The following is a 143,169-nucleotide window of genomic DNA, read 5'->3' as shown; positions in this document are numbered from 1 at the left end:
AATTGTTCTCTCTCCCTCTAGTTTCTTTCTTCTATCTTCTTCTTCAACCATCTTAACACTTTAACCAAGATCCAAATTTGAGTTCTTGTTGGATTTAGTCCAATTTTCTTACTTTTCAATTTTAATTAAGTTTCTTGATTATGCGTCTTTACGCAAAATTTTAATTTGAATATTTAAATGTGAAAATTAATTTAACCACTTTCATGAAAAATAGTTAAAAGAAAATTTATATGTCATCATAAGTTGATAAAATACATTTAACATATATAGAAGTACCTACAGAATAAACAAAAATTAATCTACGTATCATCCATAAAAATAGTTCAAAGAAATTTCATCTTCCATACATTTATAAATTCATACTATTGAGCGCATATATATATATATACCTGCAATATAGATCAGTTAACGTAGTTAACCATGGAGGAAGAAGAAAGAATTGTGAAAAAGGTGAGAAACAATATTTAATAAAATTGAGTAAAAGATAGACATATAGATAAGGGATGACATATATCACAAAGGGAAAAACCGATATGGATAATCAGTAAATGAATGTAATCCAACAAAGTGGACTAAACCAAATATTGACTCACAAAATTGGACTTATATGAAGTTTATTCTAGATTTTTAAGTTGAAACCTATTCAACCTCCGTCTCTAGATTAAACTAGTACCCATCTTAAAACTTTTGTATACAAATTTGAATGGAATTTTGGTTACAGAATTAAGTTTTATAGCAATTATGTAGATTAGAACAATGGGTTGGAAATGTGCTTAAACCTCTTGGGATACTGGTTCAAAAGTTACTGACAAATTGTGTCCCGATTATAGCTACCAATGTCATATGTATTGCCCTGAAAACGTTGTTTAATTAGAACCTCAAGTTGGCTTGTATTGTAAGTGAAGAAGACCGCAAGTCATAAAATATTGGCTTTTCATGTCTGCGGTTTTAATCTGTAATCATCTATGTTTTTTTTTTTTAACAAACGATAGTATTTACACTAAAATGGTGGAGAAGTGGATTAAGCCTTATAATGGGCTTCCCATAATAATCTGGTTCAACTTCAACTTTGGCCTTAATCAAACCTAAGACTTTTCATTTACAAGTGAAGATGAATACTACTAGATCGAGGTTGCTTTCTTATACGGTTCCAGCATGCCATTTTTTTTTTTTTTTAACAAACGATATTATGTACACTAAGGAAAGGGGATGGGCTTAGCCTCATAATGGGTTAGCAACAATGTGGTTCAAATTCGCCTTTGGCGATAATCAAACCTAAGATCTCTCACTTACTAATAAAGAGAAATATCACTAGTACTAAGTAGCAGCAGGCCGTTATTCTTTAATTGCTTACTTCTCTAGTTTTCAAATTTCTACTTCTTTTAGGGATATATAGGTTATTTCCTTCTTTATTACCTTTAGATCTTTGTAAATTTATTTATTTTAATTTTTTTTAGACAAATTTAATGATTGAATAAAATTGATGGAACTTTGCTTTTCTTTATGTTGTGTAATGCAACCAAACTCTAAATGTGATGCCTAGGGCTTTATAAGTTATTCCCATAAGCCCTATTGGTATGATGCTAGTATTTTTTGGAGAATAGAATCTCACATCCGTTATATGGCAAAATAATATACAATTAATATATGAGAGTTTTCACCATTAATATCACTAATGCTTTTTGTAATAAAACTCAACATTTAGTAATAGTTGGTTAAGTTAGGATAATATCGATGATAATGGTGGTGTGGACTATGCCGAACCAGATTTATTGGGCTCGAAATTGCCTCATTAAGTTGGGCTTTTCAAAAGTTGTGCTAGCTCCATCATAAGGATATTGAATAACTGGTTCCTTGAAAAGTTATGTTGGCTTTAGTCCCTGAATGATGATCGGGCTCTCAAAAAGTTATGTTTACTTCAATATAATGATTCGACCAGTTCCCGATGTGGAAATTGGGGACAGCTCGTGAGGAGGCGTGTTGGATAATAGACTCCCACATCGGTAATATGATAAAATAATATACAATTACCATATAAGCCCTCCTATCTATTATTACCGAGATCATTTGTGATAAAACTCAACACCTAATAATAAGGAATGTTAGTGATTGATTATTCTAGGATAATATTAATAATGTTAGGGCTAAATAGCCAAAATGATCCCTGACATTTGCATAACTCATCACTTTGGTCCCTAACATTTCAATTCAATAAAAGTGGTCTCTAAGATTGTCCACTATCTATCATTTTGGTACTTCCGTTAAAAACTCCGTTAAGTGTCCCGAAGCTCTTGGCCGGAAGTTTGGGCAATTTTCAAAACTTCGTAACTCAATCGTTTCTTAACCAAATTTGACCTATAATGTATCAAAATGAAGATAGGAAAGTGTAGAATAAGATTATACCTATTTGGAAGCCCAATAGCTGCCGAAGATAGCTGGAAAATAGCCTCAAAGTTGACTGGTCCGAGGGAAAACAGGAAAACTCACCAAAAACTGGGTAAACTTTAAACGTTCATAACTTCTTCAATACTCAACAAAATCAAGTGACTCAAAAATAAAAATCATACTTCTTGATGCGACAAAGAGAATGGTACTTTGGTAGATGGCTAAATCATGGTGGTTTGGCCGGAAAACGGCTCGAAAGTGGCTAACTCGAGACTAAGACAGCTACTTTCAAGCCATTTTCCAGCCAAATCACGGCGATTTAGCCATAACAAAAGGTACCATTCTCTTCTTCTCATCGAGAAGTATGATTTTTGTTTTTAAATCACTTGATTTCGTTGAGTATTGAAGAAGTTATGAACGTTTAAAGTTTACCTAGTTTCAGGCAAATTTTCCAGTTTTTCCTTGGACCAGTCAACTTTGAGGCTATTTTCCGGCCATGTCCGGCAGCCATTAGGCTTCCAAATAGGTATAATCTTATTCTAAACTTTCCTATCTTCATTTTGATATATTATGGGTCGAATTTGGTTAAGAAGCGATTGAGTTACGAAGCTTTGAAAATTGCCCAAACTTCCGGCCAAGAGCTCCGGGACACTTAACGGAATTTTTAACGGAAGGACCAAAATGATGGATGGTGGACAATCTTAGGGACCACTTTTATTGATTTGAAATGTTAAGGACCAAAGTCATGAGTTATGCAAATCTCAGAGACAATTTTGACTATTTAGCCTAATGTTATAGTGGTTGATTATTCTTGGTCTGTAAAGTTTATCAATACTTTTATCATTCTCATGTTTTTCTACAATTGTTTTATAAATCTTCCAGTGTTTACTTTTATCGTTCTCATATTTTTCTGTAGTCGTTATATAAATCTTCCCGTGTTGTCTTTCTACAAATCATACATATTTTTTCAGGACTCAAACTAAACAGAACAATTTCTTTTATTCAAAACTGAGGTTGTCCTGCATCAGTATGTTTGGCTACTGTCAACTTGAACACAAAGTTTTTCACCAAATGCCACTGCAGGTTTACGAAAAAGTTGAGGTTCTATCATAAAAGTTAATTGGCAATATGGAAAGTAGCTAATTTGAGATTCTTTTACTTTCACATCCTCACACGTACATGTAGCTAATTTTTAAACCAAACACGCGGACAACACAAATCGGACATGAAACACGTGTGGCCGTTGGGTTTCACACGTGGGCTAACTGGCTCTAATACTCTGAAAAAGTTGAGGTTCCACCATAAAACTAATTGGCAATATGAAGAGTAATCCAACATTTTAAAAGCTATTGTAAGATTTCTCAATTCACCAATATAAAACTCTTTTACCTTCACATCCTTGCAATTCTCTCCGATCCGAGGTCCGGTATTTCTTGAAGAATTTGAAGAAGGTTGCAATGTAGACACCACGAGTCAGGTTTTCTTTTTCCCTAATCATCAAGACCGCCGCCATCCCGGCCAATGTTTTTCATCAACGTTTTTCTCACTTTGTCTATCGTGGCTATGAATGAAATTTCTCAGTAGAAAAAAGAACTGTCTCAGTATGAATGAACTTTTGAATATGCTCTCTCTTGGTGTCAATATGCATGCACACAAGGAATCTCATGCAATCTCTTTTCCCTCTAGAAATCACCGATGCCATAAAATCAATCACATATTCCTTACCAAAGTCACCAAGGCTGCAATGAATGTGGAATCTACTCTTTACTTTTGTTAGGGGTACTGTCTGTGGCTAGCCGTGGGGATGTAGCTGGTAGTGGGGTTTAATTTATATTAAATCTTACTTGCATTATTACCAGTTAGAATTCAGAATGCAAAATTACACATTAAAGAAGCGTTTGTTTCATGGAATTAAGGTTTTGGATTACAATATTTGTGCTAATTCCCTAGTATAACTTTCCCCAGAAAGGGGTTTAAATGGCTGTGCCGTGGGTTTGATTCTCTCCCAATCTCTGCTTTAGTTATCTAAAGCTCAGTTTATGGATATTTATACAAAAATAAAGGGACTTCTCCTCCTAGTTGTGGAGCGATGAAAACTTAGTTTCCTCGCAATAGGATATCAATGGCGAGGAAAAACACTTCTCGTGGAACATCCTTTTGGAGATTTACATTTATATAACGGAAGTGATAACGATATTTCAATAAAGGTTAAAACATGATTATATAAAGGATGCCAAACTGGATGCATTTTCTAGCGACCAAATTCTTAATTTGGTGAGAGCAAGGCACAACAAACAAACATAGTAAATTCACTACATAGCCTCCACAAACAACAAAATACACAAGAATCAGGAGTGTAAATATGTCACAATAGAGCAGTGGTGACAGATTCAAAACTGAGGAACACACAAATCCATCATGAAAGTGAGGCAACACAAACTACAACTAAGCCGAGAAGGAACAACAACAACAACAACAAAGCCTTTTCCCACTAAGTAAGGTCGGCTATATGAATCCTAGAACGCCATTGCGCTCGGTTTTGTGTCATGTCCTCCGTTAGATCCAAGTACTCAAGTCTTTTCTTAGGGTCTCTTCCAAAGTTTTCCTAGGTCTTCCTCTACCCCTTCGGCCCTGAACCTCTGTCCCGTAGTCACATTTTCGAACCGGAGCGTCAGTAGGCCTTCTTTGCACATGTCCAAACCACCGGAACCGATTTTCTCTCATATTTCCTTCAATTTTGGCTACTCTTACTTTACCTCGGATATCCTCATTCCCAATCTTATCCTTTCTCGTGTGCCCATACATCCAACGAAGCATCCTCATCTCCGCTACACCCATTTTGTGTACGTGTTGATGCTTCACCGCCCAACATTCTGTGCCATACAACATCGCTGGCGTTATTGCCGTCCTATAAAATTTTCCCTTGAGCTTCAGTGGCCTACGACGGTCACACAACACGCCGGGTGCACTCTTACACTTCATCCATCCAGCTTGTATTCTATGGTTGAGATCTCCATCTAATTCTCCGTTCTTTTGCAAGATAGATCCTAGGTAGCGAAAACGGTCACTTTTTGTGATCTTCGCTAGATTGCTCCGGTCATTAGTGTGAATAAGTATATAAATGGATAGAGATAGGAAAGCAAACACAAGATGTACGTGGTTCACCCAGATTGGCTACGTCCACGGAATAGAGGAGTTCTCATTAATTGTGAAGGGTTTACACAAGTATATAGGTTCAAGCTCTCCTTTAGTGAGTACAAGTGAATGATTTAGTACAAATGACATTAGGAAATATTGTGGGAGAATGATCTCGTAACCACGAAACTTCTAAGTACCAGAGTGTGGTATCGTCTTGACTTGCCTTATCTGTCTCATAGGTAGATGTGGCATCTTCTCTAGAAGTACTCTTCCTCCATCCAGGGGTGGTATCTGTAACTGGTGGAAATGCACAAGGTAATGTATCAATTTCACTTGAAGCTTACTTGTAGTTTCAAGCTTGGTCAAGCGCGATACAAAACATGTAGTAGGAGTCCCCCAAGTCGCTGGGCTAGGGGATCTGCTGAAAGAGGTGACAGACAAGGTAAGCAATCAGAGCTCCGGCTGATTGTTCACATTCTCCCTATCTTGCAGGCAGCATGAAGGATAAAGCGAAGAAAAATGAGAAGAGATGATATGGGATACTTTTGCTTTTGAATAAGTAACTTTCCACAGGCTTATTCTTGAACCGGGCTGGAGGGTTTTCTGGTTTCCTCCAGAGTATAAGGCCGACTGAAGAATTTGAGGGTCAAAACAAGTCCATCAAATCTAGAGTACGTTCGACCCTGCTGATATGGGATACTTTTGCTTTTGACAGAGTAGTGGATGTATCGGCACGTGTGCTGTTACGCTTGTCTCCACATGCTTCCTTGTATCATTCTCACTTGCCCTATCTGTTCCTCAGGCAGATGCGGTATCTTCCCTGGAAGCATAAGATGTTGAAGGTGAGTACTCGAGAGCAATGCCAGGTAAGTAATCAGGTAAGGGGTTCCAGGCAGTCAGTTCCTGGCTGGAAGCTTGATTCCACGTGCTAACTGATTGCTCTCTTTCTCCTTGTCTTGCAGGTAAGAACAAGGCCAAAGGAAAAGACAGGGAAAAAGCATGATATGGGATACTCTTGCTTTTAACCCCGATGATATGAGATATTCTTGCTCTAGTATAGCTTGTTTACAGAGGTATTATCGGGGGGGAAAGAAAGCTGAATATTTCGAAAGGCTTCGTTGGGAGTGCCCTCTCAGATAAGAGAAAGGGTTGAGCATTTTGGCAGGTCTGCCTGTCCGTTAGGGATGGAGGTCGACATATATAGGAGTCTCCCTAACATCAAGTAATAATGCTATTCCTTTACCCTGCTTGGTCATAGCACGGTAGTGGGAGCTGCCAGCTTCACATGTTTTAACTCTGTCAGAGCACTTTGAAAAAGTGGTCTGTGGTATCTGGAAAGCTGATGTTGCGTGTGAAGATTACAGACAAGCTTTATCCAAGGAGATCCAGCTCTTGAAGTTGGGAAAGTGGTGCCTCTTCGGTTTTCGAACAAGCAATCCTGTAAGGGATCTGGCTCTCGAGATTCGGAGAACGATGCCTCTTCGATTTTTGAGAAAGCAATCCTGCTGGGGGTCTGGCTCTCGAGATTCGGAGAGCGGTGTCTCTTCGATTTTGAGAAAGTAATCATGTTGGGAGTCTGGCTCTCGAGATTCGGAGGGCGGTGCCTCTTCGATTTTGGAGCAAGCAATCTTGTTGGGAGTGTTTTCTCGAATGTGAGTAAAGGTTGGGCATGTTTGCTAGTCTACCTTGCCACGAAGCACAGAGGTTGACACACAGGGACTTTCCAATTATCCAGCAGTGGTACTGTTCATTTACCCTCTCTTCGATTTTTGAGAAAGTAATCATGTTGGGAGTCTGGCTCTCGAGATTCGGAGGGCGGTGCCTCTTCGATTTTGGAGCAAGCAATCTTGTTGGGAGTGTTTTCTCGAATGTGAGTAAAGGTTGGGCATATTTGCTAGTCTACCTTGCCACGAAGCACAAAGGTTGACACACAGGGACTTTCCAATTATCCAGCAGTGGTACTGTTCCTTTACCCTCTATTCGATTTTTGAGAAAGTAATCATGTTGGGAGTCTGGCTCTCGAGATTCGGAGGGCGGTGCCTCTTCGATTTTGGAGCAAGCAATCCTGTTGGGAGTGTTTTCTCGAATGTGAGTAAAGGTTGGGCATGTTGGGCATGTTTGCTAGTCTACCTTGCCACGAAGCACAGAGGTTGACACACCGGGACTTTCCAATTATCCAGCAGTGGTACTGTTCCTTTACCCTTGTGGGTAATAATATGGTAGCTAGACCTTCAAAATTTATGTGTCTAAACTTTGTTAGTGTTGTTTCTTTGCAATTCTTTTACCCTTCTTGGTCAGAGCGATGTAGCGGGAGCTGCAAGCTTCACGTGTCTCAACTTTGTCAGAGAACTTTGGCAAAGTTATATGTGGTACCCATGAGTTACTGTTGCGTGTGGGAAGTGGGTGATTGAACAGTACGATTCATGTGCTTTCTACTTCGCCAGAAATCTTCGACAGAATGCCCATAATTTCCGCAAAGCTGAGTGTGCGTGTGACAGGTGCTGACAAGGCTGGAAAAGTAGGTGCCTCTTCGATTTCTGAGATCGGCCCTCGTGGTCTCTGAGCAGCCCAGCTTTTGAGAAAGCAAGCCTCTTCGATTTCTGAGATCGGCCTTCGTGGTCTTTGAGCAGCCCAGCTTTTGAGAAAGCAAACGCCTCTTCGATTTCTGAGATCGACCCTCGTGGTCTCTGAGCAGCCCAGCTTTTGAGAAAGCAAACGCCTCTTCGATTTCTGAAGCTTCGTCGAGTGCAGATTTTTATAGGGGCTGACATTAAGTTCCAAAGCACACTTGAATATCTACCAGTAGAAGCTCCATTCTTGCACTTCGAAGATCTTGATTTGTCCGACCTCTTCTCTCTTCAACACCTTTGAAAATGTCTGGCCCCTCCGACCGTCGTTTTGACTTGAACCTTGTTGAAGAGGCAGCCCCGCCTTCTCCAGACAACATATGGCGCCCATCCTTCGTCTCCCCTACTGGTCCTCTTACCGTTGGGGATTCCGTGATGAAGAATGATATGACCGCTGCGGTAGTGGCCAGGAACATTCTCACTCCCAAAGATAACAGACTACTTTCCAAACGGTCTGATGAGTTGGCTGTTAAGGATTCTCTGGCTCTCAGTGTTCAGTGTGCAGGTTCTGTGTCTAATATGGCCCAACGCCTATTTGCTCGAACCCGCCAAGTTGAATCATTGGCGGCTGAAGTGATGAGTCTCAAACAGGAGATTAGAGGGCTCAAGCATGAGAATAAACAGTTGCACCGGCTCGCACATGACTATGCTACAAACATGAAGAGGAAGCTTGACCAGATGAAGGAATCTGATGGTCAGGTTTTACTTGATCATCAGAGATATGTGGGTTTGTTCCAAAGGCATTTATTGCCTTCGTCTTCTGGGGCTGTACCGCGTAATGAATCTCCAAATGATCAACCTCTGATGCCTCCTCATTCTAGGGTCTTGTCCAGTACTGAGGCTCCGAATGATCCCCCTCCGGTGCCTTCTCTTTCTGGGGCTCTACCGACTGCTGAGACTTCTCCTAAACAACCTTTGTGAAGGCTCCCTCTTGTTTGTTTATTTTGACTCAAGTATATGTACATATTTGTAACTTATCGGGGATATCAATAAATAAACTTTCCTTCATTTCAACGTATTGTGTTAAATACACCAAAGCCTTCTTCGCTAAGTTCTTTGAATTTTCTTTTGTTGAAGCTTGTATGTTGAAGCTTTGTGAGTGGAGCATGTAGGTTGAGGTAGTGTTCCCTTAATTTCCCGAGTGAGGAACTTCTCGGTTAGAGACTTGGAAAATCCAAGTCACTGAGTGGGATCGGCTATATGAATCTTAGAACGCCATTGTGTTCTGTCATGTGTCATGTCCTCCGTTAGATCCAAGTACTCTAAGTCTTTTCTTAGGGTCTCTTCCAAAGTTTTCCTAGGTCTTCCTCTACCCCTTCGGCCCTGAACCTATGTCCCATAGTCGCATATTCTAATCGGAGCGTCAGTAGGCCTTCTTTGCACATGTCCAAACCATCGTAACCGATTTTCTCTCATATTTCCTTCAATTTCGGCTACTTCTACTTTACCCCGGATATCCTCATTCCTAATCTTATCCTTTCTCGTGTGCCCACACATCCAACGAAGCATCCTCATCTCCGCTACACCCATTTTGTGTACGTGTTGATGCTTCACCGCCCAACATTCTGTGTCATACAGCATCGCCGGCCTTATTGCAGTCCTATAAAATTTTCCCTTGAGCTTCAGTGGCATACGGCGGTCACACAACACGCCGGATGCACTCTTCCACTTCATCCATCCAGCTTGTATTCTATGGTTGAGATCTCCATCTAATTCTCCGTTCTTTTGCAAGATAGATCCTAGGTAACGAAAACGGTCGCTCTTTGGTATTTCTTGATCACCGATCCTCACCCTTAACTCGTTTTGGCCTCCATTTGCACTGAACTTGCACTCCATATATTCTGTCTTTGATCGGCTTAGGCGAAGACCTTTAGATTCCAACACTTCTCTCCAGAGGTTAAGCTTTGCATTTACCCCTTCCTGAGTTTCATCTATCAACACTATATCGTCTGCGAAAAGCATACACCAAGGAATATCATCTTGAATATGTCCTGTTAACTCATCCATTACCAACGCAAAAAGGTAAGGACTTAAGGATGAGCCTTGATGTAATCCTACAGTTATGGGAAAGCTTTCGGTTTGTCCTTCATGAGTTCTTACGGCAGTCTTTGTTCCTTCATACATATCCTGTATAGCTTGGATATATGCTACTCGTACTCTTTTCTTCTCTAAAATCCTCCAAAGAATGTCTCTTGGGACCCTATCATACGCTTTTTCTAAATCTATAAAGACCATGTGTAAATCCTTTTTCCCATCTCTATATCTTTCCATCAATCTTTGTAAGAGATAGATTGCCTCCATGGTTGAGCGCCCTGGCATGAACCCGAATTGGTTGTCCGAAACCCGTGTCTCTTGCCTCAATCTATGCTCAATGACTCTCTCCCAGAGCTTCATTGTATGACTCATTAGCTTAATACCCCTATAGTTCATGCAATTTTGTACATCGCCCTTATTCTTGTAGATAGGCACCAAAGTGCTCATTCGCCACTCATTTGGCATCTTCTTCGTTTTCAAAATCCTATTGAAAAGGTCAGTGAGCCATGTTATACCTGTCTCTCCCAAAACTTTCCACACTTCGATTGGTATATTGTCTGGGCCTACTGCTTTTCTATGCTTCATCTTCTTCAAAGCTACAACCACTTCTTCCTTCCGGATTCTACGATAAAAAAAGTAGTTTCTACACTCTTCTGAGTTACTCAACTCCCCTAAAGAAGCACTCATTTCATGTCCTTCATTGAAAAGATTATGAAAATAACCTTTCTATCTGTCTTTAACCGCGTTCTTTGTAGCAAGAACCTTTCCATCCTCATCCTTGATGCACCTCACTTGGTTTAAGTCCATTGTCTTCTTTTCCCTTGCTCTAGCTAGTTTGTAGATATCCAACTCTCCTTCTTTGGTATCTAGTCGCTTATACATATCGTCATAAGCCGCTAACTTAGCTTCTCTCACAGCTTTCTTCGCCTCTTGCTTCGCTTTTCTATACCTTTCACCATTTTCATCGGTCCTATCCTTGTATAAGGCTTTACAACATTCCTTCTTAGCCTTCACCTTTGTTTGTACCTCCTCATTCCACCACCAAGATTCCTTTTGGTGTGGGGCAAAGCCCTTGGACTCTCCTAATACCTCTTTTGCTACTTTTCGGATACAACTAGCCATGGAATCCCACATTTGGTTAGCTTCCCCCTCTCTATCCCACACACACTGGGTGATTACTTTCTCTTTGAAAATGGCTTGTTTTTCTTCTTTTAGATTCCACCATCTAGTCCTTGGGCACTTCCAAGTCTTGTTCTTTTTTCTCACTCTTTTGATATGTACATCCATCACCAACAAGCAATGTTGATTAGCCACGCTCTCTCCTGGTATAACTTTGCAATCCTTACAAGTTATACGATCCCCTTTCCTCATTAGAAGAAAATCTATTTGTGTTTTTGACGACCCACTCTTGTAGGTGATCACATGTTCTTCTCTCTTATTAAAGAAGGTGTTGGCTAAGAAGAGATCATATGCCATTGCAAAATCCAAGATAGCTTCCCCATCCTCGTTTCTCTCCCCAAAACCATGGCCACCATGAAAACCTCCATAGTTGCCTGTCTCCCTGCCCACGTGTCCATTTAAATCTCCTCCTATAAATAACTTCTTCGTCTGAGCAATTCCTTGCACCAAGTCTCCAAGGTCTTCCCAAAATTTCTCCTTCGAACTCGTATCCAACCCTACTTGAGGTGCGTACGCACTAATCACATTGATAAGTTCTTGTCCTATTACAATCTTGATTGCCATGATTCTATCTCCTACCCTCTTGACATCTACAACATCTTGTGTCAAGGTCTTGTCTACGATGATGCCAACACCGTTTCTCGTTCTATTTGTGCCCGAATACCATAGTTTAAACCCTGAGTTTTCTAGATCCTTTGCCTTACGACCAACCCACTTAGTTTCTTGTAGGCACATAATATTTATCCTTCTCCTCACCATAACTTCTACTACTTCCATAGATTTTCCCGTCAAGGTTCCTATATTCCACGTTCCTAAACGCATTTTGCTCTCTTGAACTCTACCCTTCTGTCCTAGCTTCTTCACCCTTCCCCGTCTAATAGGATCAAAGTACTTCTTTTGTGTGTCCCGTGTAAAGTTGATAGGAGCATATGCTCCCAAACAACTTTGAGTGGAGTCGTTCGAAAAGAAGTTTCTATAGCCCCCTTGCTCATTTAACACTGCATCCGGGTGCCGATGGAGATACAGCGACCCTTGCTCACTTATCACTGTGCTCGGGCCACACAGCGCGCCACTTACGGGTGACGCCCTAGCTTTAGCGCGATTTCGTTCTGGATTCATTTTCATAAGGATTCGACGTGATCATGGAGTGTCGGCTGTCGACTACCTGACGCCCTCCCCCTCCTCCTTTATCCGGGCTTGGGACCGGCAATGTAAGATAAACTTACACGGCGGAGTTTAAGCCGAGAAGGAAACCACTGACAAATCATCTCGGCAGAGAAAAACAAGATAGCTCGTTCTGACCATCAATAACGTGGCCGTACCTCCAACAATTTGCATTACAACAACCAAAGCAAGAAAACCCGCCGCAAATCCCGCCATGGAAGGCTTCTTGGCCACAAATCAGGCCATAGTTCTGCCATAGGTCAACACCACCGTCGAATCAAGATGTATCCACAATAATTATGGCCCAAACAAGGTGAATTCGGCTCGAATTCTAGCATACGATTTGGCTCAGCCATTGAAACGGCTAAGAAACCAGCAGAAGAAGGTGGCTTCAACCCACCACAACCACAATACCACTCCAATCTCACGACTCTAAACTCGGAAGAGAGCGTAGAGGAGAGTTTGGGATAGAGCTCCATTAAACTATGGAGGGTTGCTCTAAAATAGTGGGTAAAGAGACGGGAAAGGGGGAGGGGCAGGATAAGGTGTTAAGGAGAAAAAGACATAGAGATGAGGACTATCGCCGAACCCAAGCCATGCCAATGGGCGACGGTTGGAGAATAGAAGTAGGGTTGGGGTTTCTTTTGGGTCGCGGGGAAAGAAGAGAGAAAAAGGGTCCATAATGATGTTGATTGCATTTTTTTCTAGTTATATCCTTCAGCAAGGAAACCACTTATAGCGACAATTTTAAGAACTTTCTTTTGATGCTGAAAAGGGATCAACAACGACATAATACTCTTTCCTCAATATACTATCTCAAAGGCCCTATTGCGAGGGCCTACGATGAAAAATTTTCCTCGATAAAATCCTTGTACAGAAAATTTTCTACCTTTAGCGAGGAATTCTTATCTCCCTAAAAGCGTGTTTTGTAATAGCGCTTTGTACATGTGTTTCTTTTTTAAAACAAAAAAACCAATCACTTTGTGAATACTTGTGTATTTCTATATATAGTTTTATATGGACGAGGATGTGCTCCAACTAAAGAAGTTGAGGATAGGATTGAGTATAGTTCTTCTTTGCTAGGATTGATCATCTCAATATTCCAGCTTGATTCCATCTCGGGTATACTTTTTCTTAATGTGGTTATGGTTGTTTCTCTGAGATGTTATGAATGTAGATCTATTATTTATAGAGTGATTAATACAAGAAAAGAAAGTTTCTAATTAGTTCCAACTCCTTGGCATTGAGGACATCAAGCAAGTTGCAATCTACTTGTACATAAATTTTGGTTATAAAACTATGTACCATTTATTTTTTATGTTTTAATTCTTTATTATACATTGAGGCCTTGCAAATTTAAAGTTAATAATATCGCAGTTTGACTTTGGAACTTCAGCGGGGGTTACTTTTTACTAATAAGCACAAAAACATTGACTTGAAACCGCCTTCGAGACGAGCTTTATACACCATTTATTATGAAACCGTCGACAATAAGCACAAAAAGCCAGTGTTCTTAAAATGGCCTAGGCGGCTCCTAGCTGCTAGGCGGTTGACGTTGGACAAATCAGAAAACTCGTTCATCTGCGCTTGGCGGACTGCAGACCAGCCAAGCATTTCTGGAAAAATTAAAACTGTGGCAATACTTAGCCATCCCGAGTAGCTACACCGAAAAACATGTACGGTGGCGGCGACTGAAAAGAAAAAAAGAAGAAGATGATGAACAATGTCATTCTAAAATAAAGATTAAGTTCGGAGAACTATCCAACTTTTAGAGATAATATCAAATTAATTCTAACTTTTTAAAATATTTTAAAATAACTATCTAAAAGTAAAAAAAAAAAAAAAAAAAAAAAAGTCATACTGTGCTCACCCCTTTGTCTTATCTTCTCACCCATCATATATTTACACTTATCATCTCTATTAATTAATAAAACACTCATTGTCAACCAAAATCATATAAAATTACTAATTTAACCCATTAATTAAAATAAAACATCAATAAAACTTCTCATTCCCACATCTTCTATCACTCTCTTCCTATCTCCTTCTATTTCAAAAACAAAAATAAAAAATTTTCTGCAGTAAAAAATAAAAAGAACACCCTACTATCTTCCCACCCACCATTATCCCCAAGGTAACCTTTCATTCCCTGCCTTCGACATGGCTCGCCAGCACAACTCCTCCTTCCCTTGCCCATGCGAACCCCAAAATCCAATCACATCCAAGACTTCATGTTGCTTGATTTCTTCTTCTATAACATGTTCTTCCATTCTATTTTTTCAATTATTTAAATAATTTTTTTATTGTTAAACATTATTTCTTTTCAAAATGATTATATCTATATGAGTGAAATGGACGGAAGCAAAATCGCGACCACCCTTCTGCACTTGTACCACCATCCTGAGTATCCCACGGCCAACAACGGAGGTGATGCAACGACAACAATGAAGAGTTGAATTGCTCAACAATCAAAGAATCAAAGCCGAAAGAACAAGAAGCGAAATCGGTAGAGAAAGTGGCTCCATCTCTGTTGCCACCAGAGAAACCGGAGGCCAACGATTGATACGGTAACTGATGCATTCAGCGCATTTTGGGATGTGTATTACGACGGGCTCGACGAATACAACAAGATCAATTAGTTGAATATCAAAGTACGCAACTAACAAACGAACAAAGTAACTATAAACTAATATGATTTTATTAACCTAGAGAAAGATGGGAACTTTAATGAAAAGCATCCGGTACTGTTCACTTTAACGAAAAACCACATTTTTACACTAAAAATTCAATCCTGGTACTATTCACTTTACCCTTTATTTTATCCTTATCATTAAAACTCAAAGTTTTCAAGCCATTTTCATTAGTTTTCCTAAGAAAGATTGCCATGACGACTCCACAACCCAATAGACTACATTGTGTCTAACTTATTCTTCAGAAATACGAAGCATTATATTTATAGCGAACAAACCTAACCCTAATACTAATAAGCTAGGCCCAAACTAAACTTATAAGAAAACCTAAACAATATAATACCTAAAATACTAATATTTTCCAACACTCCTGTCAAACTCATGGCAGTATACGACAGGGGTTTGCAAACAAGCAGATGCAGACTGGCTCTGTTAGGCGGTCTGTCAAGCATACAAACTTGACTGGTGAACTAGTTCCGATTCAAGCATGCTGATTCTAGCTGGCAAACTGATTCTGATTCACACTAGCTAATGTTGAGAGTATGGAAAAAACTCGTCACTAAACGGACGAGATTTCAATATCTCAATTGTAGCAACGAACGTATAAAAACAAAGTCCTATCACTCAAGTGGTCACAAGTCCAAGCACTCGAGTGACGGTCACAAGTCCAAGCACTCGAGTGACGGTCACAAGTCCAAGCACTCGAGTGACGGTCACAAAACAATTCCAAATAGGCCAACAACTCGTGTGGGCCTCAAAACCAACCAAGCCCAACAGTAGCTTCAATCAACAAGGCCTAAAAAAAGCCTTCAAACGAATCACAACAGCCCAACAGATTGTGGGCTCCAAACCCAATTTTTTTCTTTTCTATTTTTCTGTTTTCTTTTCCTATTTTCTATTTTTTATTTCTTCTTTTGTATTTCTAAATCAACCAAAGCATTCATTCTTCTCCGGTGCGACATGGATGATGGGTGCAGGAGCAACAGTAGTTTCTTCAAGCAGAGGGGTTCAATACACGGAAGATGGCAGTGGGTACAGACCTCGGTGCGGATAGCAGGAGTGATGCAGAGCAGCAGCGGCGACCAAGGTACATCAGCAATGGTTAGGTCAGATCAAAGACGAACTCAATCCGAGTTGTTTGTTCTCGGGTTTGGGCTTCATCAAACAAGTGGTTGTCGAGCAGCAGCGATGGTGGATGCGGAAGCAGTGTGGTGATGATCTGATGAGGAAACGATGATGGGTACGGTTCAGGCAGATGCGAGTGCAGGCTGGTCAATCTTCAGACTTTAGGCATCGGCTCCGATGCGATGAGGCTACGGCGCGACTCGGACATCACAATATTTAAAAAACAAAACAAACAAAAGCCTAATGACAAAGAACAGACAATACGAACTTGAGCGAATTAAATCCCGAAGGATGAAATCAACTTTTATACCAAGTTGAATATCAAAGTGCACAACAAACAAACAAACAATGTAACTATAAACTAATATGATTTTATTAACATAAAGAAGGATTGCCATGATGACTTTATAATCTAAGAGACTACAGTGTGTCTAACTTATTCTTCAGAGACACGAAACATTATATTTATAGAGAACAAACCTAACATTAATAGTAACATGCTAGGCCCAAACTAAACTTATAAGAAAACCAAAACAATATAATACATAAAATACTAATATTTTCCAACACAATTCATGTGATTCAATTTTAAATTCATTTATTTATGTTCCAATAAACACAACTTAAAAATCAGAAGGAATAAAATGAAGAGGAAATGTTTTAGGGAATTGAGATTACAAGGTGCATGGGGTGTGGGTGGAAGAGAACAATTTGCTTTTGTTTTTTCTCAGTCGTTATATGACATTTTACAGGAGGCTAAATTGGTAATTAAAAGTTTTAATAAACTATGGGTGTAGAAATAAGACATTGGGGGTGAGGACAGCAGCTTTTAAAAAAAAAAATCTAAAAAGCAAAAGACTAAAACATCCTGTTCTCCATTAGAAACACTCGGCCAAATCACGTGCATGTTGACAGTTTTTACACCATATATATATGAACACAGGAGGTACTTCTGACTTCTCGAAAAGTATACGGCCAAACTTTTCTTGAACGTAATATTATCCTTTGGAGATTCAATCGCATTAAAAACTACTATTAAACCAATAAATTAAAGGAAACTTCAACGAAAAGTTCATAGTATTGTTCATTTTAACGAAAAACCATATTTTTACTCCAAAAAATCAATCATGATATTATTCACTACAACACATTTTTGTCATTTTTGTTAAAACTCAAAGTTTTCAAATCTTTTTCATTAGTTTTCCATAAATTAAAAACTTAATTTATAAACTTAGGTGTGGAGGGCTGCAAGGGCGGAGCTAGGATTTTTTTCATGGGTTGGGCTAGTGAAAATAGTACCATAAAATCATATGTTTAATTTTTTTTTGCTTATATAAAATTATATAATAATCAATATAGAAGAACAACAATATAATATGAACTATTATCAAAATCATAACCCTAACCGATAAATTCAAGGACCATATGACACACCCCGTCCCGAAGGAGGGTATGATGGCCGTCACGTGAGAGTGACGTAACCATTTACACAGTTCGGAAGCTTTAAAGATACAATTACTAAGATATAACACCCGAGGGTGAATCCTACTTTTGTGAATTTTGTCAGAACACCGTTGGATTCCTCGTGGCCACCAAAGCTCTGCTAACTTGAACCTGGAGGGGCGCAAAACAAAATTGAGTGGGTCAGTAAAACAAAGTTTTTCGAAAACTTTTCATTTAAAACATTTCTAACCCCTCGCCGTAAAACCTGTATACTTTCCCAGAAAATAACATATATATAAACATATATATAGGCAACAATCTCAAATCACAATCCTTTAACACTTTTCAGAAAAATATGCCATGACAAGTGTCAAAAACATAATCAGAATGCATCAATATCAATCAGGTGAAATAATAAGTCAACCGGAGACCCTACAATGGTCCTGTACGGCTGATTCTAAAGCTCAACATCCAATCCAACCGGAGTCACCTCGGTGACTTGTACGGTCTAACTCTGCACGTCACTCGGAACTACATAAGGTAGTCTGTACGATGACAGGTGTATAAATACGCTCTAGTGCTTCTCACATCAATCATCAGCGCGCATACCTAAGGTCACCCACCAGTCGGAACCCCTCTAATGGTCTGTACGACTGGCATGTCGGAACCCTCACATGGTCTGTACGACATCCACCTACTTGGATCCAAGGCGAGCGTGCGGTGTGGTGAATAACAATATAAGCACTATCACCTAGGTGCAGGTCATGAGCTTTTCAATGCAATTCATGTAAAATAACTCATCTGAATAATAATAAAACTCACCGGTGCGTCCACCGCACCAACTCACATATGTATACGCATCAATTATCAATTCATATAACTCATATCATCCATATCATTCATTTTATGCATGTATGGCATTTTAGAAACATACTTTCATTAAAACTCAATTTCTGGGAAAATTCATAGTATATAGGTATAAATAGAAAATATTGCCCACTCACCTGGAGTTCGCCCAACAACTCCCTAGCACCACACATCAAGGCGTCATGACGATCGGCGCCTATAACAATAATCAAATCCAACCTCAGAATTCATATCGATAGAATATATAACTTATATAAAACACGTCACTACATAGTTCGATTCGGAAGATCTGCAACTCAGATTTCCAATCCATAACTTCTAGAGGTCCACCATAAATCTCTAGAACAACATCCTAAAATTTCCTTACCATCCAACGGTCAGATTTCCGTCACTTGTCAAAACCAAGTGACGGTTAACATTCTAATTTATGAACTTACAACTCCAATTCCGGAAAATCCGTAAATCGGATTCCCGATCCGTAAGTTCCTATAATCCTCAAATATTACGTATTACAATGTATCAAAGTTTGGTGACGATCCAACGGTCGGATCGTCAATTCACATTTTCACCTAACCACGAATCGAAACGAACTTAGATTCAATTACTCAATTTACGTCCATCAATTATCAAAACTGAACCTAGAACCTTAAACACATGCTAGGAATGACATTGGCTGGCCACTGGCCACGCGCCGCCGCACGGGCCGCCGCGGGTGGCGGTTGGCCGCCCCGGCTCGCCGGAAAATCCAACTATTTCCAAAAATTCTCAAAAAATACAGAATTGAAGATCTCAATGAGTAGAGCAACTTTCATACCTGTTACCAAGACCAATTTGGCCTGGAAGAGCTCCAATTTCACAAAAATCCGTGCGGACCCTAGAATTGGGTGAGTTCCAATTCGACCTCCAAACTTGTTCCAACGCCTCTACTACTTCTTGGGCTTTGTTCTAGGCCTCAAGGGGAAGCTATGGGTAGTGGCAATTGGAAGAAATCGCTTCGGGATTGGGTGATTCGAAGCAAAAGCCGCCGCACCCCTCCTTGCGGTTTTCTCCATTTTAAAAGCCAAATCTCTCCAAATTTGAGATGAAATAGATAGAGGAAGGCTCCTAGAGTGTTTTCCATGAAGTTTCTTGAAGCAATTCGCCGGAAAAATGGGTGAAAATCGTCGGAAATAAGCATGGGTGCCGACGGGTCAAAAACGGGTCAAGGGGGGATCCGGCCGATCCCCCGCGCCACTCTCTCCCTCCTTTCCTCCTGTCCTCTGTTCCGATTGGCCGGTTTCTCTCTCTCTCCCTCCCTCCCTCCTGATCCATTCTTCTCTCTTTTCCCGATTGGGCATTTCTGCCCAATCTCTTTCCTCTGTTTCTTCTTCCTCCACGCACACACACAAAAAAACATTCTTTCTCTCATCCCAGCCATCCATTTAATTTTCATTAAATCTGGGCCGTCCATTTTTTTATAAAAGAAATTCCAAATTTTTACATTAATTATAATTCTTAAAATGCCCAAATTTCAAACGTTAATAACTTTTTCGATATAACTCCAAATCATGAACCGTCTGCGCCCACGGGTCCGTAGCGACGAGTACTACGATGATATGCCAAGAAAACAAATCTTAGATGACACGACACAACGATTAACCTCGAATAATGCGCGTGCCTCCAAGGGTATTTTTGTAAAATCCTTTATTAAAACTTTAAAAACTCTTAAGATTAGGGACGGGCTGTCACACCATATAAATAATTAACCTACTAATTAAATCAAGAATAAGTAAACAAATAGATTAAGAACGTACAAAAGTGACATTCATTTGAAAATCGCAATGGAAAGTAAGGAATTGCAGAGATAGGGATTTAATTGTGGATTTAAAGAAATTATTTTTCTTTTCTTGAGTAAGAAGCACAGAGGCTAAATTACATAGGGTAAATGATATTTTTCTTTAAAGAATAGGATAAAGAGGGACTAGAGATAGAACTAATTTATAATTTTTAGCATAAAACGTATTATTTACTACCTATCCTTTACCAAATATACATCAAATAATAATCTGTATTGAAATTGAGTAGGCTATAAGCATGAGTTTACAAAAGAATAGATCTATTTACAAACACTTTTTTACTTCCAATACAGCCTTATTAATTTTTTGTCAATGATCATCTTTAATTCATTCGATCCAATAAAAGAAAATTGAGAGGGGTGTGTGAGAAGTAAAAACGAGTGCATGGATAGCGCTACCCTTACAGAAAACCTCCATGGGCTACAGCCCACCTTAGCCTTGTGAGTGGCTACGCCACTGGAGTGCTGGTGACTTTGTGGAAATCAAACACCCTTGTGGTTTTCTTCAATCAAGTTCGAAGGCTCCTTATCTCCTTTTTCTCTCTTCCTTTTTATTATCCCATCAAACTATTGACAAAAAAAAAAAAGACTTGATATGGATCCAATTTTGTGAGCCACTTTTGAGATGAATCCAATTATATTCTATGTTAGCTTTCTATCATTTTCATACACAATTTACCCCTCAAAACACTTGTAAATAATCAATATTATCCCTTAATTTTATGATTTGGATTTGTGATGAATTTTGACTATTTAAGGTTTAAAGAATAAAATTCCCTTAATGCTAGGGCAATTGTTGAAATTAAATTACTTCCTACATATTAAATTTGAAGATAACGAATTTATAGAACATGTTTGAGTCCTACTTTTCTACCTGTGAGGACCAAATAGCCACAAAATTATCCAAAGGCCTAAATATTTGACAACTTAATAAAGCAAAACAAAAAAGAGTTTTCTGGTTTATGGATTTAAGTTGGTTTTGTTTTATTAAGTTGTCAAATATTTTAAGACTTTGGATTTTAACTAATATTATCTTGTGGCTAATATGCATTTAGTAAACTAATATAATATTGTGGCTAATATGCATTCTTACGTATTTTCTTCTTTGTGTGAATTCATACTTGAATTTGTAGGTAAAAAATTACTTCCTATATATCTCCAAGTGAGGGTTTGCCTATTTCTTTCTTCTTCAGTTTTCTATTCTTCCATTTTTCTTCTTGTTATATAAAACTCTTTTCTTGGTTAGGATTTAATATTTGCCTTGCTAATCTTCTTCTTTGTGTTTTTCTGCCTCACGATGTCATTTTAATTCCAGTTTTTTTCCTCTCCTTCTAGGCTTCCACTATATATATATATATGAAATTTGATTGTGTTTGATCCAAGAATGGAGGTTGATTGATTTTTTTTTATTTTATCAAATTCCTTGTTCTTCATTTGAGTTGCATTTCCACCCAACCATGGCCGATATTCATCTACCTATATCACAGGATTTTGTTGTATGGCCTACTTCTATCATAGACAAATTGTATTTTTCTATTTTTAGTATCTATCTCTATCACAAATTACCTCTTGTTTTCTTATGTTACGTGGTAATTTGTCTTGCTTATAGGTATGTAAATTATGTATTTGTACCTTTTAGTCGGGTATTTACCTATTGATTAGATAGACTTCATACCATTTGTTTTCTCATACTTTGTTTGATATTTTGCTTATAGTTATATGTCTACTTATGTATTTGTACCTTTTAGGTAGGTTGTATATTTTTGCAAGTGGATCAGTGGTAAAAATATTTAATTTTATTAAAAGGTAAAGAATTGAAACATTTTTCTAGATATCGAGTAGATTGGAGATGCTTAAACATTCAAAATTTGAAAACAAAAGGTAAAATAGGTTTTAAAAAAAAGTTAAATGAACCTAAATCAGAAATTTCAAAAAATTGGACGAAAATCAATAGTACGTCAATTTTTGGACCTATATATTATTGCCAAATTTGTTTTTAACATAAATTAGAATGGTCTTGAATTTGTAGGTGCAGGCCCATGCACGTTGTTATAAATTTTTTTTTTCCTGTAATTAGGCTGTTTGCATTGTTTGCATGTTCAACTGTTTGGTTCCTAGAGATTTTTCCCATTTTTGCCTAACTTTGGGGTGGGCTGAAAATTTAATGAGTTTAGAGCAACTCCACTCTTAAAAACCCTCTAGTCAAGAGTTAATTCAATTCAATCAAATGAATGTAATTGACTGCAATGAATAGTAACCATCCAAGTACTTCTCCACTCCTAAACTGAATTGTCTAGTCATTTCGTATTAAAATATTATTAATTTTTTTAATAAAATAAGAGAAAATAATTTTATTTTTAATATTGGATAGGATTTTTAACCAATCTTGTCACCGCTACGTGTCATTATCCGAAAATACAATTTTTGTGGATAGATTTTTAGGTATTTATAGAAAGAAAAAACAAAAGTTACGTTTGATTTTTTCTGTATTTTTATAATTTTTTATTTATTAAGATACTTAACCTGGAATGTTGGATTTCAAAAAGATTGAAATCCAACCGCCCAAAATTGGACACATGGCCAACGGTCAGATTTTTGATATTTTCGTTTGTTTAGGCCGAAAAACCTAGACTGTTGATCTGAAAATCGAACTGTCCAGATTTTGCCACATCACAAGCCGTTGGATTTGAATTTCACAATATTTTTTATTGTTGGAAATCCAACAGTATAGAAAACTAGCCTTTGGAAATCCATCAGCTATCATCGCGCCACGTTGCGTCTGTCCCAAAGCTCCATATGCGCCTATCAGCACGGGCCCCCCTCTACATGTTGTCGGGTAACGCGCGCCAACTCCCGCGTGATTCCCACACGCCTTAAAAAGAAAAAATTGTGCATGTGGCTAACGTCAACTCAGCTGGGTAAGGGGTCAGTCGATTTTCACTTTTTTTTTTTTTATGGGTGGAGGGGGGGAGGGTGGGCTAGTGCCTAGTTAACTAAGGGAGGGGTAGACTTGCTATTGGGGGGGGGGTAGTGCCTAGTTAATTAAGGGAGGGGTAGACTTGCTCTTAGAGCGAGTCTATTGGATAGGGCAAGGCTAATGGCTAGAGGCTTTAGTTAGTCTCTTAAAATATCATTATTCATGAAATTTAGTACTTTCAAAGTTTTGATGTTCTAATGGTGTTAGAGGCACTCTTAAAATTATTTGAAATTAACATAAGGAAAAATAAAAATTGTGGTACCCTTTACTTTTCACCGCAAGCTACTCTCCCTTCACTAATTCCATATCAAAGTGGTACGACATGTGTTGCCTAAAGAATGAACAAGTTCCATATGAATTTTAAAGTTTTTATTTGTTTATAAATTTATCTTTTTCAATTCATGAATTTGGCTTTATTTCATTTGTCGAGCACCACCAAGTCCATGAAATGGGGAAGCACTTTCACAAATGTCCCATCTTCCTCTATAGTCTATATAATATATACATCTTGATCCAACTTTCATATATTGGACTGTCCTAAAGTTTTTAGCTCTTATGATGATATTTTTTCCTTTTTAACGGACTTTTTTTTATAGATCAGACAAATGAAAAGACAATTAAAATTCATAATTAAAACGCGTGTGCAAAAAGTGAAAAAAAGTGCATAAATGATTCTAAAAAAAATATCCCAAAAATGTCACCAGGGAGAGCCAAACTTGTTTTTTTTTTTCTTTTTTCCCCTCATCTAGACTAGTTTTGTTTAATAATTGTTTACTCATTTACTTGTATGATCGTTTATCACTCTCCAGTGTACTTTCGATCCTCTATAAAAACGTCAAGCCAGGCAGAGCCAAACTTTTCGGAACCTCCAGCCCCAAAGTTATGGCAATGCCATTAGGCTTTCTTCTGTTAGCTTTGGTGCTACTAATTGCACTGACAAATAGCAACGATGCTGTCACAATTCCAGCCAATTACGACACCGTCTTCCTCAACAGAAGCAGCTTTCCAGCCGGGTTCATATTTGGCACGGCTTCATCATCTTACCAGGTGAGTCCTGCCGCGACTTAATATTGCTCTTTAATTTGTATTTTACTTCCTTAAGCATTCTTGTAATGTCAGACCAAGCATCAATTCATGAACCTTGACATCTTCATTTGTGCTCTTATGTGTTGAGAGCTCATACATGCATGCGTAATAGTTTAAGAGATGTTTTGCCCTTTCTACTCCTTACCGATTGGTTTTTGTTTGAATGCTTAAAGTTTAGCACGGTATCAGAGCATATTATCAACGTGTCGGCTTTACCCCGGGTTTAGAAAGTGAAACCAACTGGTTTTCAGTTAGAATTTGCTAAAATTCTTGCGTTGTGTTTGAGTTTAATTTTTTCAGTATGAAGGTGCTGCAAAAGGAGGTGGAAAAGGACCAAGCATATGGGATACCTATACCCACAAATATCCAGGTCTGTCTGATCAAGTAATCAGTTGAGATATGAAAATTATGCTACTTCATCCTATCTCTTCTTCTTTTTATTAATATTTTAATGTCTCTGCCTCTGCTATCAATGGTTCTCTCGTCCTAGCTAATCTTACTGTAAATCACTTTTTGGCTTCAACTAGCTAGCTACTGGTGCATGGTGCCGTTTTGCTTTAATAATTTAGTGAAAATTAATAGCGTTTTCTTGTGGGGACTACAGTGCTTAAAGATCCGGTCAATGTCAAAACATGCCAAAATAGTGTCATCACTCCATGCAAATTATAACCTTTGCCTGGTGCGCCGCTTAGACCCTCTCTGGAGCTAAAATCTAAAAAATTTAGCCCTTAAGTCTAGAAATAGTTTTTCTACTTCAACCCTTATAATCTAAAATTTTAGCCCCAAATTATTAAAGAAATAATTTAGGCTAATTGTTTTCTTAAAGTAACTTTTTTAAAAGAAAAAATATTATGTAGACTATTCTAATTTAATTTTATGAATATTTAACTTAGAAATATTTAGATTTTGAAAAATATTGAAAAATCACAAACCGACACTATAAAACTTGTTGAACACACATTTAGCATTTAGCTCACACATTTAGCATGGGTTGGGTTTGGGGGAGGGGAATAAAACCTAAAAAATAGCATTTAGCCCAGGGTTTGGTCTTAGGGTAAGTCCAAGTGGGAAAAGAAGATTAGGTAAGGATCGGTCTCATTCGATATAAACAGAAAAGAGAGGGAATGTGATTTTAAATAAGATATCCTTCTTGTGAAATTGTAATGATGTTTCTATCTTTTGTGATAATTTAATTAAATGGTATTGTTGAGAAGGGGGCATACATTTGAGTGCAGTTCCCCCAGAAGGAACCTAAGAAATGTTGACCATAATTTGAAGAGTATTTGTATGTTTTGCTTTCTGGTGTAAGCCTTCATTTTACCCCTACTTGCAAATTAAACAAGAGTATAGGAAACTCAGGATCTGTATGAAGAGAAAACATACCTACACAGTGACATAGCTAGAAATTGAAGTTAGTAGAAGCCTCGAGGCCATATGAAAAAATTAGAAATAATATAATATAATTAATAGGAGAAAAATTAAAGGTTCTTATTTTGTATTGGAATGTAAATTTCTAATCCAAAGAGTAATTGAATCACGAAAAAAAAATGGCATTGAGATCATAACCAGACTTGTTTGTAAGTTTTGTTAAAACAAATATCACTACATTGAAGTTGAACTAAAATAAATAATCATGGCCCAGAACTACAATTTTATGAGATTTTTTTTTTAAGATTAATTATTATTCCACTCCATGTGGGTATGGTTTTAATGTTAAACAAAAATACATGCAAAATTGTGAACTAAGAATGGTAGTTGATATAGACTACTTTCATAACAATACGGTAAAACATATTTTTTGACAAATGAGAGAAACAAAAGCACACACCAAAACTTCAAACTAAGAACATAAACAAAAGCATAAAAAGTGAAGAAATTTCAGAATAGGCTCGAGCGTCTCCTGGTCCTCGTATGGCTCCATCCCTATACATTCATATATAGCATATAGCTTCCTAACACTTGTTGTAGGGCTGGTTTGGTATTGTTGTGCTTTGAAAAAAAAAATTGCTTATATTGTGCTGTGAGAATAAGCTCATTTTTGCTGCTTTATGTTTTCAGTTTTTTTTCACCCAAAACTATGAAAATAAGATGTTTTAAAGTGTTTATCAAACACGTTTTCGAGCTCAGCTTTTTTTTATACTCACTTTTTATAAAAGCACATCAATACCAAACCAGTACGTAGTCTTGGGAGACCCCAACACGCTCGGGCCCCCATACCATTTTTTTTTTTTAACAAAACCATACTGTAGTTTATATTCTTATAGTTGTTGGTGGGCTGGTACAATTATTAAAGGGTTCCTTAACTTTGTTTATCATCGTCATAATCTTGCTGGAGTCTATAGAGAGTTAATTATGTCGAGATCAATTTGTCTTGAATCCTATGCTAATTATTGAGTAAATATGCCTGACCTACACACACATATGGAGAGAGCGAGGGGAAGAGTTTCAGTTAAGGAAAGCTTCGAAAGTAAGCTTATTTGAGAGAGTTTTGTAAGATCATTGTTGAAAAAAAAAAAAATCACTCAAGAGAAAGACCATTTTGACTACTCAATTGAATACATGTCAATTGAAGTATTTTCTTGAAATATTGTGTTTTTTCTTTCTTTTGCTAAAACTAATGGCGTTGGATTTCTCTAACCTTATGCATGGTTGATCTGGAATGAAGAATTAAACAAAATTAATTGTTCAGACCATTAAAATAAGAGTAATGTTGAGGAGATCATATTTGTTGTACCATCTTCATGTATCATTTAATGTGGCAAGTGATGTGTACTTGCCAAGTCAATTAATGAATTTTTTTTTTAACAAACAATATTATCTACGCTAAGGGGGTTGGATCATTAAATGTTGATTGTATACACCATTTGCCACATAAGATGGAGAATGACTTACATAGAACACGTTTATTGCCACGTGGTTTCCATTGTCCAATAATGCATTGTTATGTGCAAGTTTTTCTCTAAATGTCAATGTATTATTGGATTGGAATTGTTCTATGTGAGTTGCCCTCCATAATATGGTATCTCAATGTAGTATAAATATGTGATCCCTAGAATTACACTTAAAATAATATTTTAAGGAATCCCAAAAGGTATCACTTCAATAAGTTTATTTTACATATAATAATAATTTGTGGTTATTATGCTTTCTAAATAATATGATTGTTTTTTTTAATTTAATTGTAGATAGAATCAAGGATCACAGCAACGGAGATGTAACTGTTGATGAATATCACAACTATAAGGTTCAAATCACATGAGACCCAATATGTTTTACATCCTTCGTAATATGTGTAGACTAAATTTTTGGGCCTTAATATGAAGATAGAACATCAAAATTCTTATTTTAATTTGGAAACTGTTATTGTCACACTAAAATTAAATTGTGCACGCCTCAAGTGTATCATTTTTTCAAAATATATAAAGTTTAGAGTACATAATAAAATTTTAGAGTGTCAATAAAAATTTTATTTTTTTAATCATAATATCTTTTGTGTTACATATAATAGGAAGATGTGAGGATTATGATGAACATGAGATTGGATGCTTATAGATTCTCTATTTCGTGGCCCAGATTGTTACCAAGTAAGTTCATCATCCGCATTTGCATCACATTGTACATAACAGTTCACTTTGATTTTGTTTTTGGAAAAACCAATTAATAGGGCCTTATAAATTTTCTTTTTAACCAAAAATACTTAATGAAGAGCAATAAAAGAAGAAACCATTAAAAGAAAAAGAAAAAAAAGAGGTGGCATTTTTGTAAATAAGTTGAACTTTTGTGGCACCGACTATTTGTGCACATGTCACCCTAAATCTGACACGTGTATTAGCAATTGACCTAATCGTGTATAAATAGCTGATGCCACTGAAGTTTAACTTACTTACAAAAATGCGACGGACACCCAAACTTCAACTTGTTCATAAAAATGCTACGGCCTCTTTTTCAGCTTATTACGATACTGCCATGAACTCAACTAATCTACAGAAATATTACTGTTTTTTTCCTTATTAGCTATTACTACTAAATTTTCATTAAGCTTTTTATTAATTTTCTTTAATCTTAAAGCTTTTCATTACTAAACTTTTTATAGAAAAAATAAGAAAACTCATCAAGGGTTATATTGGAGAAAATAAACTCACTCTACTATAACTACTTTCTCTCTTTATATTGTGGTATTGTTAAAAGTTATAGAAAGATGAGTAGTTTGTTGTGTAATAAAATGAGGATTGTAGTTATTTAACTCCTTTGTGGCCTTGAAATTTTAGCTGAAGTGTTCTGGTCGTTCTAGCTAGAACATACAGTTAAAACTTTTTGAACTTTAATTTCTAACCATATATAGTTTGATTTACCTATTTTCTCATTTTGTTCTAATTATTATTAGATGGAAAGCTCAGTGGGGGCGTGAACAAGGAAGGGATCAAATACTACAACAATCTTATCAATGAACTCATAAACAATGGTGACACAACATAATTTCACCTTAAATCAAATATTATTACATAATTAATAAGAGTAACATCCACTCATAAACATCCTTCAATCAAATTTTTGGTTTTATTGGTTATGCTAGGTTTAAAGCCATTTGTGACACTCTTTCACTGGGATCTTCCGCAAGCTTTACATGACGAATATGGAGGTTTCTTAAGCCCTAAAATTGTGTAAGCCTTGAATAAGAACGATTATAAAATATGTTTAGTAATCATTATGCCATTGGGTTTTTTTTCAATTCTAAATCTTTCATGCACTTTGTGAATATGCAGCAATCATTTTCGGAACTATGTAGAGCTTTGTTACAAGGAGTTCGGTGACCGGGTAAAGCATTGGATCACAATAAATGAGCCATGGAGCTATAGTTATGGTGGTTATACACGTGGGTTTCTGGCACCGGGACGGTGTTCTGCTTGGCAACAACTAAACTGCACTGGTGGAAATTCGGCTACCGAACCATATTTAGTGGCACACAACCTCCTCCTAGCTCACGCCGCAGCTGTAAAATTGTACAAGAATAAATATCAGGTCATGCCATTTTCTTTTGGGGATCTCGTCCCCATTGAGAATATTTTGAGTCACTGGAGGATAAAATTTTCAGGCTACAATATTTAACCAATTTAAAAGTTGAACATGTGCAGACATCACAAGAAGGCACGATAGGAATAACACTGGTATCCAACTGGTTTATACCAATTTCTGAGGCAAACCAACATAAAAATGCAGCATTACGATTTTTGGATTTCATGTTTGGCTGGTAAATATATATTATAAATGCTAAGGAGACTCTCTCAAAAGTTCCACAAACTCTCTACCACCTCATGTTTTTTGCACAATATTTTATAATGTTAGCATGGGAATTGACATTAAACTATGAGGTGACAAATAGTCCATGGCAAGTCTCACTTTGAAAGAGTTCCCTTAGCATTTCTCTATTTAGAAATTTAATTAGCAGTTTATTGGTTGATTATAATCAACAATACTATCTATATTAAGTTGATTCTTGTAATTGCCACATGTTTTTGTAGGTTTGCTGAGCCATTGACTAGTGGTGACTATCCGCAAAGTATGCAACGTCTTGTTGGAAACCGATTGCCAAAATTCACAAAGGAACAATCCATGATGCTATTTGGTTCATTCGATTTTCTCGGATTGAATTACTATACTACCTATTATGCAGCCTATGCACCTCAACCTAATTCATCAAATGCAAGCTACTTGATAGACATACATGCTAAACCCTTATGTCAGTGCAAACTGATAATTTCCTTCAACCAATTTAAAATTCCTATAAATGTTTTATTTTGATGTTAATCATATCTAAATTTAAAATTCCTATAAATGTGTTATTTTGATGATATTCATATCTATGTTGTGGCAGATGAGCGTAATGGGGTGCCCATTGGTCCAAAGGTACACATCAAATTAGCTTAAACTATTAGCATCACTTATATGGGAATTAATTTATATATAAAAGCCTCAATTTTCTTCAAATGGTGTTGTAGGCTGCTTCTGACTGGCTGTATGTTTATCCAAGAGGAATTCAAGATCTTTTACATTACATAAAGGAAAACTATCACGATCCACTCATTTACATTACTGAAAATGGTAATTACTTTTAGGCCTTAAATTAATTGTATATGTCCAGTGTAAAATGTTATTAAGTAAAGCCCACAAATTAAAATTACACGCTGACACATTATATTGTAGGCATTGATGAGTTCAATGATCCCAAATTATCACTTGAAGAAGCCCTTAATGACACCATAAGAGTTGATTATCATTACTGGCACCTCTATTATCTTCAAAAAGCAATCCAGTAAGTTCTAATTAAGACTATTTATGGTCTAGCATTCTTATAGTTTGGTTATTTAATCATTGCATTGAAGTCAGTGTGTTTGTTTTTTTGGGAAGGGATGGTGTCAATGTGAAGGGATACTTTCTATGGTCATTGTTAGACAACTTTGAATGGAATTCTGGATACACTGTTCGATTTGGTATCAATTATGTGGATTATGACAATGGGCTAAAAAGATCCCCAAAACTCTCAGCGCAATGGTTCAAAAATTTCCTCAGTAACTTTTGAAGAAATCTAATTATAGGTATATTATTGTTTTTTGCATAAGAATTCTAATGTGAATGTAATTTGTGTATGAACAAAACTATATATGTATGTGGAGTGATCAACTTCCTTACAAAATACCAAAAATAAATGTATGTTAGTCCGATTTTATTATTCTGTTATTGTCAAATCTAAGTTTACATTCAATTCTTGGACACCCCTTTTCTGAACACCCACTTTTTCTTTCCACATTTTCTCTGGACACCCAAGAAATGTTTTAGCCTTCCAAAATTGCCATCCAAATATTATCGACACATTCTTCACGGTTAGATTTCTTCTCACGTATCATGAACGCTAAACCTAACCCTAGGCATTACCTCACCTCCGCCCACATCCAGACATACCTGGTCTGCTAGATGTACTACAGTTATTTTCTTTCTACGTTTACCAAAACATTTGCAAATGTGCAATATTTTCATTTTTTCACAAAAACTATGAGTTATAAGTCATGATTTTGGATCGATCTTGTTAATTTCTAAAGTAGTGGTTGTAAGCCTACTTTTGTGTCATTTTGGACGATCGATAAGCTTCTTAATGATTTGTGTATGGCTTTTAATAATTTGTGTAGAAAATTGAATATCAATTCGCACTCCGCCAGTATTTATATATTTTTCTATTAACATACTAAAATCTGTAAAAATAACTTCTGTGTATTAATGAATGATCCAGCTTCTTCTTAAGAGCTTATAAAACTTTATTTAAAGGGTATACCAATAAAATTTGCACTTTTCACAAAAAAAAAATATGTGAACTATAAGTCACAATTTGAGGTCCATTTTGCAAATTTTTAAAGTAACAATTTGTGTAGAAAATCAGATATCATTTTTTCTCTCTGCCAGGGATTTTTTTTTTCTATTTTACACATAAAAAATAATTATCCGTCTTAATAAACTGTCTAACCACTTTTGATGAGCCTGCAAAAGTTTCTTTAACGTGTATACGAGAATTTACAACAGTTCAAAATTTTCAGTTTTCAATTTTCATTTTTCACGAAAACTGTGAGTTGTAAGTCACGACTATGGATTAATCTTGCTAATTACTAAAGTAGAGATCGCAAGCCTACTTTAGTTCATTTTTTGTCAATCGATGAGCTTCTCAATAATTTGTGTAGGATATATAGTGATTTCCCGAATCTCGGGTATCACTTTCCCTCGATGGTAGTATTTATTTGTTTTTCTATCTTACACATTAAGGGGGTGTAGTCAAACTCGGATTTGAGAGGATTTTAAAAGACTTTAAAATCCTAGTGTAGTCAACTAAAAGATTTTAAAAGATTTTACAATCCATACAAATCTAGATGTAGTCCATTGAGATTTTATTAGAGATTTTAAAGTCCATCCAAATCTAAGTGTATTCAGAAAATTAAGATTTTGTAGGATTTCAATAAGTGGTGGATTTTGTGGGATTTGAGAGCAAGAAGTATATATAACCAAGACCAAAAAGAATCCAACCTCACCCCCTAGGATTTCAAATCTTATTTCATCTTGGTAGTCCTCATGTCTACCAACCCCAGCCACAGTGAAAAACCGACGAACACCAAATACTACCAGAGACGCATATGCAGAGAATACATGGACACATTGGTCTGATGAGAATTTCAAAAATACTTCTTCCATCATAAGAAAGAAAAGCTCCAAAAGGACTGATCCTAATAAATGCCCTAATGTCAGTAGCTCAAATGCATGCTCCACATTGAGTAGTGACAATGTCTAGAAATTTGAGGTACCAACAGCAGAGACTTTGCAAATGAGAAGTTTGGTTCATTTTCTTTCCATCATAAGCCTCAAAATTCAGCGGTTGTTAAATCTCTGGGACGGTGCCTAGAACGTGAATTCAATGCAGAAAATGATTTGGCCATGTATTCTCTGCATATGCATCTCCAGATGTCGGTGTTGGTGCATAACCTGTTTTTCATCCAAATCTCCAGATGTCGATGAGGATGGGTTCGGTGTTCCTCCAAACGTTGCCGGAATTGCTGATGAAACATATTTTGGCAACGAGGCTGATGAGGATGATTTTTCAAAGGTTGTTGCAATTGCTAGCGAACTAGAACATCAGCTAAATAAATAAAAAATCGAATGAACAAAAGGCTAGTCGTTGATGAGGGTTGCTGGCGACATAGCAGTGCTCAATTGAGAGAGAGATGGAGCCGTGATGGTGTGAAAAGGGACACGAACTAGGGAGGGGATAAAGTGACTATCAAGTACAGTGGGGCAAGGGAAAAGATTTTCCTTTTTTTTTTTAAATAAAAAAATTATATGAAAATCCCTCACAATTCATCAAAATCTACAAACCAAATTCATTCAAATTCTTTAAACTCCATATGGATTTTGTGGGAGTCTTAAATTTTCCTAAATCCTATCAAATCCATCACTTTTAAAATCCTTTAAAATCCTTCTAAATCATAGTTTGACCACACCCCCTTAAATGTTTTGGGTCTTTTGATATGAGTCCAATTGGACTAAAAATTGGACCTATTTCAAAAGTCAAAAGTCACAAAAAATTAGACCTATTTCAAAAGATGGGCAATAAAATTGGACCTCTTTCAAATTTTCCCTAAATTTTTTGTGAAAAAATGCTGTTGGGACTCAATATTTGATCCATCTGCTTGCAAAGGATTTGTAAACCCTTTTGATGCATATACCGATTGTTTGAAAATTTATATTAGTATTATTATATTTAATTTATTAATTGAATGGAGATTAAAAGCAATGCCTTTTTGTGGAAATATGTGTTTATCCTAATGAAGAGTTACAAGTTTTGACTCTTCATGAACAGTCACATGTTTTCCAGAGACATCTCAAATTCTATAAATAGAGAAGCCCCTTATAGTCTTTAAAACAACTTTTCATTTACATACTAAATGTTAGAGAATCTCATTGAGTCCATATGAGAGTTTTCAACACAATCGTGGTTCATGAGTCCTGTGATTTGGAGTACTACTATTATAAGGACATGGTCGTTGTATCCTATGAGACAAGCGCCGATCAACCATGAGCACTGTATGGGGCGTAAACTTTTCTTAAGGACATAGTGTCCAACATTTGCCTCGACCATATTTCCAGGCTTTTCTAATCCATTGTGTCATGTTCATTTAACATTGGTTGCTCACGTGCATGCATTACTTTGATATATAATTATATGAATTATTTCTTGATTTTCTATGTGATTTTATATAGCAATTAGACCTTATTTTTCCAACCCCAATAACATTTGCAAATGTTTAAAATTTGTTTAAAATTTGCATTTTTTTAGAAAAACCGTGAGCTACAATTCTCGATTTGAGATCGACTTTGCAAATTTCTAAAGTAACAATCATAAGCTACCTTCATTCCATTCTCATCGCTCAGTAAACTTCTTAATAATTTGTGTAGGAAATTGGATATCATTTTCGCTCTCCGCCGGTGGTTATGTACTATTCTATTTAACAATAAAGATCCGTAAAAGATACTTTTGAGTCTTAAAAAATTGTCCAACTACTTCCGACGAGCTTTTAAAACTTTCTATAATGCGCATACCAAAAATGCTTTTGCTCTAGTTACTTTTGAAGAGCTTATAAAACTTTCTTTAATGGGTACACCAAAAAATTTGCAAATGTCAAAATTTTCATTTTTAGCAAAAAACGTGAGCTATAAGTCATGATTTTCCATCAATCTTGCTAATTTCTAAAGTAGTGACTTTAAGCCATGTCATTTTTATCGGTCAATAAGCTTCTCAATTATTTGTGTAGGAAATCAAATATAATTTGCACTCTCCGGCAATGTTTATTTATTTATACATTAACATTCATAAAAAATGTTTGTCTTAATAAATGATCCAACTACTTCCAACTATCTTGTAAAACTTTCTTCAACTTGTATACCAAAAAAATTTCAAATCTTCAAAATTTTTATATTTCACAAAAACTGTGAGCTATAAGTCACGATTTTGGATCGGTCTTGCTTAACTTAGTAATGATCGTAAGCCAAATTTTGGTGTTAATTTTGCTGATCAATAAGCTTCTCAATAAATTGTGTATGTCATACATTGATTTCTTGAATATCGGGTATCACTTTTGCTCGGAGGTAGTATTTGTTTATAGAGTAAATTGTAGCAATGGTCCCTGAACTTTACTCAAATTGGAGCAATGGTCCCTCAACTAAAAATCCATTACCATTGGTCCTTCAACTTATCAAAATGTGTAGCTATAGTCATTTTCATTAATTTCTTCAAAATTTTGTCAAAATATGTTATGTTGGAATAACCATTTATTTAATTAGGGTCCCTCTGACACACCCCGTCCCGAAGGAGGGCGTGCTGGCCATCACGTGAGAGCTTCCGAACCTCTTCTAGCTGAGATTTTAATGCCACTGGTCAGAGGCGAAGGGATAGATTTATTGGTGATCCCAGATCTCAGAGACAAGGTGACTCAGAGCTTCCGAACTGTGCAAATGGTTACGTCACTCTCACGTGATGGCCAGCACGCCCTCCTTCGGGACGGGGTGTGTCACCCTCAACTCATCAAAGTGTGTAATTATGGTCATTTTTGTCAATTACGTAAAATATTTTGTCAAAACGAGTTATGTTTGAAGGACCATAGCTACAATTTGGATAAAGTTAAGGGACCATTTCTCCAGTTGAATTAAAATTGAGGGACCAAAGGTAATGGATTTTTAGTTGAGGGACCATAGCTACACGTTTTAATGAGTTGAAAGACCAATGGTAATGGATTTTTAGTTGAAGGACCATTGCTCCAATTTGAGTAAAGTTCAGGGACCATAGCTACAATTTACTCTTGTTTATATTTCTATTTTACAAATTAAAAATTTGTGACAAAATGCTTTTGGGACTCAATATTTGATCAAACTGCTTGCAAAGGATATATAAAACATTTTTTAATTTATATGCCAACAAAATTTGCAAATGTTCATAACTTGCATTTTTCATGAAAACTGTGAGTTATAAATCATGATTTTGGATTGATCTTGCTAATTTCTAATGTAGTAATTGTAAGCCTACTTACATGTCATTTTTATCGATCAATAAGCTTCTCAATAATTTGTGTAGGGCTTTTAATAATTTATATAGGAAATCGGATATCATTTTTGCTCTCTACAAGTGTTTATTTATTTTTCTATTTTCACATTAAAATTGGCAAAAAATACTCCTGGGTCTTAATAAATGGTCCAACTACTTCCGAAGAGCTTATAAAACTATCTTTAATCCATATACCAAAAAATTTGCAAATTTTCAAAATTTTCATATTTCATGGAAACTTTGAGATATAATTCATAAATTTGGATATCGATCGTGCTAATTTCTAACGTAGTGATCCTAAGACAACTTTCATGTCAATTTTGTCGATCAATAAGCTTCTCAATAAGTTGTTTAGAGCATATAGTGATTTCCCCAATCTTGGATATCACTTTTGCTCTACAGTAGTATTTATTTATATTCCTATTTTACAAATTAAAAATTAGTGGAAAAATGTTTTTTGGGACTCAATATTTGATCCAACTGCTTATACAAGATCAATAAAACTTTTTTTAATGCATATACCAATTAAATTTGCAAATGTTCAAAATTTACATTTTTCTCAAAACCTCTGAGCTTCACAATTTCAAATCGATTTTGCAAATTTATAAAGTAGCAATCATAAGCTTACTTACGTGTCATTTTTATCAATCAATAAGCTTCTCAATAATTTGCGTAGAGCTTTTAATGACTTTTCGGATCTCAGATATCACTTACGCTCTCCGCCTGTACAAATTCATATTATTTAACACATTAAAAATTCATAAAAGGTAATCTACATCTTAATAAATTGTTCAACTACTTCTGAAGAAATAATAAAACTTTTCATTAATGGATATACCAAATTTTTTTGTAAATTTTCAAAATGCTATGAGCTATAAGCCACGATTTTGGAGCAATTGTAAGCCTACTTACATATCATTTACTTACATATCATTTTTATCATTCAATAATTTGTGTAAGGCTTTTAATGATTTTTCTGGATCACAGATATTGCTTTCACTCCATCCCAATATTTATTAATTTTTCTATTTTACAACATTAAAACTCTGTAAAAATAATTTGGGTCTTTATATGACACACCCCGTCCCGAAGGAGGGCGTGCTGGCCGTCACGTGAGAGTGACGTAACCATTTACACAGTTCGGAAGCTTTAAGAAAAATTACAATTACTAAGATGAGACACCCGAGGGTGAGTCATACTTTTGTGAATTCTGTCAGAACATCGTTGGATTCCTCGTGGCCACCAAAGCTCTGCTAACTTGAACATGGAGGGGCGCAAAACAAAATTGAGTGGGTCAGTAAAACAAAGTTTTTCAAAAACTTTTCACTTAAAACATTTCTAACCCCTCGCCGTAAAACATGTATACTTTCCCAGAAAATAGCATATATATAAACATATATATAAGAAAAATCTCAAATCACAATCCTTTAACACTTTTCAGAAAAATATGCCATGCCAAGTGTCAAAAACATAATCAGAATGCATCAATATAAATCAGGTGAAAATAAATCAACCGGAGACCCTGAAGTGGTTATGTACGGCTGATTCTAAATCTCAACATCCAATCCAACCGGAGTCACCTCGGTGACCTGTACGGTCTAACTCTGCACGTCACTCGGAACTACATAAGGTAGTCTGTACGATGACAGGTGTATAAATACGCTCTAGTGCTTCTCACATCAATCATCAGCGAGCATATCTAAGGTCACCCACCAGTCGGAACCCCTCTAATGGTCTGTACGACTGGCATGTCGGAACCCTCACATGGTCTGTACGACATCCACCTACTTGGATCCAAGGCGAGCGTGCGGTGTGGTGAATAATAATAAGCACTAACACTTAGGGTGCAGGTTATGAGCTTAAAACATCTTATCAACAATCAATTAAATGAATAAATGAACTCACCTGACTTACCTGTGCCTCCACCGCACCATGCAACATGTATGCATCAAATATCAATCATATAACTCATATGAAGTTCACATTTTCAAATAATTCTATGCATGGCATTTTTAAAACATATTTTCATATAAGTTCATTTTCTGGGAAAAATCGATAGTATAAAGGTAATACGAAAAACAAAACTGCCCACTCACCTGGAGTTCGCCCAACAACTCCCTAACACCGTACATCAAGGCGTCGTGACGATCAGTGCCTAGAACAACAATCAAATCCAACCTTAGAAATTCTGCCGATAGAATACATAACTTATATAAGACACGTCCCTACGTAGTTCGATCCGGATGATCTGCAACTCAGATTTCAAATCCGTAACTTCCAGAGGTCCACAATATACCTCTAGGACAACATCCTAAAATTTCATTACCATCCAACGGTGTTCTGACAGAATTCACAAAAGTATGACTCACCCTCGGGTGTCTCATCTTAGTAATTGTAATTTTTCTTAAAGCTTCCGAACTGTGTAAATGGTTACGTCACTCTCACGTGACGGCCAGCACGCCCTCCTTCGGGACGGGGTGTGTCATTTGGTATCAGAGCCTAACCCTGGCCGTGGTGTGCCGACGAGGACGTCGGGCCCCTAAGGGGGGGTGGATTGTAACATCTCACATCGCCCATAGAAGTGATCCTTAAATGTGCATTCCCATCCCTACCTAGCACAAGGCCTTTTGGGAGCTCACTGGCTTCGGGTTCCATCGGAACTCCGAAGTTAAGTGAGTTCGCGTGAGAGCATTCCCATGATGGGTGACCCACTGGGAAGTTCTCGTGTGAGTTCCCAAAAACAAAACCGTGAGGGCGTGGTCGGGGCCCAAAGCGGACAATATCGTGCTACGGTGGTGGAGCGGGCCCGGGAAGTGGTTCGCCCCGGGCCGGGATGTGACATTATAAATGGTAAACTACTTCCAAAGAAATTATAATACTTTCTTTAATGCACATACCAAAAAATTTGCAAATGTTCAAAATTATTTTTCATGAAAATTGTGAGCTGTAATCCACAATTATTTTTTATCGATATTGCTATTTTCTAAAGTAGTGAACATAAGCTATTTTCATGTTATTTTGGTCGTTCGGTGAGATTTTCAATAATTTGTGTAGGGCTTTTAATAATTTATGTAGAAAATTGGATATCATTTTCGCTCTTAACCAGAGTTTATTTATTTTCCTATTTTACACATTAAAAATCATTAAAAAAAATACTTTTGGGTCTTAATAAATGGTCCAACTACTTTTGAACAGCATATAAAACTTTCTTTAATGCATATACCAAATAATTTTGGGAAATACCCTGAAATGGGAAAATTTCTTAATCTTGGGACAGAAATAAGACATTTTCGAATATGCACACGCAATGCATAACAATTAGACATAAATAGGATTTTTCCTACACCTTGAAATGATCAAATTTTCCTCCCATCCAGAAATTCCAGCATTAATTTCTCATTTTGTAGAGAGAAAAAATCTCTCTCACCCAATCCCAATTCGAAAAACCCTAACCCACCTATCTTCTTCATTCAAGAGCTCTCTCTCTAACCCACCATCTTCTTCATCCAAGCTCTCTCTTTCTTTCTTTCTCTCTCTCTCTCTCTCTCTCCTCTCTCTACATTTCGAATACGCACAAGAGCTCTCTCTCTAACCCACCCAATCTTCTCTGAGTTTTACCTTTTCATTTGTAGGTTTTGTGAACTGGGTTTGCTTAATTTTGCTTTTTGATTGATGGATCTTTGGAGTTGAAGTAATTGGTTTGCTGTTTCTTGGAGGAGGCCCAAATCCTTCAATTTTGATTTTTTAATTTTTATTATTTCTCTGATTTATATGTGGGTTTCATTTCTTTTGTCTTCTCCCTCCATCTGCTCCCTCTCTCGATCCAAATTTACAAGCACCAAAATAGGGTTTGACTTTTCCTGCAATTAAATGAAAAAACATATTAAAGGTCAGTTGCCTTTTGAGAAGAGAAACTTTGAGGGAAAAAAAGAGAAATCAGAGTGGAAAGAAGGTAGAGAGAATGATATGGACGAAATTGTTTCGCGTACTCATTCGTTTTTTTCGTATTAAGCTCGCTTATACATTGCATGTACACGACAAACATGACATGCACATCTTAAATCTGAGCTCAACCCAAAAACTCATAGCTCACATTTCTCTCTTCCAAATCAGAAAAATGACCCTAAACTTTATATGAAGAATCGAAGATTCATTCATTTGAATTTGGTATCAAATTTGATTTGGTTCAAATATTTCAAGGGTTTGAAAATTGTAGTTTGAATGGGCACGAAAGAACCCGACCAAATCAAAGGAAATTGTTTCACGAACTCATTCGCTTTTTTTCATATTTGTAGGGCATGCCTCAGAATCAAATGAAAAAGTAATAAACTACGTTAATGTGAAGAGTATCAAAGATATAAATATGACCATATACACTATATGCACACCACATTCACATAATATGTTTAGTATATGCACATGATATGCACAGAGCGGGAGAAACTTTAACAGCAACATATTGGTATAGTGGATACAATTAAAACATAATTTTGACGTATATAAGGTTACAGTGGCAGTTTGAAAAGTCTTGTTATGTATATCAATCACCACTTAACCGTACACAAGGAAAACATGATACTCGTTGTCGTTATTTCATGGGCACGCATGACCCTTAACGTCCTTTAAGCTGTTTGTTTTTTTTTCACCGAGGCCAACTAGGTTGTGATCATACTCGCTAAATTTCGGGGCACAACATATGTGCATCATAACTAGTGAACATTCCCGCTTCTCATATCAAGATGTAGCCATGCACACCACATGCACATTATGGAAAAAATTTCACAAATTTCTACAATTGGACACTGGAACCAGAAATTATTCCATCCCAGTTTTCTAGCATGTCAAAACTTGAAATTTATTCCACAACCCATACGCCCCAACATGAAACACAGACCCTAATTTAATTTCTAAATCTTAATTCATCTTACAAACAACCAATTTATTCTATAAATCATTGATGAAGGTACTTGGAACTAAACACCTTACCTTAATATGCCTGCCGAAGCTTTAGTCACTGGAAAAAAATGGAACTTTCCAACCAAAATAGAAAATAACAAAACCCAGCGACTCTTCTCACCTCTCTCTCGCATCCCTTTGTTCAAAATCAGAGGTATGAGGTCAACCTAAACCCCAGCTCACATAGCTCTCTTGACAGCCCTCTTTTCCAAATGAGAACATTGATGCAATGGACTGATGATTTTTAGTATTTATATGTGGGTATTTTAGTAATTTTGGTTTTGTGCATGGTGTGCATGGTGTGCATGGCTTGTGCATGACCGGTTTGTCTTATTTTTGTCCCAAGATTAAGAAATTATCCCATTTTAGCGTATTTCCTAACAATTTTTCACAAAAACATTATAAGCTAAGCCTACTTTCGTTCCATTGTTGTCGCTTAATTAGTAGACTTCTTAATAATTGTGTAGAAAATCATATATCATTTTCGCTCTCCACCAATCGTTATTTATTTTTTGACAAAAGAAAATTAATAATAATAATTATGCGTCTTACTAAATTGTCCAATTATTTCTGAAGAAATTATAAAACTTTCTTTAATGTGTATACCCAAAAAATTTGCAAATGTTCAAAATATGCATTTATTACGAAAACCATGAGTTGTAAGTCACGATTTTGAATTCATCTTGCTAATTTCTAAAGTAGTGATTGTAAGCCTACTTACATGTCATTTTGTTCAATCAATAGGCTTCTCAACAATCTGTGTACGACTTGTACTAATTTGTAGGAAATCGGATATCATTTTCGCTCTCCACCAATGTTTATTTATTTTTCTATTTGCCACATTAAATATCCATTAAAAAATACTTACGGGTCTTAATAAATAATCCAACTACTTCCAAAGCGCTTATAAAACTTTCTTTAATGCGTATACCAAATAATTTGCAAATGTTCAAAATTTTCATTTTTCACAAAAACTGTGAGCAGTTACGATTTTGGATGGATCTTGCTAGTAGTTAAGGGTGTGTGAAAATCACAACCCTTACTTAATTGTTATTAAAGATTTAAAAGTTGTTAGTCTAGTTGTGTTTCTCTTTCGATCTATCTAAGTGACTAATTAGGCTGTTGTCTCGAAACTGAAGACACTTCATTTTTCTCACTCTACCATAAAAAGGTTATTTTGATGATTTAAGAGGTTGCAAAACAAAAGAGAAACTGTAGTTCAAGAATGTAAAGGAGGTGTGCCCTAAAGTTCCCTGTTGAAAGTGTGGCAAAAATATATATAATTGAAAAGTAGTCTCATATTATGAATTTATTATACATGTATTCAAAAGTTGCCCATACATATGTGTGTGGTGTAAATTAGGGTTTATCATCAGTAATTACTATCCACTGTCAATATAATTGCCAGCCGACTAAGAAGTTAATTTGTAATGCAGGTTTATGGATCCCTTAGTATACGGGAACTATCCACACAGCATGCAATCACTAGTTGGAAATCGACTGCCTAAGTTCACTAAAAAGCAGTCCAACAGGTTAAAGGGCTCATTCGATTTTATTGGATTAAATTACTACACAGCTAACTACGCAGCCAATGCGCCTGGCGGTCTTCACAACACGAGCTTCTTAACAGACTCACACACGCATATATCAAGTGAGTAGAAACCTAAAAGCTTACTCGAGCATGTCTTTTACACACAGAAATAAGAACATAAATACTAACGAAGCCTTGAATATGTATGTCTCTGTAGCTGAAATTCATGGTATCCCTATTGGTCCAAAGGTGTGTCCATATATAACTTGTAATCGTCCTTCAATATTTATACACCCAACACTAGCTATACAATATTATCTGCATGCTATGTCAATATTGAGGATAGCCCCACGATATTGCATTAGAGTTCTTAAAACACTAATGACGACCTGCACATGATTAATTAAATGATTTTTTCAGGGTGGTACAAGTTGGTCTTATATTTATCCAAGAGGATTTCGAGATCTATTGGTTTACATAAGGATAAAGTATCAAAATCCACTAATTTACATCACTGAAAATGGTAAATCATGGCCTTTATTAATTTACTGGAACTAATGGCTATACTATATTACTAACTGGAACTAAATAAATATTGCCTCTTATTTCAGGAATCAATGAGTTAAATGATCCCAAATTATCACTTGAGAAAGCACTTGTCGATAATCAAAGAATTGACAATCACAATCATCATCTTTATTATCTTCATACTGCGATCAAGTAAGTGTTTACCAAAAGAAAAAAAAAAGCATTCTCACTCTTTCACCAATAAGATCATTCACATGGTCGATTATATATATCTGGCAGGGATGGCGTTAACGTGAAGGGTTAATTTGCATGGTCATTGTTGGACAACTTTGAATGGAGTGACGGTTACACTGTTAGATTTGGCATCTACTATGTGGATTATAAGAATAGGTTGAAAAGATATCCTAAACTTTCGGCACTTTAGTTCAAGAATTTTCTTAGAGCTAAAGAAGTTTCGGTTTTGAAACATAAATTCTCAATGGACCACACCAAGTTATCAAGTGCTTAAGATGAAAACAAAAGAGATGAAAAGTAAGAGAAAAAAAGTTTTGCTATGGGTAATTATCGATCTTCGTTGTGTTTAGTCTGGTCGATTCTTGATCGTTTGTGTGCTGTGTTTTGGCAATTGTCAATCGCATGTGCTGGGTCTGGGCATACATCAACCACAATTACTTGATGTCGATCGTCATGAATACTTGATGTCAACCGCTATGATTGTCTAATAACTACCACCGTGACTACTTTATGTCAGTCCCTTGATCTTGATATCGATGTCGATTAATGACACATATCCATCTACTCATTTTGATGTACATGGTCCAACTTAATGGGAAGTTTTGAGAATTATTGATTAAATTTATTCGATTTGAATTATTTTCCAAGTTGCAAGATCCTTATGTAAACCATTGTATAATATTGCCAAAGATAGCTTTATAGAGAAAGAGAGAAGAAGAAAGGAGAATCAAGAGTTTAGACAGAGAAGAGAATTTCATAAATGTATTATCTTTCTTGTTAGTTACAAAATGTTTGTTACAAAGCTTATATAGTTTGCATTTGTAGCTTACACTCTAAGCTACACTATAACAAACTTTAACTAACTTTGTAATCTCTTGACACATGTCTAATTCACAGCCATAAGATCTTCATACTCCTAATATCCCCCCTCAAGCTCAGGAGCAGAGAAATGCAGCCTGAGATTGGCACAATGAGTCCGAAAAAGAGGGGCAGAGAGACATTTGGTAAGGATATCTGCAAACTGCTCAGTTGAAGACACAAAGTGCACCTGTAGTTGTTGTGTTGCTACCCTTTCACGAACAAAATGGACATCAACCTCAATATGTTTTGTTCGGTGATGTTGAATTGGATTGCAAGTCAAAGCTATCGCAGACAAATTGTCACAAAAGAGGAGGGGTTGCTCAGTAATTGGAATCTGTAGAAAATGCAGCAGAGACTTGAGCCAATCCAGTTTAGCAGCTGTAGTAAAGAGTGCCCGATATTCAGCCTCCGTTGATGACCAAGAAACTGTGGTTTGTTTCTTAGACATCTAGGAAATAGGATTAGAACCCAAGAACACCATTATGCCCGTAGTTGACCGTCGATCATTAGGGTCTCCAGCCCAATCTGCATCACTATATGCAGTTATATCAAGAGATCCTCGGACATAGTGAATACCACAGCTTCGAGTAGCCTTTAGATACCTGAGGATCCGTTTCACAGCCACAAAATGAGATTCCATCGGTCTTTGCATAAATTGACAGACCTGATGCACTGCAAAAGCAATGTCCGGTCTAGTAAACGTCAAGTATTGTAGGGCACCAACCAAGCTCCTATACAAGGAATGATTATTGTACGGCTTGCCATCATCGATGAGCAGTCTATTGTATGGCAAATATGGAGTAGCACAGGGTTTAGAGAGAAGCATGTCCGACTTAGTTAAAAGGTCAGTTACATACTTGTCTTGGGAAAGAAACATGCCATCATTATTCTGCACAATTTGAATCCCCAGAAAATAGTGAAGGGGTCCCAAATCTTTGATTTCAAACTCCTTAGCAAGAGATTGAATAACTTCAGTGATAGCTTGCATAGCACTCCCTGTTATGATTATGTTATCCACATATAAAAGCAAGATCACCACAGAATGATCAACAATTTTCACAAACAAGGATGAATCGGCATATGTAGACTTGAACCCTAAAGATGGTAGAAAAGTCGTGAACCTCTCATTCCAGGCCCGTGGTGCCTGTTTTAAACCGTAGAGTGATTTATGTAACCTGCACACATAATCTTCATGCTTTGGATCAACAAACCCAGGTGGCTGTGTCATATAGACTTCTTCTTGCAATATGCCATAGAGGAATGCATTCTTCACATCCAATTGTCTCAAAGTCCAGCCAAAATGTGCAGATAAAGCCAAGACTAATCTCATTGTTGTTGGTTTAACAACAGGACTAAAAGTCTCTCCATAATCAATGCCCTCTTCTTGACTAAAGTCTTTCGCCACCAGCCGTGCCTTATATCTCCCAATTGAACCATCAACATTCTTTTTTATCTTATACACCCATTTACACTCAACTAAGTTCTTGTGTTGAGGCAATGAAACCAATGACCATGTACCTTGATTATGGAGAGCAGCAATCTCATCTTTCATAGCATCATACCAAACTGGAGATTTGAGTGCAGATTTATATGTTACAGGTTCCACTTGAGTCAAATCCACATCGCCATTTTCATGAACAGCAGCAAGTAAAGCAATTTTCTTCACAATCCCACTCTTTGACCGTGTCTGCATTGGATGTAAATTAACTGGAGGAATAGAGAAAACCATTTGTAGTTGATCAGGTTGGAATTCAGGTACCACATGGAGTGTAGAGGATAAGGGCTGTGTTGTTGATGAAACAATGAATTGACCATCCAATGAACCGTCTGGACTAGAGCTTGAAACTGTACTTGGGACAGTAGAAGAATCTGCTGAAGAGTGATGTAGACCAGTATTTGGTATAACACTAGATATAGGAACTGAATCTAATGGTATAGAACCTGATGATGAACTCGAAGTTGAGGGGGAAAATGACTATGGAACCACAAGAACATTATTTTGATCTGGAACAGGATGTGGGATTGATATATGTGATGGTAGTGGTGAAAAAGAACTAGGGTGAGATGTAGACACCAGAGAATGATAAGGGAACTCTGTCTCGTCAAATAAAACATGTCTAGACACATACATTTTGTTTTTCGAAGCATCATAGCAAAGAAAACCTTTATACTTTGATGCATACCCCTAAAACACACATTTGGTTGTTCTGGGATCTAATTTGGTACTAGTGTATGGCCTCAACCAAGGGTAACATGAACACCCAAACACTTTCAGATGTTGGATTGTAGGGATAGAGTTGTACAACAGCTGAAATGAAGACTTATTTCCTAATGCAGGAGATGGCATCCTATTAATCAAATATACGGAAGTTTGACAAGCAAAGGACCAGAATAAACATGGTAAAGAGGTAGATTGTAATAAAGTGATGGATGTTTCAATGATATGTCTGTGTTTTCTTTCGGCTATCTCATTATGTTCAGGTGTGTGAGGGCAGGACAATTGATGCTTTATGCCTTTATCGGATAGAAACTTTTGAAATGCTTTGCCAATATATTCACCACCACCATCACTATGAAGGATCTTAATGAAAGTTTGAAACTGGTTGAAGATAAAATTGTAAAAGGAAACAAATGTACCGGAAACATCACTTTTATTGCATATGGGAAAAATCCAGCAAAATTTTGTACAATGATCAATGAATGTGACATAATATTTGAATCCTTCTAGAGAAACACAAGGGGCATGACCCCATACATCAATGTGAACAATGTCAAAGGGGTGTACAGATTTGTCTCTTGAAGAAGAAAAAGGTAGTTTACTAAATTTGCCCTCTAAACATGGTTGACACACAGAAGGATCTTGATCAGCAACACAAGACACTTGAGAGGAATTTAAAATTTGAGAAACAATGGTATTAGATGGATGACCTAGTCGTTTATGCCAAATACTGACTGTAACTTGTTTGCCCAGAAAAGCTGCAATTGTCCCTTTGTTGATAACCGAATGAGACCTTGATGAAATAATAGGATACAACCCATTATGACACAGCCCTTTGTAGAGTATCCTCCATGTGGTTTTGTCTTGAATCCAAAATGAGAAAGCATCGAAAATCATCAAACAGTTATTATCCAAACAGATCTTATGCACAGATAACAAATTTAGAGACAATTTTGGCATATAAAGAATAGAATTAAGCCTAATAAGCTGCATTGGAGTGCGAAAAAGACTAGAACCAATATGGGAGATAGCTAAACCTGCACCATTAGCTATTTGAATGATCTCATTTGAAGGATATGGAGTGGATAATGAAAGATTTCCCATTTCAGAGGTCATATGATGATTTGCACCAGAATCAGTGAGCCAAACTTGCTACTGAGATGGTGCTGATGGAGCTGAGAAAGAAGAGTAAGAACCATTGGTTGTGGCAGCATGCATAGCACTCATTGAGGAGGTTCAATTCTTCTGAAAACAGGTTTCAGCAGTATGATATGGATTCCCACATACTTGGCAACCGGATGCACCACTCATATTTCGAAATCGGCAGGTGTCAGCAAGATGATTGTGCTTACCACAAATTTGACAACCTTGAGAAACATTGGTATTCCTAAACCGACATGAAGATGCCAAATGATTGTGTTTCCCACAAATTTGACAAATCTGAACCTGAAAACCATAGTTTTGGGGTCTTGGTGGTGAAGTACCAAGAATGCCAAGTGCCTGACTTGCATTAAGGTTCTTGCTAGGACCATATTTCGGATTAAAGTTGGTTCCAAACCTATTTCTGCCTTTATTCTGATTAAATGACCTATATGGATTGGAATTAGAACTAACATAATTTCCTCCAGAACCGGAAAAAGATTGAGTCTTGGATGGGAATCCATTGGTTTGTGCCATTAGTGCAGAGAACACCGGCACTGAAGGATTAGAATCAACCAAAACTTCTTCAGCAAGCAACTGAGACCGAAAATCTTTCAATGATATCACAGTTTCACGACCCCTAATCACGGATCTTATAGTGTTGAACTCAGCCAACAGACCATTTTGTGTAAGAATCACTATATCATCATCATAAAAAAAGACACCAGCAGCAGACAACAATTCTCGAACTTCTTTAATTTTTTGCAGATACACAGTGATAGAATCACTACCTTTCTTAATGGTCTGCAGCTCAGATTTGAGTTGAAATATACTTGTTCTTGTGACTGTGGAGAATTGTTCTCGAAGACGACTCCACAATTCTTTGGAGCTAGTACTCCCAATGGCACATGAAATCGCAATCGAAGACAATGTTGAAGTGATCAATTGCATTAACGCCTTATCATGCATTTTCCACACCTTGTAGTCATCAGATTGAACCCTCGTAGCCAAATCACCAGAAGAATCAGGACAAAACTGAGCAGGACAAGGTACTGAACCATCAACAAAGCCAATTAAACTATGGCCTTCAAGAAGCAACTCCATCTGAAAATGCCAAGCCAAATAATTGGTTTCATCCAATTTCACATTTACCGAGCTTGAGACTGAGGGAATCAAAGACGCAATCGGAGATTGTAGAATCTGTAACTGAGCAGCGGTCACCATTGTTGTCAATTATGTAGAAATCTTGACAGAGAACTAACCACAAACACTTGGTGGGCACACTTTTGAGAAAACAAAATCAGACGAAAGAGTATAGATGAAATACCCCAATTTATCAGAAAACAATCACAAATCCACAGAGAGAAGTTCAGATAGAAGAGTACAGAGAAATTAGAGAAGCGGAAGCACATAAAACCAAGATCGAAATACCACCAAGCTGATATGCTTGTTTAGACGAATGATACCATGTAAACCATTGTATAATATTGCCAAAGATAGCTTTACAGAGAAAGAGAGAAGAAGAAAGGAGAATCAAGAATTTAGACAGAGAAGAGAATTTCATAAATGTATTATCTTTCTTGTTAGTTACAAAATGATTGTTACAAAGCTTATATAGTTTGCATTTGTAGCTTACACTCTAAGCTACACTATAACAAACTTTAACTAACTTTGTAATCTCTTGACACATGTCTAATTCACAGCCATATGATCTTCATACTCCTAACACCTTATCCGCTTGTCTTGGAAACCAAGTTTATTCTGATTTTTCTCCTATTATTGCACCTTTCTTTCTCTTATAAATTTCTTATAGAAATGAATAAATCATTATAGGTCGTGTGATCAACAGTGGTGGAGCTCCGTTTAGACCCCCAGTGATCACTGGTCATGTCCTAATCTTCTACCAATGTAATACAATATCATGCAAATTCTGATAGAATTTTGCCCCATTTAAGCTACCCCAATAAATTCTGGGTAGTTAACAAGTTAATTACCTTTGACTTTCATTCCTAATTTGCCCAATTTATACCTTATTCCTTTGCAAATTATAATAAATCAGTTATTCAATCAAAAAATTAGGTTACAACTTCTCATTGAAGAACGATGATTAATCTACCCTTTTCATATCCCCAATCCTATTTACCAGCTTAGTTTTTTCGCCTTTTCATGAAAACTTCACTAATGCATTTTACCCCCTTAAGTTTAGGGTCGATTTCAATTTCTTACAACATCTTTAAAACATTTCAATTTCATACATTTACTTATCATTTTATTTCAATTTCATATATCAGTTAGAAAATATGTTAAGTGATGACATGACTGCCAAATTTATGCCACGTGGCAAAAAAATATTTTTTTATGCATTTAAAATATTATAATAATTTATACTAAATAAAAAATAAAAAAACTCATCTTCTTCCCCGAGCCCTTCCTCTTCCCTGCAACCCAAACACCCCACTCCCACCTCCCTCACAACCCCCCACCCCACCCAAAACCCTTCCTCATGCACCGGATTATGGACTTCTGGATATCCGGAAAGGGGATTCGGACCTCGGTGAGGAGGAAATCGAAGATTGGATAGAGGGCAGAGTGTGGGTCCACAGTGAGGAGTTGTGGGTGCATGTCGAGGATCTGACCCTGGGCAGAGCGCTCGATGCCCATGGAGGAGAGGCATCCCTCGACTGACTTGGGGGATGAGAGGGGGCAGGAGCGGAAATCTGGGTTTTGGTGGAGGGCCTTTTGGGAATCGACGTTGAGGTGGGTTTCTAAGTAGAGGACCCTTCAGCGAAAGAGGAGGCCGGGGTTGGCAGAGGTGCTTGGGTGGGGTGGGGGGGGGGGTTGCGGGGGAGGTGAGGGTGGGGTGGGATGGGGTGTTTGGGTTATAGGGAAGGGGAAGGGCTCAAAGAAGAAGATGAGGTTTTTTTTTTTAATAGGATAAATTATTATAATATTTTAAATGCAGAAAATAAAATAACAATTTGCCACGTGGCATAAATTTGACAATCACGTCATCACTTAACGAATTTTCTAACGGATATATGAAATTGAAATAAAATGATAAGTAAATGTATGAAATTGAAATGTTTTAAAGATGTTGTAAGGAATTAAAATCGATCACAAACTTGAGGGGATAAAATATAATTTACCCAACAAATATAATAGGTTTTCATATTTTTATTTTGTTGAATATTAAGGGGTGTATTCAATTAGGATTCTGAGAGAGTTTCAGGAAATTATTAATTCCAGGGGTATTTAATTAGGATTTTAAGTGATTCTCTAAAATTCTAGGTGTATTCAATTAGAATTTCAAAATAGTTTATTAAAATCCTTAGAAATCCAGGTGTATTCAATTAGAAATTGATTTTAAAAAATTTGAGAAAGTTAAAGAATTAGAGGGAATTTGAGAGATTTCGTAGTGTATTTTAAGTATCCACAAATCTCACCTCTTCCCATGAGATTTCGAGGGAATTGAATCAAAATTTTATATGGAATCTCTACAAATCAATTAAACTCCATAAAAATCCATGGATTTATAAATCCATTAAAATCTCTCACATTCTCAATTGAATACACCCCCTAAATTATTCGGCCCTTAGACTTCGTACCTAGCTCGGCTCCTGGTGATAAAGAAAGAATTTCGAAATTTATCTTGAAGTCTTTATCTTTAGCAATCATATGTTGTTTGTGAACCGTTACCTCCGCATCAGGAAATAATTTAATCGACATTTGGAATCTTGGATTTTGGTTTGGATTTATGCACTCCTTGACAAATGATGTCTGTTTTGGTGGGTGGGGTGGGGGTCCCACTTCAGCATTAGAATGAAAAACTCGTAGGGTGCCCGTAAGCCAAACTGCTTTGGTATCATAAAAAAAGTTATGATTATATCATAAAATTAATGGACAATATAAAATAACTCTACCTCTTATAAAAATCTTGCATCGTTTGCTCCATCACCAACGTGAGATTTTGTCATCACATTCTAACACTTAAACGAGATGCAAGAAATAAGATTAGGACAAAGCTGAAGTGTGGGCCGGAGCAGACAAAGAGGCGCTGGGTTGGGCTTGGACAGCCGATGGTTCAGTGAGTAGAGGAGTCTGGGCAGGACAGTGGTAGAAGAAGCAGGCCAAGCATAAGGAAATGAGCTTTCGTTGAAAACCACATGGCCGTGAAATGTAAACGTGATTAGTGGCAGTATCCAAACACCAAATTGTGCAACAAATGGTATTTTCTCCCCACAAATGGTAGTTTAATACTATTTTTCCATTAATTAATACTATTTTTCTATTAATTAATGACTGCAGATATAAATCCCTTTGTAACACTATTCCATTGGGATCTTCCCCAAACCTTGGAAGATGAGTGTGGTTTCTTAAGTTCACATAAGTGAAAAATGTTATGTTTCTGTTTGGGTTAATATTTGAACTTTGGGCTGAAGGAAGAGAAGCCCGAAAAAGAAGCTCAGAAGGCATGACTCTGCTCGAAGGACCAGCATCAAACCCATTCTCCCAGTCCAAGGCAAATTGATGATTCCACATTAATGTAAGAGCAAGTAGGAGTAAGTAGCCTACATGGAAGTGACATTTGATGGAAATCAACCTACTCTCAACCCAAAAGCACTAGTACGTAAATTGTTGATGAGTCACTACCCTTCAGTTGCTTTCGGGCAAGAACCAAGTTGCAAGCAGTTAGGCTAATTCACCTATAAAAGGAGGAAGAGGGCCCAGAGACAAGGACACTCAACCAATCAAACAAACAAATACACAAACTCTGCTCAAGCCAGATTTGCATACGAAGCTGTAGTCAGCCCCCAACCTCAATCCTTTTCAAGATCAGCCCTCACAAAAACCATCTTTTGTCTAGTTTAATAGTTCTGCTACTCACCAGTAGTATCGATTCTCTTGTGTAAATTTATTTGTCATCCATCCTCTTTTAAAACCCTTAGATCCCTGTAGTTGCAAAGAAAAGAAACGGCAAAATGTCCAGCCTTGCCTAACAAGGTTCAATCTTGCCCGATTCCCTTTGTTTTGTCTTGTAGTTAATAGATCTGGTGTTGTAATGAATTCCCTAGTATGTATTCAAATCATTTTAGGTCTTTTAATGATCCAAAGTTCAACTTACTCTCAGATCTGGTTTTAGTTAAATGGTTTTACTATCTTAAGAGTGAATCCACTTAATGCCTTGATTAGATCCGAACCTTTGCCCTTTTACCATACAAGATAAACAAAAGTCCTTGATCTCAAGGCATAGAAAAGAATCTAATGTGGACTTAACCCATCCACGACAATCCTTTGATAATGAGAAGTCAGAGTAACTTGGGGCGCAAGTAATCGACTTAAATCTACTCATTTTACATCTGCCATACTGAGATGGTAGTGGCACGCCTCAGCACTTAAGTTAGTTTTGATTGCGAGCCTCACGGCCGATACTTAAGGCCCGACAAAGGCACATTTCAGAATTAACTCTGTCCTCTTCTTGCAAGCCCGACGAACAAAGCGGGAACCCGACAGTCAACCAAAGTGCCAACTCCGCAGGGAGCTGTGTGCTCGAGCCAGGAACGCCCACCGGCAACATTCCAGCCCGAACAGTTTCATATGTTGTTCTGCTTTTTAGCATCCAATTTCTATTCATGAATTATTACATGATCATTGCAGAAAGCATTTTAGGGACTATATATACCGAGCTTTGTTATGAAGAATTCGGTGATCGGGTGAATCATTGGATCACGTTCGATGAGCCATTAGCTTCTATTGTGGCTGGTTATGGAACTGAAGATTTGGCACGTGGACGATGTTCCGATTCGCTCAAAAGCAGCTGCACAGGTGGAGATTGAGGACTTGAGCCATATTTGGTCACACAACCAGCTTCTTGCTCATGCTGTTGCTGTTAAGTTATATTTCCAAAAATATCAGGTGATATCTAAGAGCTATAAATCACTTTCGATCTTATGATGACATAAAATATTAATTGTTTAACAAAATGCTGTGACATATGCAGGCATTTCACAAGGGATTGATAGGGGTGATATTGGTGTCACTTAGAGTCCTGGATTCTTTTTTTCTATATTTTTTTTTTTTTGGAAATTTACGACGGTACAAGAGTAACTTTATTTTTCTAATAACGGCTTGTGACGTCCAAGCGTGCTTGTTCCCGGCCTAATGGTTTCGAGCGCAACTTGCATTCAAAGACTCAATAGTTCATGGAATTCTGCAATTCATACTAAGTATCGCATTTTGTTACATTCTTCGTTGATACGAGAGCTAGAGTCGTTTTGACAGTCCTGAATTCTTATAAAATAATGGGCCACAAAACTATTAAAGTCACCTAACAATTGCATGTTATATAAATCAAACTCTTGCAACCTGTTCATATTTACGATAATCGAACTCACTTGTAACCGCCGTGAAAGTAAGTGGATTTCACGTGTATTCCAAGTTCGAGCTGATGTGCAAGTTCGTAATTTTTTATCCCAATTTTTTTGTTATCAAATGAGATGACATTCTTGAGGATCCCATTGGGCCCATACATGAGTAAACGAAACCATGCATATATGCACATCAGTTGGCATCTAAAATATCTTAACAAACAGATGATTTGAAGAAAATTAAAAGTGCAGCCTGTAAAACATAAATGAAATGAAGAATAACCGTAGAGATAAAGGGGGCTTTTGTATATTGCAGATATTCGATTGGTTGCAATTGAGCTTGATTAGCTCTCAAGCTATCACATCAACCTCCTAGCAAACTCAGTTGTACCCGGCTCTCTAAATAATTTTTCTGACTGGAACCTTATTCACACATCTTTTTTTACATCCCACATATTATTTGTTAAGTTTTATCCTGACAACTGAAAATTAAGCAGTGTATATAAAAAATAAAAAGGAGTGTATGAACAACACTTTTACTCCCTATGTTATATTGCTTAAACTTAGTGACCATTTGTGTTGCTACGCGTAATGGAATCCCCATTGGGCCAATGGTGAGTATCACATTGATAAAGTCTTATAATTTCCTTTTGGACATACCTTCAAATAATCATTTGATTAATAATCCGATCCAAGGGATGATAGCTAGAGGATTTAGAAATTTAATCCTATATCGTTAATGATCTTGCAGGCTGCTTCACCTTATATTTATCCGAAGGGCATTAGAGATATTTTGCTCTATAGGAAGACAAAATATCATATAACCTTCATAAAGTTATAAAATTTGGTTGATTCCAATTACATAACTTGAGAGATTTTATCGTATTTATTGAAGTCCTAAAATACCATAGATCACTATCACTGCAAACTTGCAAAGATGGTAATAAGTCCACTGAAATAATTGAACTTTGATTCTTGTTGAAAGGGCTCACTATATCTACTTATATATGATAAGAATAATGCTAGGGAAATAAAATTGTAGATTAAATTTGTAAATTAAATGACATGAAAAGTGATGATTAAATTATTAATTAAATATTGATTAACGTGTTTATTTCTTATTAATGATACATTATTTAGTTTACCTAATATTCCTCAAATGACAAATATCAATAAAATATCACATATATACAATGCTGAAAAGTCGCTATCTTGTCATGGTTTCAACGATATTCACTCTTCCTCTAGCTCTATCTCTAAGCAAGATCATCATCATCAGATTATCCCCAATCTTGAAAGATGACAAACTACATATAATTCATTACTTCCTATATGACCCACAGTTATTTATAGGTAACAATTGGAGATAAACTTTTTGCATGTGATGTTGGCATTCATCAGAAAGTATGAGAATAATACAAAAATGAAATATTGAAGAACGAGAAAAAATCCATGCTGTATTGTTCACCACCAGTACAAGTCCAACTAATATTAGTAATCTCCCACACATATCCAATGTTAGAGAATGGAGGTTTTTCACTAGTGTGTAAAATATCTTTCTAGTGTTGAAAGTACTCGTTAGAGAATAAAAGTTTTGTATTAGTACTTAAAAGATCTCGAGCCTATTGTCTCAATTGATTTTGAATTTAAATGCTTATATATCTAATATGGTATAAAAGCAAAGCTTTCCGCACGTTGAACTTAGTATTTATTCAATATGTGTCGGGTTTATACATAACTTAACACAAAATATTTATGTGAGAGTCACCAAATAATATTGAGATCCAACCACATAATGCAGTGGAGGTTATACAGAATTAGCATTCCACCATATACATGTGTGGACCAAGATTTTCCAAGACTGGTAAGCTTCCGAATTCAAACTATAGGATGAAGTTCACTAATCTCTTTTGTGTCACCCTAAAAATCACATCTCCTTATGTAACCGAATGAGTACAACACAATACCAATAAATAGAACATTTGTAGCCACAGAATTAGGACCAACTTGGAAAAGCATATGATCCTTTTGTTGTGACAAAAGACATCTTGATAAGCTCGTAGTTTTGTCGAAAGATGCTTGCATGGGTTCATCATGTTCACATGTATTTGGACCACATTAGCATACGTTCATTGTATTTGCTAGTTGCACCGTGTACACTTAAGCAACCACGGACTATTATTGACTGATGTATACGTTTATATATATTAGAGTAAACTGTCGATTTGCTCCCTGAACTATCACCAAACTTTCAATTTGCCCCCTGAACTTTTTAATTGAAAAATTAAGGACTTAAACTAATTTTTTTGGCCAATTTGCCCCCTGCTGTTAATTTTTCATTCATTCCATCCAAATTTCTGTTAAATGGAAGCATATGCACAACATGTGTGGGTAGTTCGGTCACTTCATTCTTTAAAATAATTGAAAACCTTAGATTTCTAAAATATAAACATATGCAAATATGTGTGATTCTATAGCTTTTCTGTCTGAAGGTCTAGTGAAATAACGCTTTTGTCCACAAATGAGAGTTACGTGGTTTGCACATGATAAGAGTTAACATTAATTTGGATGAAATTTATGAAAAACTAACGGTAGGGGGAAATTGGCCAAAAAAATTAGTTTAAGTCCTTAATTTTCTAATTAAAAAGTTCAGGGGGCAAATTGAAAGTTAGGTGATAGTTCAGGGGGCAAATCGGCAGTTTACTCTATATATTATGACATGCTAACTCGACAGCTTTCACGCTCAAGATGTATTGCCTACTCTATGTGCATGTACTTGCACTAGTGCCCAAATTATTGGTTAGCTAGAGAAATAGTAGTTGATACCAATTTACAATACCCAATATCTGTATTGTGCCTAATATTTTGTGGATATATATTATTAATGTTGACATTGTACTAGCAATTGTAGATTGGGAAGTATCAAACTTTTATTGGCTCAATAATAGCAACGGAATATTATTCATAAACTTTATTTTCAGCTTTCACATGTGAGTGTGAAGATATAGAAGAGTCTCACATTGGTGAAAAGAGAAACATTGCAATGGCTTATAAGAGATTGGGTTACTTCTCATATTGCCAATTGGTTTTATGGTGGAAACCTTAACTTTCTTTATAGTATTAGAGCCAAGTTGGCCCATGTGTTTGGTTTGAAAATTCACCACATGTGAGGTTGGGCTACTCTCCATATTGCCAAAAGTCCGTGCAAGGTTTCTCCTTTCACTAATGTGAGACTCTTTTATCTTCACATTCTCACATCATAAACTTTATTGTTCCCTTCCGTTGAGAGACGCCTTATGATACTCATTCTATAACTTTTTTCAATGATCCAAACCCTCTAAATTTTTGTATATTATTCATAGACGTCCTTGAAAAAAAAATTAAACAAATCCAAAACCATTAAGACATTCAATTGTAGTGAAGAAAATAGACGAATATGGTTTTTCAAAGAAACACTAATATGACTACCATTTAATCCAACAGTCTCATGGTTTCAAATTTGGGAGATTCTTGGTATTTGTTAAGGAAGACCTAAAAGATGACTGTTGGATCGTTGAAATACGATGTGGAGTAGGCCCTATAAAGTAAACATATATCAAAGTATACAAGCACTTTTTATTCCTTAAACTATTGCTACTAAAACAAATCAGTTCCAGCTTTCTACATTGCATAATTGTGGAGAAAGCTTGATAATATCATTGTCAGAAGTCATATGAGTTCAACTATATATGCAAACGAAAGACAAAAAGAAAGATAAAGAGTAAGGACCAAAAACACACAAGAAAGTTCCTAGTTCAAATAGAGATGCTATATGGAACTCCCTTTCCGGTAACCCCAGGTTGAGAAAAGGGTTTCAAAAGCTCGTAAGGCAGAACCCCAGCTCCATGTCGGTTCTTCAACTCACTATTGGCATTTCGATCATCGATAGATCCTTCCAGCGCCAACAACCTCCCTTTAAACCGTTCAAATGCCGCCTTTATAACGGGCTCTTCAGCCCACGCCTGCTCCATCTTCTCTCCAATGTACTCTTCATCCGGTGAGTGATTCGACAAAATGTCCAAAACAGCCATGATTCTTGTTGCTTGGATTTGTGAAGGAAAGCATTGCAAAAGTGCACTTTCAGGCTTTTTTATGAAATTTTTCCAATCCTCTTCTGAGGGGTCCTCAGTGGGCACATTGGTCCTTGCAACTGTTGGCCTGTTAGGAAAATAACCTCCATAGGCATACTGGCCAAAGTTGACAGCTGCATGGTGACCAGATGCGACCCAAACCATTGTTGTGATGATGCCCATTAGGTCTTCCGGAGTGTTGAGTTCTGGCCACCATGGCTCATCTTTTTTGTCTGCATGGCCAACTGTTTTGATTTCTGTCCACCATGCTTGGAGCTCTTCATCAGTCTGGACAAGGATGGAGTCGGGGTAGTAGTGGTTTACGTAGTCAGTGACCCATTGTTTAATTGCATCCCATAAGAGGAGACCATCATTGGCAAAAGGGTAGTCTTCAATTGTTAGCCTTAGGCCATGTGGAGCAGTTGGGTCCTCAACAGCCATGCCCCTAGAATTACAATATAAACATGCATCGTCACCAACATGTTAGTTAAATAGTACCGCTTTAGAAGAAAACTAGAATATTTGAAAAGTGAAATGTTGTTTTCATATTTCTAAGGCTCAGCGGTCACAAGAAAAGTTGACAATATATAATCACTGATATTAGTTCTCAAGTGGAAAAAAGAGCCTATCAGATTCTAGTAACCGCAAAAGCACTTACGTATTTTTTCCACTCACCACTAATTAATAAAAAATTTTCGTACCGTCGAGATAATAAAAATAAAAACTTTTCACCCACTGCATCTTGTATAATATTCAAGCATTAAGCCATCTCGATGTCATTAACTAAGGCACATGCAAGTTTGACATATTTAGTTGTCAAACTGTCAATCTGAAATATATTTTCTAACAAGAATTCCACATGATCAATGTCAATTGATAGCATGTTAATTAAGATAATATGTCAGACAAGAGACAATTCCATCACATTGTGTAGAGCTATACACAGCCAGCTAAGAGAGTAAATGAAGTTACCTTCTAATAAGGTCTGCTGGGAGTGCCTCTTGGTCAAACCGCCATTCCTTCCCATAGGCAATAGAGCAAAGCTCAAGGGAGTACTTTCCGGGAGAAAATGAGGTTTCGATGATGCCGTCAGCATTGATGAGTGAATCACGAGCAAGAGAATTAATCTCCATAGTGTATCTGAAATGGGGATGTAACAATCTATAGATTGGGTGCATGACACTCAGTTGTCGATTTGTGGCGATTATGTAGGGTTCTGTGGCACAGTGTGTTCGAAGCCTGCAATAATCGATTCCCTGAGAAAATTGGACGAATGGAACTATTTCGACTGCATTATTGTACCACAATTGTGTATGATCACGTTATTTACTAGTGTAAGAAAGTGATTGATGTAATATCAATTCTATTTATTTATTACCAATGACTAACAAGCTGATGATAACCAGAATCGTGGGCAAGGACATGAGCTTTAGCAAGCCTCCAGAGCCAGACATCCGTGGAGTTCCACGCCGGTTGGAAAACTTGCTTCCATTGTGGCTTTCCGTCCATTGGTGGCCTTGTCAGCTCAATGACCAGTGGCCTGAGTGTGCCTTCTGGGGTAAGAAAAAACAAAGTCCTCGATCCATATAGTGTGGTACCTTCGAGCTTTCTTACTTTGCTCACGTAGGGTAAAAACAAATCATGATAATCTAAAATAAACAACTTCTTTTCTCTGATGGCCTGCATGCATATAACGAATACGGATGAATAATATAACAAATCAGACTATCGAACGAGAAAATATATATATCTACCTCAGTAATGGTTGCGAAACCTCCAATTTCTCTCTCAATTATTTCATTGGTGATAGCTGATTCAGGCGGGCCATATATCGCTGGGTCCAGTTCACTCTTCAATGGCCATTCCTACAATTACATTTTATTTATTTTCATTTGTTTCAGAATTTTAATTTTGTCAAAAATGTGACGAGCATAAAAAATTAAGTTAAGACTCAGTAAAGTCACTGTACAGAGGTAAGTAACTCATACCGTCACCAACTTGATGCTGTATGGGTTGAGACCTGCAAGAGTCTGCCTACCAAACTCCTCGTCCCTAAACCAAAAGAATTTGTCCCCTAATGCTCCAACGAAAAATAGTTCAATTAACTAGAGATAAGGAGAGAAAGTAAATGAAGTAATGCATACCGCACTCAAAAGTAAATAGAGAATATTTAATATTTTTATTTTCTTTTTTCCTAAAACAGTCTTATGACTATATGAAAAAAGAACAATAAGATTATAACAAACGTGGTTATTGCTAGGATAACTAAGACAACATACGTGATAAAAGTGAAAAAATGTCACTCTCTGTATTGGTCACAGTTTTGATGTCAATTTTATCCTTTTGTCACGCTTTTTATATCTATTATCTATCAGTATCCAAGCTTGCTCAGTGAATTACTTATTTTCTTCAAGTTTCACTTAATTAACAGTTGTAAGATTCATTATCTGATAACAAATATGTTAGAATGTATGTCAAAAGAAACAATTTTTCTTAGGAATCTAATACAAATATATTAGTGTGTGAGGCTGAATTTACTTACTATTCATCGTTTCTGGGGGTACAAAACGTAAAACGTCATCTCCAGTAGCCATAACGTTGACTAGCCTGGGAAGCAGGGCTTTGAGAACCCCTTGTTCCTTGAAGGGAGGCAAGTGAATCCCCTCGTGAAAAAGTGAGTCTATGGCCGTGAAGTACTTGAAGCCAAGATTAGTGTCGGCAATCGCCATCTCCAGCGATGGTACCAATGCGTGCATCACAGAGTACAACGTCTTTGCTGAAAATGTTAGCTGCTTTACCTCTGAGAAGGCTTCATCTCTAGGAACGTACCAATGTTTTCTGCTCCTTTTCTCCGACAACGGATCTGTATGTATAACCATTGATTAATAATAACTTTAAGATAACCATTTAAAAACAATTTTCTATTGTCATAAGCTAGCTAGAATATTTTTGATGAAATTGAGGTTTCACCATAAAACTAATCGGCAATATGAGGAGTAGCCCAAGATCATAAAAGCCCTTAACTAGATTTGTCCCTCACCGATGTGGGGCAAACTCTCCACACACCATCAACCCTCAACAACTTTCACTATGATCAATTATTATTTGAGTTTGTGTCATTGGTCTAAATTCATAATTTGATAACATAACATGTCAGACTGTTTAGCATTAAAATATGTAGTATTCGACGTGCATGTATTTGGTACCTATGTCACATGGTGGTCGTCCAGTTCTGCAACGTCTGGGATGCGGGAATTCTTTGCCACCAAGTACTGGTCTTTGGAGTCTTAAATTCTTATCAGGATCACCAAGATCGTTGTAAACATCATAGTCATATATCCTCTCAAAGCTCTTCCGCTCTCCTTGGCCATTCCCTCGCAAAGTCAAGAGCTCCTCTTCTCTTAGCCTCACTAACCCGCTTGGTGTTTGAGATGGCAAGTATGACTGTTCCACACATGCACAAAATAATGCACCATTCGAAACGAAGATCAAGATCAAATGGTTAAAAAATTGCAGTTTCGTTTTAAGTAAGAGTAATAACTTAAAATAATAATAATTGGTAATCCTCATTTAACTCTATTCCACCATTCTTCACCAAGCAAAATTTTACTCCATCTTGAATATGATGTCAACATACTAACATACTGAACAACTAAATAAGTTGTTAGAAGCTTTTTTATTAGAAACACGACAAAAAATTTACTAAAAATCGATTTGTTTTTTGTTTTTTTTTACAAAACACTTTTTGTGCTATTATAATCAAACCTATTTTGTCATATGTAAGTTTTGATGACTGATATATCCATAGTGGCATGCCATGTCAGCATGTCATGTCATCACTTTAGCCATAGATATAATATATGTGATTGGGAAAAGGCTGACCTTGTTTGTGAAAAAGACCCTCTTTTCAGGATTGTCATACTTGGAGTGAATCCAAGAATTACAGCTATGATGAACAGAGCCACATGGGAGGCCATCGACGACAATTTCCTTGAGAAACATCTCCTTGTGGTGCTCATTCTCTACCAAAATAGCACCTATCTCCCCAAAATCTACTGGTACTTTGATATCTGTCTCGTATATTATCTCACCTTCCTGTCGGCGACTCCTGTGTGCATACCCCGCAACCTTCTCCTTCTCCTCTCCGGTTTCTTCATCACAAAGCGTAACAAAATATTAAATCTTCTTCGTTATTAAAAAAACAATTTTTGCTGGAATTTTAGATTGTTAATTGCACTTCGCATATACATTTTAACAGAACTTTGAAATTTTAGCTATGGTAGGAGAAATTCGTCGGACTATTCTGGGACCATGAACAAGTCTCCAAACTCCAAGTTTTCGCTTCCTTCATTTTGGTTTGTCGGGATCCATTTGTGAAGTAAAAAATAACGGTTGTCCTTTCTATAATGTTTAGTTAGCAACCCATACAATTCTTACCATAAGATTCTCATCGGTTTGATTGATGGTCCTATAAATGATAATATCTATGATGGTATATCCTTCACTCGCTATCTCCTTTTCTCTTCGGAAATATGGTACTAACACAACAGCCTCCACATATTTAACAGATTATTACTCATCAAGTATTGATCAGATAGAAGGAAGAAATTGATAATATATATATATATATATCAATTGTTATTAACACTTTAAAATTTCCTTAAGCACTCTTTACAAATGTATTTTTCCTTCTAAATATCGGTATATATTAAACAATATTGTTAGTGGGTTAATAGTTAGTTGACAAGGGAGGGGGAATCAGAAGGAACAAACCCTCACCAGAGTGCATAAACATAAGTGCTTTGTGCCATGAATAAGGATCCTCTCCGGATCCTCCAATCACATCTGTTTATCGTACATCATACAGTTAGTTTTCGTCAAATACTGTTTATATTCAATTTTAAATATAAAAAATTACAATGATTTATGACCGCACGATGTATGATGAACTGACGTGATTGGAGAATCTCCAGGATCCTCGCAAAGAGGATCCAAAGAGGATCCTCATTCTTGTGCCACTGCAGTAAAAAGCGATATGCATATACTTTATATATTTAAATGATAGAAAATGTTAGGCAAATCACATTTTTTATATATGGGAAATTTAATTTGAACTTATATAACTCCTTTCTACACCCAACTTATACTTTAAATATGAAATATCTTCACTATCCTATTGTATAATTACCATTAAGTACAAGATAAAATTAACAATAAAAATAAAATTTATCAATAAACCCACCCAATAATCAAACCCTACGTAATCTTTCTTTTACATTCTTTCCTGGCAAAAATCCTAAGACGCTCTTATAGACCTTTTTCATCGTCATCATCACTACCACCACCACCATCCACCAACCCCACCACCATCATCATCATCTGCACCACTACTCATCACCTGCAGAAAACTTGCTTTTACTTATGCTACTATTGCTGCCAAAACAACAAGCAGCAGCTGATCAAGATAACACCTAGTTCTAAATCAAGTGTTTTTCTTCAATTTTAACTATTCATTTTAATTAAGTAATTAAAGTTAATTTTAATTCTTTAATTAACAAGTTCAGATCTTACTCATGTTTAATTAGTAGTCTTGCTATGTAGATGCACTGCAAACATGTGAGAACATGATAATCATTGCACTTCGCTTCATTTTGTTTGTGAACTGTTGAGTGTTTATAATTAGTCCTGTGATCTTATTATTATTTTATTTTATATATTCTGAAAGAGTTTCCATTTCTCGGTTTCTAACTTTCGTGCATGCTTGCTAGCTGTTATTCCTAGTACTTCAAGTCGGCTTGCAAAATATGCATGCATTTGTTAAACTAACTAGGATTTGATAAATTTGGTTTGACTCTCATAGTCTCATGGCAACTGTGTTTAATTAGATTAATAGATTTAATTAACATGGATTTTCATGAGACCGATCCAGGTAGCTTCTAATGTGAAAACATGGGTTTATAAATGTGCATATTGAATTGAGTCTGTAAGAGTAGTATTGGTAGTAAATTGGGTTTAAAGAGAGATTAATAGTTTGATAAAAATAATATGGGTGTAAATAGTAAGCTGGATGTAGAGATAGGTTATATGGGTTCAAATAAAATTTCCCTTTCTATATTAGTATATCATCTAATATGACAAATGATATATACTATATGTCATGTTAATTAATGATTCTATCTTATCAGATATTGGTTGTATAATTCATTTGTCACATCATACAATCCACCAATATGATATAAATATGTGGTCTTCCAAGTATTACTGTTAAATAATTTTTGCTGTTAATTTTTTTTTATTAGGAATGCCATTGTTTTTAGGAGAACGAAACGTGACTTTTCATGCCATTGAATTAAAAATATATGGACAAAAACTTTCACATATATTTTCATTTTATTGACACAATACCTGACGGTAAACCTGTGTCATATAAGTCATTTTCCATTTTTAGGCCACAATTGTATGTAAACACTTTTATGGGCAGATGATGTGAGAAGCAAGCCATTTAAAGAAATAAGAATATATTATTTTTTGGATTTTCTAAGCCAATAAAAGAACCCTAAGCCACAAAGCTCCGCTACCACCCCACCACACCGGCGATCCCTCTCTTCTTCTCTCTCTACTGTTCTATCTCTCTCTTACCCGTCTTTTTGGGTTTGATTTTGCTTGCACAAATTTGAAGAAAAATAATAATAATAACTCATAAGCATAGAGAAAGATAAAGAGAACGAGAAACCTAAAATCACCATTGACATCAACTTCAAAGCGTATCTGGTGCGGGAGAATGAAAGAGAGGGAAAGGGCCGGCGGTGGAGTGGGGTGGCTAGCTAGCTGATGGGTAGGTTCATGCTGTGCCAAACGCTATATACATTATACATACTTACCTGGATGAAGCTCAGCGCTAACAAGCTCCAATAAGAGCGATTGACCGAGCAAATCTGTTATATCATCAAGTCCTCGGTTTAGACCAAGGTTTGAGAGAAAGCCTCCGACTGTAAGCGTCACGGTTAGGGTGGCCTTAACACTAATGAACTTCTTGGTGACGACTTCAGTAGTCACAATGGTGGTGGTGGTGGTGGTGGTAGGAGGAGGAGTGGGAGTAATAGGGTTTGGAATCGCAGTAGTAGTAATTCTAGTAGTAGTAGTAGTAGTTTTAGTCGTGGTAGTGGGAGTATTACTGTTATCACTACTACTACTACTACTTGTGGCTTTTATGCTTCTGTATTTTTCGGGTAGGAAGGAGGGCCTTGACCAGACAGGAAAAGAACTTCCGGCACTGCCATGGATAAATGGCTTGTGAAGGAAGAGAGTTTGGGCAGATTTTGATTGGTGAACTTGGGGATTCAACATCTCTTTATTTGCGCACAGGGAGAGGGAGTGGAGGGGGAGAGGATAACGAAGATAAGAGTGTGTCTCATATGTTTGTTTGGAGAGTTAGCTACGTGATCATTATATAGAGAGCAAGAGAGAAGCATGTGTTATTAATAATTGTGAATGGCATATATAGATTCCTCCCTATTGGGAATTTTGGACCACGTGAAAAAATAGAAAACATAATTGTTTGAAATATAAAATGAAGATTAATGTTTGTATTTGTATTGTTTTTATTTTTTTTATTTTGAAGGGATATAGGATTTCATTACCTCAAAAGGTCAACATAGTGCATACATGTAAAAAGAGGTGACTAAAAAAATAACTTTATATGGGGTAAATCACATGGAAACCCAGTAAATGCTAGGGAGATTAACTTTTTAAACCAAATTTTATAAATCATGCTAGCTCATTGTGAGGCTTAGCCCATTCCTCCACTCCCTTAGTTAGATAATATCGTTTGTTCAAAAAAAAAAAATTATAAATCATATAACTTGGTTGTCGATAATTGGATTGTTACTTAATTGTTGATTAACGTGCTCATTTCGTATTGATAATACATCATATGATTTGCAAATTTGGTCTACCTAGCCTTAGTGGAAGAAAAATTAAAAGCTACACAAGCCTTTTATTACATTCTTTCACATATATTGTCATCAAATAAACAATCCGTAAGCCATGGAGGACCCGAGTTCTCCCAATAGGAGAAGCCACTGACATTGACAAACCTATCTTCCGCCGGAAGAGCAATGTTGCTAATACCAAGATAGAGTGCTGTTGATTCAAAATTCTCTGCCTCATCAAATGTCTGCTCTCAAGGTGAATGGTTCTAGTGGTTCATCTTCTTCCAATACACAGGAATTTGATCATTTGTCCTCTGCTACTGTTGGTACTCTCAATGGTCTTTATGTGCCTCCATTAGGGCTGGGTTCAGTTTGTTGCCAAAATCGAAACTGAACCGAATTTTCGGTTCAAAAAAGTTCCGGTTTTTTTCGGTTTTGATTTTTTTCGGCTCGGTTTCGGTTTTTTTCCATGAATTTTTTTTTAATCTGGAAGAAATCTGCAACGATTGAGCAATGGAGATGCAGAAACTTCTGCATCAAATGAATACGAACTGGGACGATCGGCCATGGATCTGACATTATTGGGTGTCGGTGCGTATTTCTTGTTGTGGATCTGAGAGCTCTCGCAAAGAAAATGCATGCATGTGTTAAATCTTTTGATTTTTCCATGAAAATAAACCCAATAGAACTAAATAGCAACCATGAGAGTTTTTTACCTTGGGGGTTTATTTTTAGTCCCAAAGCTCTCGCCAGCCATGGAACACTTATGCATCTGCTGCCAAATTGGAAGATTAAAAGAAAAACTTATGCATCTGCTGCCAACATGCAAAACCCCAACAAAATAATTAAAAGAAAAAACCCCCAAAAACACGCAGAAACAACAACAAAATAAATAAAAGGAAATCTGCAACAACAATCATGGTTTGGAAGAAGGATTCCGCGAGGAGGACAGGAGAATATTGGAGAGAGTGATTTGGAGGAAGAGATGAAGGGGAGAGAGAGAGAGACATTGAGGAAGCAAAGGCAGAGACTCAGGGAGGAAGCAGCGGAGGGAGAGAGAGAGTTTGAGAAAACGTGAAAAACTGAAATGGGAATGTGAATGACGACTAGGGTTTGTAAGTTAAGAAATTTTATAAAACGTTAACTATTAGAAACCTATAAATCAATTACTGGTACAATTATAACAAAACAAAGCTGACAGTCAAGTTGGCTTGAAACGACTACCCAACCTGAGGTCAGGGGTTTAAACCCTGATGCCAACATATTTTTTTATTATTTATATATGATTTTTTTTCGGTTCGGTTCGGTCCGGTTCGGTTTCCGGACCTCAAAAACCGAAACCGAACTGGCCATATTCGGTTCGGTTCGGTTTTGGCAGTTTCGGTTCGGTTTTTTTTTTCTTCGGTTTGGTGCGGTTTTCGATTTTTTTCGGTTTTCGGTTTTTTGAACCCACCCCTAGCCTCCATCTCACTCGCAGCAAGCATTTTATCCTTCTCCTTCTCAGCCAGTTTTACCATCATATTATCCTCCATTTCCAACTCAGGGGCCATTTGGTTATGGATATGTGGGCAATGCACTCCCTTCTTCTAATAATGGACCAAGATCACAATCCTTCAATGGACCTAGACCTTACAATGGTGGGCAGCAAAGAAATAATGGTGGGTTTAGGCCTTCATTTAAGGGCGGTAAAGGCACTAATTCTGGGGAATTTAAATCAGGCTGCAACTGGCAAACTTGGTCAGGCAATACTGAGTCATGAGCTACTCCTCACCTGAGTGTCAAATATGCTCCAAAAGAGGACATACTACAGCCAACGGTTATCAGAGGAATACTAATTCTCCATCTAGTGGTTACATGGTGGAATGTCAGATTTGTGGAAAAATGGGATACACTGCCTTAAATTGCTAGCAGGGCCAATTTTGCTTTTCAAGGTCAAGCTCCACCACCAAATCTTTATGCCATGGCTGCTCACTCCAAATGATGCTTGGGCTGTGAATTCTGGTGCATCACATCATATCAGACATTTCCTCTATGTAACAAGTTACACCTTTTGAAGGTGACCAGAAAATCACTATTGACAATGTTGCAGGTTTATCCATCAAGCACATTTGTTCTACTACAATGATTGTTGAGAGAAAGCATAGACATGTAGCGGAAAACTGCTATTACCTTATTGACTGATTCATCTCTACCACAGGAATTTTGGTATTTTGCTTGTGCTCGTGCTGTGTTTCTCATCAATTGGACGCCATGTAAGACTTTATCCATGGAGTCACCTTACTTTATCCATGGAGTCACTTACTTTATCCATGGAGTCACCTTATTCAATGCTATTTAAGAAACCTCAATCCATACATACTTTGAAGATATTTGGGACTGCAGTTTACCCTTACTTAAGACTTTATAATGATCATAACTTGTAACCCAGGTCATCATTGTGTGTTTTTTTTGGGATATTCCATAGGATACAAAGGAGTCATTTGCTACAATCTCAGTTCCAAAAAGATACTTTCTAGGCATATCATACATGATGAATCTGTGTTTCCTTTTAAGAATGTTTCTGTTGGTATTGATAAGGATTTACAGCATGCAACATCTTCGTCATACAGAAACATTCTTTTCAGTTACATTCACCAAGTCTGGGCTCTACTTTTTTTTCTGACAATTCAGTTTCTCCAAATGATCAGTCACAGTTGAGTTTACATTTAGAGGATAATCAACAAGTATTATCATCCCAGGAATCTGAAACGCATTTACACTCATCACAGGAATCTGAAATTACTGTTGGAAAATATTAGTATTTAGGTTTATTTTAGTATTTGGGTTTTGCTTGTTAGTTTAGGATTTGGGCCTAGCCTATCCAAGTTAAGGTTTCTTAGGTTTAATTCTCTATAAATATTGCTTGTAATTTAGTTTGTTCGTTTGTTCGTTGCGTACTCTGATATTCTACTTGGTATCAAAGCAGATTTGATCATTTGGGATCAATCTGCTTTGGTTTGGTATCAATTTGTTGGTTGATCTAGTTTAGGTTTGTGAAATTTGGTTTCGTTTCGGATCTTGATTAGGCTTCCACTTATGTTCGATCTGGTGAATCCATGTTTGGTTTTTTGTCTCCGTTTGGGATCTATTTGTTTGTCTTCATTGTCTTCGTTATTCCTTTACTTTAGTTGTCAGATGATAGTTTGAAAAAAAAATATATCAAGAACTGAAACGGCGGCCAGCCGCGTCGTAGTCTGAAGATTGAAATCGTGAATCGAGATCGCATCGACCCGCTCACACTACACGTACCGCACCATCTGCTTCGCCTGCCCACCAGCGGCGCTCCCACCTTCATCTACACCCGCTCTTGACCTACACCTTCACTCGTACCGTACCCGCACCAACTCCTATGTGTCAAAACCTGTAGGCAGTTCCCTTCTCCAGTTTGTTTGCTGCAATTGGTTTTGCACGAATTGAAGAAAGGTCACTGGAAGAAAGAAAAGAAGTTGACGGTGAGAAGTTAGAGTGAAGAAGAAAGAAAAAAATAGGAAAATAGAAAGGATATGCTGTTTGTTCGCATAGAAGGAAAAAAAAAACAGAAAAAAAAGGAAGGAAAAAAATATGGTTGTTTTGAGGTTTTATGGCCCATGTATTGTTGTTATTGGGATTGTGTCTCTGGTTTGTTATTGACTTCTACAATGATCGCTCGAATGCTTAGATGGATAACTACTCGAATGACATTGTGGACAAAGTAAATTGAATTTTTTTTGTTTTTTGTTTTTTGTTTTTTGTTTTGAAGTTGGAATCTTGCACTGGTATTGGCATTGGAATCTTACACTGGCACTGACATGGAATCTTGCATTGGCATTGGCATTGGAAACTTGCACTTGCACTGATAGAATTTCATATTGGATTTGGCATCGGAAATTAGCATGATGGAGCTTGCATCCGCATCTGCTTGTTGGCAAACTCATGTCGTTTATCGCCATAAGTTTGAGGGGGGTGTTGGAAAATATTAGTATTTAGGTTTATTTTAGTATTTGAGTTTTGCTTGTTAGTTTAGGATTTGGGTCTAGCCCACTCGAGTTAGCTATGATTTCTTAGGTTTAGTTCTCTATAAATATTGCTTATAATTTAGTTTGAGAAATAAGTCAGTCAAGATGTAGCATCTTCGGTTCATGTAGCCTTCTTGGCAATTCCGTTTAATAAAATTTTATATTCAATTTGTTCGTTTGTTCGTTGCGTACTCTGATATTCAACTATTACTCCTTCCCACAATCATGCTCCTTTGTTGCTTCTCAGCTGTCTGATACAAGTTTCTGACAATTCAGTTTCTCCAAATGGTCAGTCACATATGGATGATATCATATTGACAGGGTCTACTTCTTCCAAAACTCAATCAGTGCATGGTTTCAGACCTGGGAGAGATGTTTGATTTAAAAGATATAGGCATGTTGACTTACTTAATTTTTAGGTCTCCAAATTGAATATAAAGCTGATGGTGCTATTTTTATACATCAGTCAAAATATGCAAAGGAGTTTATCAAGAAGGCAGGCATGGAAAACTGCAAGTTCAGCTCCTATACCCTCTAAACCTCACACTTAGTTTTAGAGGGAATTCTTATGAACATTTAACCAAGTACAAACTTTATTTAAATAAGTTAAGATTAAGAGAGAGTTGTTGATTTATATACATGACCTGTATAATTTTTTATAATGTATTAATGATCTTTTAGATTTAGCGAATTACTTATTAAGTATGTTATTTCTATTCACAACCTGCCAAAAATGTTATTTAAGAAGTTATGAATTTGTTGAATATTATATTATCGAATTTCTACTAAATCATCAAAGTTATTAATTTATCGAATGTTATATTATCGAAGTTTTACCGTATAAGTTTCAGTAAACATCACATTAATTAGTAAATTGAAGTGTGGTCCATATATACTTTTTTTGTCAAAAGAAATGGTTCTGCTCTTCTTTTGTACTTAAGCAAAGAATAGTTTTGTTAAGAAAAAAATGCAAAGAATAGTCAAATAAACTCGACTGATATTCATTTACCCATGATAGCAATACGTGAAGATGTAATGCTTCCATATAAATTGTATTCACGAATGCAAATGGCAGTAATTCGTTAAATCCGCATATAACTGCAAATGGATATCAATATTACACACTACACATGAACAATAATTAACTCATAGTGTACAATGATTTTATGACGTAAATGAACCATAAAATTAATTAGCAATATAGAAAACAGTTCAATTATTTATAAGCATATGTAAGGTCCCTCATTTTCCCGACCCCAGCAATTGTAGAATTTTATCGAACACTTTTGCCATTCAAAAAACAATTCACTAGAAGCGAAAATAAATACAAAAGGGCTACACGCCCTCACCCCATTTTACTTGAGTACTACCTCTAACATATAAAACTTGATTCCTGCTTTCCATCTCCTCTACATGGCATAACTTCTACCTTGACGTTGTAGTCGGCAGCTATTGTTGAAGAAACGTGCGAGGCTCTCGATCAAGGTAAGTTGCATCGATAATATACAAGTTACGGGAAGCCCGATTGGTTACCACAATCATCATTTGATGGGTAATATATTGTGAACTTTGGTTAGTAGCAGCACTCAATCATGAATTCATCGCATTTTATTGTAAATTTGTAGTGAAAAAGGGGCATAGATGCACTGCTATAAGCTCGTCTCTTTCAAATCATAACGTGCAGCATTTGATTTTGAAAATAACAGACCTGTGATGTGTGAAAGAGCATAAAAAAAAATGATGTGAAAGAATCTTCTTTCGATGAGTGCAAAATGGCACAGGTGGTCCTTGTTCTAGCTTCTTCGCTTTTCTTGGTCCTTATCTTCCTTGTTTTATCTGGTTTTTGGTAATACGTTTTAAGCAAAGTGATATGAGTCGCTTCAATACCAAGTCAGAAAAACAAAGTCGGTACCAAAGCCATTGCACGTGAAGATTGGAGGAGGAGGAGACGTGAGGAGTGTGGTGGAGACTATAGAGCCAGAGGGGGAGGGAGAGATTCCTTAGACTGTTACACATATATACGAAGCATGCATCGAATGAGTACTGTTAAACGTAAGAAGAAGATATATTGATATTGATATTCTCGTCCAGTCTACTACTTGCAGAGAAATTTTTCAGTGTATTCGGAATATTAGGTAAAACACTACATGTCATTATATAATTAAAAAGATACTTGAAAATAAAAACTTTCAACCAGGTATATAATAACATGTGTTCTCCTCAGTATTTTGAGAATGCTGAAAAATCTCTCCTACTTGAGGGTATGACAATCGATATCTTTATGGCCCAACATTTTGAAAATGTTTGTTATTATATGCTATCGATAATTGCTATGAAAGTTGAAATTGTCAGAGTGGTGCCATTGAGTCTACGATACTAAACCTAATTCTATATGTTTATCTATTCATATTATCAAAAGAAATGATGTTATCGACATTTCAAAAATATTATTATTTTCTTCATGTTTTTATTCACAAATGACATGTTTGAGATGTTAATAACAGCTCCCTTAAGAGAATCTATTTTATCAACAAAATGAATAAATTGACTTGATGTCATAACTTTCCACACTCCCTTATTTTCTCTCTCTTTTTTTAACATTTCTTAACAAATAATTACGACGTAGATGACATGTGTGAAAATTTCTTTTAAGACAAAATAAGGCGATGCGAGATTTCAGTAACTCATAGATTATATCAACGTGATATTCTAAGACATTTTGATTGTTTGTCACGCTAAATCAAGAAACTGAAATGTTCTAACATTTTGTGAAGATCATTTGAAACTCTAAAAAACACTAATTATTGTAAAATAATTGCAAGTGCTTTTAGAAGAAGGGAATCTCCAAAAGCACTTCCAAGCTTGCAAGACATAATTTTTGTCACACATGTACAACATTTAGCGGGAAAGAAAAAACGGTCTATGAAATGCTGATCGTGTACGCACACAAGTCCAGCAAATGTCTAATCCAACGCCCAATCTGCACCGTCCATTCCCATCACATCTCCAGAGAAAAAAAAGCACAGTCCGCCGTCAAACGGCTATGCAGCTGGTCGCGCCATAGCTCACACACTGTACCTAACAAAACCCTAGCTTTCTCTCCTTCTTCTTCTTCTTCTTCCTCCTATCATCCAAATTTGGGGCTTTTTCCTTTTTCAAATTTAGGGTTTTTTGGGGGCGAAGATTTGATTGGGAATTTGAAATGGAAGCTGGAGGGAGCAGCAAGAACCAGACGGAGCCTAAGAAACGCCAATCGAAGACGCCCAGAAAGCCCAAAGATAGCGTTCTCGAACAGAGTTTCTCTCTCTCCTCTCTCTCTCTCTCTCTCTCTCTCTCTCTCTCTCTCTCTCTCTCTCTCTGCCTTCGTTTTCTGTACGCATGTTTTAGTTTGAATATTCATTAGCCATGCTTTCAATTTTTCTGCAGAATCGCCGGCGGAGTTCTTTGCGGAGAACAAGAACATTGCTGGGTTCGATAATGTATGCTTTTTCTTTTACATTATTGTTTTACCTTTCTTTTTTGGACGAAAGTTGGAATCTTATGGTTTCTAATTTAAGGACTAGGAATTTGAAAGGTGTTGTGGAGGTTGAAGTTGTTTCCCACAATTTTGTTATGAATTCTCAATGTTTGATGAATTCGGGAAATCAATTTTGTTATCTCTTATGCAGTTATGATCGTATGAGTTGGAATTTGGATTTTCACACACACATGGAAACTGAAAAAAGAAATTAGATTTTCGTAATTCGAAGTTAGCTCTAAAATATAGAAGCGTGGAAGTTTATGTGGACCTTAGATTGTTTTGAAAAATAATTGATTGATTCAAGAAAGCAAAGAGCTTGGAACCTTAACTGTCTCATTGTATGTTTATCTTTCTCCCCTTTTTTCTTTGGGAATTTTCAGCCAGGGAAATGTCTTTACACTACTGTGAGGGAACTTGTTGAGAACTCACTTGATTCCACGGAGTCCATATCGGAGCTTCCTGTGATAGAAATAACGATGTAAGTGCTAGTTATTATATGTTTATGAAAATTGTCGGGCATGTTGGTTCATACAAGTAGGGGTGAATATAGTGGGTAAAGTTTGTCTTCTGATTGGTATAGTTGTCACCTTTGTGATATTGACATATTTCTTTATATACTGAATCTGGCTATTGCAGTGAAGATATTGAGAAAAGCAAGTTCAATTCTATGATTGGTCTTATTGATCGAGATCGTGTTGATGAGGCATTATACGATGATTATGAAACAGCTAAAGCTCGTGAGGTGTGCATACTTATGATGTGACTTTGTTGCTATGTTATTTCCAATAGCAGTAAAATATAGAGGTACATTTAACTTTGTGGTAAGGAAAAGGAAATTAAAAGCCACGATATATCTACTGCACCTAAAAAAAAGAGGGAAAGTTCCTTGATTATCTTGTATTATACATGTAGTCATGTATTGACTTGGGGTGCTTTATTTTTCATCAACATTATTTTCTTGATTTGGGAGTTCATTCTTAATGGATCATAACTTACGTCTTCCAATTACTTTACCAGTAAAAGAACTTCATGAATTTGGAAAACGCTATATAGGAAGTATCAGATTCTGCAAATATTATTTTAAGCTCATCGTTTCTTATTATTATCATTATTTTGTAGATAACTAGCCTCTCATATATTCATCTTGTTATTTGTTTGTTCTATCCAGAAACGATTAGCAAAGGAAGCTCGTGCTCAAGAATTACAGGCAAAAAATGCTTCCTCTGGAAAGATGGTCAAAGAACCTCCAGCTGCAAAGACCATAAAGGGTCGAGGTGAGGCTTCATTTTACAGGGTTACATGCAAGGTATGATGTACTCCCCAGCAACAAGTCTCCAATCATACAAAGGTTTCTTATTGGCGTTTATGTTGTTTTGTATTCACTATAACTGTAATTCACATGATTGGTTTTATGATTTAAATACAGGATAATGGAAAGGGGATGCCAAATGATGACATTCCAAATATGTTTGGACGAGGTAAAGTAACTTTGCAAAACTTTTCGTTTGGTTTTGCCCTTTAACTAGTAAACCATTTTTTACATGACTCTCAATAGCATGTCATTTTTATCACATCTTTATCTTTCTGTGAATTTATGAACTCGTCCAGTGTTATCTGGAACAAAATATGGCTTGAAGCAGACGCGTGGGAAGTTCGGTCTAGGTGCAAAGATGGTATTTATTGGCATATCATGTATATGTTCATGACATTCTTCTGTTATATAATTATTGCATGCATATGTATAACCCCAGTTATGACCTATGTTTTCTTATGCAGGCATTAATTTGGTCAAAGATGAGTACAGGGCTTCCTATAGAGATCTCGTCATCTTTGAAGGGCCAAAATTATATTTCATTTTGCAGGCTGGATATAGATATTCATCGGTATGACTTGGGCATAGTATAAGATATAATTTCTGGATTAGTGGTTGCTACCTGAATCTTATTTTTATCATATATATCCGTATATGCTTGTATTAGTGTTTATATCATTTCTATAAAAAGTTAATGTGTCTATTTTGTTCATATCATAAAATGGAAGTTCCAATGGTAAAGAATATACTTTATTTTTAAGGTTTAGGCGCTTGTTACGCATCACAATGATGCTTGTTTATGCTTTCAGGAATATTCCTCATGTCCATTTACATGAAAAACGGGATAACAAGGTTCGGTGGCATGGAGCTGAGATCCAAGTTGTTATTGAAGGAAATTGGACAAGTTACCGTGTATGTGCTAAGTCACTGACTAATGACATATTAATTCATTACAGATACATACATGCTTAACCATATATGTCAATCTGATGTGTTGTGGTTAGCTTTGAAAAATATTGTTCAGTGTAGTTCACTGAGCTCGTTTCATTTTAAGCTAATGAAAATGTTGGCATGTGCAGTCCAAGATATTGCATTACATGCGACAAATGGCTGTTATAACTCCTTATGCCGAGTTTCTTTTTAAATTTGTATCAGGTGCAGCAGAGTAAGCTCTCTCTCTCTCTCTCTCTCTCTCTCTCTCTCTCTCTCTCTCTCACACACACACACACAAAGGCGCAGTTTTAGGATTTATGTCCTGAACAAGTTCATACTAACATTTTACTTTTCATGCAGTAAAAGCATTACCATAAGGTTTGCTCGGAGAACAGATGTGATGCCTCCAGTTCCTCTTGAGACAAAGCACCATCCATCGTCCGTTGACTTATTGCTAATAAAGCGCCTCATTGAAGAAAATCCAAAGCAAAACCTTTTACAGTTTCTTCAGCATGAATTTGTTAATATACGAAAAGCATATGCTGAACGACTAATTGGTAAGTCTTTTTCACTGTGATCTGAATAATATTTAGTGTAAACAGAATTTGAGGTAGTTGTACTATTACATTCTTGCAGAGTTTCTGTGCACATCCTTTGTACACTATTAAAGGTTGGATTTTTGTCATGATTGTGGTGCTATTGCTTTAGATGCTTAAGCTGATATTTCTTCCTTTTTTCAGGGGAATTGGGTCCTGAGTTCAGTCCAAAAATGCCTATTAAGTCTCTAACTTCTCAACAAATTGTTCGCATCCATCAGTTATTTCGTCAAGCTAAGTTTGATGATCCTAGTGGTGATGTAAGCATTTCTTTTTGGTCTCTGTTCGCTTTACATCAGTTAGCATAGAATATATTGTCTTGGCTATGTGGTTTGGAACTTTGGGCTATTATTTACTCGCTGTTTTCAGTGTCTGAGTCCTGCAGGGGAATACAATCTTCGTCTAGGAATTATAAAGGAGCTGCATCCAGACATGGTTGCAACTTATTCTGGAAGGTTATTTGAATTCTAACTTTGCTAATTCATGTGATTTATTTTCTAAGAATTCCTGTAAACAGCTGACTGCTACTTTTCTTTGTGCACGTATTTGTGTTTTCTGCTGATTGATTGACTTTGTACCGAAACGCTGTTTCGTTACTTCATATTCCATACAGTGCCCGAGTTTTTGAAGGCCACCCATTCATTGTGGAAGCTGGTGTCAGTGTGGGTGGAAAAGATGTCAAGCAAGTAGGTGATTCTTTATTAATAATGATGGTTAATATAGACATAGGAATTAACAAATCGTAAACTGGAATTTTGTTCTTCTCGCTCATATTTTCTTTAGATGCCATTTTACCTGATTATTACTTGAGTATTACAAAATGTATGTTAGAATTTGATTTGTTTATCCAATGAACATTTATGAAGTTTTTGGGTTTCCATTTTAGGGTTTGAATATTTTCCGATTTGCAAACCGAATTCCACTTCTTTTCGAACAAGGGGCTGATGTTGTCACCAGGACCGCTCTTAAGAGAATCAAGTAAGTCATAGGAAACTTTCTCATTGTTTGCAATTCTATTCTTTTTTAGGTTGAGAATTGTGTAGAAAAAGAAGGGAGATAGCAGTCTAGTTTTTATATATAACACAATGTGCAAAATATTCTTTTAGTTGGAGTAGTTACAAGATCAACCAAACTCAGGATAAGATTGGTGTCTTTGTGAGCATTGTAAGCACAAAAATACCCTTTAAAGGAACGGGGAAGGAGTATATTGGAGATGATATAACTGAAATAGCTTCAGCTGTCAAGGTCAGTGGCTATATTATAATTTTTCTTCATTCAATGTATAATATATAATCAAATTATGTAACAACGATACCTCGACAGTCTGCCCTTCAACAGTGTTGCATCCAGCTAAAAACCAAGATAGTGAAGAAAATGCAAGCTCGTGAACAGCAGGAGAGAAAGCGAAGTTTGAGCAAGTAAAACTAATTATTCCTTTGGCCTTTATTCTTAATTTGATCTGAATTATCATTTTCCACTCCCTGTACGATTTGAAGCAATCTAACTGTGAATTTGCAGGTATCTTGATAATGCTTGTACTGTTTTTTATGATGTGTGGAAGGAGATCAAAGCGCAGAATTCGGTGAGAATAGAATGATTTTATTTTTCATCTCTCATAGACGTATATAAACTGATTACAAGAGGTCCTTCTAAATAAGGCTAGGAAACAATAAAAGGAAAAGTGATTACAACCTAATGAAAGTTGTACATGCCAACAGGAACAATCACATGCAGCAAAGAAGCAACGCGATGAAATGTACAAGGAAATATCAAATCAAACAGTTACAAAAGCAATACTCAAGGAAAAGCTTTTACAACATGTTGAACAGGTGGGATGATGCCTTAACTGCTCATATAACAATTTTCGTGTGGCTTGTCTTTCCTTTTTTCCGCACTTTTTATTTATTTCCTTTGCTGTCGGGGGTCAGTATGCATATCATCAGTAGCTGTAGAGAAATTGGTACTCAACTATACTTTGCATATTATTACTTATGCATTGCTTGTAGTGATGAGCTAACGGTATTTGTATCTTGAAACCAATGTGATTGTGAGAACATCTAGTTAGAAAGTGGGACGAAGGTGGATGTAGACATTTATGTAGTCAAGTAGATATGCTGATGTTAACACATACGCTAATCTCGTGCTCAAATTTTTCAGGTGGACTATGAGATGGCATTGGAGTACGCTACGCAAAGCGGAGTGAGTGAGGAACCCAGAGAAGCGATATTTCTGCAGTCACTTGAAGCTGCTGAAGATAGCTTTATTGATTTGCATAGTCCCACATTTGTCTTTCGGCTGTTCCGCTAGGAATTGGTTTGATATTTCAACATCTTATAGTTCATTTCTAACTGCAAACTATGTCTAAGAATCATGCTGTTACTGATTGTTTCAGTTTGTATGTTATTCAAAGCTAATGATTGAAAAGGCATCCTTGAAGCTGAATTATGAATTTATGATTGATTCAGTTCGTTTGATATTCCTAGCTTGGGGAGAACTTGTACCCATTCTTCTTATCTCTCTTCTCACGTGACTAATCATGTCAGAGGAAAGAAGTACAGCGGGTTACGAGTAAGTTTCTCTTGTCACCATGACACCTCCTAAGCTGGGAAGATCTACAAGCCGGTGAAAGCAAAAAGGTTACAGGCCAATTTGGGATGAAAAAGAATCTAGGAGCCAAACTGATACAAAGCGAATATTTTAGAGAGCAATTTTTAGTTATCCCAAAAATGGAACCCCTAAAAGCCTCTTAAACCAAAATGTACCAAATGAAGGTTTTCTACTATCAAAAAAGTTGCTTTTTCTTTGAGATGCAATGAAAGTGTGGACAGATATTATCTCCATATCTCATTCTTCAGAGTTTAAGGATTTTGCAATTCAGACCACTTAAGTTGAATCTGATGATCTTCATTAACTAAATCTGTTGCTCCACCTCATGCAAAACAATAGTTCCGATCTCTCTTTCACACAAATCAAGGGTCGAGATTCCTAATCTTTAGACTCCAGACACTAAAGTCCGAAGAGGATCCAAATGAGCAGTAAACTCATGTACGAGACTTGTGTGGACAAATGTCCTTCTACCAACAAGCCCAATTGATCATTTCAAGCCGAGCTTATTCCCTCCACTTGTAGAGGAACTGAGTTTTAAGAGTAAACTATGCACACCCTATTTTACTTTCTGCTCATCCACTTATCCTTTTTAATTTTCGTTATTTTGTTCAATCCTATAGTTAGAAAAAAAAAATAAAAAATAAAAAAAGAGAGGATGTGTAGAAAGTAAAAAGTAGTGTACATACATACCTATGAGGATAGAGATTCAATCGTCCACGTTAATATACATATTTTATTTTATTTATTCAATCCAATAGCTTAAAATAAAAAAAACATGTGTAAAAACTAAAAACAGCGTGCGAAAATCAACTCTCCTTTTCTTTTTTGGCTTTGCATAACCTAAAGGGCAGGTTCTTGTGCATGTGCTTGTGCATGGTCATGAATCATGACAACTATGTGTGTCACATCAGGAAAAGGTCAAGAACCATACACCGAAATAGGGTTTATTTTCTTGTCCTCTCGCCATTTTGGTGAATTTGATGGTTCCACCTAACACACCTACAAGATACGACTCCAACTTCAAAACAAAACAAAAAATTCATTTTCTTCTTTTTGTTTAGTTTCTTTATTTTTAATTTACTTAATAGTTGCTCATATTCTCCATGTTCATACGTTTTACTCCTCTTTAGCGTTTACGTACATCAAACATAAGATATATGAGATTAAAACTCAAGAGAAGTGAGACGTTTCTCATGTATGTGAGTGGAGGATGACATGGTCTGATTGTCCGCACCTATGAATACCTCCCTCTTTCAAGCGTTCAAAATTTTAGCAATACTTGCTAAGTAATAAATTAAATATCAAAAGAGAGAAAGGTTTTATTTTTTTAATATCTAAAAAAAAAAAAATTTAATTCATGATCCTATGATACCTAACAACAATTTCTTTCTCATTATTTTTCAACTGCCAGCATTGTGGGCATAAGTTTTGCAAATTTAATTCGTGTATATGAATGTGGATGGTTATCTTTTGCTTTCAATATTGGCCCCATGAAACATCCATATCACAAGAAATCGAATTCTTGGCCATCGGTATGGCGAAATAAATTAGTTTGTGACATATAATTTGATGCATATATCACTTTCAGAGTTGAAGTTGTATCCATGGTGACCAATAATCATTTAATCAAATACTTTATACAAAGTTTTAAATCATTTATATAAGAGAGCGGATCTCGTGACACCACTTGTTTTACACAATTTTTTACATACGTTTTTATAGAACCCACTCCCTAATGTATTTTACCGATCTTAACCGTCTATCTTTTATAACATTATTCATAGATCATTTTTGCAAAAAAAATATACAAATCCAAAATCATTAAGACATTCATTTGTAATAAAGAAAATAGTGGAATACAGTTCTACAAAAAAACCTTAAACTCTTGAGTCAACGGTTATATAGTTTTAGATTTGAGTGAATTTTTATAGGTAAAATAAAAATAAAAAGTTGATAAATTTGAAATAAAAAAATTATAGTTAAATAATAGTGTGCATGAAAAAATATGACGTGTGCGTAAATTATTCTTCTCTTTATTTTAAAGGAAAACTAATGAACTTGAAAACTTTGAGTTTTAACGATAAGAACAAAATAAAGGGTCAAATGAATAGTACCATGATTGACTTTTTAGTGTAAAAATATAATTTTTTATTAAAATGAACAGTATCAAAAACTTTTCGTTAAAGTTCCCTTATTTTAATCGCAAAACAAACACAAAAGTTTTGTCAAACTAAATGTTATATTACTATATACCTTTTAGTTCACGTCACCTTCTCTCTCCTTACATTAAGGAAATTAATATATATTATTTACACTTATCAAACATAGATGGTGGCCACATAGAGAGTTTTCAATGTGTTTAGAATACGGAACAATATGTCATATATAAATAGATAATAGTTTTTTTTAGTGTTCATTTACTTATACAATGTATTAGCGTACGTGCCTATATTGTTAACACACTGAAAACTCTCTTGATGACATGAGCTGAATGCAATGATTTTGCAACAACCTCACCCTAATGTAGTCCTTTATATAATAAAATGTTACTGCTATGAACACAATAACTGTGGGTCATGAATTTAATGACGTGACTTTAACCTTTTTGAGGATATGTACCCTCATCAATCAATTCATATTTTCATTTCCCATATGAGAATTAGTAAAGCTATTGTGTAATAAACGTTCGTCGTTAGTTTTTTAAATAGAATACCTTGTATTATAAAAATATTTTTTTTTCTAAGGTTGGTAGGCTGGTAGTTCGTGATTGTATGACAAATGTCACTTTTCTTTTTGGTAGAACATCATTGTATAATGAAATTAAAAAAAAAAACCATTGGTAATGTCTAGAACTGGCAATCAAGTGATTGAAACCTTTTACTTACTCTATAAAATAGTTTGTTGTATGCTTGTAATTTTGTGACTAAATTAATGTACACTTGCGATTAAGGCTAAAAATTCTTCGAATTCTCCTAGCTTGCATGATTTGATATATTATTTTTCAATTTTCACCTTTTAATTAAAAATATTGATGATATTAAAAACGAAATCTCTTATATATACATATATATGTATTACTTTATCAAATACCGATATGAAATTCTATTCTTCAATACTACGATGTTAGGAGTTATGGAAGATGCGTGCACCTTCGCATAAAAATCTTAAGAGTTTCTACACGTTGTTTATGTTAAAATATTACAAATGCAAGACCAAAAGCTCAATTCATTACCAAACCAACCCACATGGTGAGGAAACCAAGAAACATATAAAATAAAAGAGACAAATTTTCTCATATCACCGAGGAACACTAATCCAAGACCAGATGATGCCAAAACCGTCCATAATCTTCTAGCACGTGTAAAGAAAATTTCTAAGGGTACATAAAACATGGCTCGGTGCAATAAGTGTCACAAACTAATCGATTAGATATTTTAAAGAAAAATTTCTAACTAATTATTTTACAGATTTTGTTTCGCATGTGCAATGCCCTCTCTTACACAAGACAATAAGAACTAAAAAATAAAATAAAAAATTTGTAAAAACAAATGTGAAAAGTTGGCACTCATAGGTTTCTTACTGTCCATGCTCTTTATGAGAGAAGACTCAGTCTTTCTCTCAGATCTCAGCCCCACAAATTCTTCACTCTCTTCAGCTGCCCTTTTTTCTTCTTTCTTACAAACTGAATTTTCCCATTTTTGTTTTTCTTAAATTTGAAGACTTTCCATGGAAGCACGTTGAAGAAAAGCACTTTTAGCTACCTCAGGTCAGTGTGTAACTCTAATAAGTTGGCATTACTTGTATAGTTTTCTTGTTCCCATTTTTTCTTCTTTTTTTGTAAGTCACTTAATTTGCTTGTGAAGATGAACAATGAATGCTTGCTTGCTTTTAAGATTTTCTAGAAGTTGGTTTTTTTTACGAGTTGTTGAAAACCCATTTTTTCTTTAGGTGTGATTAGTTGAAGTTAATGTGCAAGTTTCCTTGAAATTTGAGCTTACTTGTTGTCTTTGACTTGATGGGGTTTCTGCACTGGATCTGTGAGTTGTTCATATAAAGCTACCTTTGATTATTTTTCTTCTTTTAGTACTCTCTGATTTGGTTTTTTGTACTGTGAAGTCAATATGGTTGGTTGCTCAGAAAATGTATTGATTGAATAGAATATATGTGCTGGTTGCTCTGAAGTTCCTTTGAATCTCTCTCTCTCTCTCTCTCTCTCTCTCTCTCTACTTTCTTCTTAAAGAAACCAAAAGAGGGTTACTTTATGGAAGAGTAATACATTGATTCTTTGAATCTGCAGGGTGTCAAGAAGTTCTTCAGGATTTCTTTCTTTTGAAGTTCTTGGTGAAGTTATCTCTTTTACCTTTGAGATAATTTCTGTTCCATTTTACAGAAAAATTATGCATCTTTAGGAAGGAATTGATTGCTGGTGTTGGAAATCTTTTGAGGTTTCACTTGCTTTAATAGCATCTCTGTAAATCGAATTCGATTTGTTTGTGTACCTGGGTTTGGTGTTTAAGGAGTAGCTTCTCTTTCTATTCCCACAAACTAGAAAATGCAGAAGCCTCCACCGTCTCAAGATTTCGCTCTGAAAGAGACCTCGCCAAACATTGGCGCGGGCTCTATCACGGGCGACAAGCTCTCATGCACCTATGACCTTGTAGAACGGATGCAATACCTTTACGTTCACGTGGTGAAAGCAAAGGATTTGCCTGCAAAAGATGTCACTGGTAGTTCTGATCCCTATGTTGAAGTAAAACTCGGAAACTATAAGGGAGTTACTAAGCATTTCGAGAAGAAGTCTAACCCTGAATGGAATCAGGTGTTTGCTTTCTCCAAAGAACGTCTTCAAGCTTCAGTTTTGGAAGTTGTCGTGAAAGATAAGGATGTTGTGCTGGATGATTTCATGGGCAGGGTTATGATGGATCTCACTGATATCCCGAAACGCGAACCACCAGATAGCCCATTGGCACCACAATGGTATAGGCTGGAGGACAGGAAGGGGGATAAGGTCAAGGGAGAGCTGATGCTGGCAGTTTGGATGGGAACTCAAGCAGATGAGGCGTTTCCTGATGCGTGGCATTCTGATGCTGCAACAGTTGGGCCTGAGGGTGTCAAAAACATTCGATCGAAGGTATACCTCTCCCCCAAGCTTTGGTATGTGAGGGTTAATGTTATTGAAGCTCAGGACTTGCTACCAAATGACAAGAGTAGGTATCCGGAAGTTTTTGTGAAGGTTATCTGTGGAAATCAGGTATTGAGGACTAGAATATCACAGAGCAAAAGTATTAACCCAATGTGGAATGAGGATTTGATGTTTGTTGCTGCTGAACCGTTTGAGGAGCCGTTGTATCTGACTGTGGAAGATAGAGTGGGATCTGGCAAAGATGACATCTTGGGAAGGTGTGTGATTCCTTTACAGAATGTGCAGAGGAGGTTAGACCATAAACCTGTGCACACTAGGTGGTATAATCTTGAGAAGCATATGATCGTAGACGGGGAACAGAAGAGGGAGGTCAAATTTGCGAGCAGGATTCATTTACGGATTTGTTTGGATGGCGGGTACCATGTCCTGGATGAATCAACACACTACAGTAGTGATCTCAGGCCAACAGCAAGGCAGTTGTGGAAGTCAAGCATTGGGATTTTTGAGGTAGGGGTTATAAGTGCCGTTGGTCTGATGCCAATGAAAACAAAAGATGGCCGAGGTACCACAGATGCTTATTGTGTAGCAAAATACGGGAGGAAATGGGTTCGAACAAGGACAATCGTGGACAGCTTCAATCCTAAGTGGAATGAGCAGTACATCTGGGAGGTTTTCGACCCGTGTACTGTGATTACAATTGGGGTTTTTGACAATGGTCATATACATGGACATGGAGGTGATAAAGGGGGAAAGGATTCAAGAATTGGCAAAGTGAGAATTCGGCTATCTACACTTGAAGCTGACAGGGTTTACACGCATTCGTATCCTCTTCTGGTCCTACAACCATCTGGGGTGAAGAAAATGGGTGAAATTCAGCTGGCAGTGAGGTTTACATGCTCATCTTTGATTAATATGTTGTATATGTATTCGCATCCCCTGTTGCCAAAAATGCACTACATTCATCCATTGTCCGTGCTTCAGCTCGATAGCTTGAGGCACCAGGCTATGCAGATTGTCTCGATGAGGCTGAACCGGTCTGAGCCTCCCCTGAGGAAAGAGGTTGTGGAGTATATGCTGGATGTTGATTCACATATGTGGAGCATGAGAAGAAGCAAGGCCAATTTTTTCCGAATAATGGGAGTTTTAAGCGGGTTGATTGCAGTAGGAAAATGGCTTGATCAAATCTGCAATTGGAAGAATCCTCTCACGACCATTTTAATTCATATCCTCTTTATTATATTGGTTCTTTATCCGGAACTAATTCTTCCCACTATTTTTCTCTACCTATTCTTGATTGGAATTTGGAACTTCCGGCGGAGGCCAAGGCACCCTCCTCACATGGACATCCGACTATCTCATGCTGACGCTGCTCATCCTGACGAACTAGATGAAGAGTTTGACACGTTCCCAACTACCCGGCCATCAGATATAGTGAGGATGAGATATGATCGACTAAGAAGCATAGCAGGGAGGGTTCAAACTGTTGTCGGTGATCTGGCAACTCAAGGCGAAAGGTTTCAGTCTCTTCTGAGTTGGAGAGACCCTAGAGCCACCACCCTGTTCGTAACATTCTGTTTGATTGCCGCCATTGTTCTCTATGTAACTCCATTCCAAGTTGTGGCCCTTCTAGCAGGCATTTACATGTTGAGGCATCCCAAGTTCCGCCAAAAACTTCCTTCAGTGCCACTCAACTTCTTTAGAAGGTTGCCTGCAAGATCAGACAGCATGCTATAAGCACAACCTACCTTCATGAATCACTCCTCTTCATCATTGTATCTGTGTTTCAGAGTTGTGTAGATGGTGAAGCAGGGTGAAAAGTAACAAATCGGCATTTTCCAACCACATAAAGTGGTAATGTTATGAACTTGTTTACGTCTTTGTAGTTAATATTTTAATTTCTGCGTATGGTAAACAATGCTTATAACTTTGTAGGATTCAATTTGAATATAGCCAGTGCAGAACCATTCGATTTATCATTACCTGTGTATAGCGCCTGAAATCTTAAACTCTGGTAGATACATTATGCGTTCTCAGTGTCGATGGCCACTTATGGTTAATAGAAACGTCCGAGTGTATGTGACACGAAGTTGAATCATAGGGGCTGACGCCAGACCAGACCACATGATCCTCATGTTTCTTGTTTTTCTCTTGTCACCGTTGAGTTTCTTGCGTAGATCGAATTTGATAAGTTAGTAAACTAGTCTTACCAGAAAACATGAAGTTGGAAGAACTTGCTGCAGAATGAAAGCTCAAGGCCCTAAATAGTTTGAATAGATTGCGAAGGCTTCCCATGTTGTAAGTGCTTCTTGTTGGCATTACAATTCCACCTCAAATTGTTGAGGAATCTATAAGAAATATTTGATTTGCTACATACCTTACGAGTGTTTTCGTTGTTAGATTTTATTTTCGTAACTATTAGATCTTCTACTTTCAATCTTAACCATTCTTTTTTCGTATTACTCGTTACTACGTAATATTGATGAAAAATTGCGTAACGTACAAAGTTTCTAAAACCTCTCTCAAGCAACCCAAGGAGTAAGCTCACCCTGATATGAGTTTACAACGTTTGGCCCATTTAATTGTTCTCCCCCTCCCTGTCCACAAATCAAAGCAAAAACAAAATTGAGTAAACAAGAATTTCCTTTTGGTACATGCGCCGAGACATTTCTGGTTCGAGTAATGCTTGGCTCCTCAAGGTTGGGATAGGTTTTTCCTCAAACCGTTCATGGCTGACAGGGTCGTCTTTTGAGATTTTGGGGACCATGTGCGAAACTCATAAAAAAGGCCCTTCTTATAAGACATCTTAAAAAAAATTGAACAACAATATCGAAATAAACTTTAAAACTAACTAACCATCTATTTCTAAATATTATTAAATGTAAAGAAAGATACAAAGTAACAATAGTACTATTAACTAACAATAGCTCCTTTTTGAGATTGAGTCAATTGTTCAACTTTTCTTTTTCTTTGACGCTTCAAGTAGTCAGATGAATATTTTCTAAATGAAAAACATTGAAATTTAAAATTTTAACATCTCCAACACAATCATAACATAAACATTCTAACTAGAATCAAAGACAATGAAAATAAACATTTAAAGTTGAACTAAAATCATCAATCAAGTCTTCCAAAGTCCAAACTAACAACCTCACAACACAAAAATCGTACAAATGACTTAGAAAAGTTAAATTGTATGATGTTGTTCAAAGATCAGGGTTGTTTGCTTGTAACTGCATGTTGACAACTTGATTAGTAAAAGTAATGCGTGGGTGGATTTATTTAGTGTGTGTTGGATTCTTTTTCATCACAAATTATGCAAGTAATCTACCCGAAATAAATGTTTATGGATTCTGTTACATGTTATATGAGAGTAGATTTGGAAAAGAAAGTTGGGGCAGAAGTAGACAGTGCTATGGAGATGGATGTAGGTACTTCAGGAGGAGGTTTGGTTTCGGAACCTTATATGGGGGAGAAATAATAGGTTAGGGTTTAGAGTTTTTATAGGCTTTTTTTTAATATTTTGAGCTTAAAGTTTGGCAACACATTGGGTTTAGCACATTTTAACTTACAAATTGGGTTTAGAAAATAATACCCAAAACAAATAATTAAATAAAAAAATTAATTTAATTAATTCGGTTCAGTTCGATTTCTATATCACTAAAATCGAACCGAACCAAAAGAATTCGGTTCGGTTCGGTTTTTTCAATTCGGTTCGGTTTTTTCGGTTTGGTTTTCGGTTTTTTTCGGTTTTCGGTTTTTTGAACCCACCCCTAATCACCAGTCTGAATAAATAAAAAATTATGTCATGCATGACCTGCAACATTATGTCATGCATAGAATTCATCTACATTTTCTGAGAAGTTCTTTGTGATTGTGACTGTAACCTCTAAAGAAGACATACCATTTTATTTAAAGGAAAACTAATGAAAAGGGCTTGAAAACTTTGAGTTTTAATGATAAGGACAAAATAAAGGGTAAAGTGAATAGTAACAGGATTGACTTTTTAGTGTAAAAATGTCGTTTTTCATTAAAGTGAACAGTACCAGGTGCTTTTCGTTAAAGTTCCTTTTATTTAATGATACTAGCATTGCGTAGTACAATAAATGAACAGTTTATATTGAAAATAAAAACGATTGTGGAAATTAAATATAATTGCTAAAACACTAGTAACACTAAATGCTACATAGCATTGAAGCCCCACACAGAGATAATATCAAAGTTATAGCATAGTTGCATTCCCAAATTGGAACTTTTTAAATATATTTTGGATTACATGTATAATTGCATCACTTGTCTATTGAAGAAGCTATTATGAGGCCATGGTTGTTAAGATTATGGCTTTCATACCCTTGTAAGGTGGTGATGGTGAATGTGATGAATTTATAAAAGGTTTTTGAGCTGAATTAATTAGAGGTAAGAGCCCTTAGAACCAAATAGTTGTTTAACATAAAATAAATGCTAAGGGGACTCTCTCAAAAGTAGGATTTTTTTATAAATTTTCTGTTATCTTACAGTTTAACGTCAATTTTCGTGCCAATATTTTAAAATATTTTGTCAAAAGTATGAGGTGGCAGGAAGTCTATAGAGTTTCACTTTTGAGAGAATTTCCTTAGTATTTCTCACTCCTGATTATAGTGGAGCAATAACTATCTTAAATATTATGGTTTTCTTTAACACCACTCTCGATCGTGAAAGATATGGGAGCTTCATTACATCATCATTCAATAAATTTAAAGATTAGCAAATTTTGAATGTCATCGCCTTGTTGGTTGTAACACTTTAAATAATAATAATAATAATCAAATAGATGCTAAAGTAGTGACATATTTCTAAGTTGAGTAGTCTAAATTAATTTGAATGCGTATCGACTATCTGCAAGGAATTAATACTATAGTAATTCTTGTGTTCCTAGCTAATATATTTGCAGTTGTTATTCCTTCAGCTCCAATGGTCTTGTGTGGCAAGATTCCCATGCAAATACCGCCCAAATATGCTGAAATGTTGCAAAAAGTAGTGACATATGGGATTAGTTGTGTATTTAGGCCAGCCAATGTACCAAGTACACACTTCACAAAAATATAGTCAATTACTCAAATATATGTGGTGCTCAATTGTTAAAAAAAAAAAGAGCAAAATATAGTCAATTGAATAATTAATTGGAAGGCCTTTTGAAGATCTTGTGAAGTAAACTTCCCTAGGCTTTAAACTTTTATTTTATTTATTACAAGTTATATTCTAGAATAAGGGGAGGAAGAGAGTTTGAAATTGAGACGTGGATGGAAGAGAAAGACCCTAACCATTAAAATAATCCACAAATTACTTCAAACTAATTGATGTATTGATTATGTGTCGGAAGTGCATGTAAAATAGTCACTGAATTGCCAAAAACCAAAAACAACAACAATAATAACAATCAAGCCTTATCTCATTTAGTGAGTGGCGTCGACCGTATGAGTTTTAGAATACCATTGCACTCAGTTTTGCACCAATTCTTTCATTAGCTCAAAGTGCTCCATACATTTTGTTAAAGTTTATTTCCAAATCTTTCTAAGCCTTATTACCGTCCTCTAAAAAAATAGTGCATACGATGATTGCACAATATATCTTATACTTTTACGCTTCATAGTAGATTAAAAATAAATAAATCAAAAGTCTTAGGGGGGTTGGGTTTTAATGTTCATAAGAATGACATAAGCATATATAGTGCTTCACTGAATTTAAAAAATAGGGACTAAATTATAAAACAAATTAAGTTAAAATGTTGGAAGGTCAAACATGCATATGATATAATGTTCCATATAAAAATGTAGTGTCATGATTAACAAAGCTTAGCTAGGGTTTCATAGTCTGCGGGTGGTATCGTATGATAATTGCATGTTGCATTCGGTCTATTCACGACCGAATCCCGTTTGTTGATAAAGACATGGAGGGATGATGCCATCATATAATGTCAATATTAAGAAAGAAACTATCACTCTGCCGTCCTAGCTACTAGTAACCCTTATAAATTAAAGGTTAGTTTTTTTTTTTTTTCTCGAAAATTAAACGTTGATGTCTAAATAGTTTTTGAGCAACGATTTCCTTTTCATTTTTTTAAGGGCTAGAGTCAAAATTAAAAGCTTAGAACCTAAAAAGAAACGAAGCGTTTCACAGGTGAATTGCACTAACAGGATTTTTCTACTTTCCGGACATAAACATTCTCCTTTCTCTGAGTCTAGCTTAAATTTTTTATTTTGTTTGTAATAAAAAAACGTTTTTCTTAATTATTAAAAAATAAGGTTAATTTGAGCAATTTCTTTTACAAAAAATAAAAAATCTTTTGAGATAACATTAAAGGGTCGTTTAATCCATTTCGTTTTTTATTTTTAGTCTAGAAATTAGAAACTTATTTGATAACTAATTTCAACTTTAGTTTTAAGAAAACCAAACAAAAATTCTGAAGCCAAAATTTTGAAAATTCAAAAGATTAGTCTTCACTTTTAGTTTAGTTTTCATTTCAAAATAAAAAAAATAATAAAAAAAAAACCAAAAGTAGTAACGAATCGAACTTTCAAAAATAAAATAAAAACAAAAATTTTAAACGAGAATATTATTAAATGTTTTACAAAAAAACAAAAAAACAAAAAAACAAAAAAACAAAAAAAAAAAAACCTAGACGCCCTTTTCGATTCGGCTGCAGTAGCATCAAATTGGCGGACCCAAATAGGATATAGCATAATACCCTTTCTGTTTCCCGTTCATACGATTTGACAATTGCAATGATCAAAGAAAATATTTGATTAATTCAATTTTCATATAAATTTAGGATGTCATTTTCTCAAAAAGGTTTCTTTGTTTATAACTTCACATGTGTCACCCAAATTGGAGAATTAGACACCCTCAAACTTACTGAATTTTGTAAAATGACAACTTACAAGCTTAGACAAAAGTTTAATTAAAATAAACTAGACCCAATTACCAGAAATAGCTTCCTCTCTATTATATATGCGTACCTTGTTGATTACATGATACATGTTAATTAATATATTTTTTAGTGTACCGAGAACACGACTTGATACACTAAGTATATATCGTAATACAAGTGTTTAGATATTTGAAAGAAAAAAAAATTTCTACCACGTGCACTATGACAGTTTAAAAGTCAAATTCTTTTTAACGGGACTTTTTTAGGTCAATCATTTAATCAAACAAAATATAAGTTATTGTATATGTCAATTTGGAATAGTACTTATAGGGGTGGTGTTAACCACACATTTCTTTTATCTTTTTTATAATATGTGTGAAAAATGATGATGAAACCAAATAAAAAGATGTCAACTTAAATGAACAACCTGTATTACAAAAATAAATAACACAACACTAAGTTGGACAAAGAATACTCAAATATTCAGATTCTGAAAACAAATTATAAGGAAACATATATATATATATATCGACATCATCTTATTTTTATATAAAAATAACATCATTTTATTTTGTAGAAAAAAAAATTATTGACAACATCTTAATGTTCCACCATTTATTTTGTAATGTCATTTTTACTAAAAAGGTCTTACTTAAAAGTTATATATCCCTCCCTTAAAAAATATTATTGGTCACTATATTTAATTAATTTGATCACTGTGTTTTAAATGTAGTTTAGACCAATTAATCATGACAATATACTCGTCGTTTTCCCCAAATTTGAGTTTCACTAGAACGAATTAGTATATTTTGAAAAATCACTTGTCAAGGGAAAATAAAAGAAATTATTCTATTATGTTTGATACACCTACCACATATTTGTGCTATTTCTCAAATAGAGGTAGTGTCCATCAATACATATGGATCTTGTTTGTATTAAAGAGATGGTACAAATATGTGGTAAGAGTAGTATTTTTGTATGACTACATTTAGAAATTATATTGTAAAAAAATTTCATTGCAGACAATATTCCTTTAAAATTTCTAAATGAGTTCTCAAGGTTCGTGGTGAGAGTCCCTAAATAAGAACTCTCAATGGAGATGCTCCTAAACCCACAACCCACCCTCCAATATTCCCCTCCGGCACAAAGTAGCAAAGCAGGATAAAGAAAATCATATAAAAACACTAAAATTGGTTTGTAATATCCGTCACCCCTCGACAGTATGCTTCTCCAAAATCCAACTTCCATATTACATAGTCCCCACAGATCCTTCTATTCTCCGGTATATCTTATTCCCTTTGTTTTTTCTTTTCGTTACGTGTCATTAATGGGAAAGTAAGGAATCTGACTTGGGCTTAATCCCGGCGAATGACCACAATGTAGCACCTAAACGATTTTTAAGCGTTGGCCTAGGACGATTTTTAGAACAGTAGTTCTAGGTAATACGAAACCGCTTTATACTTCAAAAGGGTATTTTCTAAGGTTTAGCTAGGGTGCCCTTCAACTATTATAAATAATGACGGTATTTTAAGCAGACAACGAGAGAGAAAGAATGGGAATCAAATTAAAAGCCACTCTAGTTAATTAAATTCTTCAAATTAGGTTATTCCATTACAGATTTTTGATAATAAACACGGGGAGGTCATGAAGGGAACTCATTCCCATTCTTTTCATTCATTTTAATGATAAGTAAACGAGTAACTATAATGATAAGTAAATACATGCACGTAACATTATTTTATTCAAATTATAACACGTTAATTTGTCTTTAACCAATATTTCTACAAATGTGACATTAATTATGTCATCCACTCTTATTATAACACGAAAATAGTACATAACGCAAGGTATGGCTTGGATGTTGCCTAGTACTCAGTTGAGTATTTTAACCGTTGAATTTAAATTTTGTATTTCGGATATGGTTAAAAACTTCTCCCAAGAGAATATATTGAATATTGGACAGGTGTCCGACGTTTTCAATACAAATGACAACGTTTGTGAAATATAAAGCAGGAAACTCAGGAATATCGGTATCTTTGGATTATAAGTTCTCGAAGTCACCGAGGACGTTGGGATTTTCGGAAACAGTCTGGGAGGTTTTGTCTGTTTGTTGTTGGCGGGAAGAGGCATCTGGGTTGATTTAAATACTGAGAAAATTGTAAGGAAAAAAAATGAGATCAGCAGCTAACTTTTTTCTGCGTGGAAGAACGGCTTTTTACCATAGTTACATGCCATTTGGCATTCAACTGGATCAACCCAAATTGCCCAGGTGAGTCCTTTTCATGGTCGTGGTGATTTAACAATTATCTGGGTGTGGAAATTACAGGAGAGAGAGAGAGAGAGAGAGAGAGAGAGAGAGAGAGAGAGAGAGAGAGAAAGGGAGAGGGGGTTGGTAACTTGGTAGTACATATGAATGTGTAGGTGGGTGGGGAGCAGAGGAAAATTTATGCTTATGAAATGTTTGATCTTTGGTCCGAAAGAGAGTAGATTAATGATAGAAGTAGTGAAGTGTGTTAATGTGTTGGCTGTAGATTGTGAATTGGAGTGTAGAACTCGTTTCTGATGTTAAATGGGTGGGTAAAGATCGGTGCTTTCTTTCGATATTCCTTTCGTGTTTGTGTATAATGTGTTGGCAATATATTGCGAATTGGAGTGTACAACTAGTTTGTGATGCTAAAAGGGTGTGTAAACATCTGTGCTTTCTTTCGATATTGTTTCCGTGTTTGTTTTCTGAACTTGAGGTGGTAATGGTGTTGCAGGGACTATTTCGTAGAGTATAGCGAGTTGATCAAGCTGCTGCCTTTGGAAGGCGTAAACTATATATTCTACTATCTTTGCATTTCTTGCAAGTGCAAGGTATGTTTTTGTTCACCTCTCTAGTCTTTGCCTTTGTGTCTGCATTTTTGCTATATGCATCAGAAGATAAGTGATTCGCTCGTGTGAGATGCAATAGCTATTGCACCCTCTTATTCGACTCAAATGTATGAATAGCATACGTTCATCTTCTACTTGCCATTCCAATCTGCGCACTAAAATGACCTTCTGTTCTTATAGCCAAAAGTCAGATTGTTATATCAGTTCATACTATATCGAGTCTGACAGAGAATTTTCGAAGCACATGGTGCTGTGTTTATGTATGAAATGTGAAACTTACAGCACATATTTCTACTTTAGTCAGCAATGGATCACTTGGACGTTGTCCAAATCCAGAAAGATCTGCAAGGTTTTCACCTCTTTCGTTTTGATGATCCAACCTTCCATATTCCCCATCTTGATGTTTTCCCTTTTCTGGCTACTGTACAGATTTTTTGTCATAAGGAAAGACAAATAGCTAATATGGCTTTTTATTCTTTGTGATATAATAAATGATGTAAGCCAAGATGTTCTAATCATTCATTGTTATATATATTGGTGGACTGTCTGCACATGAAATCTTATATGAGTTATAAAAAGTATGAATACGTACCTTGCTCCAATTTCAGCCTTCTAGATTTGAAGCTGCATTTGAAATATCAGGTTTTCCCATCATCGGTTTCTTATCTTTGTTCTTCTCACTGTCCTTAGTGGATAGTTGCACAGATTCCCTTGTTTCATGTAATAACAAACAATGATACAAACAAGAGTTCGGTTTCTAGAACTGTAGATTTGGGTTTATCACCAATTGTGGTTACAAACCTTAACTGGGAGTTAGAACTAGAACAAAGTTGAACTCGGTTTGTTATTTGATCTCAATAGGCACGGCCAGAAGGCTTGAACGACAAGGGAGATGGACCCTGGAAAATCAGTAGAAGACCAGTTCTCCGGGCTGCATCCATGCCTTCCACTGAATACAAGAATTGCGATAGTAGGCGGTGGTCCAAGTGGTTTATCATCTGCTTATGCACTGGTGAAGCTTGGTTACAGCAATGTGACCGTGTTAGAGAAGCACCATACCGTTGGTGGCATGTGTGAATCAGTCGATATTGAAGGTGAGAAACATAAGACTGTCTTTTGTGCCTGCTTTGTTATGTAATTGAGTTTGACAACATGTACACTATCTTAACAGGGAAAATTTATGATCTCGGTGGTCAAGTTCTTGCTGCAAACAGCGCCCCTGTCATCTTTCACTTGGCAAAGGAGACTGGGTCTGAACTAGTAGAAATGGACTCCCACAAGCTTGCGCTTATTGACAAATCAGGGCAGTATCAAGATATTAAAGTTGCAGATGATTATGTATCGGTGATCACACTGACGTTGGAACTCCAGGTTGGTACCTAGTATCTTACACCCTGTTTTATTTCTTGATTTCTCTGCTCCGCAATACTGATATCTCCATTTTACCTTTGATAGGATAAGGCAGCAAAGTCAGGTCGAATTGGGGTCCATGCTGTGAGTGAATATGCGTCAGACTTAACTCCTGTATATCTTGAACGTCAAGGATTTAGTTCTATTCCCAAATCTGTGGCTTATGGATACACGGCTTCTGGTTATGGGTTTGTTCAAGACATGCCTTATGCCTACATTCATGAGTTCACACGAACTTCCATGGCTGGAAAAATTCGCCGTTTCAATGGTGGATATACAAGTCTTTGGGAGAAGATCAGTAAATCACTCCCAATGGTTCACTGCAACACCGAAGTGTTGGCAATCAGACGCTATTCCGATAGTGTCAGTGTTGACGTAAAAAGTTGTGATGGAGAAGTTAAAGCTCTGGAATTTGATAAGATAATCATTTCTGGTTCCTTCCCTTTAAATAACGGAAAAATTTACAGATCACCACCTTCACAACCAACAGGTTTATTTTTTACTCCCGCTCCCTTTTTCTTCATTTATTATCATTGCTATTCCTTTTTATCTTCTTTATATGCCTAACAAAGAATGCTCGTAACAGAACGTGGAAGTGAAGTAATGGAGATGGGTGATGTTGAAAAGGAGTTGTTCAGTAAAGTGCAGACAATTGACTACTACACTACAGTTTTGAAGGTTAAAGGGATCGAAGATTTGCCGATAGGCTTCTACTATTTTGAAGAATATATGAGCAATCCTGCAACAATTGGAAATCCAGTTGCAATGCAAAAGTTCTATGCTGACACTGATGTTTTATTATTCTGGTCTTATGGAAATTCTGTTGATGTTACGGGACCAACTGTAACAGAGCTTGCACTTGATGCTGCCAAGCTTATAGGAGCAGAAGTTACAGAGGTGGTTCTCCAACGACGATTTAAGTATTTTCCTCACGTCGGCAGCCAAGGTACGTAATGATTTGCTTTTACACCATCTATCCCTACCGATTAGGAATGCTAATTTTAGTTTTTTCTATACAGAGATGAAGGATGGCTTTTATGAGAAATTGGAATCTGAACTTCAAGGCTTCAGGAACACTTACTATGTCGGCGGTCTTATGGCTTTTGAACTGACGGAGAGAAATTCTTCATATGCTATGGGTTTAGTCTGCAAGCACTTTGCAAATGACAACCCTGTGCCAAAGTTTCCTTATGCTAAGGTAACCCCACATCTAAATATTCAGTGTAATGCATACAAAATTCAAATTGAACGAATGGAAATTCAGATTTGATGAAAAACTCCTTACATAGTATAAACACGTCTCTTGGCAGAGTTTGTTTGCGTTGCAACAACAGTGGGGAGGAAGCCCTAAAAGCATGACTGAATTACCAGGAGTGGAGTTCCCGAATCTGTCTTCCCTCGATGGCTATCTGAAGCACTGGGGAGCTCACGGAGTCACTCAAAACAAGACACTCTATACTTGGATCAATGAAGAAGGGGCGGTAGTGAGCCAGCGAACTTATGCAGAACTTCATGCCAATGCTTCTTGCATTGCTCAAAAGCTCTTGACATGCAAGAAACCAAGAATCAGGCCTCGTGACAGGGTTCTCCTGGTCCATGTCCCAGGTCTGGACTTCGTAGATGCTTTCTTTGGGTGCTTAAGAGCTAACGTCTTACCAGTCCCAGTTCTACCTCCAGATCCTTTACAAAGAGGCGGTCAAGCACTTTTGAAGATTGAAAACATCGCTAAATCATGTGGTGCAGTAGCAATTCTTTCTACCATTAGTTATCATTGGGCTGTCCAGGCAGGTTCCGTTAAAAATATAATCTCATTGACAGCTAAAAAGCCAAAATCCACAGCTCGGTGGCCCAATCTTCCTTGGTTACATACAGATTCTTGGATTAAGAACTCCAAGAATGTGGTTGTGGAGGATTTCAAAGATGAATTTGAACCACAGCCTGATGAAGTATCCTTTCTGCAGTTCACATCTGGTTCGACTGGCGATGCTAAAGGAGTCATGATAACTCACGGTGGGCTCATTCACAATGTGAAGTTGATGCAAAGGAGGTACAAGAGCACCTCAAAGACAGTTCTAGTTAGCTGGCTCCCTCAGTACCATGACATGGGGCTGATCGGAGGACTTTTCACAGCTCTTGTTAGTGGTGGAACTGCAGTTTTATTTTCCCCATTGACGTTCATCAGGAACCCATTGTTGTGGCTCCAAACCATGAGCAAATATCAGGCTACTCACAGTGCTGGCCCCAACTTTGCCATTGAGCTAGTCGTTCGAAGGCTGGAGTCGGAGAAAAACAGGAAATACGACCTTTCTTCCATGAAATTCCTGATGGTTGCTGCTGAACCAGTTAGGCAGAAAACTCTGAAAAGATTTGTCGAGCTCACTTGTCCTTTTGGTTTTTCTCAAAAGGTGATGGCACCTGGCTATGGCTTGGCAGAAAATTGTGTGTTTGTCAGTTGTGCATATGGTGAAGAGAAGCCTATCATGGTAGATTGGCAAGGAAGAGTTTGTTGTGGGTATGTGAATCCCAACGATGAAGATGTTGACATCAGAATAGTTGATCCAGAGAGTGGTGAGGAGCTCAAAGAAGCAGGAAAGGAAGGAGAGATATGGATCAGCAGTCCCAGTGCTGGAATTGGGTACTGGGGTAGGGAAGAACTAAGCCAGAAAACTTACAGAAACAAGCTTCCTGACTATCCTGGACGTATCTACACTAGCACGGGGGACTTGGGACGGATAATTGACAGAAAATTGTTCATCACTGGAAGAATCAAGGATCTCATCATTGTAGCTGGAAGGAACATTTACTCAGCAGATGTAGAGAAGACAGTGGAGAGCGCATCAGAAGTTGTACGTCCAGGTTGTTGTGCTGTCATTGCTGTTCCGATGGAAATCCTATCAATGAAAGGTATTTCTGTTCCAGATAATGCTGACCAGGTTGGTTTGGTTGTAATTGCGGAGGTTAGGGACGGTAAACCTGTTGGCAAGGATGTTGTTGAACAAATTCAAGCTCGTGTTGCAGAAGAACATGGGGTTACCGTTGCTTCTGTCAAGATGATCAGGCCAAAAACCATTAGTAAGACAACGTCAGGAAAAATCAAAAGATTCGAATGCCTCCAACAGTTTACTGATGGAACATTGAACGTTGTTCCAGAACCAATTCTAATAAAGAAAAAACTGATGCGGTCCTTCACTACAGGAACATGCAAGGAGGGAATAACCCCTCGTCCTCAGTTTGTGAAAGGTTCTCCACTACCAAGCCCCAAGATAAGTAATAAAGATATCGTAGACTTCTTGAAACGCCTAGTTTCCGAGCAGACTGGTATTTCAATCAACAAAATCTCAAACACTGAAAGTCTCGTGTCTTATGGAATCGATTCAATTGGTGTGGTCAGGGCAGCTCAAAAACTTTCTGACTTTCTTGGAGTGCCCGTAGGAGCTGTGGATATTTTCACTGCAACTTGCATTGCAGACTTGGCAAGCTTCTCGGAGAATCTGGTAATGAATTCTCAACCTCAACTGTCAACAACTCCATCCAATGTTCCACTGCTTGAGACTGAGACTGATTCTGCTGAGCTTGTGATGGAACTTCCTGAATCTCACCACTTGGTGATCTGGTCATTCCAACTTCTGGCTCTTATTTACGTTGCTTTTATGCTCTCCATTCCTGCATACTTATCCGTATCTGCCTTTATGAATTGCGTCTCAGCCACCCATGCATTGGTAGAAGGAATTCCCTATTTAGACTATTTGACCCTTCTGACTTTTGCTCCCCTTGCTTGGATGTTCTGCATACTTTCTACCTGTGTTTCAATTGGTTTCTTGGGGAACTCTTTCTTAAAACCAAACTATGCCCTGAACCCCGAGGTTTCCATCTGGTCTGTAGATTTTGTTAAATGGTGGGCTCTTTACAAGGCCCAAGAAGTTGCTTCAAAAGTTTTGGCAGAGCATCTGCGAGGAACTGTGTTCCTCAAGTATTGGTTTGAGATGCTTGGAGCTAGGATTGGATCCTCAGTTTTGCTTGATACAGTTGATATAACAGACCCATCTCTGGTTTCAATTGGAGATGGAGTGGTGATCGCAGAAGGGGCTTTGATTCAAAGCCACGAAGTTAAGAATGGAGTGTTAAGCTTCCTCCCGATAAGAATTGGCCAAAACTCATCAGTTGCCCCCTACGCGGTTGTCCAAAAGGGAACTATTCTGGGAGAAGAGCTTGAGGTAATGACCTTGCAAAAATCTGGAGGCAAATCTGCTGTCAAGGCTACAAATCTTCAGAATGTAAGTCGTTTCTTCTGCATGATTATCCAAACATCATGAATTCTAGTCTTTTTTCTAATCATGATTTGTTTTTTTCTTATCTCGTAATTATTTTGAAATTAAAATTTTTAATTTCCTTACCTATGGAGCTGATATACACTGATTATATGTCGATATTCGATGTACAACACTGCTGTATAGTTTATTTATATTAATTCATGAATGCTTTTTCATGCAATCAAACTTAGAAACTGATATCAACTCAATTGGTTTCTTTACATGATTTCAGGGTAAAACACTACCAAATGTTACGAAGGAAACTCAAGATGTGGCTGTTTACCAGTTCATAGGCATCTACATAGTTGGTTTGCTCAGTACTCTTTCTGCTTCTATTGTGTACTTGGTCTACATTTGGATGTCTCAAAAGCCTCTTTCCCCTCAAGAATTTGCATTTGCTTGCTTATTTGGGGCCTTTCATTGGATGCCTTACACCGTCGTAGCATATGCCACCATGTTTTCTAATGTCCCATTAGGCATAATTTACTCATCCATCTCATTGGCAGTTGTGTATTTGGCTTATGGCATAGTACTCAGCTTCCTCACAGGCGCTTTGACCCGTCTTATTTCTAGTAACCAAGAGAAAAAGACGACCCATTTTAGAACATGGCTTTGCCATCGAATCACCATTGCCTGCCACCTCAGATTTGCTAAGCTCCTGTCTGGAACCGAAGCCTTCTGCATGTACATGCGCCTTCTCGGTGCAAAGGTTGGGAAACATTGTTCTGTCAGGGCCATCAACCCAATTTCAGACCCGAAATTGATTTCACTCGGCTCTGGTGTCCATCTTGGTGATTTCAGTCGGATCATTGCTGGGTATTATTCCTCTCATGGGTTTGTTAGTGGGAAAGTTGAGGTGCATGATAATTCGGTAGTTGGGAGTGAAAGTGTAGTCCTTCCTGGTTCAGTTCTTCAGAAAGATGTTATTCTTGGTGCACTGTCAGTTGCACCGGTGAATTCAGTGCTCCAAGCGGGTGGTGTTTACATTGGGTCTCAAACTCCAATGATGATCAAGAACACCATGCATTCGTTGGACGATAGAATAGAAGAGATGGATATGAAATATAAGAAAATTGTCGGTAACCTTGCTGCAAATTTGGCTGCCACAACTCTGAAGGTTAAGTCAAGATATTTCCATCGAATCGGTGTTAGTGGGAAGGGAACCTTGAAGATCTATGACAACATCAAAGGCTTGCCAGACCATAAAATCTTCTGCCCAGGAAAGAGATACCCTGTCATAGTTCGGCACAGCAACAGCTTGAGCGCTGATGATGATGCAAGGATTGATGCACGTGGTGCAGCTGTAAGAATACTTTCAGATGAAACTAGTGACTCTTCACTCTTTGACCTGACACTGAAGACAGGAAATGCATTCTACGCCCGCACAATTGCCGATTTTGCAACATGGCTTGTCTGTGGGCTTCCTGCACGGGAGGAGTATGTTAAGCGAGCCCCACATGTGCGTGACGCAGTATGGACTTCCTTGCGCCATGCAAACTCATATGCTGAACTACATTATTACTCGAATATCTGCAGGCTGTTCCGGTTCGAAGATGGACAAGAAATGTATGTCAAGTTCAAGTTGAGGCCTTCTGACGAGAATATTAGCGAGGAAGCCGGTAAGGTGGAGCCAATTGGAATTCTTCCACCTGATACAGGTGCAATTCCGAGGAATGATAATGATACTCGTCCTCTACTTTTCCTTGCTGAAGATTTCCAAAGCCGTGTGAACGCCAAGGGAGTTCGTTATATTTTCCAGTTACAGGTCCGGCCAGTTCCACATGATGAAGCTGCACGTGACATTGCACTTGACTGCACAAAACCGTGGAGTGAGTCTGAGTTCCCATATATTGATGTTGGAGAGGTTAGCATCAACCATAATCTGTCTGCAGAACAATCAGAACAGTTGGACTTCAATCCCTTTCTTCAATGCCATGAAGTGGATGTCATCCGAGCTTCATCATGCTCCCAGAGCGCTTCTATTGATCATGGGCGTTCATTGATCTATGAGATCTGCCAACACCTGAGGAACGGTGCACCCCTTCCAGAGGCATGGAAGATCTTCATAGAGCAATCCGATGTCAAAGTAGACCTCTCCGGTTGTCCGATGGCAGCAGCATTGATGAAAAAAGACGCGCAAAACGTGACGCTGGAAAGAACTTTGTTTCAGACTCTATGGGCCACTTTTGCTCAACCTCTACTACAAACCGTGCTGCCTCATTTCCTGCTGGCGTTAGTAATCTACGCTCCTTTGAACTGGATGCTGCACTTAAAGAATGCTCAAAAAGTAGCTCTGCATTGGTTGTTTCCGTTGTTTTGGGTCTCTTCCGGTCTTTTGGCCGGATTAGCTTGTGTTGTGGCTAAATGGTTACTAGTCGGAAAGAAGAAAGAAGGGGAAACTGTGCACATTTGGAGCATAGGGGTCTTTCTGGACACTACATGGCAGGCTTTTAGAACCCTAGTTGGGAGCTATTTCACGGAAATGACAAGCGGATCAATTTTCTTCGTGCTGTGGATGAAGCTTATGGGTTCGGAGATTGAGCTGGACCAAGGCGCTTATGTAGACAGCATGGGAGCTTTGTTAAACCCGGAAATGGTGGAGATCGAGCGAGGCGGGTGCGTGGGACGAGAAGCTCTTCTGTTCGGACACATATATGAAGGTGATGAGGGGAAAGTGAAGTTTGGAAGGATCAGTGTCGGAGAAGGTGGGTTTGTAGGGAGTAGAGCTATAGCAATGCCAGGAGTGAGAGTGGAAGTTGGGGGAAGTCTCAGTGCTCTCTCACTTGCCATGAAAGAAGAAATTATCAAGTCAAGGTGAAAAGGGTTTTGATGCAATTCCATATATTTTATACTATGATAAATAAAACAGTTGCAACCCAATTTTAGACCTGGCAACATGTCGTGTTTTATCGTGCTCATGTGCGAAAGTTTTCTTAAACACATTCGTTAACTTATTGTGTGAAAATACTCTAGCTCATTTGCAAATTTTACATGTCATGTCGTTTTTCATCTTGCTTTCTCATCTTTCTTACGAACAAAACAACAAAGCATAAATAAAAAATCTTATTACACAATAAATTATTATGTCTAACTCGTTACCTAATAATGATATAAAAAAAATTTCTTTATACAATAAAGTCCCTCAAGATAATTATCCAAAAGAGATATATCTAGAAAATGTATCAGAAAACTTTAGTGTTACTATCTTGCAAAATTATGTTTCGTGAGTAAATATGACCCATAAAAATATGTACGTCAATGTGACATTGTTAAATCCCTTCTTTTATCTTGCCTCCCATCAAAAAATAGAACTGACTAATCCTAAGGCAAAAGGTCAAGAAACTCAGTGTCACTATTTTTGAACAACTTGAAGTTGGGTCTTCTTTTTCTATTATTACAGATACAATCAATTGTCAACTGTTCTTATCAGAATCAAAAATAAATTTGACTATAAATTTGACGAAAACTGTACGATATTTCTGACATTTTGTCGTGTTAACCCATTATAAACTCAAGCAAATTAAGCTCGACTCGAATCCTTAACTTTTCATGCATATCGGGATGTCGCGTCGTGCTTAATTTTGCTAAATATATGAGACTTCAACATTGGTGTAGTCTAGTTCATTATACCATATACACCTTAAGAAGTCGTGGACGTGGAGATATTTTAGTGGATTGGGAACACGGTCTGTTACATCAAGTGTTATAATAAAATTAATTTTTTTTTTTTGAAATTTTTAACTAATTGTATTATGACACTTAATTACATGATTGTGTTCTCAACCCACTGAAAAATCTCTCATGAATGTGGGATTCCAACATGACTTCAATCCAAGTCATCTTTTCTATCAATATATATGTAAATCAATAAACATAAATAAATATATATATATATATATATATATATATATATATATATATAAGGGCGGGATCCATGACACCACATTTTAGACACAAGTTATAAATCATTGGATTAATTCATTTTAATTGACCATGTCAATTTAAATTTCTTTTATCTAAATATTATACATTAAAAAAATCCTTAATTAAGATTTTTATTATCTTTCCTCTGCCATTAATTGTGATTATGTAGTGACCTAAAATTTAGAGAGAAAAAGTGAAGAGGGAAATTGAGAGAAAAGCTCGAAGAATTTTGTGATAGTATTTTTCATGCTTAACGCCTTTATTTATAGTATATTTAGTCTTGCTCTCTTAAGATCCTTATTTTGTTTCATTAGAAAACTCATTTTCTTATTTTTTTTATTAAGTTATCAAATATTTTAAGTCTAATTTTGTAGCTAATATGCATATCTTCTTCAAAACGAAGACCGAGAGCAGAACTCTATATATATGGATATAGAGATTTGCATGTGTCCCCATCTAGTAAATTGGGATGTCCGAAAGCAATCCATGGATCAAATTGTTATAAGAATATTATCTATGAATAATATTATTAAAATGCTTGCACTGAGAATACTTGATGCTTCCCGACCTCATTCCCAACTCAAGGCAATGATCGACACAGCTGATGACATAATTAAGGGAACTTTAACAAAAAGTTCCCGATACTATTCACTTTAACGAAAAATCACATTTTGATACTAAAAAATCAATCATGGTACTATTCACTTTACTCTTTATTTTGTCTTTATTGTTAAAACTCAAAGTTTTCAAGCAATTTTCATTAGTTTTTGTTATAATTAATACCTATTTACACCAATCGAATCAACTGAATTCTCATACCATCGCACACATTGGAAAGTATATTGTGTGTTTGAAATTGCGTATGAAATAGTTGATAGCACTTTCTAACAATGTTCGGCAAAAACATGAGGGCTCGTTCTTTAAAATCGTTTATACAAAAATGTTTTTGGATTCTAAAAGCACTCGAAGCAGAGAGAAACACTTCAAGTGTTTTTTTTTTTTAAATTCACTTGTACTTTTGTTAAGGATTGCTTCCAATAATATCTTCACCAAAAGCTCTTTCAGTTATTTTAAAAGCACTTCTAAACGAACTCTAAGAACATTTTTAAATTACAAAAGAGAATTTCATAACATGTAACCTCCCAATTGAGTCATAAGAGCTTTCACAATTTTTTCTTCCGCAGCTAGACATACAAACCTCCAAACTATCAAGAATTAGGTAGAGAGAGGGGATTAAGAAAGTAGAATTGCAGATTTGTATGTCTAGAGACATACAATTCTCTCTTTATATACATACGTGTGTCAAATATTATGTAAAAAAATGATGTCACAAATCTATCATATATATATATATATAGTGGTATTCCTTCCATTAATCATCGCAAATAACTATAAGAGTGGCATTGGATACATTGTTTTAGTGACCAATAAATTGATTTAGAATGAATTTAAAATTTTACACAATTAAACAAACAAAAGTAAACCTCTAAAAAGCTACCATAAGCACAAACAAATAATCACCATCAATATTGATCGATAACAATAAACGATAAAGGCAACAGAATTATGTTGGCAACCATCTAACGATAGTGTAGAATCCAATCAGAATATCAGCATGCATGCTAGGAAACGATTATTGGATAAGCCATGTTTTAGTGGGTGACAATTGATTATTTTATTCCTCCAATAGATCCTATGAAACCAGAAAAAAAAAAAAAAAAAAAAAAAAAGCAGGCAGACATTGTGGTTGGTGGCGTGTAAATCTTGTATGTATTGTATAATATTATTATAATTAATTGGATAAATGATTTTTAAACCCCACTAATTAAGTTCTCAGTATTAGTGGTCTCTATCAACTCCAACCAATGGTTTTTGTTAACTAAGTGCATCCAGTTAACTTCACTTAATACATTATAGATACGGTTAAGTGATATTCATTTTTATCAGTGATTTCCGTCAACTCCAACTAATGGTGATTAACTAACTAGATTCAGTTAACGTCAGTTAATACATTATACATATGGTCAAGTGATGTCCAAAATTGATTCAAGCTTGTCATGTGATGTTACTGTGTGACTGAGAAAGTAGTATTTGACAAAACTATCATGAGATAAATATTTGTAAACATTTATTATTGTTTGATATTTCTGAAAATTTTCAACCTCACGACATTATTTTATAATTTCATTTTTGTCAGGCTATTAGTCCGTTTGTTTAACCAAAAAATAAAAAGATGACATAAGTTGGAATTTCTAGAAATTTATTACCCTTACCAACAACATAAACAAATCAAGTCTACAACCATTATCGAAAATGCATAATAATTACTTAGGATCATCCCGAAAGAGCTAGCTGGCTTGTAGTGTCATCAATGAACCAAATCCATCTCATTTCGATGTTTTAAGGTTTAGGTTTTAGTTATTAAAATTATAAATAGAAGTCACCTATATAACAAGGATTAACGATGGATTTAATTAACAATTGACGTAATAAAAATGTTGCTTATTTGTAACCGAATGGTCACATGTTGGATTCGTAGAAACAACATATTTGTAAAGTAAGAGTAAGACAACGTAAGATAGACGTCTATGTCCACTCCCTTACACACTCGCAAAGCGGAAAAACTTGTTAGCTTAGGGTCTCCCTTTTAACCAGGGAGACCAGTGAGTAGCAACATTGCACTCCCTAGGGCAACAACGGACATCGTGAAAGTATTTCAATAAAGTTTGTGCCTCATCAAGCAAGTGCCATCTCCGACAAATATAAGATATCTCTTTTACAAATAGCTAGAAAAATGCTATTAGATTGTAGTATTAATTGTTGAAAAACATTAAACACTACTACACCAGTGCCAAATTATTATGTCACTATGCCAAGTTTTTGTATAGCGGTAATTGTTTTGATATAGTTGAAATAGGTTCATTTTTAACCCCTCGGGTGTTATGATTATATTTATATATGTGTGTTTTTTTTTCCCTTTCTTGGATCCCAATTAAGATAACTAGTAGTATTGACCATGTATGTAGACCAAATAACGGACAAATCCATCGAGGTATTTTCTTCATATACCAGCCAGTAAATATGAAAAAAAAGAAGAAATTTAATAAATAAAAAAAGGTAGTAAGTTGCTAATTGCTTAATTAGCGAATGGTTAGTAATTTTTTTTCTTTTTCTCTTTTACAAATAAAAAAAAAGAAAGAAAAAAAAATGGTAGCCTTATAAAATGATACATTGATTAGTTAATTTTTTGGTTAAATTAGTTAACTTCATTGTATGGTTAACATTTCTTTACACATTACGAATTTTATACGCCACAAAAAAAAAATTGAAGAAGAAAAAAGACACTGTAGAATTGTAAATATTAAAAAATAATTCACTCAAATTCCAAACGTAAAAATAAAAAATACGTTCACCTTAAAGAGAGAGGTTTAGTGCTATAAAGTATTTAGAAATGAGCCAAAATGCAACGCCTTAAATGTGCGGTCAGAACTTAACTAATAATTTTTCTATTAAAATAAAGTCAAAATGTATAGATTATCATGTTAAACTTAATTAGTGTATTAAGTTATATTAAAAAAAAAAAAAAAAAAAAAAAAAAAACCCTCTTGAAAATTCAAATAAAACGATGGTCATCCACAAATTAATAATTTCCTAGACGCGATGCAGGGGATCAAGGCCTCTGTCTTGGCAACTCAGACGAGTTCTCATCCATTTGTGAAGCCCTTTTTGTCGATTTTTCGGCCGCCGAGCACAATTCCCAATTCGCAACTCGCATTTTAGCATCTCCATCGCTTTCTCTCTCTAAAAAACACATTTGCTTTATCTCTCCTCTTTTAATTTCGCATTGAATTTTTTACCCTTTTAATTTTCGGAACAGAATTTGTCCAGCCATTTTGTATCCAATCGATCCCTTTTAGGGATTCAATTCCCCCATTTGGATTCGCCCTTCAGCTCCTTATATTCTCGGCTTCTCTGAGAAGAGAGAGAATTCCGTGACAGAAAAGAAGAAGAAATAAAAGCTCAGATTTTTAAGGTTTGCAGCAATCTTTGGATGCAAATTAAGATTAGATGGGTGACGTCGGAGAGATTGGACCTGATATCAGGTAAGAATTTCAAATAATTTTCTTTTGGGTTTCATTTTTATTGATTTTTTCGTGTGCCCAGTACTTCAGTTTTAATGGGGTTTCTGTAAATTTACCTTTTTTTTTTTTATGTTTCGTAATTTTTTGATCATATTTCTTGTTCATGGTTCTCTCTGAATTGTTTGCATGTTGATCAAAATCTGCTGTATTTAACGATATGAGGAATTGGGGATGTGGGTTTTTTTTTTATATGTTCTATGTGTGTGAGATTTTGGATTTTATACTATTTGTTTCATTTGTTGTAATCTAATTGTGTAGGAACTGTTAGAGGTAAATCATAGAAAAAGGTGGTTTTTTTTTTGTTTTTTTTTTGAGAAATGTTGGATTTGTATTGTCATCATTTCCCAAGCTCTGTTTGGCTGCTGAGAAAGTGTGGGGGAAAAAAAAGAGTGTCCACTTTACCAAGACTAATACAGCTGATTGCCTTTGATTGCTAAGAATAAAATTTTTCGTTTCAATTTCTTGCCGTCAAGTACCTCAGCAACCAGACACAGTGGGTTATTGTAGTTTTACTGATTGGAGCATTTTTTGACTGCTAATGACAGTTCGGATATAGAAGAAGACTTGAGGTGCGATAATATTGCGGAGAAAGATGTCAGTGACGAAGAGATTGAATCGGAAGATTTGGAGATGCGGATGTGGAAGGATCGAATCAAACTCAAAAGGCTTAGAGAAAGACAGAAACTTGAAGCTCAACAAGCTGCTGAAAAACAGAAGCCCAAGCAGACCTCTGATCAGGCTCGTAGGAAGAAAATGTCAAGAGCACAAGATGGGATTCTTAAGTATATGCTGAAGCTGATGGAAGTGTGCAAAGCTCGTGGTTTTGTGTATGGTATCATTCCTGAGAAGGGCAAGCCAGTGAGCGGTGCTTCAGATAACGTCAGGGCTTGGTGGAAAGAAAAGGTGAAGTTCGATAAGAATGGGCCTGCAGCCATAGCCAAGTATGAAGCGGAGTGTCTTGCCATGAGTGATGCAGATAATAATCGAAATGGGAATTCTCAGAGTATCCTCCAAGATCTACAAGATGCAACTCTTGGTTCTCTGTTGTCTTCTTTGATGCAACACTGTGACCCCCCTCAAAGGAAGTATCCGTTAGAAAAGGGAGTTCCACCACCTTGGTGGCCGACAGGAAATGAAGATTGGTGGGTCAAATTAGGGCTAGCCCATGGTCAGAGTCCTCCTTATAAGAAGCCGCACGACCTAAAGAAGATGTGGAAAGTTGGAGTGCTAACTGCTGTGATAAAGCATATGTCACCTGATATTGCAAAGATAAGGAAGCACGTCCGCCAGTCAAAATGCTTACAGGATAAGATGACAGCAAAGGAGAGTGCAATTTGGTTAGGGGTTTTAAGCCGAGAAGAATCTCTCATTAGGCAGTCTAGTAGTGATAATGGGACATCTGGCATTATTGAGATGCCACAAAGTGGCCGTGGTGAAAAGCAAGCTGCTGCTAGCAGTAACAGTGACTATGATGTTGATGGTACTGATGATGGGTTAGGGTCGGTTTCTTCATCCAAAGATGATATGAGGAATCAGGTGACGGATGTAGAGCCATTGAGCAAACTACGCAATAAGTCTCGTAATAATGTCCAAGATAAAGAGCAAGGTGAAAAGAAACCGAGGACAAAAAGGGCACGTGTCAGAGCAAGCCCTGTCGAACAACTTCCTGCACCATCTCCCAATGAGCATCTACATGTTCGAGGTGCATTGCCTGATATAAACCACACTGATGTACAGATGATTGGATTTCAGGTCCATGAGAATCAACAGGAAAATGGTGGCATTACAACTTTACGGCCGCTGGAGAACGATCTTGATGTCCAAGCACAAATACCTGCGCCTGAGTTTAACTACTACCCTGGTGTACCTTCTGAGAATGTAATTATGACACAGGGCATGCATGTTGGTGGAACACCCTTGCTTTATCATGGGGTGCAAGATGCTGACATGCATCATGGAGATACATTTAACCAGCATCATGGAGATACATTTAACCTCTTTAATCCATCGGCACAATATCCCCCAAGTCAAGACCAGCAGCTGCCTCAGATTGTAATGAATAAACCGCAGATTATACCAATGGATGGAATCCATGTACCAGTCCATAGAAATGGAAGTGAGATTGCTGGAGAAGATCAAAATTTTGTTCAAGACACATTTCAGAGTGAGCAAGACAGAACTGCCAATGCTAACTTTGGGTCTCCAATTGATAGCCTGTCGTTAGATTATGGATTATTCAACAGCCCATTCAACTTTGGAATTGATAGCACCGGTTCATTAGATGATCTTGAACTCGAAGAAATGATGGAGTACTTTGCGGCATAGTCTATTAGATCCTATATCCGCATGGCTTAGATTGTAAGTCATGTTTCAGTCTTATATTCTACCCTTTTTTATAACTTGTGTTCAGAATTTGATCAAGTGATTCTTATTTCTCAATGTTTCTCTGGCATCTTGTTAATAACTAGTCTTAATAATTTGATCAAGATTCTTACTTCTCAGTGTGTCTCATGGTACCTGTCTATAACCTGTGTTCAGAATTTGATCTAGATAATTATCTTCGTTTTAGGGACTGGAAAAATGTTGCATTCATCCCCCACCTGGGAATAAGTCTGTTGCTGTTTGTGTACAAATTCTTATATGGGTTTAATCATTCGTGTATTCCGAAACTTTAAGTTATGATTTTCTTTTTCTTTTTAGAACTCATAATTCTCCAACCAAAGTGAATGACATCTGAGTTTTCTCCAATAATCTTCAAAAAGAACGAAATGTTGGTTTCATGTAAATGAGTTGATCTCTTAGACTGGGTAAATGACTAAGTTATGATGATTTCTTCATTTCTTTGCACCAGATTACTTTTGATACAGCTATGCTCATATCTTGATATGCTCATATTTGTAGCTGTGACTGTACTGCATCCATTTTATTTGTTTTTCCTGCAATTTGACTTCCGTTTTTGGCTATTTACTTTATTCACAAATTCACAAAATGCCTGCTTTCGTATTAGTCCTTTCTCTCAGTAAGGTGGAAATGGTACATGCTATTATGTTGTAGTATCTTTGTGTAAAGGAATTGAGCCTAGTTTCTTTAGCGTATAACCGAGGCATTCCCCCCTCCCCGGTATATAGAATAGATCGAAGTTAGAAACGAATGACATCCCTTGAATTAGGATCATATGAAGGTAAGCAGACCAAATAATAGCATGCTAAAACACTCATCCCTTTAGAAAGAAAGACATGGTTTTTAAGTTCAGTGGTTTTCAAGTCACAGCCAAACGGAAGTGTCCCACCTGAACCCTAGTCCAACCTCCGATGTAAGGACCCAGCTTTACCATCAGAGTGCCCTACGGATGACGTGGTCATGCATCATGCTGAGGATTTTCTCCAACTTATGAGGAAACTATGCCGGCTAAGACCTGATCCATCAAAAGCAGCCTTGAATCAAATGAATATGTCTCTGATGGTTGCACCTTGCTTGATGATCAAGCCTCAGCAGTTTCATTGTGAGCTCAACTAGGTCGTCGTACCCAGTGCACAAGGCTCCCGCTTTACGCAGGGTCTGGGAGAGGTGAATGTCGGCTAGCCTTACCCCCATTTATGGAGAGGCTGCTCCCAAGTCTCGAACCCGAGACCTACCGCTCATGGGCGAAAGCACTTGCCATCACACCAAGTGCGACCTCTAGGTTAGATGAAAATCTAGATATCTTGACTATGTGTTAGGCCCAAACACAAGATCATACGCGGGACCCTCTCGGGCGTTCAACTTATTTCACTCATCACGTTATTAGGTAATACGCGAGTCCCTCTCGTGAATTTGAATACAGTTTCGCTTTTGCCTCATGTATGTACAATCCTCAATGAACGGAGTCCCGCTCCTTTTGACCTTGTGAGAGTGTGACCAACTCCTTTGACGTTGTAAGTGTGATTAATCGCAGAATCTACTCAAAATTTTCTCATCCCTTTTCTTCCCATCAATAATTTCATTGTTCCGAGGACATAATTGTAATTAAAGCTGAAATAAAAAACCAGACCAGTGTGATCGCCTGGGCCCCAGTTGAAATCACTGGACCAATGCTTTTTTAGAAATATTAAGAAAACACTCTTAACAAATTAGATTCTTCGAGGATGCTATGATATTTTATGTTTTTGTCACAATTTTATAGTATTAGTTTGAGAATTAACGTTAAATTGTGAAATGATATAATATTCATATAGAGTTGCACTTTGAAATAGTCCTTCCCATTTCTCATGTTTTTTATGATGTCTTGTCTTGTGACGATAGCTTCAGGCCCAAATCCAACCCTTTTATTAATGACATTGTTACAATGATTGTTTAAATTCCGAGATATGTGTAGGTAAAAACAAAAATGCTTCCTCAATGCATTTAATAATTTGATTTTCTCATCTGCCACATAAATCTCTAAACTTTTTTTTATCGACGTGGACCAAAAATATAACATCAAAAAAATGTGAAAGGAAAAAATGGAAACCAAAATTGCGCCAACACGTCGCATATACACTTTTCAGTTTTAATCAACAAAATATCTTTTCGTATATCAGCTAGAAATATCTCTGCTCTCTCACCCTCCTCCTCCAACCGCCATGTCCGCCGCCAACTCCGACCACCACCTCAACACACCAATCCTCGATTCCGAGTCAACCCACCTTATCCAATCCATCTCCGAGCAAGGCGGCTACGCCTACATCAGAATGGCGTCTCGAGCCGCCGCTGGCGACCTCCGCGCGGCGGAGGCGGCTCGCGAGATGGCTTGGGAGCAGCTCCACTCGGGTCCCTGGCACTCCGTTCTCCCCGTTTGGCGCGACGCCTACTCCATGGCCTGCCTCCACGTGTCCAAGCTCCATGCCGCCGCCGGTGAGTTCAGCGACGCTCTCCGGGCACTCGACATGGGCCTGATCATGGGCGGCCCGCTCTTGAAACCCGACTTGCACTCCCTCGTCACCGTCGTCTCCGCCAAAGCCAGGGCCGCTAGGGTTTCTCAGCAGCAGCAGAAATGTCCCAATGCGGACCGCCGATTGGTCCGTGACGAAGTCGTCTCTAAGGAGGTGAGGTTCGTCATTTCACATCAAAATTCATAGCCTTTTATTGCTTATAGCTCAAAGGCAACATCTTGCTTATAAATTCATAGAATTTATGTTAATTTCCAAATTTAAAGATATCCCAATTCCTAAAGTCCTCTGTTTTCAAAAGGGTAGCTTTGAAATTGGTTTCTAATTACTGGGTTTTGCAAATTATTATTTATTTTTACTGTATTTACTTTTTGATTGGCAGTTGCCTGGAGTTTTGCCCAGAAAGTCACTTTCTTGTAAAATGGTTGTGAAGAGATCAGGCCTGTCTTTGGAGGGGTTTTTGAGTGAATACTTGTTACCAGGTCGCCCGGTTATAATAACCGATGGTATGGATCATTGGCCTGCCAGGAGTAAGTGGAATGACTTGGATTATCTAACAAAGGTTGCCGGTGATCGCACCGTGCCAGTTGAGGTGATTTTCTTCATAATGTAGTAGTACTGGACCACTGGTTTGTTGAAAATTGATGCTTGATTGAATTACTTTCTTCGTTAATTCGTTGATTTTTGTTATATAACTGACAATTGGTAAAGTTTTGAATGCACTGTAGGTCGGGAAAAATTATTTGTACCCGGAGTGGAAGCAAGAGCTTATTACATTTTCCCAGTTTCTTGAGAGGATTCAGGCTAGTGGCTCTACTTCTGCTGCCCCAACATATCTTGCTCAGCATCCATTGTTTGACCAGGTGTGCTCTTTTACACCGTTACCATGTTTTTAATGGCAATATGCCTACTTGTTGGGCTGGACTGTGCCAAGTTTCCACCTTCGTATTTCTTATATCCCATTATTGATATGCAGATAAATGAGCTACGTGAGGACATATGTATTCCTGACTATTGTTTTGCCGGTGGTGGCGAACTAAGGTCTCTAAATGCTTGGTTTGGTCCAGCTGGGACAGTAACTCCGTTACACCACGATCCACACCATAATGTTCTTGCTCAGGTATATTAGATTTGAGTAGTGCTACTGTTACCACATTTTTCATACTACATTTGCCCGCCTCTTTAATAGAGGTAGGGCTTACCAACACATGGGTCGCATCTATATTAAAGAGGTGGCACAAATGTGGTATGGTAAATGTGGTAAGAGTAGCATTTTTTATTAGATTTGGTTTCCTGAATTGAGTATTTACATCATGATGTTGCCTTCTGGAGTGTTATAATTTACTTACCCAGTATAATAATCATCCAGTAAGCTGGATTTACCATCAAATTGTTTCAGTTATGAGTTCCAAAGTTCGTTCATAGTTTGTCTAAGGGAACAAATAATTTGTAATGGGATAGTTGTGTGATGGTGGAGATACGAGTGTCACGGAAAGAAAGCAAACAATTGTACACTAAATGCATTGTCACAGACTCACATTGCCATCTTTAAAAAGTAAAACCATGTGTGTATTTAAACAAGCTGATAATTTCATAGAACATGCCTGGGTGCGCTGGCTCCAAATTATGTCTTCAACATGTTGGTACCAAACCGTGTGTTCAGTGCACATTGCAGAACGATTTCAATGTGCTGAATCATCATGAATGGCAAGAATGCTTTGATGCTTCATTCCAGGCACATAATGTTTGAATATGTATGTTGTTTTCTTGTTACAACAACAACAACAACAAAGCCTTTTCCCACTAAGTGGGGTCGGCTATATGAATCCTAGAACGCCATTGCGCTCGGTTTTGTGTCATGTCCTCCGTTAGATCCAAGTACTCTAAGTCTTTTCTTAGAGTCTCTTCCAAAGTTTTCCTAGGTCTTCCTCTACCCCTTTGGCCCTGAACCTCTGTCCCGTAGTCACATCTTCGAACCGGAGCGTCAGTCGGCCTTCTTTGCACATGTCCAAATCATCGGAGCCGATTTTCTCTCATCTTTCCTACAATTTCGGCTACTCCTACTTTACCTCGGATATCCTCATTCCCAATCTTATCCTTTCTCGTGTGCCCACACATCCCACGAAGCATCCTCATCTCCGCTACACCCATTTTGTGTACGTGTTGATGCTTCACCGCCCAACATTCTGTGCCATACAACATCGCTGGCCTTATTGCCGTCCTATAAAATTTTCCCTTGAGCTTCAGTGGCCTACGACGGTCACACAACACGCCGGATGCACTCTTACACTTCATCCATCCAGCTCGTATTCTATGGTTGAGATCTCTATCTAATTCTCCGTTCTCTTGCAAGATAGATCCTAGGTAGCGAAAACGGTCGCTTTTTGTGATCTTCGCTAGATTGCTCCGGTCATTAGTGTGGATAAGTATATAAATGGATAGAGATAGGAAAGCAAACACAAGATGTACGTGGTTCACCCAGATTGGCTACGTCCACGGAATAGAAGAGTTCTCATTAATTGTGAAGGGTTTACACAAGTACATAGGTTCAAGCTCTCCTTTAGTGAGTACAAGTGAATGATTTAGTACAAATGACATTAGGAAATATTGTGGGAGAATGATCTCGTAATCACGAAACTTCTAAGTATCGGAGTGTGGTGTCGTCTTGACTTGCCTTATCTGTCTCATAGGTAGATGTGGCATCTTCTCTGGAAGTACTCTTCCTCCATCCAGGGGTGGTATCTTTAACTGGTGGAGATGCACAAGGTAATGTATCAATTTCACTTGAAGCTTACTTGTAGTCTCAGGCTTGGTCAAGCGCGATACAAACCATGTAGTAGGAGTCCCCCAAGTCGCCGAGCTAAGGGGTCTGCTGAAAGAGGTGACAGACAAGGTAAGCAATCAGAGCTCCGACTGATTGTTCACCTTCTCCCCATCTTGCAGCAGCATGAAGGATAAAGAGAAGAAAAATGAGAAGAGATGATATGAGATACTTTTGCTTTTGAAGAAGTAACTTTCCACATGCTTATTCTTGAACTGAGCTGGAGGGTTTTCTGGTTTCCTCCAGAGTATAAGGCCGACTGAAGAATTTGAGGGTCAAAACAAGTCCATCAAATCTAGAGTACGTTCCACCCTGCTGATATGGGATACTTTTGCTTTTGACAGAGTAATGGGTGTATCGGCACGTGTGCTGTTACGCTTGTCTCCACATGCTTCCTTGTATCCTTCGCACTTGCCCTATCTGTTCCTCAAGCAGATGCGGAATCTTCCCTGGAAACATAAGATGTTGAAGATGAGTACTCGAGAGCAATGCCAGGTAAGTAATCAGGTAAGGGGTTCCAGGCAGTCAGTTCCTGGCTGGAAGCTTGATCCAAGTGCTGACTGATTGCTCTCTTTCTCCTTGTCTTGCAGGTAAAAACAAGGCCAAAGGAAAAGACAGGGAAAAAGCATGATATGGGATACTCTTGCTTTTAACCCTGATGATATGAGATATTCTTGCTCTAGTATAGCTTGTTTGCAGAGGTATTATCGGGGGGAAAGAAAGCTGAATATTTCGAAAGGCTTCGTTGGGAGTGCCCTCTCAGATATGATGAAAGGTTGAGCATTTTTGCAGGTCTGCCTGTCCGTTGGGGATGGAGGTCGACATATATAGGAGTCTCCCTAACAACAAGTAGTAATGCTATTCCTTTACCCTGCTTGGTCATAGCACGGTAGTGGGAGCTGCCAGTTTCACATGTTTTAACTCTGTCAGAGCACTTTGAAAAAGTGGTCTGTGGTATCTGGCTCTCGAGATTCGGAGAACGATGCCTTTTCGATTTTTGAGAAAGCAATCATGCTGGGGGTCTGGCTCTCGAGATTCGTAGAGCAGTGTCTCTTCGATTTTTGAGGAAGTAATCATGTTGGGAGTCTGGCTCTCGAGATTCGGAGGGCGGTGCCTCTTCGATTTTGGAGCAAGCAATCCTGTTGGGAGTGTTGTCTCGAATGTGAGTAAAGGTTGGGCATGTTTGCTAGTCTACCTTGCCACGAAGCACAAAGGTTGACACACAGAGACTTTCCAATTATCCAGCAATGGTACTGTTCCTTTACCCTCTCTTCGCTTTTGAGAAAGTAGTCATGTTGGGAGTCTGGCTCTCGAGATTCGGAGGACGGTGCCTCTTCGATTTTGGAGCAAGCAATCTTGTTGGGAGTGTTTTCTCGAAAGTGAGTAAAGGTTGGGCATGTTTGCTAGTCTACCTTGCCACGAAGCACAGAGGTTGACACACAGGGACTTTCCAATTATCCAGCAGTGGTACTGTTCCTTTACCCTTGTGGGTAATAATATGGTAGCTAGACCTTCAAAATTTATGTGTCTAAACTTTGTTAGTGCTGTTTCTTTGCTATTCTTTTACCTTTCTTGGTCAGAGCGATGTAGTGGGAGCTGCAAGCTTCACGTGCTCAACTTTGGCAGAGAACTTTGACAAAGTTATCTGTGGTACCCATGAGCTATTGTTGCGTGTGGGAAGTGGGTGATTGAACAGTAAGATTCATGTGCTTTCTACTTCACCAGAAGTCTTCGACAGAATGCCCATAATTTCTGCAAAGCTAAGTGTGCGTGTGACAGGTGCTGACAAGGCTAGAAAAGTAGGTGCCTCTTCGATTTCTGAGATCGGCCCTCGTGGTCTCTGAGCAGCCCAGCTTTTGAGAAAGCGAGCGCCTCTTCGATTGATTCGGAGAACGATGCCTCATCGATTTTTGAGAAAGCAATCATGCTGGGGGTCTGGCTCTCGAAGATTCGGGGAGCAGTGTCTCTTCGATTTTTGAGAAAGTAATCACGTTGGGAGTCTGGCTCTCGAGATTCGGAGGGCGGTGCCTCTTCGATTTTGGAGCAAGCAATCTTGTTGGAAGTGTTTTCTCGAATGTGAGTAAAGGTTGGGCATGTTTGCTAGTCTACCTTGCCACGAAGCACAGAGGTTGACACACAGGGACTTTCCAATTATCCAGCAATGGTACTGTTCCTTTACCCTCTCTTCGATTTTTAAGAAAGTAGTCATGTTGGGAGTCTGGCTCTCGAGATTCGGAGGACGGTGCCTCTTCGATTTTGGAGCAAGCAATCTTATTGGGAGTGTTTTCTCGAATGTGAGTAAAGGTTGGGCAAGTTTGCTAGTCTACCTTGCCACGAAGCACAGAGGTTGACACACAGGGACTTTCCAATTATCCAGCAATAGTACTGTTCCTTTACCCTTGTGGGTAATAATATGGTAGCTAGACCTTCAAAATTTATGGGTCTAAACTTTGTTAGTGCTGTTTCTTTGCTATTCTTTTACCCTTCTTGGTCAGAGCGATGTAGTGGGAGCTGCAAGCTTCACGTGCTCAACTTTGGCAGAGAACTTTGGCAAAGTTATCTGTGGTACCCATGAGCTATTGTTGCGTGTGGGAAGTGGGTGATTGAACAGTAAGATTCATGTGTTTTCTACTTCCCCAGAAGTCTTCGACAGAATGCCCATAATTTCTGCAAAGCTGAGTGTGCGTGTGACGGGTGCTGACAAGGCTGGAAAAGTAGGTGCCTCTTCGATTCTGAGATCGGCCCTCGTGGTCTCTGGGGAGCCCAGCTTTTGAGAAAGCGAGCGCCTCTTCGATTTCTGAGATCGGCCTTCGTGGTCTTTGAGAAGCCCAACTTTTGAGAAAGCAAACGCCTCTTCGATTTCTGAGATCAACCCTCGTGATCTCTAAGCAGCCCAACTTTTGAGAAAGCAAACGCCTCTTCGATTTCTGAGCAGGCGCCTCTTCGATTTCCGAAGCTCCGTCGAGTGCAGATTTTTATAGAGGCTGACATTAAGTTCCAAAGCACACTTGAATCTCCACCAGTAGAAGCTTCATTCTTGCACTTCTAAGATCTTGATTTGTCCGACCTCTTCTCTCTTCAACACCTTTGAAAATGTCTGGCCCCTCCGACCGTCGTTTTGACTTGAACCTTGTTGAAGAGGCAGCCCCGCCTTCTCCAGACAACATATGGCGCCCATCCTTCGTCTCCCCTACTGGTCCTCTTACCGTTGGGGATTCCGTGATGAAGAATGATATGACCGCTGCGGTGGTGGCCAGGAACCTTCTCACTCCCAAAGATAACAGACTACTTTCCAAACGGTCTGATGAGTTAGCTGTTAAGGATTCGTTGGCTCTCAGTGTTCAGTGTGCAGGTTCTGTGTCTAATATGGCCCAACGCCTATTTGCTCGAACCCGCCAAGTTGAATCCTTGGCGGCTGAAGTGATGAGTCTCAAACAGGAGATTAGAGGGCTCAAGCATGAGAATAAACAGTTGCACCGGCTCGCACATGACTATGCTACAAACATGAAGAGGAAGCTTGACCAGATGAAGGAAACTGATGGTCAGGTTTTACTTGATCATCAGAGATTTGTGGGTTTGTTCCAAAGGCATTTATTGCCTTCGTCTTCTGGGGCTGTACCGCGTAATGAAGCTCCGAATGATCAACCTCTGATGCCTCCTCCTTCTAGGGTTCTGTCCAGTACTGAGGCTCCAAATGATCCCCCTCCGGTGCCTTCTCTTTCTGGGGCTCTACCGACTGCTGAGACTTCTCCTAAGCAACCTTTGTGAAGGCTCCGTCTTGTGTGTTTATTTTGACTCATGTATATGTACATATTTGTAGCTGATCGGGGATATCAATAAATAAGCTTTCCTTCATTTCAACGTTTTGTGTTAAATACACCAAAGCCTTCTTCGCTAAGTTCTTTGAATTTTCTTTTGTTGAAGCTTGTATGTTGAAGCTTTCTGAGTGGAGCATGTAGGTTGGGGTAGTGTTCCCTTAATTTCCCGAGTGAGGAAAACTTCTCGATTGGAGACTTGGAAAATCCAAGTCACTGAGTGGGATCGGCTATATGAATCTTAGAACGCCATTGTGCTCGATCCTGTGTCATGTCCTCCGTTAGATCCAAGTACTCTTAAGTCTTTTCTTAGAGTCTCTTCCAAAGTTTTCCTAGGTCTTCCTCTACCCCTTCGGCCCTGAACCTCTGTCCCATAGTCGCATCTTCTAATCGGAGCGTCAGTAGGCCTTCTTTGCACATGTCCAAACCACCGTAACCGATTTTCTCTCATCTTTCCTTCAATTTCGGCTACTCCTACTTTACCCCGGATATCCTCATTCCTAATCTTATCCTTTCTCGTGTGCCCACACATCCAACGAAGCATCCTCATCTCCGCTACACCCATTTTGTGTACGTGTTGATGTTTCACCGCCCAACATTCTGTGCCATACAGCATCGCCGGCCTTATTGCCGTCCTATAAAATTTTCCCTTGAGCTTCAATGGCATACGGCGGTCACACAACACACCGGATGCACTCTTCCACTTCATCCATCCAGCTTGTATTCTATGGTTGAGATCTCCATCTAATTCTCCGTTCTTTTGCAAGATAGATCCTAGGTAACGAAAACGGTCGCTTTTTGGTATTTCTTGATCTCCGATCCTCACCCCTAACTCGTTTTGGCCTCCATTTGCACTGAACTTGCACTCCATATATTCTGTCTTTGATCGGCTTAGGCGAAGACCTTTAGATTCCAACACTTCTCTCCAAAGGTTAAGCTTTGCATTTACCCCTTCCTGAGTTTCATCTATCAACACTATATCATCTGCGAAAAGCATACACCAAGGAATATCATCTTGAATATGTCCTGTTAACTCATCCATTACCAACGCAAAAAGGTAAGGACTTAAGGATGAGCCTTGATGTAATCCTACAGTTATGGGGAAGCTTTCGGTTTGTCCTTCATGAGTTCTTACGGCAGTCTTTGCTCCTTCATACATATCCTTTATAGCTTGGATATATGCTACTCGTACTCCTTTCTTCTCTAAAATCCTCCAAAGAATGTCTCTTGGGACCCTATCATACGCTTTTTCCAAATCTATAAAGACCATGTGTAAATCCTTTTTCCCATCTCTATATCTTTCCATCAATCTTCGTAAGAGATAGATTGCCTCCATGGTTGAGCGCCCTGGCATGAACCCGAATTGGTTGTCCGAAACCCGTGTCTCTTGCCTCAATCTATGCTCAATGACTCTCTCCCAGAGCTTCATTGTATGACTCATTAGCTTAATACCCCTATAGTTCATGCAATTTTGTACGTCGCCCTTGTTCTTGTAGATAGGCACCAAAGTGCTCGTTCGCCACTCATTTGGCATCTTCTTCGTTTTCAAAATCCTATTGAAAAGGTCAGTGAGCCATGTTATACCTGTCTCTCCCAAAAGTTTCCACACTTCGATTGGTATATTGTCTGGGCCTATTGCTTTTTTATGCTTCATCTTCTTCAAAGCTACAACCACTTCTTCCTTCCGGATTCGACGATAAAAAGAGTAGTTTCTACACTCTTCTGAGTTACTCAACTCCCCTAAAGAATCGCTCATTTCATGTCCTTCATTGAAAAGATTATGAAAATAACCTCTCCATCTGTCTTTAACCGCGTTCTCTGTAGCAAGAACCTTTCCATCCTCATCCTTGATGCACCTCACTTGGTTTAGATCCCTTGTCTTCTTTTCCCTTGCTCTAGATAGTTTATAGATATCCAACTCTCCTTCTTTGGTATCTAGTCGTTTATACATATCGTCGTAAGCCGCTAACTTAGCTTCTCTGACAGCTTTTTTCGCCTCTTGCTTCGCTTTTCTATACTTTTCACCATTTTCATCGGTCCTCTCCTTGTATAAGGCTTTACAACATTCCTTCTTAGCCTTCACCTTTGTTTGTACCTCCTCATTCCACCACCAAGATTCCTTTTGGTGTGGGGCAAAGCCCTTGGACTCTCCTAATACCTCTTTTGCTACTTTTCGGATACAACTAGCCATGGAATCCCACATTTGGCTAGCTTCCCCCTCTCTATCCCACACACATTGGGTGATTACCTTCTCTTTGAAAATGACTTGTTTTTCTTCTTTTAGATTCCACCATCTAGTCCTTGGGCACTTCCAAGTCTTGTTCTTTTGTCTTACTCTTTTGATATGTACATCCATCACCAACAAGCGATGTTGATTAGCCACGCTCTCTCCTGGTATAACTTTGCAATCTTTACAAGTTATACGATCCCCTTTCCTCATTAGAAGAAAATCTATTTGTGTTTTTGACGACCCACTCTTGTAGGTGATCACATGTTCTTCTCTCTTCTTAAAGAAGGTGTTGGCTAAGAAGAGATCATATGCCATTGCAAAATCCAAGATAGCTTCCCCATCCTCGTTTCTCTCCCCAAAACCATGGCCACCATGAAAACCTCCATAGTTGCCTGTCTCCCTGCCCACGTGTCCATTTAAATCTCCTCCTATAAATAACTTCTCCGTCTGAGCAATTCCTTGCACCAAGTCTCCAAGATCTTCCCAAAATTTCTCCTTCGAACTCGTATCCAACCCTACTTGAGGTGCGTACGCACTAATCACATTGATAAGTTCTTGTCCTATTACAATCTTGATTGCCATGATTCTATCTCCTACCCTCTTGACATCTACAACATCTTGTACCAAGGTCTTATCCACGATGATGCCAACACCGTTTCTCGTTCTATTTGTGCCCGAATACCAAAGTTTAAACCCTGAGTTTTCTAGATCCTTTGCCTTACTACCAACCCACTTAGTTTCTTGTAGGCACATAATATTTATCCTTCTCCTCACCATAACTTCCACTATTTCCATAGATTTTCCCGTTAAGGTTCCTATATTCCACGTTCCTAAACGCATTTTGCTCTCTTGAACTCTACCCTTCTGTCCTAGCTTCTTCACCCTCCCCCGTCTAATAGGATCAAAGTACTTCTTTTGTGTGTCCCGGGTAAAATTGATAGGAGCATATGCTCCCAAACAACTTTGAGTGGAGTCGTTCGAAAAGAAGTTTCTATGGCCCCCTTGCTCATTTAACACTGCATCCGGGTGCCGATGGAGATGCAGCGACCCTTGCTCACTTATCACTGTGCTCAGGCCACACAGCGCGCCACTTACGGGTGACGCCCTAGCTTTAGCGCGATTTTGTTCTGGATTCATTTTCATAAGGATTCGACGTGATCATGGAGTGCCGGCTGTCGACTACCTGACGCCCTCCAAACATTTGTATGACTCAAATCCATCGCTCATTTTCAGGTAGTTGGCAAAAAGTATATAAGGCTCTACCTTGCATCATTGTCCGAGGAACTCTACCCATACACTGAGACCATGCTATGCAACTCAAGCCAGGTAAGTACATTCTCGACCTTATTATTTTGTTGTGTTTACTGTTGCTACATTGTTTTTCTGTTCTAAACAATGAGTGCCTTGCCATGCATGCCCATTCCTTTATCTCTGATGAGGTCAATGTAGACCATATAGATGGGATCGGATTCCCTGCCCTAAAGGCTAAAGCTCAAATATATATACTGATTGAAAATACTTTGGTTTGAAGGTTGATCTGGACAATATAGATGAGAATGAGTTCCCAAAGATGCGTGACTTGGAATTCGTTGACTGCATTTTAGAGGAAGGTGATATGCTTTATATCCCACCAAAGTGGTGGCACTATGTGCGGTCTCTAACGCCAAGTCTCTCTGTTAGCTTCTGGTGGAGCGAGCATGAAAGTTCATAGCTTTTTGGGTGGAGTGAGTATGAAGTTCGTAGCTTTTGGTGGACGAAGTATGAAAGCTCAGCTGTATCTTGCTTATTGTTTGTTATTATTGGTATAAACAGGGGAGTTTGCAACAAGATTACATTCTCATTTATAACCAATTCTGCTGAGTTTTACAGCATATCATCAGACTCACAGAGGTCCCAATTAGAAGTAACTGTTGCAACATTTTTGAGGATAACATTTCAACATCTCTCTCTCTCTCTCTCTCTCTCTCTCTCTCTCTATATATATATATATATATATCATTGGAAGCTAGTTTGCTCTCGTTTTACTAATCGAGTCAGATTCGTTCAATTAGGTTTACGGTGTTAGGTGTTAATGGATATTTTCTGAGCATGTTACATGCAGTTGATTTGTACTTACATTAAGTATAATGATCATTTGCTAAATTATTCTCATCTGTTTAGTAAAATTTCATTTGGTTTTGAGTCCACCATTTTCTTCTACCGTGTATGACATTGCTGCAGCTGTAAGAAAGAAAGTCTTCCAAAGCGCCTCACAAGCTTTCCTTCTCATTTTCTTCCCTTTCTCCATCTCATTCAGCACCCAACCCGTATCCGCCACTATCTTCCTTCAGAACCTCGCAAATCTTCCCCCTCGCCACGTCCGCGCAAAACTCCGACCTGCTCGACCGGCGTTGATAAACTGTTCTGTAGCCATAGGCTACCCGGAGTAAAGGGACTCCTTTTTTTTTTTTTTTTTTTAATCTTAAAGGGGATCTTTTATAATGTCGCATCTGGGGAGTTATTTTTTAGTTTCGTCCAGTCATTATACTAAATTAAAATTTTAAAGTGCCAATAATTATTTTTAAAATTTAAATGCCAATTCTAACGTTAATTTATTATGTCTTTTTTTCTCAAATTTTACATTAGTTTTGGTGAGGAAAGTTTTGGACTCATGACGCATTAAAAATTTAACAACCTCTTCACTAGGATATTGGAATTTGAATCTTATGCATGTTAATTTATTAGTTGCTTTCCTAAGCTTTACCTCTTATTGCATTTTTTTTACATAAATACTACTTTTACCACATTTTTCATACTATATTTCTTTCACTTTTCTGATAGAAATGAGACACACATGCAGGTCCGATGAAATATGATACAAATGTGACATAAAAATAGGATAATGTTAGAGAGGCTAAATTTATAAACTAAATGATGTGTTACGAATAGAAGTAAGCATGTTTATCAACGTGTAAGTAATAAATCATTCATCAACTTACATATCTTTTAATTTTTAAAACTTTGTTTGCAAATTTAGTTTCGCTAGCATTATTTATAAAAATATAATAAGAATAACATTTTGTTTGTTTGTTTTTTTGTTTTTTTTTAATGTCCGACGATTAAAAAAGTATGATGTGTCGTTTGTATGTCCCTTTTCTATATTCTACTCTCTCTCTCTCTCTCTCTCTCTCTCTAACACTGACGCATAGCAAAGCCAAAATAATCCACAGCCGCAACAGAGAGAGGAGAATGGCCGCAGCAGCTATGGAATTAGCTCTTATAAATCCGTTGACTTTATTCCATCCCAAGTCTCCAAACCCATCAAAGCTCAGAGCTTTCACCATCCGATGCTCCTCCGCCATCTCAACCACCGTCCCAGGTTCTGCTCTGCCGTCACCTCTTGTTTCAACTGTTTTCTTTCACTCTTCCAACTTTTCCAATACATTAATGCGCATGAATATTTAAAATATTTGTTTTATATTAGAAAAAAAGACTGTGTCTTTACAGTAATTAGATGAAAAACAAGTTAATTGCGTGCCATAGAACTTCAGTTTTATGCCCAGGAATGTGAATTTTTTTTTAATAAAAGTGAAAAACAAATGATGGGTTTATTCAGTTTTATTGAATTTCTTGTTCTTAAGCGCAGAATTCACTCTCGGAGGTTTATAATCTTGATTGTTGATAATTTCTTTATAATACAGATTAAATTTGTAGTTTTATTATTAAAAATATATGGTTCTGTGTGTTTTGTATTGTTTGTTGGGGTTTAGATTTGGCAGAAAGACCTTGGAAGACCTCAGATGCTAGGCTTGTGCTTGAAGATGGTTCAATCTGGAGAGCGAAGTCGTTTGGCGCTTCAGGGACCCAAGTTGGTGAAGTTGTATTCAATACATCCTTGACTGGGTGAGATGACTTATGATTTTGTATCTCCCAGCAATTTATCTTAACATTTGAACTTTGGTGTCAGGTTCTCTCCGTTTGTGGGACTTAGCTGCATATGTTAACATTGTAACATAAATTTGGTACTTGTATAAGTGGAACTAGTTACCTCCTCTGTGGTTGGGTATCAATGTCGAGGAATTCATAATTTCAGCCTGTAATATACGGAGTCTGATATACGGACATTTTACATATTTACGCAGGTACCAAGAAATTATTACAGATCCTAGTTATGCTGGCCAATTTGTCCTGATGACAAACCCACATATTGGAAATACTGGTGTAAATTTTGGTAGGTGAAGTTTTCTTTCTCAAGTTTTGAAATTTATACCGTCTTGGATATGATGAATTCTGATATTGGTGTCATCCTTATCAGATGATGAAGAATCAAGGAAATGCTTCCTTGCCGGTCTGGTGATCAGAAGTTTAAGCATCAGGTGACCAATTGGTCCTTCTTCAAATACTGCTCTAGGAACATTAATATCAGCCATTTCCGTGATTGAGCTGTGATGCTCAGTTTTGGCAATAAACTAAACTGTGTGATTGTTAATTTGCAGTACTTCAAATTGGAGATGTGCAGAAACAATTGGTGATTATTTAGCAGAAAGGAACATCATGGGAATTTGTAAGTTAGACCTGGGCATTAATCTTTAAGGAACTAATATTTTGCAGAATCATGTTAATTGGTGTGCTATGCTGTTTGTGTATGATTTCTGACGTTTTGCTTTTGGTGCTGATTGATTATGAAACAGATGACGTTGACACACGTGCTATCACCCGAAGATTAAGGCAAGATGGAAGCCTTATTGGTGTTTTAAGCACAGAAAAGACAAAATCAGATGAAGAACTATTGGAAATGTCTCGTTCGTGGGACATTGTTGGTAAGTACTTGTTAGTTAAATGAGTCAAAGGAAGTAACAGAAAAAGAAATCAAGTTTAAGGATTAAAATTCCAAGGTTTCTTGTTTTAATTTTGCAGGGGTCGATCTAATAAGTGGTGTGTCATGTAAGGCCCCTCATGATTGGGTTGATAAAACAGACTCAGAGTGGGCATTTAACTCCAGTAAAAGAGATGGAGATGCATTTCATGTAAGTCAGTATTGAGTTAAATTTGAATTGCTAAACAGAATGTTTGGTATCATTTTCGTTCTTTGTTTTTAAATTGACAAGAGGGGAAAAGGAGAGGAGAATAGAGATAAAGGTCGTACCCAGTGCACAAGGCTCCCGCTTTACGCAGGGTCTGGGAGAGGTAAATGTCGGCTAGCCTTACCCCCATTTATGGAGAGGCTGCTCCCAAGTCTCGAACCCGAGACCTACCGCTCATGGGCGAAGGCACTTGCCATCGCACCAAGTGCGACCTCTGAGAGGAGAACAGAGATGAAGGAAAAAAATATATAGGATGGTTTTGGAAGTAAATTGCTTTTTAGTTCTAATTGTATCCTATTATGCATGCTCTTTTTGTCATGTGTCGCATCTCTTGTTTCTCTCCTTCCCCATCCCTTCCTTTATCTCTTTAACTATAAAGCGAAAGGCAAACACATTTGCTAAAGGACCAGTATTGCTCTGATGTTGGTACTTTGGTCTTAGTTGACCTTTTATCTTATTCCAGTCTGTCTGAATTTTAGGTGGTTGCATATGATTTTGGAATCAAGCATAATATACTCAGGCGCTTGGCTTCGTATGGTTGTAAAATTACTGTTGTGCCTTCAACATGGCCAGCATCAAAGACTCTTAAAATGAAACCAGATGGGGTCCTTTTCAGCAATGGCCCTGGAGACCCATCTGCTGTTCCCTATGCTGTTGAAACAGTCAAGGAGATTCTTGGGAAGGTTCCAGTTTTTGGAATTTGCATGGGCCATCAGTTGCTTGGCCTGGCATTAGGCGGTAAAACTTTCAAAATGAAGTTTGGCCACCATGGAGGAAATCATCCAGTCCGTAATCTTCGTACTGGACATGTTGAGATAAGTGCTCAGGTATGTCAATGTTAGAAATTTATTATGTTCGAAAATTTTGTACTGTCTAAAGTAAACATGTCGAAGTAATGGACATATATGAACCTTTTTATCCTCTAATTTTGTTGCAGAACCACAACTTTGCAGTTGAGGCTGGATCACTTCCGGAGGGTGTAGAAGTAACTCATGTCAATCTCAATGATGGAAGTTGTGCTGGCCTTGCCTATCCTGCACGACACATCATGTCTATTCAGTACCACCCTGAAGCATCTCCAGGACCTCATGATTCGGACTATGGTAATGTGAACTGTGTTTCTACATACTGATAAGTAAACATTAAATTTACTAGTGTTATCTGCTGTAGATGCTTTGCACCAATTAGAGATATGCACTTTTAACAAGAAATCTAGGAATTTCATCACCTACTGAAAGGTGAAGCTAGAGCTCATAGTTACGAACTTACGAGGGCTTTTCTTTTTCCTGTTGCTTCTTTCTAGCTACTTTCTATCACACTTATGGTACCATTTCTTTACAATTTTACATACTGTGTAATGTTAAATTACAAAAAAGTTAAGGGATTGTTTTTTACTGCAGTTTTTAGTGAATTTATAGAGCTGATGAAGAAGGTAAAAGTAAATGCATGAAGGTATCTGCACTGAGCTTCAGTTGATGGACGGCATGCCCTGAGGCGGCGAGGGTTCAAATGGTCATGCATAAATCCGGCCTCTTCTCGTATATTTGGGATTTGCATTTGCAGTTGCAGAAAAATAGTTATGAGTTCTTCCTCGTTTTTTTCTAGTCATAACGTTGTTAACAACTGAAGTTTTGAGACGAATACTTGCCACCCCTGAAGTTTAGCTCTATTTGAGTCTTTTGTCCTTGTTTTGTATGCTGTAAGTGGTTCAGTAGGACGGTTATTCTGCGTGCTTGCAATACAATTTCAGTCTATATTTTTGTGCTCAAGAATCCATAGATTGTTGAGATTGTCTCACTTATAAGCAGGTTCTGGTTGAGGAGGAAAAACTTGGGTCATACCGCCTGATCATCTTACTAGTCCAACAACCTAATGAAATGATGTCACATCGCTAGTAATTTGCTCCGTAGACTTTTGCTCATAACCCTATGAACACAGTATCAACATTTATATAATGGCCTAATTGGATTGTTAATCCTAGTGGTGAGGAAGATAGACCCTTTGGTTAAAAAATTCAGGAGAAGCGCATGTGGGGAAGTCCTAATGTTTAAAATTAAAAGATTTGTCAACTCTCCGTTAATTGTTAGAACGTGAGTCACATGTGTGGTCAAAACAGAACTCTCTGTTAATTGTTAGCATGGGAGGCTAACTTTATTTTCTTAGCCTCACATGTGAGGCTTCGATGCTAACAATTGACAGAACTTTTATTGAGCTTAAATCCTAACGGACTATACCACGGATGCTTAAATCATAATATTTTTACCACAAATATTATCTTTCGACTACTCTATCACTACATGATGATAAATCCAATAAATTAAGCCTTATATAGTTGAAGCATCGATGGTAGTTGAATAGTTAATCCATACAAAATAATTAAAAAAAAAACAATAATTGATTGATATATATATATATATAAGAAGGGATCAATTTACTGAACCTGCAGACTTATATCTGCAAAGAACCTTACACCTTAAAACCCTATCCTGAACATAAAACCCTGGCACTACCATAATCTTAACCCGGCTCGGACCGAGCGATCTCTGCCTGTCCATGAACATGTCATCCATGTAATGCGGATCAAAGCTCCTATTCTCCTCCACCCTCAAAATCCCGAGAGGCGGATTGAACGAAAATGCAAGCAAATGAAGCAACCAAATGCACTTGGTAGCAACAAAGAATTCTTGAAGAACCTGCTCCGGCCACGGCCTTGTCCAATTTAGTGTTGTAATGATGCAACTCATCTTCTGATCGCAAAACTTACTGAATTCTTCGCAGTAATACTTCGTTCCCTTTCTTAATACTTCGTTCCAGCTCAAGTTTCTGAGGGCAACGAACGAAGAAAACTGCGCTTGGCGTGCTTGGTGAGGATCTAAAATCTTCGGCGAGCCATTTTTCTGAAACATACAGTTCTCGAAGTCTTGGTAGAGTGACTGGTTGATGATGGCTTCCAAATGGTACAACACTTCCTTGGAGTGCTTGGAACTCAATGACAATTTGAACGGCTCGAGAAGCATGTTCAAATTATCCACCAGGGTGTTATCTGTTACTTCGATCTGCGCTACAAGGATCTTGCAGAACTGTTTTACAGACAGTCTTGCTTCTGATACTATCTGTAAGAAACCTTCCACCATTACTTCCTCGCTGACCGGCATTAGGTTCTCTGCATTCCCATCGTTGGATTTGCCACTCTTTGGGAAGTTCCCAAGCTTTTCAGGGATTTGGGAATTCTTGGTATGTGTTGCTTGTCTCAAAGCTCTCTTCAGCTCTTCACAGTAAGTTTCCAAGTAGTCCATCTTCTGTTTCAGCTCCCCGAGCGAAGATCTCATCTCGGAAACCTCCATTAACGCGGCATCTCTCTGCTCATTCGCTTCTGTGAGCTGTTTCCTCAACGTCTCAATTGACATTATCCCCAAGTCCCTATAAACCTGAGAAACTTCCTCTGGTTCTGTTCGGTTTGGAGAGCTTTCGTTCTTGTGCTTCTTCCTTAACTTGGGAAACAACCACGAAATGACTCCCCGACTCTTTGGTTGCGACCGAACAGAAGAATGTGAATCTGTCAACGGCACAACACTGTTAGAATTCCTGTAGTTCCTCGTCCCAACCTCCGATTCGCTTGTTATGATCGCAGGCTTGCATCGATTACAAGATGAAACCGAGTTGAAATCCCCCAAACTATTTCGCCTTCTCGACCTGAAGTATTCCTTGGCAGGCGATGTTTCAAGCACAGTGATATTGTTTGCACATGAAGAGCTTGTCACAGACTTGTGATCCTCGGCTGGACAAGCATGGGACTCTAAGTTGGCAAAATCGGAAGGAAACCCTTTTCTTGAAGATGAGTTTTCCTTGTAATTTGATGCAACTGTTTCATCCACATTTCCTTCTAGCCCGCCGTACTCGTCACAATTCTCGGATAACCTTCGATTCATTGTCGGAATTTGTTGAAATCCGGGCAGTGGTTCATCTTCATAACTCTGTAAAATGTCTCCAAATTTAGTGAACTCATCCGGCACTTATTAACCCCAAAATACAATCCTTATTATTATATTTTAAATACGAAGATCTAAACTACTCTAATATACGAGGGGAGCGTTCCAACTTTTTAAGGTCGTAACCAACTGGCCTAACTCAAGTACGCATAAAAACAACTGGCCTAACTCTAATATACGAGGGTTTGTGACTTTGACGTTCTAATTTTCTCCTTCTGTCGTCCCTTTTATATCTTCGGGATTCGCTTTTGATATATCCAAAGAATAAAAATTTCTCACAATAACAAAGAAAACAAAGCAAAGTCCATGCTAAAAAAAATGAAAACGAAGTAGTGGCACGCTCGCAATACCCAAAAAAAAAACCACCTAAAAACTAAAAATATTTATTAAAAGCAAAGAACAAATTGTATGACAGTAGTAGAGAAAACAGAGCAAATTCCGGAAACTAGAGAACGAAAAATGAAGAACGTCGAAAATTTCGACTCACCGGAGTGAAAACGGGGTAGTCCTGAGCAGAGAACTGGGAGGCAGGGCGGGAGGCAGGGGAAGAAGAACGGAACCTGAGATTTGCAGGGCTGCTTCCTTGAACCAGAGCAGCATGGAGAGCTCTCAGCTCCACTGCTTTGGCAACGGCGGCTTGGATTTCCTGCCTCCTGACATCGTTTGAGACATTGGAATTATTCTCTTGGGGTTGAGAGTTGTTAGTATTTGTAGTAAAAGAAGCCATGAAAAACAAGAGAGAAAAACAGAGGAGGGCAGAGGAGGAGTGGGGTGAGAGTGAGACTGTTCAGGGAGAGATAAGAACAGAGAGAATGAAGGAGTGGGAATCCAATGGTTCGGTTTAGTATGCAGAGATGATCATATCTACAGTGGAATCTTGGAAAACCAGAGAATTTTAGAGAGAGAGAGAGAGAGAGAGAGAGAGAGAGAGTAGGGGGTACCCTATGCCAATGAGCTTCTTTGTCTTGGTTCTTATGGATTTTGATAGAATGAGAGCATGTGAAGCACAGAGAGAGAGAGAGAGAGAGAGAGAGAGTGAGAGTGAGAGGGGTAACTCTTACTCGATGTAGGAGGTATGGTTTTGGTATAAACTAAATTGACCAAAATGTCCTTGGGGCCATGGTTTCCTAAAATAACCATGCAACCAACATAAGGTGGTGGTACTACTGTGAACATGATTGCTTGGTTTCATGAGAAGTTCTCCACTCTATGTTCCACTACCCTAACAATTGTTTGAACTTTGAAGAAGTGATGAATGATGATGCCCACTTTAATTGTGAAATACTTTATGTAATGATAGCAATTGATGATCTAAGTGAGTTGGTCCTCTTAATTTCATGTGCATATTGATTACACATGTTATTTTTTTCTTTCAAAAGGGTCAAAGAAAGAAAGAAAATAAATGTGATTAACTGACGTACAAAGAAAATACAAAACAAACTCACCACGATAGCTTAATTTCGGCTTGTCAAAATTGAAAGTCATAAGCAATAATGCATGGGTAAATTGCTCATGAAACTATAGTTTTGTACAAAATTTACATGTGAGAATATAACATAAAATTTTGACATGGTGATACCTTCTAATCCCCAATAAGTTTGGAAATCATTTGGCATTATATTGTCCTCGACTATGTTCACATTTGAGGAAATGTGAATTCTATTCTAGAGATTTTAATTTTAATGATAGAGCATTTATCTATATATGACCGTCAGAATAAGAATTAGTGGTAGAGTACTTATCTTTGCAGTTCCAGTTAAAGTGAAAATTAACGTTAAAGTACTTATCTTTGCACTTACAATCATAGTTTGATTCACACACTCATTTAGTATGGGATGAGGGTAGTTTGGTCCATGAAAAAAAAATTCTGAGCTGTCCAATCCAAGGGCCGAAAGGGAGTGGGGGTTTGAGGACAGAAATATCCAAAACCTTCCAAACACTCATTGTCTAGCCTTTCTGTAATTAGCGAATCTTGTAAAGTCCAGTGCAACAGAGGGGACCAAATTAATGAGAAGAGATCCTCTCCGGATCTCTTCCATCAAAATTACCGGATCAAATGATATGGACCTTTGAAATTTTATCCAACAGTAAAAAATTATTATAGCTTTTCAAGGATGAAAATAAGTGGACTGTTGGATGAAATTTCAAAGACCCAGATCACTTGATCCGGTGACCTTGATGAAAGATATCCAGAGAGGATCTCTTCTCCAAATTAATGGGTCATCACCTTGTACTAGTAGATTTACCAAACTGCCCATGCTTAAATTTTATGTTGGCCTCATGGGCATGTAAGAAGGATGGGTAGTTTGAAAAACGCAAGACTTAGTTTATTGGAAGGTTTAATGTATTAGGGCTCATTTGAAAATATTTTTAAAATGATTGAAAGTGTTTTTGATAAAAATGTTTTTGAAACCAAGTTTTAATAAAAATCAAAGTGGATCCTAGAAAAGCACTTGAAGTGATTCCTGCCAGAAACACATACCTAATGCTTCTTTCAAAAAGTCTTTGAAGTGTTTTTGAAACCCAAAATCAATTCTACCAAGAGCACTTTCAGTAATTTTAAAAATACAATTCCAAACGAGCCCTTATTATTTTGGTTATTTTGGCAAAGGAATTCCATGTAGGATTAAGGAAATATTTAACTTTTATGTTCGTTGTTTTCAATATTTGTGTTTAGAAGAAGTGACTATTTAAATGAGATTAACTTTCTGATCACCAACCCCCCACCCAAATGCTAGAGTTTGTTAACCTCCACATGCAAAAAGGTGTTTACTAATTTTCTTTGTAAATCAACTGCATTTTACGGATTATACTTAAATTAATCACAAAGTAGTCTTTAAAAAAATTGAAATAGGTTTGAAATCTCTCATATTTTGTCCCCAACAAAATAGATTGGAAATTATTAGTTTCTTGTTTAGAATGAGTTAAAGTTGGCTTAGCTTATGTCAAATTCCGCTGTCTTAAGGTTCACTTATGCCTTATAACCAGTATTTTTTCAGTGCGAATGTGGACACCACTACGTAGGGTTGACACACAGCTGTTTTCTTATTGGTTTTGGCTATTTGTTATTGTGTCCCATTTCACGTTGATACCCATTAATAGAAAACACAATCCTAACTCATTCCCATTCGATGGCTCTTAAATTGTTGTAGAAGCAAATGATCCAATAATTATATATTTAAAGGAAAACTAATGAAATGACTTGAAAATTTTGAGTTTTAATGGTAAGGACAAAATAAAGGGTAAAGTGAATAGTACCATGATTGATTTTTTAGTATAAAAATGTGGTTTTTCGTTAAAGTGAACAGTACCAGATACTTTTTATTAAAGTTCCCTATATTTAATCATCCTTCTTTAACGAGATAACTCATACAATGTTAGGGGTTTCCCATTGCTTGCTACTAACTAGACTGTCTGCCAGTAATTTTAGTTCAACATAAAGATTTTTTTTTTCGGGTGCAATCCAATTACCGAAGACGTTCAATTTTTTTTTTGTTTTTTTGTTTTCCTCTTCTGAGGATTATTCCTGCACAAAACCGGCTTTTCTAGTTATTTGATGATCTACATTTTCATCTAACATAGTGTTTTGGTACACAGTTTATATAACCAAACAGTTTCGAATGATGATGATTTTTGGTAGAAATGAATATTGAAGTATGACTTATAATATAGATGGTTTACATTGCTAAAATGCATTATACGGTAACCTTAAAAAGAATGTGTGAACTTTTTCTTAAAAATGGGGACATCCTTTTTCTTTTTCGAAAATAAGGACATAGATAATACAAATGGAAGTGCCTCTCACATATGACATCCCTAAGTCTTATTTCAATATTGTAACTGTTTTTATGAAAATTTCAATACGGCCTAGTGGGATAGTTTATGTTAGATTCTGATCGCAGATTGTGAATGTACGGTGGCAATTAGTTTTCATTTTCTCTTGAGAGAAACAAAGAGAGTTTGCTTTTGGTCTCTTTCACTCTGTACCAAACGGAATATATTAGATACAAGCAAAGATGCAACCGAGTTACTCCAAAAGAATACAGCAAATAACATACAGCAGGCTGATAACCCTAAACCCTAGCTTGATGCATGGTACTTTATCTTCCACTAAAAATGCCCGCCACAGATACCAAAACAACGCCTTCTCCCCTACCACGTTGTGCAATCTGCGCGCGCGCACACACACACGCATATTTATATGGTACCAATATACTCTGCCATTTTAAGTATTTTTATTTCTATTTACGAAGCTGAGTTTCTTAAAGCAAGAAGCAGAAAGAGGGGAGGTGCTAAAATTCTTGCTGGACTTGCTCGTATGATGCTTGGATTTTGTCATGTTTTGATTGTTTGATCCTAGTAAAAGCGGATTCGTTAGGGTTTTTGTTTTCTTTTTCATTACCCACTGCTCATTACCAATACTAGGGTTATTATAGTATTCATGTCGTTGTTGTTACCCGTGTCTTTGTTTTTCTGTGGGGATCCACGTTTGTCTATTGTAGTTCTAAAACAATTAGGGTTACGTGCTTATTTTGTTTCTTTTATCTTCTGAATTAGTAAATAATACATATCCTCAGTTTCTTCTTTGTTTGTATAGATGTCTTCATGCCTTAGGGTTGATTTTGGTCTGAGAATGTGGGACCATATATTGCCTTGTCAATATCGTTCATTGCTTTCATACAAGTTGAGGCACTACTACTCCGACCATTTAGCTTCCACATTGAAATAACCTCACCTTAATTAGCCTATTAATTAGAATTGCAGGTGTTGCAAATAATGAGTGATTTTGTTATGAATTCCCCCTATGCTACTGAGCGGTCCAGATTATTGAAGAAAAGTTGAAGTTTTACAACTTAGAGCATCTCCAACAATTTTTATAGATGTGACTCTAAATACAAATTTGTTGACCCACACGTCAGTTTGAAAACTGAAACTTGTTGATTCTCAAATTTGCTCCAACAGATTCCACAAATCTTAGTATTTTTTTATTACTTCCCTTCATATGAACTTATTTTAATGTTTCATTTTTGGGAAAAAATTTGACAAAGACACATTATATAATAAAAAGAATATATGAAGAGTGGGATAGAGAGTTTCTAAATCTAGAGAGTATATGACATTTTCTAAATTTGAAGACTTGTTTAACAACTTTATTGGAGCATAAACATCTTATGTTGCACTTCAAATTTAGTTTTGTAAACTCTCTTGAAGATGCTCTTATACTACATATTTATGGCCACAAGGAAGACTCACGTAATAGTGTTGGATTAGTTAAGCTAGCTTGTCATTAGTCATACCAATCTTAATCGATCTTGACCCACGAAATCGATACTACTGTCTACACTCTTCCGCACAACTTCTTCAGATTCAGAGTTATACCAACTTTCAGCTCTTTTCTATAAAGTTGGTAGATTAGGGCATTTTTTTCCTTCTAAAATGAAATGTCCAATTTTGTTGCCCTTTTCTCTTTTATTTTAAGTCTCCTTTACCAAATTTGTTGGACGACACGATAGTATTTCTTTTCAAATTCAAGACCTAAAGTTGTGTTTCTGTAATTCAAGCTTTAACACCATTCAATAATGAAAAGAGAAGTGTAGGAGCTCCGTTCTATATGCATCCAAGTTCGAATCTCCTTCTCGTAGTTTAGATAAATTTATGTAGAATATCACTTAATAAAAAAATAAAAATAAAAATCCTACAAAATGGACAACAAAATGGGCACTAGAGTTGGAGGACAACGGTGTTGTATTAGCCAAAGAAAATTTTCCGAGGGTTAAGTAAGAGAAGTTGCTTCTCAAACGACAATGACAATTGTTTAGGCTGTCATTTGAGCATTGATGTTGTGTATCTTGATATTGTTGTAAGAATGTGAAGAGCCCTCGAGATTAGTAGAAGTAGTGAGGATCCGTAAGAGATAAGTAAGTGCAAAAATTGGTTCCCTTCTATTCTAACTAATAAAAAAAAAGATGAATTAGTTCCAGGGAAGTATCTTTCGAGGTCAGAATTCTTGAGCAAGGGATAAGCAATCAAATTAAGTATATTAAATATCTCCTACAGGATAAGTAATCAATCGGGTGACTAATTAGTCGTACCAATCTTAAATCTTTGACCCATGAATTAGACACTCTTGTCTTCAATCTTCAGCGCTCTGTATACCAACTTTGAGCCCTTTTCTATAAAGTTGGTTTGGTAGCTTTTGGGGCAACTTTTTGCTTCTAAAATGAAATGTCGATGTCCTACTGCACTGTGTAAGCAGTAGGCACTCTTTATGTTAGAATATTTTGTAAAGGGAATTTTAACGAAAAACTTCTGATATTGTTCACTTTAACGAAAAATCACATTTTTACACTAAAAAATCAATCCTGGTACTATTCATTTTACCATTTATTTTGTCTTTATCATTAAAACTCAAAGTTTTAAAGCCATTTTCATTAGTTTTCTTTATTTTTTACCCAACAGTTACTTTTGGAGGTGCAAATGACGCTTTACCGCAGTCTATAGAAAAAAGAAAAGCCAAAAAGCAAAAACAACTACGTTGGAGTAATACTTTTTTATATTAATATGAAAGAACCCAAAGTTGTGTTTTCAATTCAAAGAAGGAATCACCACACCAATGCAATACAAAAGGCTAACTTGAAAAGTGTTGGAAGCTCAAATGATTCAAATGTAGTTGCCAGTAATATGTTTTCTTACACTTAAGTAACTACTCAATGGTTTAAAAATTAGACATTTTGTTAGGCCAACAACTTTAAGTGATGACTTTAACAACATAAAGTGGTGATTTTTCCAGCATTAAATGATGATGTGGACAAATTAAAATTGGTCTCTACTAATTGTCGTCTTTGGAACTCTAATTCCCTAAATCAACTCATTTTAGACAAGTTAAGCTGTAAATTTGCGCAGCTAAACTGTATCGATTTGGAGATTTAAAGCTCCATAGATGATTTAAGAATAAAAATTCACTTTAATAATTGTTTACACCATTGAACGCTAGTGAACCTAACATATGTCCACTTTGCAAAATGTTAGATTATTATTAAGAATGTTGTTAAGATTAATTTGAAATCACCCCAAAATTAGGACAAGTAGTTACTATATAAAAAAAAAAAATCTATTACACACACAAACTAACTTACTCGAGTACTCCTAACCCTACAAGGTTCCGAGATGAAATCCAAATTGTGTCTCAGTTAAGAACAACGATAGTATATTAAGTTATCTACGATTCACACGACAAGCAATTTTGATGGATAATTTTGTTTGACATCTTCGTACATTTAATCATATCTCATCAATACAGATACAATAATGATCTTACAAAAATATGGTCATTGATAATGTGAAGATCTATTACTCCATGTATTTTCCTTTCCCTGCAAATGGTGAATTGTCCTAGTAATTAAAGGAAAATTAATGAAAATGACTTGAAAATTTTGAGTTTTAACGATAAGGACAAAATAAAGGGTAAAGTGAATAGTACCATGATTGAATTTTTAGTTTAAAAATATGATTTTTCGTTAAAATAAACAATACCATGAACTTTTCGTTAAAATTCCCAATAATTAATGCATCTCGAGTTCAAATCCTTCTCCCTCTCGAGTTCAAGCCATTTCCCTTCTTTGGGCCTAACATTTAATCTCACATGTTCCATGAAATCTTATCTCATGAGCCCCTTTCACATTTGAATAATTTTCGGGACCAGCCCATATTGAGAACACCCAAAACTTGACCCGCCATCTGACCCCAAAAAAATGAAATACTTGACCCGCCAACTTAAAAAGTAGACAAACACTGAAAATCCAGCCGCCGCTGTAATAAAACCAATGCCATTGGACAGCGAGCAGAGCACACGGATCGCTATCCGCTCTACTCCACCAACAAAATCTTCACCGTTCATAACAAGAACCAATCAACGCTTCATATTCGCTCGTCCAAAGTTTCAAAATTTCCCAAATATTTCAACTCGCGCTTCTTTTACTCTTCCACTCTATAAATAATTCCGATCATATATTTCCAAATTCACAAATTCATCGCATTTTCTCGCTGATTTTCCCGAGAAACAAACAGCCCAAGTCTCCCGAAGTCCTTCAATCTTCCAACTTCAATCCCAAATGGCTCGCACCAAGCAGACTGCTCGCAAGTCCACCGGAGGCAAAGCCCCAAGGAAGCAGCTGGCCACCAAGGCTGCCCGGAAGTCGGCTCCGGCGACCGGAGGAGTGAAGAAGCCCCACCGCTTCAGGCCCGGAACTGTGGCGCTGAGGGAGATCAGGAAGTACCAGAAGAGCACTGAGCTCCTGATCCGCAAGCTTCCGTTCCAGAGGCTCGTGAGGGAGATCGCCCAGGACTTCAAGACCGATCTGAGGTTCCAGAGCAGCGCTGTGGCGGCCCTTCAGGAGGCGGCGGAGGCGTACTTGGTTGGTCTGTTCGAGGACACCAACCTTTGCGCGATTCATGCCAAGAGGGTCACAATCATGCCCAAGGACATCCAGCTCGCTCGTAGGATCAGAGGCGAGAGGGCTTAAGGGAAAAAAAAAATCCCCAATTTCTAGGGGTTCTGGTTTCGATAATTTGTTGTCGATTTGGGGTTTTAATTTTTATCTACGATTAGGAATTTAATGAAATATGGTCGTTGCTTACAATCATGGATTAGCTGCTGTGCTTGAATTTGTATATTGTTTTGTGATTTGAATCGAAATATTTGCAGTTTCTTTAATTAAACTGTGTAATTCTATTTTACCAAAAAAAAAAAAACTGTGTAATTCTACTGTGTTTGTCTAAATTGTTCCCAGTAAACCCCACCACCTGCTTACTAGGCATGGTAATTTTTTAACAATCCATTGCCTTGATATAAAATGACAAAAACAATAGATTTTTAATCAATTTGTTGAAAATTTATGATCGTGTTTGTTTATTGTTGGTTGTGTGGTTAAAAATTATTTTAGATTATAAATTTTAAATTAAATATAAATAATACTTAACGAAAATTGATTGTATGATGTATAATGAACGTATACGATTATGAGATTTTTTAGATCTTAGGAAAAGGATTTGGCGAAGATCTTTTTCCCAATTTGTTAACGATATAGATTTTTATTGGATTAATTATTTGGTCATTCATTTCAAATATAATAAGATATTTTTTTTCAAATCTAAATGTATAATGCTACACTTATTGTGCTATTATTTGTATTATTTCTCTAGAAATGAGGTTTGCTAATGTGAGTCTCATATTTATTAGAGAAATGATACAAATAGTAGTACAATTAGATAGTAATGATAATATTTTTGAATCTAGATATCTTGCATTACTAGTCAACCTAGCACGAAATGACACAACTCGTTAATGAATTGGATGTTATTGGGTTACTTGTTAATGACCTATTAAAATAACGGATTTGACACTGCACAACTCGTTAAGAACTTAAGATAACATATATAATAAGAAAATGACACAAACACAACAAACACGATTCGTTTGTCAACTCTACCTAGCAATCTCTGTGGCCCAACCACCCCCACCACCGCCTTGATTTCTTCTCCGGTTCCGTCACTCCCCCTCCTTTACAACCATTTCTCAGTAGAAAAGAGAAGAGGGAGCAGGAGATCGACCAACAGAAGAAGCATCGTGCCTTTGTATAAGTTAGGATTTCTCTAAGATTTCATGCGTTTGATAGGTATCTCCATATCCACTCCATTAATAGATATGGATTATGAAAACCCAAACCCATTTGATCTAATTTAATTCGAATCCTACTAGAATAAAACACTCAAGATATACTAACCCCTGGGTCAAAATGGTCATCCCAATGTGGGCGGTGAAGAGTTGTGAATACTCATACACTCCCATCGCTTATCGGACGCGTACTGATCGTTCAGTCCTCGAGGCAGGCTGTATATCGACATCTGAACGATTACACTTCCCAAATATGCTTCAGAGTGTACGAGTCACCACAACTCTTTTCCCCTCACAGCGGCGTTCGATATTGGTTGATGACTTGAATGGTCTATGTTTTTTGTTTGTTTTACATTCACCTTATTGGGTTATATAGGGAGGTTGGGATGAATTCTTTTTTGGGAGGGTACTATGGTAATTTGACGAGTTTTGCGATGGAGTATACATATTTGACCAACGAAAGATGCCAAAAGAAAGGAGGGCTGCTATGGTGTTTAGATAAGACCGAATCTGTGCATTTTCAATTCATAAGGAAAAATATTAACTAAAAAATTAAAATCCAAGACCATTATGATAAGGTTCAATCTGCGCGTTTTAAGTTCATATGAAACAAGTAATTCAAAAATTAATATCCATGACCATTATATTTCGATAAGATTGGATTTGTACGTTTTGAGTTCATAAGAAAAAAGAGGAATTGAAAAATTAAAATCCAAAGTCATTATGTTTCATTAAGGCCGAATCTACACGTTTTGAGTTCATAAGGGAAATTAGTAATTGAAAATTCAATTCCAATTAGGCCTGGCAATTCCTGACACGACCCGATAACCCGACACGACACGACACGAAATTAACAGGTGTTCGGGTCGACACGATAACGAAACGGGTCGTTATCGGGTAACCCGATAAGCACCTGTTAAGATAACGGGTTTGTTCGGGTATACACGTGGGTAACACGATACACGATAAGCAGAATATTAATTTAATAATTTATAACCCTAAAAAAATACTATAATAATTATATATATATTAATTTAACAATTTTATACCCCTAAAAACTATAATAATTATATATATATATATATTAAATTAACTATAATAATTATAATAATTATATATACTATAATAATTATACCCAAAATATTAACTATAATAATTATATATATATATATATATATTAAATTTTATACCCCTAAAAACTATAATAATTATACATACAAAATAAATAGATTTAAATCTACTTAATAAATAAATATATATATATATATATACACACACACACACCAATGAACTTCATGGGATACGAATTATACGAAACTAATTTCAACGATCCAACCGTCAAACATGTTTGTATATACTTCGAGATTGCATACGCCAAAAATTGCAAAAAACAAACATTCAGAGATCAAGTAACGGGACAAAACTTTTTGACGGTTATAAACGAAAAATCACGATTTAACGGTCCTTTTAACTTCGATTTTGATGATTTTTTACAACCACACTCCTTGACCCTATATGAATACAATAATTGAATTCGATCTTCAATTTAAAATATTTACACTAGTGGATACCACAAAATCTTATGTTATACTTAATAAAAGTATGAATAAACTCTTAAGTATTAGTGAATCTATTGTTTTGATGGGATACTCATTCTACAAAACTAGTTTCAATGATCCAACCGTCAAACATGTTTGTATATACTTCGACATCGCATACGCCAAAAATTGCAAAAAACAAACATTCAGAGATCAAGTAATGGGACAAAAGTTTTCGACGGTTATAAACGAAAAATCACGATTTAACGGTTATTTTAACTCCTATTTTGATGATTTTTTACAACTACACTCCTTGACCCTATATGAATACAAGTAATGAATTCGATCTTCAATTTAAAATATTTACACTAGTGGATACCACAAAATCTTATGTTATACTTAATAAAAGTATGAATAAACTATTAAGTATTAATGAATCTATTGTTTTGATGGGATACTCATTCTACGAAACTAGTTTTAAAGATCCAACCTTCAAACATGTTTGTATATACTTCGAGATCGCATACGTCAAAAATTACGAAAAACAAACATTCAAAGATCAAATAACGGGACAAAACTTTTCGACGATTATAAAAAGAAAAATCACGATTTAACGGTCATTTTAACTCTGATTTTGATGATTTTTTGCAGCTACACTCCTTGACCTTATATGAATACAATGATTGAATTCGATCTTCAATTTAAAATATTTACACTAGTGGATACCACAAAATCTTATATTATACTTAATAAAAGTATGAATAAACTATTAAGTATTAGTGAATCTATTGTTTTGATGAGATACTCATTCTACGAAACTAGTTTCAAAGATCAAACCGTCAAACATGTTTATATATACTTCGAGATCGCATACGCCAAAAATTACAAAAAACAAACATTCAGAGATCAAGTAACGGGACAAAACATTTCGACGGTTATAAATGAAAAATCACGATTTAACGGTCATTTTAACTTCGATTTTGATGATTTTTTACAACTACACTCCTTGACCCTATATGAATACAATGATTGAATTCGATCTTCAATTTAAAATATTTACACTAGTGGATACCACAAAATCTTATGTTATACTTAATAAAAGCATGAATAAACTCTTAAGTATTAGTGAATCTATTGTTTTGATGGGATACTCATTCTATGAAACTAGTTTCAAAGATCCAACCGTCAAACATGTTTTTATATATTTCGAGATCGCATACGCCAAAAATTGCAAAAAACAAACATTCAGAGATCAAGTAACGGGACAAAACCTTTCGACGGTTATAAACGAAAAATCACGATTTAACGGTTAATTTAACTCCGATTTTGATGATTTTTTACAACTACACTCCTTGACCTTATATGAATACAAT

General features: G+C 37.0%; 11 protein-coding genes and 1 long non-coding RNA gene across 15 annotated transcripts; 9 read left to right on the top strand and 3 right to left on the bottom strand.

Annotated features, from left to right (window-relative positions):
- Nucleotides 1-17,698: 17,698 nt before the first annotated feature.
- Nucleotides 17,699-20,019, bottom strand: LOC139194154 (uncharacterized). Its single transcript, XR_011578929.1, has 3 exons — nt 19,467-20,019; nt 18,790-18,848; nt 17,699-17,956 (listed from the first exon to the last, which is right to left on the bottom strand). It is a non-coding gene; the product is annotated as an uncharacterized lncRNA (long non-coding RNA).
- A 3,853-nt stretch (nt 20,020-23,872) lies between these two features.
- LOC103447299 (beta-glucosidase 12-like) lies at nt 23,873-31,276 on the top strand. The gene is made up of 13 exons (XM_008386497.4): nt 23,873-24,510; nt 24,850-24,919; nt 27,735-27,793; nt 28,058-28,133; nt 28,934-29,011; nt 29,123-29,210; nt 29,313-29,568; nt 29,682-29,797; nt 30,069-30,286; nt 30,422-30,453; nt 30,546-30,648; nt 30,751-30,859; nt 30,955-31,276. The coding sequence occupies exons 1-13, from the start codon at nt 24,346-24,348 to the stop codon at nt 31,124-31,126; spliced, it is 1,542 nt and encodes a 513-aa protein (XP_008384719.3). The 5' UTR covers nt 23,873-24,345; the 3' UTR covers nt 31,127-31,276.
- A 26,328-nt stretch (nt 31,277-57,604) lies between these two features.
- On the bottom strand, nt 57,605-65,467 carry LOC103447063 (linoleate 13S-lipoxygenase 2-1, chloroplastic-like). Of its 2 annotated transcripts, none has more exons than XM_008386234.4 (9): nt 62,900-63,133; nt 62,003-62,271; nt 61,327-61,564; nt 60,663-60,983; nt 60,109-60,194; nt 59,875-59,985; nt 59,499-59,800; nt 59,093-59,359; nt 57,605-58,565 (listed from the first exon to the last, which is right to left on the bottom strand). In XM_008386234.4, exons 1-9 carry the CDS (start codon nt 62,913-62,915, stop codon nt 57,806-57,808), a joined length of 2,370 nt encoding a protein of 789 aa, XP_008384456.3. In that variant the 5' UTR covers nt 62,916-63,133; the 3' UTR covers nt 57,605-57,805. The 2 variants fall into 2 exon arrangements, with proteins under 2 accessions (XP_008384456.3, NP_001280776.1); NM_001293847.1 differs by lacking the exon at nt 62,900-63,133 and adding an exon at nt 65,002-65,467 and having other exon boundaries at nt 57,806-58,565.
- A 7,500-nt stretch (nt 65,468-72,967) lies between these two features.
- LOC103447064 (DNA topoisomerase 6 subunit B) lies at nt 72,968-78,888 on the top strand. Its single transcript, XM_008386236.4, has 21 exons — nt 72,968-73,159; nt 73,251-73,381; nt 73,512-73,564; nt 73,986-74,083; nt 74,242-74,347; nt 74,774-74,911; nt 75,032-75,083; nt 75,214-75,278; nt 75,382-75,488; nt 75,727-75,829; nt 75,997-76,082; nt 76,211-76,407; nt 76,591-76,706; nt 76,816-76,901; nt 77,060-77,132; nt 77,333-77,424; nt 77,553-77,691; nt 77,770-77,864; nt 77,965-78,028; nt 78,165-78,275; nt 78,604-78,888. The coding sequence occupies exons 2-21, from the start codon at nt 73,288-73,290 to the stop codon at nt 78,751-78,753; spliced, it is 2,025 nt and encodes a 674-aa protein (XP_008384458.3). The 5' UTR covers nt 72,968-73,159; nt 73,251-73,287; the 3' UTR covers nt 78,754-78,888.
- A 3,601-nt stretch (nt 78,889-82,489) lies between these two features.
- Nucleotides 82,490-86,172, top strand: LOC114823846 (multiple C2 domain and transmembrane region protein 5-like). 3 transcript variants are annotated; one of them, XM_029099323.2, is made up of 2 exons: nt 82,490-82,819; nt 83,351-86,172. In XM_029099323.2, the coding sequence occupies exon 2, from the start codon at nt 83,606-83,608 to the stop codon at nt 85,928-85,930; it is 2,325 nt and encodes a 774-aa protein (XP_028955156.2). In that variant the 5' UTR covers nt 82,490-82,819; nt 83,351-83,605; the 3' UTR covers nt 85,931-86,172. The 3 variants fall into 3 exon arrangements, with proteins under 3 accessions (XP_028955156.2, XP_070674122.1, XP_028955157.2); XM_070818021.1 differs by having other exon boundaries at nt 82,639-82,819; nt 83,444-86,172; XM_029099324.2 differs by lacking the exon at nt 82,490-82,819 and adding an exon at nt 82,867-83,090.
- Nucleotides 86,173-94,866: 8,694 nt separating this feature from the next.
- LOC114823845 (uncharacterized) lies at nt 94,867-96,338 on the top strand. Its single transcript, XM_029099322.2, has 4 exons — nt 94,867-95,068; nt 95,146-95,345; nt 95,430-95,874; nt 95,971-96,338. Exons 1-4 carry the CDS (start codon nt 94,867-94,869, stop codon nt 96,336-96,338), a joined length of 1,215 nt encoding a protein of 404 aa, XP_028955155.2.
- Nucleotides 96,339-96,447: 109 nt separating this feature from the next.
- LOC139194363 (uncharacterized) lies at nt 96,448-102,703 on the top strand. Its single transcript, XM_070818712.1, has 3 exons — nt 96,448-96,582; nt 96,695-99,658; nt 99,927-102,703. The coding sequence occupies exons 1-3, from the start codon at nt 96,481-96,483 to the stop codon at nt 102,510-102,512; spliced, it is 5,652 nt and encodes a 1,883-aa protein (XP_070674813.1). The 5' UTR covers nt 96,448-96,480; the 3' UTR covers nt 102,513-102,703.
- A 4,492-nt stretch (nt 102,704-107,195) lies between these two features.
- Nucleotides 107,196-110,254, top strand: LOC103429812 (ETHYLENE INSENSITIVE 3-like 3 protein). Its single transcript, XM_008367942.4, has 2 exons — nt 107,196-107,721; nt 108,306-110,254. The coding sequence occupies exons 1-2, from the start codon at nt 107,687-107,689 to the stop codon at nt 110,083-110,085; spliced, it is 1,815 nt and encodes a 604-aa protein (XP_008366164.3). The 5' UTR covers nt 107,196-107,686; the 3' UTR covers nt 110,086-110,254.
- Nucleotides 110,255-112,078: 1,824 nt separating this feature from the next.
- LOC103447103 (lysine-specific demethylase JMJ30) lies at nt 112,079-123,474 on the top strand. Its single transcript, XM_029099321.2, has 6 exons — nt 112,079-112,823; nt 113,050-113,259; nt 113,396-113,530; nt 113,644-113,787; nt 122,767-122,859; nt 123,065-123,474. The coding sequence occupies exons 1-6, from the start codon at nt 112,362-112,364 to the stop codon at nt 123,242-123,244; spliced, it is 1,224 nt and encodes a 407-aa protein (XP_028955154.2). The 5' UTR covers nt 112,079-112,361; the 3' UTR covers nt 123,245-123,474.
- A 1,177-nt stretch (nt 123,475-124,651) lies between these two features.
- LOC103429814 (carbamoyl phosphate synthase small chain, chloroplastic-like) lies at nt 124,652-128,368 on the top strand. The gene is made up of 10 exons (XM_029099320.2): nt 124,652-124,891; nt 125,283-125,415; nt 125,655-125,743; nt 125,828-125,888; nt 126,009-126,076; nt 126,204-126,332; nt 126,430-126,539; nt 127,076-127,423; nt 127,534-127,699; nt 127,997-128,368. Exons 1-10 carry the CDS (start codon nt 124,762-124,764, stop codon nt 128,044-128,046), a joined length of 1,284 nt encoding a protein of 427 aa, XP_028955153.2. The 5' UTR covers nt 124,652-124,761; the 3' UTR covers nt 128,047-128,368.
- A 642-nt stretch (nt 128,369-129,010) lies between these two features.
- Nucleotides 129,011-131,623, bottom strand: LOC103447067 (IRK-interacting protein-like). Its single transcript, XM_008386239.4, has 2 exons — nt 131,073-131,623; nt 129,011-130,570 (listed from the first exon to the last, which is right to left on the bottom strand). Exons 1-2 carry the CDS (start codon nt 131,310-131,312, stop codon nt 129,023-129,025), a joined length of 1,788 nt encoding a protein of 595 aa, XP_008384461.3. The 5' UTR covers nt 131,313-131,623; the 3' UTR covers nt 129,011-129,022.
- Nucleotides 131,624-138,573: 6,950 nt separating this feature from the next.
- On the top strand, nt 138,574-139,303 carry LOC103447066 (histone H3.2). Its single transcript, XM_008386238.4, has one exon. It carries the CDS (start codon nt 138,697-138,699, stop codon nt 139,105-139,107), a length of 411 nt encoding a protein of 136 aa, XP_008384460.1. The 5' UTR covers nt 138,574-138,696; the 3' UTR covers nt 139,108-139,303.
- The last annotated feature ends 3,866 nt before the right edge of the window (nt 139,304-143,169 follow it).

This window comes from Malus domestica, chromosome 03, assembly GCF_042453785.1.
Source record: "Malus domestica chromosome 03, GDT2T_hap1".
Classification (NCBI taxonomy): domain Eukaryota; kingdom Viridiplantae; phylum Streptophyta; class Magnoliopsida; order Rosales; family Rosaceae; genus Malus; species Malus domestica.
This window is presented reverse-complemented; position numbering and strand designations above follow the sequence as displayed.

What these genes read in the sequence shown, in the direction of transcription:
- LOC103447299 (XM_008386497.4), top strand. Translation starts at nt 24,346, where the DNA reads ATGGCAATGCCATTAGGCTTTCTTCTGTTAGCTTTGGTGCTACTAATT. An exon ending in CGGCTTCATCATCTTACCAG is followed by an intron (nt 24,511 to 24,849) that starts GTGAGTCCTGCC and finishes TAATTTTTTCAG; the next exon opens with TATGAAGGTGCTGCAAAAGG. An exon ending in TATCTTCAAAAAGCAATCCA is followed by an intron (nt 30,860 to 30,954) that starts GTAAGTTCTAAT and finishes TTTTTTGGGAAG; the next exon opens with GGATGGTGTCAATGTGAAGG.
- LOC103447063 (NM_001293847.1), bottom strand. Translation starts at nt 65,467, where the DNA reads ATGTTGAATCCCCAAGTTCACCAATCAAAATCTGCCCAAACTCTCTTC. An exon ending in ACAGCATCAAGTTGGTGACG is followed by an intron (nt 59,986 to 60,108) that starts GTATGAGTTACT and finishes ATGTAATTGTAG; the next exon opens with GAATGGCCATTGAAGAGTGA. An exon ending in CCAGCAGACCTTATTAGAAG is followed by an intron (nt 58,566 to 59,092) that starts GTAACTTCATTT and finishes TTGTAATTCTAG; the next exon opens with GGGCATGGCTGTTGAGGACC.
- LOC103447064 (XM_008386236.4), top strand. Translation starts at nt 73,288, where the DNA reads ATGGAAGCTGGAGGGAGCAGCAAGAACCAGACGGAGCCTAAGAAACGC. An exon ending in TTTACAGGGTTACATGCAAG is followed by an intron (nt 74,912 to 75,031) that starts GTATGATGTACT and finishes ATTTAAATACAG; the next exon opens with GATAATGGAAAGGGGATGCC. An exon ending in ACCGCTCTTAAGAGAATCAA is followed by an intron (nt 77,425 to 77,552) that starts GTAAGTCATAGG and finishes ATATTCTTTTAG; the next exon opens with TTGGAGTAGTTACAAGATCA.
- LOC114823846 (XM_029099323.2), top strand. Translation starts at nt 83,606, where the DNA reads ATGCAGAAGCCTCCACCGTCTCAAGATTTCGCTCTGAAAGAGACCTCG.
- LOC114823845 (XM_029099322.2), top strand. Translation starts at nt 94,867, where the DNA reads ATGGACCCTGGAAAATCAGTAGAAGACCAGTTCTCCGGGCTGCATCCA. An exon ending in TGAATCAGTCGATATTGAAG is followed by an intron (nt 95,069 to 95,145) that starts GTGAGAAACATA and finishes CTATCTTAACAG; the next exon opens with GGAAAATTTATGATCTCGGT. An exon ending in ACCACCTTCACAACCAACAG is followed by an intron (nt 95,875 to 95,970) that starts GTTTATTTTTTA and finishes TGCTCGTAACAG; the next exon opens with AACGTGGAAGTGAAGTAATG.
- LOC139194363 (XM_070818712.1), top strand. Translation starts at nt 96,481, where the DNA reads ATGGCTTTTGAACTGACGGAGAGAAATTCTTCATATGCTATGGGTTTA. An exon ending in CAAAGTTTCCTTATGCTAAG is followed by an intron (nt 96,583 to 96,694) that starts GTAACCCCACAT and finishes GTCTCTTGGCAG; the next exon opens with AGTTTGTTTGCGTTGCAACA. An exon ending in AGGCTACAAATCTTCAGAAT is followed by an intron (nt 99,659 to 99,926) that starts GTAAGTCGTTTC and finishes ACATGATTTCAG; the next exon opens with GGTAAAACACTACCAAATGT.
- LOC103429812 (XM_008367942.4), top strand. Translation starts at nt 107,687, where the DNA reads ATGGGTGACGTCGGAGAGATTGGACCTGATATCAG. An exon ending in GAGATTGGACCTGATATCAG is followed by an intron (nt 107,722 to 108,305) that starts GTAAGAATTTCA and finishes TGCTAATGACAG; the next exon opens with TTCGGATATAGAAGAAGACT.
- LOC103447103 (XM_029099321.2), top strand. Translation starts at nt 112,362, where the DNA reads ATGTCCGCCGCCAACTCCGACCACCACCTCAACACACCAATCCTCGAT. An exon ending in ATCGCACCGTGCCAGTTGAG is followed by an intron (nt 113,260 to 113,395) that starts GTGATTTTCTTC and finishes AATGCACTGTAG; the next exon opens with GTCGGGAAAAATTATTTGTA. An exon ending in AGCATCCATTGTTTGACCAG is followed by an intron (nt 113,531 to 113,643) that starts GTGTGCTCTTTT and finishes ATTGATATGCAG; the next exon opens with ATAAATGAGCTACGTGAGGA.
- LOC103429814 (XM_029099320.2), top strand. Translation starts at nt 124,762, where the DNA reads ATGGCCGCAGCAGCTATGGAATTAGCTCTTATAAATCCGTTGACTTTA. An exon ending in GAGATGGAGATGCATTTCAT is followed by an intron (nt 126,540 to 127,075) that starts GTAAGTCAGTAT and finishes TCTGAATTTTAG; the next exon opens with GTGGTTGCATATGATTTTGG. An exon ending in ATGTTGAGATAAGTGCTCAG is followed by an intron (nt 127,424 to 127,533) that starts GTATGTCAATGT and finishes ATTTTGTTGCAG; the next exon opens with AACCACAACTTTGCAGTTGA.
- LOC103447067 (XM_008386239.4), bottom strand. Translation starts at nt 131,312, where the DNA reads ATGGCTTCTTTTACTACAAATACTAACAACTCTCAACCCCAAGAGAAT. An exon ending in ACTACCCCGTTTTCACTCCG is followed by an intron (nt 130,571 to 131,072) that starts GTGAGTCGAAAT and finishes GACATTTTACAG; the next exon opens with AGTTATGAAGATGAACCACT.
- LOC103447066 (XM_008386238.4), top strand. Translation starts at nt 138,697, where the DNA reads ATGGCTCGCACCAAGCAGACTGCTCGCAAGTCCACCGGAGGCAAAGCC.